This window comes from Artibeus jamaicensis, unplaced genomic scaffold (assembly GCF_021234435.1).
Source record: "Artibeus jamaicensis isolate MK-2021 breed Jamaican fruit bat unplaced genomic scaffold, CSHL_Jam_final contig_497, whole genome shotgun sequence".
Lineage (NCBI taxonomy): Eukaryota > Metazoa > Chordata > Mammalia > Chiroptera > Phyllostomidae > Artibeus > Artibeus jamaicensis.
This window is the reverse complement of record NW_026521863.1, coordinates 963,455-1,103,174: the sequence shown is the minus strand read 5'-3', so window position 1 is coordinate 1,103,174 and position 139,720 is coordinate 963,455. Positions and strand designations below refer to the sequence as shown.

General features: G+C 53.7%; 1 protein-coding gene and 1 long non-coding RNA gene across 20 annotated transcripts in view; one reads left to right on the top strand and one right to left on the bottom strand.

Moving 5' to 3' along the window:
* The window catches only part of LOC119034891 (uncharacterized), a 1,884-nt gene extending 1,330 nt beyond the window's left edge, over window positions 1-554 (bottom strand). Inside the window, exon 1 of the long non-coding RNA XR_005079663.2 lies at window positions 482-554. This is a non-coding gene — a long non-coding RNA (uncharacterized LOC119034891). The remainder of the gene's footprint in view (window positions 1-481) is intronic.
* Window positions 555-21,899: 21,345 nt separating this feature from the next.
* Window positions 21,900-128,944, top strand: AFDN (afadin, adherens junction formation factor). 19 transcript variants are annotated; one of them, XM_037126102.2, is made up of 35 exons: window positions 21,900-22,291; window positions 50,413-50,608; window positions 53,186-53,298; window positions 54,371-54,534; window positions 56,171-56,331; window positions 57,940-58,097; window positions 60,177-60,288; window positions 61,216-61,383; window positions 64,089-64,133; window positions 68,084-68,178; window positions 69,026-69,288; window positions 75,466-75,535; window positions 79,374-79,492; window positions 81,943-82,004; window positions 82,141-82,346; window positions 84,476-84,496; window positions 85,207-85,352; window positions 85,629-85,723; window positions 86,060-86,325; window positions 87,656-87,799; window positions 89,183-89,381; window positions 92,359-92,462; window positions 94,290-94,376; window positions 106,376-106,441; window positions 106,639-106,712; window positions 107,069-107,187; window positions 108,576-108,770; window positions 109,216-109,307; window positions 109,644-109,835; window positions 112,207-113,205; window positions 114,852-114,887; window positions 120,579-120,713; window positions 123,384-123,912; window positions 126,566-126,650; window positions 127,120-128,944. In XM_037126102.2, the coding sequence occupies exons 1-35, from the start codon at window positions 22,187-22,189 to the stop codon at window positions 127,271-127,273; spliced, it is 5,775 nt and encodes a 1,924-aa protein (XP_036981997.2). In that variant the 5' UTR covers window positions 21,900-22,186; the 3' UTR covers window positions 127,274-128,944. The 19 variants fall into 19 exon arrangements, with proteins under 19 accessions (XP_036981997.2, XP_036981998.2, XP_036981999.2 ...); XM_037126103.2 differs by having other exon boundaries at window positions 53,183-53,298; window positions 54,374-54,534; XM_037126104.2 differs by having other exon boundaries at window positions 53,183-53,298; window positions 123,384-123,906.
* The last annotated feature ends 10,776 nt before the right edge of the window (window positions 128,945-139,720 follow it).

The following is a 139,720-nucleotide window of genomic DNA, read 5'->3' as shown; positions in this document are numbered from 1 at the left end:
CTCCCCTTTCGAGCGGTATCCTGAGAATCAGAGGGGTTCGCGCTGCGACTTGGGGTTCCCCTCCTCATGGGCTGCCATGCACAGCACAGGGCTGGGCCAGGACCTTCCTCCAACCTGCGAGGTTTGAAATTATTCTAGTCCATGTTTTCAATGCTTCGTCTACAAACATTTAAAAATATTAATTTAAGTTTAATTCCCAAACAAATAATTCCAGTCAGCTAGCATCCCAGCTCCCCTACGGGTCATGGTGTTGCTGGCTTGTGGAAGGGACAGCCCTGCAGGGTCCCAGGAAAGCTCACCCATCAGTCTGTAACCTGGAGGGCACCCAAGGAGAGAGAGAAAACCCTCGTCTTCCTTGGGGGGGTGGGGACCGGCTCAGGTAACCACCCCACCACACCCCCGTCTCACTGTGCTCTCACGCTCCCGGACACTGGGAGGGGGCAGCTGACGCCTGTCTCGACAGCAGGGTCCCGAGCAGTACCTCGCCAGTGAGCATCTTCTGGGGAAGGTCAACGTGTAAGGGCAGAGCCTTGTCACTGCTGCCTGCCTTGAGGAGTCCCGGTCACACCAGACGCCGCTCTGTGGAACGGTCTGCATGGCTGTGGATCCGACACTCGGAATCTACCCCACCCCCGACTCTCCCAACCCCGCTGAGGCCTGGCACACAGCTCAACAAGAAGAGACCTTTGAAAGAAACATTGGGGTTGCAAAGTGTTTGTGTGCCCTTAACCTTCAGGAGGCCAGCGCTGGGGACATGACGCGAACCTGAGTCCTAGGCCAGGCTCCTCCCCAAACCGAACACCAAACTTCACTGTTTCACGACTCAAATCACAGCAGTTATTTAAAGAATGTCTCGGAGATAACATCATGTTATTAATAACTATGAAAAGATTACAGTTCACAAGCATATTACATAATAACTATGCATTATACATAATTAAATTATAACTGCATATGTAATTATCATACATAATAATATATTATATTTACATTTAACTATAAGGAGTCAGATATAAAACAAAAAATGTCTGTGGGTATTTAGGTGAACTTTTGATGGAGAAAGGCCACCCTTTTAACACAAAAATGCAAAGATAGACCCATGAACAAAACAGTAATAGGTTTTATACTTAAAAATATAAGACCTCTAGATGTCAAAACATCCGGCTCACAAAGATGACCATCATGAGAAAAACTGGAGAAAGCGCATTAGCTGAAAATCATTAAAAGATAGAAAAGAAACATCAATACTACTGGAATTCAAAAAATGTACCCCCAAAACCCAGAACGCAGGTGGTCATTGACAAGTCATGTGTGTTTTCTTTTGTCTCGATAAAGGTCTTTTTGGTTAAGGCTTGACCAAGCTGGGTGCTCCGAAATGCAGAGGGAGGGAATGTAAATCTATACACCTTCTCCAGAACAACTTTGGGCAACTTCTACCAACAGGCTGAAGGACCTCGAGTGCTGTCCCCAGCTTACTCCAGGTCTGTGACTCTTCGGAGAAATCAGAAATCCACGCGGGGGTGGCGGACCCAGGGACATAGTGGCAGCGCTATAATAGCCACAAATTGGTGGGTTCCAAATGCTCAAGAACAGAAGGGAGAAATTAACTGTGGGTTTCGCCCCATGTGATAGAAAAAATATACAGCCCTTCACACAAATGATTTCGAAAAATGCTTATTGACCTTAGAAGATACTTATGACAAAGTTAAAGGAAGGAAGGAAGGAAGCCCGAAGCCTGGTTGGTGACAGGATGACCCAGCAACCTGCGTCTACGTCGCTTGCCTCCGCATTCTGTAGAAGTTCCGCCCGCCGACTGGAGCGTCCTCACTCCACCGGGAACGCCCCTTCGCCGCACCGACCCAGCGCCAGTGCCCAGAGAAAGGGCGAAGTCCACCGAGGGTTGAACGTGGCTTTTCTCCCGAGTTGGCGGAGGGAACAGGCGGTGTTGTTTTGGGTTAACACACTGCTTCTCCAAATTCTCAATAATACGTATTCGTTAGTTACGTTTATAATTTGAAAAGAGGGGTCATATTTTAAATGTCAAACAGTCTTCAATGCGGAGTGAGATGGGGCTAATACTATTTCTCTTCATTTTAGATTCTGTTTCTTAAGTTTTCCTTAGGTGCTGCATCTAACGCCCGAGCACAGAGCCGTTTTGGTGGCTCATGGAGACCATAAAACTGCGTGTACTTTTACGGATGCTTTTCATTGTTTTTAAAAATTGATAAAAATATTCCAAGTGAGGTTGCAAGTTAAATTCAATTTCCAATGTCCTTCTTACTAATTTAACGTATCTTCCAGATCATACATGGACTGACCTTTTTAACTGAAGAAGTGCGTCCTCGCTGAAAACACAGAAACGGGAAAGGGCGGTCAGCCGATTGGTAAGTTCCTCTGGTCCCACCGCTGTTACAAGCATCCGAATTGAGTTAGTGCAGCGCGGCCGGCCCACTCCACACTTCGAGAACGTCCACAGCTTGCACTTCTCCCGGTGACAGCAATCCCGCGCCCGGTAAGGTTATGCCACGAGCGTATGCGCTCAGAGTCACTAACAGCTTATAATCGATCCAGTTACAATGGTCTTAAAATACACGATCTGCGTTCTTCCTATCAAACCTCACCCATTGTTGACCACGTGGAGACCTACGGCCTGCTCCGCGTTCTGCGCACGCTCCTCGCCGGCCACGCCTCCTGCGCCGCGGGTCCGCCTCTTCGCTCCGGGCACAGTTCGGTTCTGCTGGAGACCTCCGGTGCGAGGCCGTAAATCCACCCCCAAGCGCGAGCATTGCGGAGCTCAGAAACCATGTGGCTCGTCCCGCAGAAGCTCCCAAGACGCTGATTGCCCTTGGCTCCCGGTAGGTAGCGTAGGTTTGGCGCACTTGGAGGTTGCTCCAGCGGCAGAGGGGGCCGCCCGTGCGCACGGCTGTGCGCAGTAGCGGGTAGCTCGGACTTGGGAAAACAGCCGTCTGCTCAGGGATGACATTCTAACCGGCACTGAGCAGGGATCGCCCGTCCCTGCGAGCTCCCACCCCTGCGCCACTTGGTCTGCTTTTCCCGCCCGTTTGCTTCCTAGTATGTGGAAGGCCCAGCCTTGCAGACCCCTGGCCCTGAACTCACTGGTACTACCCCGTCTGTCCTCTGCGCGGTGTTAGCAGTGACACGGTCTTCCCGACGGTAAATAAACTGGTATCTTCTAAACAAAAGGGAAAACAGGACCGAATTTGTCATTCGATCCTATGGACTACTGTGGTAGTCGATTTGCATTTCATCTTGACCTCCTGTCCTTCTAGACTGTGACATCCTGCAGGCAGAGCCTGTCCCCACCCACCTGGCTCCCTGCAGAGTAGCTGGAGCCCCGTGGCCGTCAACACCGGTTAGGGAAGGGGTCGCTCAGGTGGTGTTTAACATGGTCTATTCTGAATTGTTTCTCTTCCCATGAAAATTTAATTTCATTGTTTCTTCTTTCGTGCTTTGAAGGAGGAAATCAATACGAACTCAGGAGAGGCTGCTGGGACCTCTGGCACATGCCTTGTCAATTAATCCTCCAGCCCCGCCACCCAGGAGACATGGGCTGACCCGAAGGTGTCAGGTCGAGGCCACCGCTGACAGGTCTCAGAGCTATGGTCACAGCTGGCACCCTCAGGACCCACACTCTCCCAGCTGCCACCTGCAATGTCAGAGGTATAGCCCCTTAAGTTCGCTTTACATAGCTTTTAATCTCTGATTATTCTTCACAAGCTATAAACGTGCGTGCTGGTTGGCAAGTGTCCCCCAATCTCTAGGAGGTCCCGATGGGATGAGTTTGGGGACAGTCAGGTTCAGTGAGGCCACCAAGGTGGGGCCCTGACACAGCAGGCCAGTGGGAGCGGTGACACCGTAAGAAGAGACCCCAGAACCTTCTCTCTCTCTCCCTCCCTCCCTCCTTCTTAGGGCCAGGGACAGTATGGTGACTGAGTCCGTGTGACCCGTTGTCCTTTAACGCTTTGACACAACGTCTCAGGAAGCACCGAAACAACCAGTCCCCGGCTGTGGTTGGCACTGGCCCCATACCTGCCCCTGGTGCGCAGGGCAGGCTGCGGCGTGGAGAAGCTCCGGGGAAAGGCCACCGCCCTGCCGCTCACCCGGGTTCCAGGCGCCTGCGGGTCCCAAAGGTGCCCGGTGACTGTGGGACCAGCAGAAAGGTGCTCGCAGAAGGCGCTGAGCCCTGGCTGCCTCTGTCCATCCTCGGGTGAGGCTGCTCCTCGCGGACCGACAGCTGGTGGACGGGCCGTCACACCCTCGGTGACGCATTTCCCTTTAACCCTTGGAAGCCCGTCCCACAGGCACTGTTCTCCCCAGAACGCATCTCCACAGCCAGGCCGGGGGAGCTTTGCAGCAGCCTGGGAGCCGGGCTGCCCGGCAGGTGTGGCTGCGTGGCGGCTGCTGTGCAGGGAAAGGGGAAGTTCTGTGTCATCAGATGTCACTCTGCCGTGGTGGTGACCCTGGGAGCATCTATGTGGCTTCGTATGAGGAGGCTGCTGACATATTTTCTGATCAGCTGGGCTATTTTAAAGCACGGTGTTCCACGCCGGCCTGTAACAATGACAACACAAATGTATAGCTTTGACGGTTTTTAAGAGCGTCTTCTTCCAAGTGTGGTCTACTCTTTACATTTCTGCCGTGGTTTGGGCTGGTCTCCCAAAACTGGCGAGTGGTCCGGCCGGTCACAGCTGGGCCTTTGTCCCTCTTCCTGGGAGCCTGTTGGGGCCCGAGCCCTGGTGTGCTGTCCATTCCGTCACTGCAGTCAGGGTGCCCGGGGCCTGTGGCCTGGTGTGGCTCCTCAGCGCCAGGACCACCCTGGGCAGTGACCTTGAGCTCAGCCCCAGGGGCCCCAGGACTGAGGCCTGGCCGGTGTCAGCAGGTGCATTCGTGTTTTATTGCCTCGCCAGGCCTGAAGTGCCATTGATAAGAACAGACCAAAGTCCTCCCACTTTCAACATCTCTGCTTCTCTGAGGAGCCGCATCTTCTTGCGGTTTTGGTTCAAATTCCAACGAGCCTACAGTGGGCTGGACGGTGGCCCAAGCAGATTCCCCAGCACACGTGGCTCTGAGCTCCCAACCTGCCTCCGATTCTCCTTGAGGGGACTTGGTCACCCAGGTCCTTGAAATCCATGTCTCTCCCTCCCACTGTCCGTCCCCTTCTTGGCCCACTGTCTCCTAGGTCCTCATCCCAGCCCCATGTCACCTGCCTGCGGCCCCCCTGGGCCTGCTCAGCTCTGGTCTGGCTCCACTCCCCACCAGCTTCAACTCCTAAGGCTCTGCTCAGAGGTGGGCTCAGAGTAGACCACACGCAAGTCCTCTGTGAAGAAAACCAGTGTCACTGCGGTCGTGCCGTGGAGGGACCGGAGCAGGAAGGAGGATGAAAATGCTCGTGGGAGGCTCCAGTCCTGGGAAAACCAGGGGCGGACTGTGTGGAGGGTCGAGTGTCTCCTGCTCACCAGCTTCCTCTCAGGTGCCATGTCCCTCGGTGTCCTGGGCACCAGAGTGGGCGTCCCCATGTTACCCACAGGTCTCAGGAGTTGCCTGGGGGCGGGGGCTAGTGACCACTGGAGGGTTCTGGACTTGGCCCAGGAGCGGCCCGGGCCCCAGAGTGCTCTGCTCAGATGGTCCCCGTCACCGCGGGCTTCTCGTGGGTGCGTTTCCAGCACAGTCCTCAGTTGCTGGTTCCTCGACCATCTCTCCACTGCCCGGCCCGCGGCCCCAGGTGCTGCTGCCGGAGAGGCCAGCACAGCCGAGCCCATGAGCCGGGGAGTCCCGACCAGTGATTTCCAGCCCTTTCTGCCTCGTGTCACACAAAAGCTAAACCCTAAAATTCCGCAGCACACCCAAACTTGTATTTTTTTACTGATCTGACCCCCCAAATAGCTATAACTTTGATTCATTTGCACCAGACCGTTTTGTTGTCTCGGACGGTCTAAGGGGCAGGTCAGTGCCCTGACTCTGTAGCCAGGTGCTGCGAGTGTTACAGGTTCTTGCAGCACCTGGTTGAGAATCTCTGCTGTAGGGGAGCTGGGGGGAGGAGGCCAGCGGACCTGGGGCCCCCCAGGCGGAGTCTGGGGGGGGCAGTGCTGCTCTGCTGAGCCCACGCTCACGTCCGTGAGTCAGGGCAACGTGAACTGTGAGACATCCTGTGTGAGGCTGCAGGAGAGACTGATTGTGTTTAAGGCAACAACTTCGAAAGGGAAGGCTTGTAACTGACCCATTCCAGAAAATTCCAGAAGTTCCCAACTAAAATTCTAACAGCACTCCCTTTCCAGTGGCTGCGTTTTGGTGACGATGAGGTCACACAGGACTGGGGTGTCCATTTCACATAAAGAAATGCTGGCCCCCGACAGAGACTGCTGTGGCACCAGGACGGCCGGGATACTTCTGTCCTCGGAGGAAGCTGGTGGGTGGTCGGGTCTTACAGGATTTGGGTGGAACAGTGTGGGCTCAGGGGCAGGCGTTTCAGAGAAAAGGGTGGAGAGTTCTTGGACTTCCAAGGGCCCTCGGCTCCCAAACACACTTGGACAGTGCCTGGCCCTGGGTCCCGGGCCAGGTTAGCATTGAGTCCCCACCCCTGGGCGAGGCGGTCAGTGTGCCAAGGAAGGGAAGCTGGTCAAAGGTCTCTCGGGAAGGGGTGTCAGGAGCCATCCTGGATCTTTCCGGCACAAACCGGTTTGTTCGCTGTGGTTCTTGGCTTTCTTTTTTGGTTCCTGGTGGCTCTTGAGTTCAACCTGCTTGCGTCAGAGAATTCCAGATGGTTAGTGGCAACCGAGGGTCCAATAATGTGGTGGCATAAGCCGCCGACAACGTGAGCGGCCTCTGCCTGACTCAGGACCTGGACATGGCTGGGAAGCAGAGAGGGAGCACCCTGTCACGGGGACCGCACTGTCCGAGGGGCGAGGCCAGAAACAAAGCGAGGGGAGCGGCGGGCGCCTTCACGTGGGGCCTCATCCCCAGGGCAGTGCATCCCCACCCAGGCTGCCCACCAAGCCCATCTCGTCCAGGGGGCCCGGCAGCTGTGCTCAGCTAACAAAGAAAGTGCTCTTTACATTCGAGTTACAATTAGCCGTTCCCCAACAAGGGGCCACAGGCGGCACAAATCTGTAGACAGGTACAGGGCGATGGTTTAGGTGGGTTTCTTTGTCACGGGGTAAAGGAATCTCAAAGCCGCTGCCAGTAACTGAGGATGACATCAGAGGACATGCCTCCTGTGAGTGGATGGGGGGGGGGACCTCCACAGACTCCTTCACGGAAACATTTTTCAGTGAAACGAAGCATCCTGGAGAGGCTGGCGGCTTGGAGGTGCTCCTTAAACAGAAGGACAGGGAAATGTTTGGACAAAGAAGCGCTCTTTGGTGTGGTTTAGTATTCCACGGTTTCCCTGTGTAATTTTGACAGGAAGGTCTGACTAAGACGTTCTAACACTGTGCGCTTCTGCAGGGAACTAACATTTCGGTAAATGATCAATGTGCAGTATTTGCGGGCGTCCGGTGGGCCAGGCAGGGCCCGTAAAAGTTGGGAGGACTCTGCCTTTTCTTCAAAGAGGAACCTGAAATGGGACCACCGCGGAGTCAGGGCGTCTCCCGTGGATTTCCCTCCCGAGGGGCCCCGAGCAGTGACGCGGCCCATTGTTCCGTAGCCTGGCAACCCTGAAAAGCCCGTCTGTCGGCGAGAAGGAGTTTTCATTTTCCTTTTCATTATCTGCTCCTAGTCTCTGTTTCCTATAAACGACAAAAGCAAACACAGAATTAATGAGCAGCGGACATGCTTTGGCGGCACCTTTTCCCTAACAAACCTGAGCTGTGCTGACAAACCACGTGTGTTTTCAGAGAGTGACCTGCAAACCCGCCGTCACCGGCCGGAAGTGAAAGTGCTAGCCCAGCACGTGGACGCGTCTGAGCTGAGTTGAGCTCAGAGAGAAACGCGAGAAAACGAATTGACTTTTCCTGGGGGGAGGGGGGGCGGGGCGGGGGTTGTTCCGCAGATACAGTCAGGCCCCTGATGCGAACAATTCCAAGTGCCAACTGGAACCTGGAAAAAAGTAGCAACCGGTTGGCAAGGGGACCCGGCAGCCCCTTTGAGCCTCAGAAGAGCGGGGCTTCACCTCCCTGCATGCCCTCCGGTGCGCTGGGCGCAACCCTGTGGGTGCTGGGGCAGAGGACTCGGGCCTCCTGGGGCTCCTTGGTCCCAGCACTGCCGCCAGCACAGTGTGACGTCTACCTCCGTCCCGAGCTTTCCAAGTCCCCTGGGGGGGATGTGGGGTGTCCCCAGGTTCTGCACAGCAGTGATGGCGGTGTCCCCACTGACCAACTGCAAACCTTGGAACCCGGGTCTTGGTCTAATGGGCTGCAAACAAACCTGCCCCAAGGAAGAGATTCTGTGATTGCCGGAATCTCTGCCTTCCCTTCAGAGGGGAACCTGAGACGGCACCACCTGGGACTGGTGGTGCACAGGGGAACCGCTGTGCCCTTTCGGAGGAGACAGGAGAACAGTCTGTCCCCTGGGGCTGTCTGCTCCCCACCAGTCACCCCCGGGAGAGCCAGTCCAGAGCAGCAGGGACCCACCGAGGCCCAGTCCCCTGGCAATGGGCAGTACCTCCCAGGTACCACATATTGTTGAGTCAAACCCTTGAAAAGGCAACCGACCTGCGCAGATTTAAGTGGAAGAAGCAGGTTCAAATCCAGGTCTGACGCCAGAGCTTGCGTCTCGGTCGTAGAGCGGACCACTTCTTCCACCGCAGGGTGTGATTCCTCAGCACCCGAGAGGCCTTCTCACCCAGACTCCCGGACTGGCCACACCCGCACCTGGGATGTGTAGGCTTCTCAGTGACCTCCCAGACCATCCCTCCTTTCAAGTGCAGACTTCCTGGTCCTGCGCTTTTTCAGGCACAGAACCAGAGACAGTAACAAAGTAGCAGGAGGATCAGAGCCGGAGAGGAACTGGCAACATCCTTACTGCTGGTCGAAACCCTGGAAAACAAGGCCACGCAGGGGCCCCTCCTGTCCCCTCTTCTGACGCTGCGGCCATCATCCCCCGCATTTGGGCACGCTGCGCAGTTGTTTTTTTCTTGTAAAGTCAATAATGTATATTATAGTCATAAACTTTGATAACTCAATAGTCTAACATTTGTTTCTGAACAGATTTTCTAAGTCACTGTTACGTGTTGTTTCTGCAGAGTTTTGACCAGAAAACACTTTCTTTAAAAGTTGTATTAAAGATTACAGCTTCTTTCTGGACTCGGAGATTTTACGCAGCTGAAATGTGTGACTTCACTCCCACTGTCCGCCCCTGATCTAGTGCCTAACATTTTTATGCTCTGTGTGCCCAAGAGTTAAAAAATTTAATTTAAAAAGACAGAGAGGCAAAACTACTAGAATTAAAAGCCTACAAAAGGATCAGAAAAAAAAAAAGGAGCCCAATTTCTGCCTCAGTGTAACCACCTCAGGAAGTGAAAACCACAACAGGAAACCGCCTGACCCAGCTCGGGGCCTCGCCTGGGTGCCGACGGGGGTCTGCCCCCAGCTTCCTGGAGGCGTGACCCACAGACAGTCAACTACGGTAACCAAAGGGTAGGTAGCGGAGTTCTAACACACGTGCGCACCCACGGAAACAGATTCTGCGTCTGGTCCACTGCAGCCACTTCCTCTGCCCCCTGCGCCCCCCAGGCACAGGCCCAACATTTCCTCCCAGACTTCGGTAGAATCTTGACACGTCATAAAAACTCAAACACAAACGTTTCCAGATTAAAGCTTCTTAGATGTCCGTTTTGTGTTTTTAATTCGTACAAAGTATCAAGGTTATGTTAGACTCCACTTTTACCTAAAGTTTTTCAACTCAGTCATTTTATCCTACAAGATAAGGTAGATGATTTGTTAAATCAGGTTTAGTCATTTAGAAACAATTTCCATGGATTAACAATGTATTTAGAAATATCAGTAGTACAACATTGTTTTACAGCATATTTTCCTTTCAGCAAAGGGAACAAACATCAGAATGTTTTAATCAACAAAATCCAGTATACATGTGAGCACCTTCCTGAGCATGTTGGGTAGGGATAACTAGTCTAATAAGGCCCCATAGTGCCCAACAGCAGTGGCCTTATTTTCATCACGTGATAGAATACGGTAACGTTTTTCGTTTTGAAACAGCGTTGTCCTGCCGCAGAGATGAGCCTGGAACAGCCTACATCTCTGAGAGAGGCAGTCACCCCAGAGCCCGGGGTGCGGTTCCTTTCACGCGGACAGGAAGGGCATTAGAAACAGGATCTCGGTTCACCAGGGCCGCGCCGGTCGGGCCGGTGGAACCGATGCTCGGGGCAGTGTGTTCTGGGACCCAGAAAACGTCTTAAATTGGTGGTGGCGGCTGCACACCTGAGAAGGCACTGAGAACCACTGAGTTGTACACCTGTACAGGTGAATTTGATGGTGGGTGAACTATAGCTCAATAAAACTCTTTTTAAAAAAAACCTGTGGACTTTTCTAAAACAGAAACCAGTGAAGCCCATCTTCCACTGCAGCACCTCGAGTCTCCGCTCTCCACCAGACGCTCACGTGTCCCAGCTCTTCACGGGCCGTCCCAGGAGGGCCGCTGGGACGAGGGAGCCAGGACGCGGTCCTTCCAAAAGGTCAATGAAACCAGCACTCAGCACCCAACTAGCCAGGACCAGGAACGAAATGGGACAACGTCACAGACCCCACACACATCAGGATAATTCCAGGAAGCTATTATAGAAAACTCCATGCAAGTAAATTTGAAAATTTCGATGAATTGAGTATAACTTTAGAAAAATTAAACTTAGAATGCTGTCATAATCAGAACTATAAGTTTTGGATAATTCTGTATCAAAGGAATTGTGTCTTTATTTAAAGCTGCCCCCACTGCCACCGCCCCTCCCCCCAAAACAAAACTCCAGGCCCAAGTACATGCTATCCAGTGTTTGACGGGATGGAGAAGGTCAGCGATAAAACGAAGGGAGAAACGTCCCCGTACTTTTTATGACTCCAGCACGACTGTGGCGTCAGAACCCTGCACGGAGGGTGTAAGGAACAAAACGACAGGCCCAACCCGCTCATACGTGGGGATGGAAAATGCACAAGTAACATAGTAGCCGATCAGACACAGCACTGTGTCAGATAGATAACATCACAACATCTGGGCTCATCCCTGGGACGAAAACTGTGGAATCCTGTGCTGGGTGAAGAGAAGCACGTTTGAAAGGGTCCAAGTCCAGCGGTGACATCCATGGAAAGACTCAGCAGGGTGGAGCGCGACACCTTATTACGATAAAGGGTGTTTTTTAAAGGCGGGAAAAGAGAGAACATCACGAGCGTGGCAGAGGCCATCTGACGTCTTGCGTGACGGCGAAATGCAGAAACCGCCCCATCTGAGGTCAGGGGGCGAGGGGGGCCGCCTCTGCCCAGCACCCAGCAGCCAGCCCTGGCCGGTGCAGCGCAGGTGACACAGCCAGAAGGGTCAGAGGAGAGGGGACAAAGCCACTGTCACCTGCAGATGACACAATGAGGTGCATCTGGAGAACAAAACCATCCACGTGACCACGTGGGTCTAGCCAAGTGTTTGGGGTTGGAACACAGGAGGCAGTGTCCTGCTGCGTCTGCATGTCCCACCCGGAGGCAGGGCACCCAAGGGCGGTGGCTTCTGTTTTCCTGGGGAGCTGCCTGCTCCGGACCCCCTGCCTGGGCTGGCTGGGACCCCCGGTCACTCTTCACGCTTTTCCCCGAGACACACAGGAGTGAGCTCTCGGCTGTTTCAATCTAAGGACACGCAGCTGTGCGCTGAGGAACAGTAATCCAGCTTTTGTCCCCACAGCTGTTTCCTAGGCAACCTAATCAGGGCTAATCTGTGGATCCCGACGTGAAAGCCCAGGCTGACTTCGGGGGACCCTCAGGTGCTGGATCTGCGGGCATCACGACCCCACGCTGCTCTGCCGTGACCCTGTGCATCTGCTCTGCAGCAGGAAACCCCCGGGACCTCACTTTGGGCTAAAACACTCTCTCCGGGGCCAATTATCACTGCCCCCCACAGAGAGGCTGTGAAAGGGGCGTCATCTGGTTTCAGTAAGACAAGCAGAGTTAAGCCAGGTCTTCACGGATGAGAATCGGACACCCCCTTCCTCTTCTCCTTCTGCAGCTTTTGCCTCTCCATCAGCTGGTACCGTGTAGCGAGGATTTAGAATTTGTAGTTTTTCCCAAGCCGCCTGTCATTTTATTTTTTTCAACCATTTAACACTGTGGAAAGGATTCGTACTTTGTGGCACATCCAAAGACAGAAGGCAGGTGGGACTGGGCCCACAGGGTGCGGTTTATTGTCCCCTGGCTTAAAGTGCCAGTGTTTGTTCACACTGACCCGTGGTCGAAGTGACCTGGGCGCAGGAGCTGCTTGTTTGGGGGGGGTGGTCTGTGGTGTTGGGGCGCACCTGTGAAAAGATGGCATCTCCCCTGCTTTGCCATGCCTTGCCCGGCCCTCTAGCAAATAAACCACATTATTGAACTAAAAAGTATTTTTTTGGTATTCATCTTTGAACACGTGCCTCTTCACGAACTGACTACATTTAAACAAATGGTTTTTAGCTAACACATAATCCTCTTACTCATATTTGGGTATATGTCCATTGAATGTTATATATACTCTTGGCTACAGCCTTTTCCAAAATTTTATTTTCTAATCTATCGCCAGAGTACTATATTAATAAATGGAAATTCAAACTGCAATCTTGTCTTTATTTAATAACTGTGTGGGGATTAATTAGTTAAAAATTGTCTTTTGAAAAAAATCTTATTATTGAGCCAAACGGGTCCATTTCTAGAATCCCAGTCGAATGGAGGTGCGGAGCCACGTAAAATTCTCACAAAACTAGCTGCTGAGTTGAATGTTTGAAAAGATGCTAATGAGGTCTTCAATTTTTTATGGAATCACAACCACGAAATACGGAAATGACGCAGCACCTGTTTCGTTAATAATGTATTTCTTGCCACATTGCAGCTTGTGCAGCCTAGTCAACAGTCACGGTCTCAGTGTCGTTAAAAATTTAGTATCTAAATAACAGATTCCTTTCATTTAGTCTATAGTGTGAGTTATTCACGAAGGTACATGAATTCACTCTGTCCTTGATACTTTCGTAAATCTGCATTAAACTAACAAAAAACCCCTTGAAATAAAAAATTGCCTATATTTCAAAACAGATACTGAAGTTAAAGGAAATTGGAGTATTTGAATAACTACAATTTTTCATTTTATGACTTTCAATTTTCCTGGTAATTGGTTGTTTTAAAATTTATTTTTCTTGTGAAAATTCAACCAAATTGAACATTGCCATGCAATAATTCAATCAAACTATTTATATAGTTATGTTTTACCTTGTTAACTACCTTAAAAAGAAACCCACATCCTTGCCCAAATTTAAGAGAGATTATACTTTGGTGATAATATTGGGCAGAGAAATGCGGTAGTGTTGTAATTGTCCTGCAAATCACAGGAAAATAAAACCAAGATCTCATCCTCTGAAATTGCTTTGAGGTCCTCCTCCCCAGGCCCCGAGGGGAGGAGACACCGCCGTCGGAGCTGTGACGTTGGGGTGGGCTGTGCACACACATCATCGAGGTGCTGCCGCTCGTCGTCTTCCGCACGTCTGGGCGTCGCGGCAGTTACGGAGGTAAGAAAACGGGGTTCCGAGAGGCACCTGGCCATAGCGGCCAGTGGCAGTTTGCCGTTCTGCCCTGGGTCTGAGTGCTCTGAGCCCCTGGCCGTCCACCTCGCCGGGGTGTGGCTGCAGGCGGCCGTGCGGTGGCCCGGGGTCCAGCTGGGGGAGTGCCCTCGGTCTAGGTCAGCCGGCCAGTGGCGGAGGGGCCTGGGGGCTGGAAGGCGGTGGCGCTGAAGACGGGCCCAGTTGCCCCGTGGCAGTGAGCAGCCCCGCGCCTCAGCACCTGGCACCCACCGTGGGCCCCGGGTCCCTGCAGGTCGGCAGCGTGGCTGGACTTCTCGGCACCTGCACTGTACGCGCCCTTTCCCACAGTCACCCAGCGGGGGAAACGGGGCTCCCCCGAGAAGGGGGCTGGGCTGAGTTCGCTCTGACCCCGGGGTTTCCTGAGGGTGCGCGCAGATGTGCCGTGACCAGAGCGGCGTGTCAGGCAGATGGGGCGGTTTGACCTGGGCAGAGGGGCCACAAAGAGCACAACAGGAGGGCATCGTGATAAAATCCCTAGGGTTTGGGGCCCAAGAAAACGTGGAAAGCGAAGGAGGAGTGAGGGTCAGCACCCACGACAAGCCCCTGAGCCAGGCATTGGGGGGGGGCTGGCAGCAAGGCACCCCTGAATCTTGGAGATGAAGACACCAGAGGGGTGTCTCAGTCATCTGGGAAAGGGCGGATGGGCAGGTGTTTTCTCCCACTCGTGGAAGACAGGGTTTAAACGTTTATAACACATAATGCTTCATTACGGATACCGGGTCGCGGTGGAAACAAGTGTAATAATAACGCACAGCCGGAACAGCGGCGCGGCACGGTGTGCGTCACAGCTCACAGCCCTCCCACGGCGGGAGAGGCTTGCCGCCGTGCTCCGAACAAAGCGTCTTTTAATAATTAAAAGTATGCACGAAGAGTTAAAATTTAATGGCTTTTCTTTGTTTCCACAGACGTAAGCATAGATACTTTTGTACTGTCACTCGTGTTCAAGTCTTAAACACCAAACACTTCTCTGGACTCCTGTTTTCTCAGGCGCACTTGTAACTCCTGGCCCGCGACGTCCAAACGCGGCAGCAGGGAGACACCAGACACCGCCTCAACCAGGGGCGCCTGGAGCTCGGCTTCCAGGGCCTGACCCGCATCTGACCCTTGCACTGCTCCGGAGGTGGGCAGCCAGCTAACTGCCATCAAGATGTCACTTGAGGAGGCGGAGTCTGAGGAGCGGCTCCTGCAGTGAGTAGGAGGTGGATCTCCAACTGGGAATTTGACTCCTTCCCCAGCCTTTTCTTTTTTAATTCCCAAATTCTTTGGTCGCAGCACAAATCTGACCTCTGGCCTGGTCTGGTGAGACAATGGGAACAGCCTCACCTAGAAGGAAGGAGAGGCGTGACATTGGAGAAGCCTAATCTCAAGGTCAAAAAGGATCCAAAATGTCGTCTGAGCTGGTGATTATCAGACCCTGAGAACCACCGTGAGGCTCACCCCGCGTCCTGACCCCGGGTCTGGGACGGGGGTCTGGGACCGGGAGGAGGGAGCGAGAAGGGGAAACATCCCCCGGCGTGTGTGCGATGCCTTGACTTCAAGGTCTGATTAGGAGGTTAGAAAACACGTGTTTTTAAGACTCCTTCACTTCTGCAGATACATCGAGAAACACTAATGAAGTCATATGATGTCTGACTCTCATTTTAAGATCATCCAGGGCTGAGGGAGGGGAGGACACGTGAGGCAGGCTTGTGACAGCTGGTGGCTGCAGACAGGGCTTTTCACACCACTTTGCCCGTGTATGTCACCGAAAGCAATGAGAAAATTACGGGAACAAAGCCCCCCAAGAGATTCTGCTGACCAGCAGCTTTGGGACCCTCGGTCCGAAGGCCGCCACGTGGCTGTCATTGGGGAGGTTCCGGCATGGTCACCTGCACGGAAGAGGTACCTACCGCTGGGGAGTCCTCACCCGCTTGCCTCCTCCGCTGGCTGCCAGGTCAGCACGTGGTTTTCCAGAAACGGGGCCTTCAGACTGTAGTGACATGAAGCTGTGCCGGTGGCTGGACCTGGACTTGTCTCGGCGAGGTCTTCTCAGGGATGGTTTGCCCCACAAACTAGGGACAGGGTTCTCGGGGCTGCCCTTGGAGTGGGCACTTCCCCCTCAGTGCAGGCTCAGGTAACGTCAGCCTCTGCCCGGCGGTGTCCGGCTGCTGCCCGGTGTGGAAAGCCTTCCGTCCACCCTGCTCGCTGCTGGAAAGCGCTTCTAACTGGAGGGCGCAGTGCCTCCTGCGGTCCAGGGAAGGCCCCGCCTCCGCCCCTTCTCTGCCCCTCCCACTCCCACTCCTCTGGAGTTCCGATTAGAGTGAGCTCCCAGCCTCACGCTCCTGTCCCGTAAGGAATCTTTTTAAAAACCTTTCTTTCCATTCTACTTTCCAGATGTGTTCAGAACTTTACTCTTATTGTTGTGCTTTTATGTCAGTCACTAAATTGATTGCTCCCAGCATTTTAAGAAATTATATTTTATTGATTGTGCTATGACAGTTGTCCTGCTTTCCCTTTTTGCCCCACCCTGCGCCCAGCACCCCCCACTCCCTCAGACAGTCCCCACACCATTGTTCCCGTCCGTGGGTTATGCTATCAGGATTTAGATTCTTGTAAAATAAAGTCTTATTTGATTTCTGCCAGTTTTTTAATTTATAATTTCTTATCCCTTTTCCTGGATGTTATCCCATCATCGATTCCTTTAAGGTTCCTAAGCATTTTCTTAAGGCTCTGTTCAGAGGGTGAGGTGCCTTCCTCTTCAGGTTGCTGCTTTCTGAGGCCTTGGCATTTGGTTTCTGCATGTGGATGGAAAGTGTGGTTTGCCGGCTCACCCTAGGTGGGGTTCTCCCCCTGCCTGTGAGCTCGCGCCTCCCTCTGGCAGAGGTCCCTGCAGTGGGTCACGTCACTGAGGCTGGGGCATCCCAGATTCAGCCACTGCACCTCGGAGCTCAGCTCCTGGTCCGAAGGCTGTGCCGGCGTCTCCTCTTCTCCTGGCACTCAGGTCCCCACCAGGCCACGGGAGCCACTCCTCGCAGGGCCCAGCTGTGCCGGGGCCCGAGTCCGGCAGGACGCTGCTCCCAGCACCCTCGAGTGCTACAGTTCCCCTCCTGTCCTTCGTCCCTCATTGGTGCAGATTCCGTCCATGTGGCACCGAGGCTTCGCAGCCACTCTGCTGTCACCATCTCAGCAGCAGCCTTAGGCCACCCTTGCCACTTCTCGGGATTATTGCAAATGTCAATGTCGGTGGCACTTTCCTTCCTTCTTTCCTCCCCATCTGAGGACGTGCTTGTTGATTTTAGAGGGGAAAGGGAGGGAGAGACGGAAACGTCCATCAGTTGCCTCCTGTATGTGTCCTGACCTGGGACCAAACCTGCATGTGCCCTGACCAGGAATTGAACTCTTGACCTTTTGGTTTATAGGTGACGCCCCAACCAACTGAGCCACACTGGCCAGGACTCAACAGTACTTTTTAAATCGCTTAAGTTGCACACTTTCTCTAAAGCAAACATCTGTAACCTGGCACTTCCGATTTCCGGAGACGCTAGCAGATGAAGACGAGATTCGGTGTGGGGGAGGTTCTGGGGCGTCTCACCCTGGGCTTCCCGTGGGCAACGCACTTGACGCTGACATTTCTTGGTTTCCCTTGTTTCACTGCCGGTGAAGAAGCATTGAATAGCACGCGTTCCCTTCATCGGGTGTTTTTATTTGTTTAAGTAACATTAACGAACATTTGAGTTAACAGTGATCAACTTTCCAGCAAAATTGTATATATCCTATATATCACCATGTTGTACGTTATATAATTATATAATGTATTTCTGTAAATAAGTTACATGCATTATGTAATATTTATAAATCATCTATATTATAAGGCATATTTATATACCTATATAATACACATTTCCTAACAGAAAAGGGATGTGAGACGTGAGGGCACAGTTGATACGCCTGCTCTTCATGCCCTTGGGTCTGTGCTGTCCCTAACCTTCTTCCCAAGACCGTGTTTCCCAGAGCCTGTGAATGGGGCAGAGTCAGGTCCGTTCCACACAGCGCGTCTCAGGACCTGGTTTTCCAATCGTTCCCTGCGTTGCTTTTGCTCGCGTCATGCCAGGGACAGCCAGCTGGCAGAGGCGCCCTGAAGCCCCTTAGCAGATGGAGGCCCTACAGCAGCAGGGAGGGGACGACCCCCTCTCCACCTCCCACCTGGGTCTGGGATGAGCCCGCGCATCCTCGAGGGAAAAGCCGGAAGGCGGCATGGAGCCAGAGGTCCACCACCGTGCAGAGGGCGGCACCTCTACCCTTTTAGGGATCTCTCCTCAGGGGGCCCCTGGGAGCCCAGTGACCTGACGCTGCCCATAGCTGCGACCTTCAACCCAGTCAGTGACTTGGCCACTCAGGGGCAAAGCGCCACGCTGTGCTCTGCACTGGGGGTGGGAGAGGAATCGGAAGCCAGGTGGGTCCTGGCCACCAAGGAGCCTTCGGTGAAAACATAGTCACATAGCGCAATTCCCCCGCCGCTGAAAGGTGCATGACTCTTGAGCGCACAGTGTGACTCTCCGCCCTGTGTGCACTCGCGGCCTTATTTTCTTTGCTTTCGGTGTAAACGTCTATGGGAGATTTGGCTTTTTTCTTTTGTAGCATTCGTGTAGGTTACAAAATGCCAGGGGACACATTTAGCCACAGGTTTCTTTCTGAGTTAGCAAGGTTAAATTTTTTTAAGTGTGTGAGTTTAAATTCCCATCGAGGGGCTTTTGAAACCTGCTTTCTCGGGGAAAGGCTGTCTCCTGAAAATCCTATCAGGTGACCTAAAATCTAACTGAATGTCACGGGCAGGGAACTACAAGGAAGAAGAGTTTAAAGATACCTTTCTCCATGCTTCAAGGAGAGTGGCACTTACCTTACCTACTTTTGGAGCTTTAATCCTCTGGAATTCCCTCTTGTCAACAAACCACTTGAACTACATTGATGTTTCCAGCCCCGGGTTGGGCCAAGGAGGAGGTTAGTTGGTTAACTTTCCAGCTGAATGAGGGTAACTTCCAAAGGCGCAGGCTGCTGGGGAAGGTGGTCCACGCCAGGGGTCCCGCCACCTGCGCACCTTTGTCACAACCTTTCATTTTGGTTTACAGACCCTCCTTTGAATGGCTATGTCCAGTAAAAGGGCTTGTAAGATGACGTGTATAATTATCGGCTTAAACTACTTCATATTTGATTCATTTACTAAAAGCTGTGAATTACTGGTGGTTAGAAAACAAAAGGGTCTACCGGTCATCAAATACAGTTGACAGAGCCGCATCGCTTGTCCCTCTGAGATGGAGCACCTCTCCGAGGCTGGCCCTGGGCACCCTGTTTCCGGAGTCCTGGGCACCTGGGGCCCGCAGAGGGTTATCAGGACTGGGGGGGTCTTAGAGCCTGGCTTTCAAAATATATCTAAACACCTTTTTAGTGTGCAAGGGTTAACCAAAATTTTCCACTGTTGCAGTCATATATATGTGTGTATATATATGATTTTCATGTATTCCCATTACATATAGTGATAGTTTAAGGTTTTAAATAGATTTAAGTTTTAGAGACATTTAGAAATATTTGTAGATCAGTGCTGACTGGAACTCTTACTTTTAAAAAATAGCGTAACTAGAAGTATTTTCAAAAATAAAACAAAAAGTTTAATGTAAAGTAGGAAATAAAATTTTAAAGACTCATATATTTAAAAAAATCATCTTTTTCGACCTCACCCAATGCAGTCCGCAGTGTCTCCACCTCACATTCAGCCTGTCTGACTGTGAGGCGGGGCTGATTCTGTCGCACAGCATTCTTGAGCACTGAACTCCGATTCCCTAAATGCATCAGGACCAAGCAGTACAGAGAGAACAGAAGATGGACATTCTATAGACATTCTGTCTACTTACTATTCTTAAAATGTGGAATCAAAATTAGCACATGGCTTGGCATATTGTCTTGGCCTTTCGAACAAAAGCGATTAGTGGAAGAATGCGTAAGCCTGAAAATTTTCGTGGCCTGGATGTGTGCTGGTTGTACGAGTCTTCGTGACTTAAAAATCTTGGGCATTTTGTGGGTTTCAGGCTGCTTTTGAACATTTATCAATAAACCAGTAAGTTGGGACTATGAATTATATAGTTTGGATTTTAACATACCACTTGCACATAATATGCGTGGGTTTTTAAAAAGTATGTCGCTTATTTATTTTTAGAGAGAAAGGGGAAGGGAGGGAGAAGGAGAGGGAGAGAAACATCAGTGTGAGAGAGAAACATTGACTGGCTGCTTCTTATATGCGCCCTGACCTGGGACTAAACCTGCAGCCTAGGCATGTGCCCGACATGGGGAGTCGAACCTGAAACCTTTCACTCAGCAGACTGATGCCCAACGAACTGAGCCATCCCAGTCCGGGCCAGGGTGGGGGAGGTGGGGTTAATGAGAGTAAGAAAAACAATACTAATTAGCACTGATTTACAGCCTTGACTGTGTGGTGCACCTCACGCATGCTGCATATCTTTCATTAGAAAGAGCCTGCTGTGATACCGCGCTTAACTTTCTGGCAATTCTGAATTTTCTCTTTAGCAATACCACATGGCCTCACCGTGGACACCAGCAATGTCATTGCCAGCTCCACCAAGTAATTCCTTCCTCGAAGAGCCAAGCCATTCCTGGTAACAGCCTCGCCCAGAATAAAGCCCTTACTGTTACATTCAGCTGAAACCGGGTCTGATGACCCGCATGGCGTGTGGGGAACCCAGCTTAGAGAGAGTGCCAGCCGTATGCACACCAGGGTGCTCACTACAAAGACAAGACAAGACAAAACAACAAAAACAATCGGAATCTACAAAGAAGCACAGGAACTTAGAGGCCTAAAGGAACAGGGCGCCAGCGCACGAAGATGCCGTTTACACACATACGCTTGCCTGCAAGTCGCCGCACTTTGGTTTTGGGAAAGAAGACTGGAGGTCTGTTGAAGAATTCATCCCGTATGGCACTGGTTCAACACCTCAGGCTTCGTGCTGAAAAGCCTCCTTATGTGGCCGCTCTGTGCTGCGCAGCAGAAAAGCAGGCTGGGGACAAAGCCCAGCAGGACCAGAGAATCCCAACTGCTGGAGAGAGAAATCATCTCCACGCTGGAACAGACAAAGTGATGGCAAAAATAAAGAGGCTCTGTCACACGGAGCTCTCTGTTTTCACCACTCAGCTTTGGAATTTCAAAGACGCAGGCTTTTTGCTAGGACACACATCGTGGATACTGTGAGGAAAGGGAAGCCCACGTTAGCTGAATGAGTGCTGCATGGGGGTCAGCCTGTGGGAATGTGCTCTGCAGTTAATTTTTTTTTTTTGCGGGGGGAGGAGGAAAAATTAAAAACACCCGAGGAAACAAATATCTCAAATTTACAGAACTTGCAATGGGGATTAATGTTGTATCTGTCCATGCCTTGGGGTAATTACAGGCTTTCCGCACTGTCCTGTGGCGTAAACAGAACCCCCCCCGCCCCCATTATTTGTTATTTTAGCTCTGCGGTCCGTGGTCTGCCCGTGTAGCTTCGTGGATACGGTTTGGGAAGCTGTGTGTTCTAAGCAGCCTCCGCCGGAGGAATCCGGGCAAAGCTGGGGACTCCGAGACCACCGGGAGGCCTGCAAAGACCCGGGAGGAATTCAAAACATATCCGCTGACACCCAGGACGCAGTGATTTACCCTCCTCCGGGGAAGGCCTCCTCGGAAAGCCGGCTGCGTCTCACCCTACAGCAAGGGAGACCCCCCCCTTCCCGGGCCGGGGGGAGGGAGGGCAGCGACGGCCTCCTGCGGCGGTCAGCTTGGCCAGCCGCGGGACTCCGCACGCGCGGACGCGGGTCTGTGCGCCGGGTCTGCCCCGTCGGCTTGCCAGTCGGAAACCAGCACCTTTGGAAACCAGCACCTTTGGGACCCAGCACCTCTGGGACCCAGCTCCGCCGGCCCGAGCGTTCTGCCGTGGGAAGCCAGACCCGCCGCACTCGGCCGGGATCCCCGCGGTCGTGCGGGCTGGCGGCGCAGCTGCGCGATGCGGCGCGCGCAGCAGCACCTAGTGGAGGCCGCCCGAGGTGCGGCCGCAGCGGCGGCGGCGCGCGTGCGCAGGCACGCGGCGCGGCAGCGCGCACGGCGGGCGGGGCGACACGGCGCGGCGCGTGCGGGCGCTCAGGGCGCACACCGGCCGGCGGGGCTGACGCGGGCGGGCCGGCTGAGGAGGCTGAGGAACCCGCGGAGCCGGGAGCGGGAAGCCGAGGGACCGCGGGCGCCCGAGGAGCCCGCGGAGACCGAGGAACGCGGGGCGGCGGCGCGAAGGCGGCCAAGCGCGGGGAGCCGGGCCGTGGACCTGTGGGTGCGCGTGCCGCCCGGCCCCACCCGCGTCCGCGCCCCCGGCCCCGACCCCCGCTGCGCCCGGGCCGAGGAGCGCGGCCGCGAGGATGACGACGGGCTGTCGCGACGAGGAGCGGCGGAAGCTGGCCGACATAATCCACCACTGGAACGCCAACCGGCTGGACCTGTTCGAGATCAGCCAGCCCACCGAGGTGCGCGCGGCCGGCGCCGGCCTCCCCCCTCCTGCACCTCCCCCTCCGCGGACGCCCCCCCCTCCGCCGGACCCCCGCCCCCCGGGACCCTCGCCTCGGGCCGTCCCTGCACCCGGCGTCCCCCTTCCCGCGCCCCCGGGTGGCCGCGCGGGCCGGCGCGGGTGGAGCGCGGTCACCTGTGCCCATGGCCGCCGGGCGGGAGCCGTGGGCCGGTGGAGGTCGGGGGCTGGGGCGGGCTCTGTGTCCGGAGGTGGGGGTCTTGGGCCGGGTGCGGGGTCGCAGGCCAGGGTCTGGGTCTCGGGTCCAGTAGGGGGCGCGGGCCGGGCCTGGGGTCGCAGGCCGGGTCGGGGTCGCGGGCCCAGGGAGGGTCGAGGGCGGGCGGGAGTTTTGGGCCGGGGGCGTGGTCTCGGGCTCCGCTGGGTTGGGGAAGCCTGGGTCCGGAGGTCGGGGTCGCGGGCCCTGGCAGGGGTCGCGGGTCGGGGCCGGGTCTGCGCCGAGTCCGCGCGGAGGCCGTCCCGGGGTCCTGCTGCGAGAGGAGGGCGTGGTCGGGCGTTATTTTATCTCCTCTCGCCGCGATCCCGGCCCGGGGCTCGCGGCGCCTTGACTGTGGGCCACACAGACCTTTGTCATTTGAGAGAGCATGTGACCGGCGGTGTTTTGCTTCAGTGGGTTTGGAAACTTAGGGGTTGCCAGCCGCGAGAGTAAAGCAAATATCAGGAAACTTGTTCTGATTGTGCGGGTTTGCTGATAACGCGGCCGGGAATTGAACTCCAGTGGAAAAAAAAAGGGGCTTCTGCCATTCGTTGCCTGCAGCTCAGGTTGAAGGAAGAGCGCCCCTCCCCCAGCGGGCTGGTCGGGCTTCCCAGGGCGGCGCGGCCCGGGGGCGGGGGCGGGGGTGGGCGTCCGGGGGCGGGGGCTCGGGCCTCCGCCTGCCGGAGGCTGTTCCGCGCTGCCCTGCGGCGGGGTGGCGCGTACTGGGCGTCCTCCTGAGGAAAGGAGGAAATCGCACTTGCTGCGGGTCCGGGACAATGGTCGTTGTTTGTAGCAAAACCACTGAGAGTCGACCAGTGTTTTAGAGAATGGGGTTGAGCGCCAATGGGTAGGGATGGGTGTGTGTGGGTGGCAGACCCTGTGAAATCGTTTCCCAACAAAAACGTTCAGGGTTGTGTTTCATTCCTAAGTTGTAGCTGTTGAATGAAGTTTACCAACAAGAAACACGTCTTTCGCAGGGTTTGTGCCCTCTCAGGCCAGTGTTTTAATAGCATGCATTTTTTATTTGCTTTCATAAGTAATTCAAAGTTAGTGTTACTTGGGAATCATCCGTTTTTGGCAAATTTGAACATTCTCATGAAACCTGATTCCTTTTCTTATCCTGAAACCCCAGTTTGTATTTCTGAGTGCAGTGGACGGCTACCTGTTTACACCGAGTGGTGTTCCCTGGGGTGGGAAGGGCTCCATTCCTCTGCCGTCCTCCTGCGCTCCCACTGAGGGGGTTCGGGCTTCGTGAGGGAGCTATGGCTGGGAGGGGGGTGTGGGGGTATATGGTCCTGGGATTTTGGTCTTTCCCGGCCCCTCTGTGATGCTGGGGGGGTGGGCAGGCAGGCCAGGGCAGGAGCCCACGACCCCTGCTCCCTGACCACCTCTCCCTCGCACTGTGTTGCCAGAGTCGTTGTTTGGTGTGTGTGTGTTTTGTTACTGTGTCCTGAGCAGGTTTAAAGTAGGCTGTGCTAAATAAGCTGCGGTGTTTGGCAGTTAGATACATTAAATGCATCTCTGATTTACAGTACTTTCACTTAGGGCTTATCAGGCCAGAACCCCATTGTGGGTTATTAGGTTCACCTTGCAGTCCGGGTATGTGGAGTGAGCCCTTGGGGAGTCAGATGCGGGTGATGCACCCTCACATGCTGGGAGGTGCCCATCCCGGCATGTCTTATGGACGGTCACATGTGATGGTGTGGCCCTCAGGGTCGGGTTGTCTTCCAGAATAATGAGGTCGTTTTCTTTATCTCTGGTTCAAAACGTGGGGATGTAAAATATTAATCATGGTATGTAGTTGTGTTATCTTTCTGTTTGAATGGGTCCATTTATAATGTTGTTTGAGAGATTTCCCAAAGCTGGTTGGGAAAAGGAATATTTTTTCAGTTTAGTAGCAGATAATTCAGTTCACTCTGTAGGATTTTAAATTGAGATTGAGTTGGTATTTAAAAAATCATAACAAATTATAGTTCATTGATTTCGTTAAGCTCTGTTTTAAGCAACCATTGTTCTCCCTTTTCTCTGTTTTGGGACAAGGGTGGCCGTTGAAGTGAGACCGACCTGTTTTGTGGGGAGCCGCTGTGTCCGGCTGCTCTGCAGTGACAAGGAGGTGCCGTGTGCGTGTGTGTTGAAACAAAGCAGAAGTTGAAGCACTTTTTTGGAAAACGAAGATTTCACTTAGTAGTTTTTCTCCCCACTTATACACAAACATTTCTGTTTTCAGAGATGGTCTCCAGGATTGTGTTAGAGGGCTTTTTGTGATGAAATAAATTACTTTTAAATGTTCATGTTGTTTTTCTTTTTTTAGCTATTCAGTATCTAGGTCACACTTTCTGTCACATGTTCTGGAGAACCTTTGCATACTTTTTTTCGTGTCTTGGAAGGAAGTTTGCATCAAGCCTGTTGTATCTTTCATTATGATGTAGGTAAGCTTGTCTCATGATTCCCTGAATCAGTATTTCAAGCCCAACAGTTTCACTTTGCTTTATCTAAACTTGTCTGAAAGTTTCTACCATCTTGATGAGTTTTTATTCTATTTGGCCATCACAAATTATATTTCTTACTTTTCTATGAGAATGCTATCCCTGTAATGGCCTTTATTATATTCAACAAATGTTGAACAAATCTGTGGAGCTTGATTCGTAGGAATAAGAAGTAAGCCTTATGTTTATATATTTTGGTAATCTCTGTGTGTGTGTGGGAGGGTGTACTTGTGGTTTATTTTCTTTTGTTTGCCTTCTTGCTGGGTTCAGTGGTCAGTATCTGTTAGCAAATTTCATCACTGTCGATCAGCTCTGATTGGTGGTTTCAGGCAGCCTTGCTAAGCACTGATAATTCTGTGGTGGATCTTCAGGGAGATGATAGGCTTGGCTTTTGGATTAGATTTACTTTTTACGAAAATCAGAATGTTTCAAAACCAGCCTCTTTATGTTTGCTTTTCTCCCTTCATCCTGACGTTTGTGTGTAAAAGGAGGGCTTCCAAAGGAGAAGCAGGTAGTATTTTATCATTGCACGGCTTTCAGCCCCTGCCTCACTTCGGTCCCAGAGTCTTTGGAATTTCAAATGAAAATTCACTGTCTAAAATCACCGTTGACATATATCACCGTTGACATATATCACCGGGAGATTGATTGAAAGCTGAATTATGGTCTTGATTATTGTGGGAAATTGGAACTCTTAATACAAACTTCTTACTAATACAGACTTCTTACTAATACAGACTTCTTAAAGCTGTGTAGTCCTGTCCTTTTCTTATTTTTAGTATTAAGGCTTTACTTCTTTTAGGGATTTCTAAGAACGTGTTATGGGTGAGTGTTCCTCGCCACCCTGCTTCTCATCACCTGCTTGGGAGAGGTTCCCTGTCGCTCTCCTGCTGGCGGAGCCTTGGGCTCCCCCGTGTCCCTCCGCCGTGGCGTGTGGAGGTGCGAGCGTGGAGTCCTGCTCTTAAAAACGGGCTGATGTCCGTCATCTGGTAGGTGTTCAGTGCATATCTTGTGGAGAAGATGTATCGAATATTGCTTTCTTTGTACTGACGAAACGTCAGGTATGTGCTCTTATGAAAAGTGAAATCGTGTGTTAGGCTACTACTATTAAAGACGTTGTTTTCGAGTTTCATTCTTTTGTAGAAAAGTTACTACTAAATGCAAGAACTATGCCAGGTAGGTAGTTGACCACTTTTCTCCAAGAGACATTATATTTTTTAAAGTCATTTATTTTGTTGCTGTTTCTTGAGTCCCTTGCCTTTTTTGCAGTGATGGGAAAAATAACCTAGAATTTGTGTGGGCACCCACGTAGACTTGATTCAAGGGGAGTGTGTCGTTTGAATGTGGGGTTGACCTTGAGGAGCACTGTGGTGGGTCCCTGTTACCCACAGGTGTGTGTGTGAAACCTTGCCTCCGGCCTGTCAGCAGAGGTGGGGTGGGCAGGCCTCTGGTCAAGTCCAGTGCGTGAGTGCCCAGCCCACAGCCGGGTCTGGGTTCCAGACAGAGCTTAGGTTGTAGTTCAGCTGGGCCCTCCAGCCGACCGGCGTTGGGGACCACTTTGAAACTGGTGCTTGTGTTTGACACACTGGTGCTTTAGAAGCTCTTGTTTCCTGGTGACTAGTGTGTATATAGTGAGATGGTTGCCAGTGGTGTGTTTTAGTATTTACAGGCCTATCTGTTCCTTTTTTCCTGTTTGCTTTTATAACTTGAGTCTCGGTGGTAGTTATAACCTTTGATTCCTGGAATAACTGATTAAGGTTTCTGTTTGTCCGGGTGTGTGTTGGTGAGTCTGAGGTGAAGACCTTGCCTAACCTTGTTAAATTTACCATCTTCCTGCCAACGAGAAAGAATTTTACTTGATGCAATTTGTAAAGAATGCAGCGTAAATGTAACTACAGGCTTTTCTAGAACCAGCAAATTTTGGATTTGGTTAATGGTAGAATAGCAGTACTAGTAGTTTTTTCATGTTCTTGAAAAAAAATATGAGTCAGAGGCTCAGGATATGGAACTAAACTGATGGGAAGCTTCAGAAAAAAGGGTTTAAGGTTTTGTCTTTGAGGATTTGACTTAGCAATTACAGTGTGTAAAGCATTATTACTCAGCGTTGGTTGCTAATTCTGGTGGCACAGGTTAATTTGTCTATAAATAGTGTTCCCAGACCTGAACTCTGGCACCATGTCACAGGATACTGATAAATAATACAGCTATTTTGACAGAAACCTGTTTTCCTTTATGATAAGTAAACTATATATGCAAGTAATATCTAGGGAACATGAAATTGAACTGACCTCTTAATCGTCAGTTATTTTCTATGAGGTGTAGTGTTGGTTTTCGTCCAGAACTTCGCTGACCCCGTTAGGATGCACACGCTCCCCTTGGCGCCCTCCCACGGGTGGAAGCCCATCTGGCCCAAACTCACACTTGTGCGTTCGAGAATGGGCAGCGCACCGGGTGCCGCAGACCCATCAACCAACCAGCGCTGGACTTGGTCTGCCCGTGGACAGCCGGGCAGGGCCTGTTCCCTGCCTGTTCCAGTCGGTGTCCCCACACTTGGGAGGTGAAAGCAGGCGTGGGCATGCTGTGGGAGCCGGACTGTCTTTGTGCATGAGCTACATGTGCTACGGATGTGGGCCGTGGGAGGTTTTGTCCCAGCAGCCGTAAGAATATGAAACCTCGCCCATCTGGGGCAGATCTGATTGACCCGAGCCTTTGTCATTGACTTAGTGGCTGCGTTTTGTATGGTGAGGGAGTGAGCAGGGAGTGAGCACAGGTGGGAGCAGGTCGTTCGGAGGCAGGGGTGTCTTCCCAGGACACGTTGGTTTCTGACGGTGAGGGTGGTCGGTGTTTCATACTCGCAGGCCATAACTGTGTGTTGTGAAAGAAAGTACTTAGAGGAGCTGGGGTTGAGTAGTTTGCTGTGACTGGAAAATAGCCAACGTTTCTGTAATTTTACTCAAAAGAAACTTATGATAAATTAGTGCTAAGGACAGTTAAGGCGTATTGCTCACAGAAAACGAGATGTGCGCTTTTGTCACACTCATCTGCATGGCTGTGTCTGTAGGTTCAATCTGCACAGCATGCTTTGCTGCCTAGCTGCGGTCGTGATAGTTTGGGGACCTGTGGGACATTCCTGTGGTGAATAATTCAGCCAGGACCGGAGGCACACACTGAGACCGTCCCCACTAACGGTAGGTGTGAACAAGATGAGCTTGCTTCAGACGGTTGTTCTGTTCTGAGTCTTAAGGTTTGCACCTCAAGTTTACTAGTGATGCCAGTGCCCTGGTGATGTAGGCGGACTGGACGAGGTCATTCTCACAGGGTATCAGGCGGTTTCCCATGTTTCTAGAACCATCCCCTGTTCGGCTGGGAGGAGCAGACTGAAGGAGGCTGTCTCACTCTGCCACCCCGTGTGCTGAGAACACTTGTTTCCAAGTGAGGTTTTGTCTTGCTTCCAAAAACTCCACCAAAAGGTCTCACTGTTTTTCGTAATAACCGCGTGGGACCCCAGAATCTGGGCCCGTGAACCAGTGCTCGTCTGTTCCTGTTGTCTGGTGCTGCACTTGCTCGTCGTGAGCGGTGCGGTCAGCTTCTTGTCCTCGGAAGCACAGCTTGCGGTGCCTGTCGCCGGGGCTCGTGCCTGTCCCGCTGAGAGGAGGGCCAGACTCCTGCTCCTTGCAAACGGAACCCGCTCGTTCCTGCCACTCGTTCCTGCCAAGAACGTGCTTTCTCTTCACCCTTGTTTGCTGGTCCTGGTACTCCCACGGTGACCTACTTATCATTCTCTTGGTATTTCCTGATTTTTTACAGGAGAACCAGTAAGGTTTCTAGGTTATAGTTTCTTTTTACGCCACTGTTGCCAGTTTTTGGTCCCAAGACTTGAGATGGCTGGTCCCCTCTTGCTCTGAATATGGTTCCTTCTTAGTGGGGAATGTGAGTGGGAGCAACATGGTGACCGGTGTCCGGCACTCCCTGCCATCTAACAGCAGCGTGCCCTCACGTGCGTGAGCGTGCCCTTCGGGCAGTTGTCCCGCAGACAGGTTCCTTTTGGGCGGGTAGTGACATTGGTATCGCAGTAAGTTTCTCAGTGCTCCAGACGTCTGGAAGGATGCTTGTAAAGTATACCATGATTTCACGTGGCCTCTTTAATGGCCCTGAGGTTACATGACATGACATTTTTCACATGAATGAGCTTTCGTATTGGCAAAAACTCGGGGAGGTTATTTTTAAGAGACTGGTAATAACAGTAAGAATCGGTTTTATGGTGGTTCCTAGTTTGAGCCCAGGTGCTTTCTTGTCATTTCTGGTGCAAATTCTCCTCAGGAAGATTCTTGACTACGTTCCACATTGTGTTGTTATATTGCAGTCTGTCTCTCTGTCTTGTACTCTGAATAGATTTTTTACCTGTTCATGGTGTTGTGCTGTTACATGTTGGCCATTTGACAAATATTGTTTCAGTGATTTATATTGATTTTCAAGTGTTGACATGTTTCTTTAAACAGTATCAGGATGTCACATTTGTTGATGTCCCCACCAATCTGAAAAATCTTAAGTATTTGGAAGTTCTTGGTAGATACAAGTTTTCAGGAATGTAATTTCCTATCAAAGCTCAGATGTTACTACTGACCACACTCGAAGGTGTGGGCTGTCTTCACTCGTTTCCAAAACAGGGCCCGCTGCTGCCCGGGCAGCGGTCGGCAGCGCTCCTCTCACGTACGTGTGGCGTCTGGGGAAAGGCTGGCTCACGCCCAGCTGCTCAGGGGCTTCTTCTGGAGACACCAGAGCTTTGGGGTGCAGCCCGAGTCCGCTTCCCCCTTGCCTGGTGGTCCGTGCAAATGCCCGCACAGCAGCGTGAGACGTGCCAGCCTCACGGTGACCTGATAGGGTCCAACGGGGTGTGGGCTCCAGCCTGTGAGCTGCTGCCCAGGGTATTTAGCGGGGGGTTTAAGAATTTTGGTTTCAGTGCATTAAACAGTTCTAATGTAGCTATTAAAGTCTGTATTTTACGGCATTTTCCAGCTAGGGGTGTAAAGTTAGCACATGTAACACCTAACATGAGGAAAGGTAGATGTGAATGTATATTGATTTGTTATTTTACTTGTAATATATTGGATTATTTTCTCCATTATTAGTGCCTATTTTAGTTTCTTAGCAGTGAGATGCAAGCGTTCATATTTTGTTGTTGAAGAGCACTGGTCACAGCCTGCTGGTCGTGGCGTCTGCTCTGAGCGACTCAGGGTACAGCCTGCGCCTCTCCTACTCCTGGGTCAGTTTCTAGTTCAGAGAACGGAGGTGTCCGATGTGTTCCAGGCGACGGGGTGGGGGTGCGCTTGCCGTGGGCTGTGTCCTCAGGCCCTGGTCTGTCCTGCGGTCCCCCCTCCCCACTAACCTCTGAGCCATGCCAGCTGTGGGCCGTGAGGGTGTCTGTTGTTTTTGGTTGTATTTTCCCTGAGCCGCGTCGGATTTCCTGGGCGAAAGACAGACATGCGGGCACAGACAGGTCATAGTTATGTTCTAAACCTGCTTTACACCAGAGGATTTTTAATACTTCAAAATAATAGCTGAATATATTACTTTTTAAAATGCATGTGTTGAAAACAAGTGTTAGAATATTGAGTTTTATGTGAAAGATTAGCAGATCTTAAGGTTAATTTATAATTTAGCTGCTTGGTGGCACCTTGTTTTGCGACAAATACTGTGTTAATTCATGGTTAGTGTAAGTTCATTTTGAAATTTTGGTGACCATTTTCTGTTTACAGTTAGCATTACAAATTACTTTGGTGATTTTAACCACTTAGTGAAATGTGTTTATTGATAAACATTGTTTTAATTTATCAGGATAATAAACTACAGATAAGAAATCTTGACTGCCAGGAAGCAGAGTTGACAGTGACTCCCTGGCCGGTCCCTTGAGCCTCTGCACAGTCATTCAGCAGGAGGAGCCAGTGCAGAGCACCATGGACAGTGTTCTTTCCACTTCCTACGGCTGGGACTCGAACCATTCACAATGTGTTTTTAATTCAAGTTTGGCACAGGTGACCTTGTTGAGTTCATGGTACAGTTAATATGTTTTATGCCAGACCTGATTTCAGTTTTAAGACGTAATTTTTATTATTACCCTTAAGAAGTTGTTACTTTGGGGGAGTGTCAAGGACAATAAAATTAAGACCAGTAAACCTGGGGCCCTGGCAGGGTGGCGCGGTTGGTTAGAATGTTGCCGCTCCAAGGTTGTGGGCTCAGCCCTTGGTCAGGGCACAGACAGGCATCAACAGCGATGCGTCAGCAGGTGGGAAAACAGACTGGTGTTTCACCCTCCCAAGTCAGTTAGTTTTTTTTTAAAAGCCAGTAAATCTGGAAAAGCATTAAAAATATTTATGATGTTATGTTTACCTCACTGTAGCAAGGTTATACACTTAAAATTTTATTTTTTCTGCTGTGAAAATAATATACTTATTTTAAAATATTTGGAAAATGCTTGGCGTTTGAATGTATGTTTAGTTGTGTCTGGTTATTAAGTATTTGTGCTTTTAGCCACTACTCAGTTGTGGTGTTTCTTAACCAATCATGTGTCTGTTAGGAGTTCAGTTTTTAAAAGCTAGGTAGGTTATTCTGGTAATTGTTATACTTAACACTGGCTTGGCCAAAAAGTCTGTTACATTTTTTTCCCTAAGATAAAAGACACGTTTTTCATTGTCACCAGTAACTTGATTGACATGGGTATTTTGAGTGTCGGCGCTCTCCTGCTATTGGCTGACAGTGGGCAGAGGCCAGGGCGCTGCTGAGCATCTTCCAGTGCACCAGGCAGCCCCACAGCAGGGGGTTGTTTGGCCAGAATGTCAGTTGTACCAAGACACTTCGCAAACCACTTGTGACTTGTTCGATCAGTCATGGCACCTACTCCATACATGGCACAAACCTTTTTTTGCATTTGTTGTATTTTTACCTTTCTTGAAATAATAAAGCATAATATGCCAAAAATGTCATGTATTCCCTTCCATCTTCAGTGTTAAAATGGCTGCAGAAAAATTCACCAATTTTTATGTTTTTCTTAATGCACGCTGATATGACAGCTGTCACAGTACAATCTAACAAAATTATTTCAAATGAAGTCAAAGACAATTAAGCACTACTAGAGCCACTGTAGGGAAAAGATGTGACGAACTTTTGCCACCCCAGTGTTTTATGGACACATACTACCTGCATGCTGGCATTGGTGCAGGTGCTTTGCATGCTTCATCTCGTAGTGTTTGTAGCAGTCCTGTGAGGTTTGCTGCTTGTGCTGTTCTCAGATGTGGGTGAAGAAGCCAGGGCACAGGGAGGTCAGTAACTGACTCAGGGTGTGCAAACTGGAGCAGTTGTTTGGACCCAGGTAGTCTGACAACTTCCTCCCAAGCCACTCTGTTTGTAGAATTTGAAAATGTGAGATCTCTGCAATGCACACAGTGTTTCGAAGTTTCATACGAAAATATAGAGTCATGTAGAGCTTAATTTTCAGGAAGAACCACAAGCCTGTAAGATTAATGAGAACCGTTTAGTTATATTTGCATCATATATTATGTGTATATATGTAGGTTTTGTGTATAGACCTGTATATGTGTGCGTTGATTTTCATGTAGATTTTGTAAAGCCCTATTGTAACTTTACCTTTTACACTTGAGAAGATGGTCCTGAGCTCTGTGTCAGTGTGGTGCAGGCCTTACTGTGCTTCCTGACTGTGCAGAGTGTGTTTGTGGCGAGCGCAGGGGGAGCAGGGGTGAAGGGTCCGAGGGACGTGCGGGAGCTCCCCTGACAGTAGCCGTCCCAGCACCCGGGCAGGAGTTGGGCGGGCCTCTCCCCAGGCCCCGCCCTGCCGTGTTCAGACCCCTTTCTGCGGACATAGCCGTGATTTTGAGTGTTGTAGTGCCCCACCTATGTCCACCCGCACTGTGTCTTCGTGTCCCTTTTCCTCTTGACATGTGTCCTCTCAGGGCCACCCTCCTTGTCTCTGCTGTGGCTGTTGCCTCCGCCCTTTAAAATCCAACAGATTTAAACCTGTTCGTTCTCATCACTTCTAGGGCTATTAATTTCACAAAGTTTTGTTTCCACATTAGCCTTGATCCCTCTACCCATGATGTTTGAATTTCATCAGGTAGTTCTCAGTTGTTGCTAACGATTTCTTAATATCTATTGAACAAGTATTTGCCATTCCCAAACTACAAGGCTTCATTTTCAGACCAAAATGCGGCTTTAGGGAAGAGCCTAGCAGACCTCCTTAGGTCCTGCAGACTCCCTCTTCTGGTCCCGAGTCTGTGTTTTCTGTTCTTGTGAGGAGCAGGGATGCATGGGGCAGGCAGGTAGGTGTCCAGGGGGCCAGATAGGAAATAGGGGCCCTGAGTTTGGGCCGTGGAGCCGCACGTCAGCAAGTGCGCGTTTGCAGCAGCGGGAAACTGCGTGTGCTCACCACACTGCACTCGATGATCAGAAGCACGCAGCTTCCGTTGTGCTCCCTGTTGTGTCCTTACTTACAGCAGCTCAACGGAGCACGTGCCTGCGCCCTCTTTATGGCTTGTGTTTTAACATTGTGTGTAATTTAACTTTAAAAAGTCGCTGTTTCACCAAGAGGCACCCACACCACCAAATGTTACGTGTTTGTGATTTGCAAAGCATCAGAGCAAGTTTCTGGAGCTTCTGGAATGTTCGCGTTTTATTAGCGTAGTGACACTCTATCTGTAGTATGCGATAGGTATAAGCAGCTTGATTCTTCTTGGGAGACATTGTTGCTCTTACATTAAATGCAAGTGAGAATCATTGCTCCCATGAACTTCTGTCCAGGAGCAAACATTTTGAGAATAGTTCTGCACCCGTGTCATGAGCTCAGCGGTGTGAGAAACTGCTTCTGTGGCAGATTTGGTTTCGTATGTTTTTCTTTTAGTGGCTCAGCCCTGTTAAAACTGTCGACATTTAAACTTTTCTCTTGGCTTTGTCTTAGGTGCATGCAGCATTCATTCATTCACTAGTGTTTATTGAGTGTGTGCTGTCCGTCAGGCTGTCAGGCTTTGTCAGACCGGGCCTACGAAAGTGAAAGGACTTGACTGCCTGGGGCCTCCGGGATGGAAGGGAGAACGGCTTTAGAGCTACAGCGACCCTTGATCCTCGACCCTCGACCCTCGCTCGAGGGCCTGAGGTGGAGTCCTGGCCCTGCCCCTCTCTCCATTTCCAGGGTCACTCGTGGGGCGGTCACCTGCTGTGCGTCAGTCCCTTTGAAACTGCTGAGCACGCACAACCTAGTGGACACATGGTGCCTCTCTCTGGTAGCTCCCATTGTAGCAGCAGGGAGGTGGCCAGGCACACTGGGACCCTGTGGCGGGGCTGTGAGTAGGGGGCAGGGACCTGACCCTTGCAATGGCTCTGCGGTCGGTCAGGAGCTTTCGTGTAGGTGTGAGGGAGGGGGGCCCCTGGCAGAGCGCGTTTTTTACTTGGCACACGTGTTTTCGCCTAGTCTCGTTGTGGAGGGATACCGGAAGCGCCTTGGGGACAGCTGTGCTGTGCTGAGTGCCAGAGGAGGCAGACTGGGGGTGCTCACTCTAGGAATCGTGTGTCCTGAACGCCAAAGAGTTCGTGGGAAACAGCAGAGAGAAGGCAGAGCACGTACTCGGACACATGTAGTGTGGTTGGACTTGGGCGTGTGTCTGTGAACTTGGAAGCAGCTCTGTGACCTGCCTGCAGCTCACGTTGCCTACTCTCAGCTCCTCCCTGTGTGTGGAGGCCAGGTCCCTGCTTTGTGGCATCAGGTTGGCCAGTGACATGTGCAACCCTGAGCAGCAGCTTTAAGCCCCGTTCCAGGGTTCTTCCCTCTTCCACAAGTTAGTGTGTACCAGGCTGGGGATGACGCTTTCACCTTTGGTACCAGAATTGAGAATAATGGAAGAGAGTCCCAGCTACCCACGGAGTGAGATATTATCATAACAAAGAAATAAAACTGTTGTAAGCCTCTGGGGTCTTGGGTTCATTTGCTTTGCAGCATGACCTAGGACTGAAGTAGTACATCTGTGTGTCTCGCACACAGGTGTTGCGTGCTCGTCCACGTGGGCTGAGAAGCCACAGGCTGGCAGGAAACTGGAGCTGTTGACCAAGGCCAGTTTCTTACTGGCCTTGTAAGCCCTGTTAAGAAGGTTCTAGATGAGAGTTCAGCAGGACCCCCTGGCATTGGTCTGGGGCATGGAGGGAGAACAAGGCTGAAGGCCGCTCGCTGTCTCTGGAGATGAAGCTGTGGGAGCAGCTTCCGTGGAACGAGAGAATGAGGGGAAGTTAGGGACTTGGAGGGTGATGAGGACCAATCCGGGTAAACCCAGGTTTGTACTTGGCCACTTAGGTAGATGGTATTCTTAACAGCCAGAATTGAAGGAAAAAGTATGTAAGCAGTAGATTAGATTTGGGTGGGAAGTGAGAAGCTGCCTTTGAGATACCCTTAATCTGAGGTGCTTGTGAACTTCCAGGTAGAAGCTTTCAACACAGACAGCCAAGAGGAACAGGGCGGAGGGTGCAGGGTGGCCGTGGAACGTAAGTATGGAGGAGGCCTGAGAGCTAGTGGTGCCGAGCGCTCGATCTTTCTGGGCTGGCAGCGGCCGGCAAGGGGGAGCGGGCGGGCAGCACAGCAGTCCGGAGCAGGGAGGGAGGCTTCCTGAAAGAAGTGTCCCCTGCAGAACTTTCCCCTCTGACACCTTCTGACCCCTCAGACCCTTCTGCCCTGCAAGGCTGCTCTTCTGAGACAACTGTGGTGTTCCCACTGGCCGTGTGGGCCCCGCTTGCCTCCCTCTTTGTGGTGCTGTCTGTCCCTCCTGTGTCCCGGTCTGCCTTGTTGACTCGTGTGCTCCTTTCTCCCGGCAGTTTAAGTGTTTTAATGGTGGAGCCAATCCTCCATTGTTTTACAGGGGCCTGTCATTAAGTATGATGGGACCATTGTCCGAGATCAGGGAGGCAGAGGGATACTGACTGCAGCCGACCTTGTACACGTACTTAATAGTCACTGCCTTGGAACTGTGCTCATTGATCGTAGATACTAAAAAACTACTGCTACTCCTGGGTCTCTGCTACCCTGCCACAGAGGCGATGGAGGGCCTGCTTTTCTTGCAGCTGCTGCTCACTGCCATCCTCTTCCCCCTTGTTGCCAGGACATCCGGCCCTGGCCTTCGGAGAGTGGTTCCATCTCACTGTGCTTTGTGTCATTGCTGTCATCCCAGAGCCTGCACCATCTACCCTTAGACCAGGCGATCCAGCAGACAGAGGCCTTGCCCTTCAGCTTAGTCTGGCAGTGACATGATACGCAGTCCTCGGACGGGGTGCCTCGTCTGGTCTTCAGTCCTCCGCCGTAGTCGTCTTCAGCCCCCTGCAGTGGTATTTTCACGGGGTCTGTACATAAAGGCCTAAAGAACAAAGCAAAAATGGTGTTGGATTTTGGTGGCCAGTGTTGGAGAAGAGGAATTTAGGAAACAGAACAGACAATGAGCAGGAGCATGGGAGAGGACAGGGAGAGGGAACTGGGCCCCAGCAGCAGTTAGGTGCCCTTGGGTGGCTGCCTCAGAGCCGAGGTTTGATTTTAGCTCCAGCGTCATCTTCCGGATAAGCCATGTGAAAATATTGGCCTCCTTGTTGCAAACTCAACTGATCTCCTTGTTTCTACTCCATTCTGTACCCATGGGTCCTGTTCATTTTCCCTAAGCTCGCCCACCTCCAGGGCTCCAGACTGCCAAGTGCTGTGTTTTGCCAGGCCTGCCCTCTCCTCCCTGCCCTTTGGGAAGGTTAGTGTTGCTGAGAGGAGATCCACAGACAGCCACGGGCTTGATGGTGTTTGATGGTGTTCCTCCGGGAACTGGCTGCTGGGTGGGGCAGGGCCACTTCTTGCCCAAGACTCCAGAAGTGAGTCAGGGCTGCCCAAGTGCATTGTCAGGGGTGTGGGCGTGTGCCTGGCACTGCAGGTCCTTGAGGACCAGGGCCAGGCCGAGCCACTCTCCTGCATTTTGAGTCCTCCAGAGGAGGGCGTGATGTGCACACCAGGTAACTGATGAGTGTGTACAGTAGGAAACTGAGGCACGGCGCTCAGTTGTGTATACACACAGCCGGGGACATTCGAGGCGTTTCGTTTAGGGCTTTAGAAGTCTGGCCCTACCTTGCTGGGCTTGTGTACATTTCTTTAGCAATTGAGTATCTTATTTTAAAGCAAACTTTTACTGAATGTGTATAGTTCATTGCAGATAGAAATTACTTGATAGCATATTGTGAAAAATGTAGATTCGTTCCCAAAACACACCGCTGCTTTTCACTGGGTACTGTGTCCCTCATTTTTATCAGTTGCTTGTGTCCATGACCTTGCCTCAGTCATTTGTGACTCATTCCTTTCTCGCAGGCTTCATATCTAATCTGTGTGCAGACTGGGGCAGCTCTGCCTTCAGACTCTTCTCCCCGTCTAACCACATCCCGACATCCCCACTTCCTGCTGCCGGCCTGGTGCGGCAGGCCCTCCCACTTCATCTTTTTCCTCCCCATTTGGTTGCCTGCCCCTCCCCCTCCCCACCCCCTTAGTCTGTTTCTCACATAGAGATGCCCTTCTAAACCTTAGGTTAAACAATATTATTTTCCTGTTTAGACTCAAGTGGCTTTGGCTTTTATTTTGCTCAAAGTGTGCCTTGGCCTACAAGGCCCAGTGTGATGCCCTTTTCCCTGGCAGTCCGATGCCATTTCCCCTTCCTTCCGTTTTAGCCACCGTGGGCCTGCTGTTTCTGGGCCCAGCCCATCAAGCTCTCTCTGCCTGGGGTCTTCACGCTTCTTCCCCTGCCCCTGGAAGGCTCTTCCCCTGTAGTAGGGCTTTGTCTAAGGGTCTCCCACTCGCAGCCCTCAGTAGCTTGTGGACCCCTGCTCTTTAGTCCTTCTCGTGTGTCTGTCTGTCCTCACTGGCTGTCTCCTCCCGCTAGAGCGCAGGTTCCATGAGCTCAGACCCTGTGGGTTGGTTGCTCTTCCCTTGTGGTGCAGAGTCAGGGAGGTGGAGGGACCGTGGGGGTGGTGGGGGTGGTGGCAGTGGTGGTGATTGAACCGGGAATAAAAATGTTCTGTCCCCTGGGCTTCATGACTGTGCTGAATTTGGCTAGTAAGTTGCAGTTTTCACTTATTTTTGAAAAATTTTATTACAGGTTATTCCCGTATTCCTGATCATTTAAGTTTTAATACACTTCCAAAGCATTAGTAAGAAGTCAGCTTTATTTTTGAGACGATTTGTGCCCCAGCTTTGGAAACCCGACCGGAACAGTTTCCTCCCTTTCTGTCTCTTGAGAATGACTGCTGAGAAAATTGGAAAAATGCAGAGAACCTTGGTTCTCAAGAACTCCCGTCGAGTTTCCAGTAGCTTCGTGGTTCTTCCCAGCCTGTGTCCTTGGAGGGTTCTTGGTTGTGGATGGGTCCTCTGGGGTCCGGCTCTCCCTGGGCAGCGGGCTTGCTGACCAGGGCCTTGCCTGCCCGCCCGGGTCTCCGGGGTCAGAATGCTGTAGCCAGTCTACGCATCCCTCAGTTCCCAGGTCCACGAGGGCTCAGGAGGGTCTGTGCTCCTGTCGGTGGGGTGAGGCCCAGCGAGTGGGAGGCATTAGGAGTTTCAGATGCAGCAAGCCAGGGGCTTTTTCTGCTCTACCACTTCCTTTCTCCCACTCAAGAAATACGTACTAACTTGACATTGGTAAATAATAGTCCATTTATTTTTACTGTTCTGTAGTGTTCCATTGTCCAAATGAATCGAACCTTATTGCTTTGACTCTTACCTACAAGTGACCAGGTCATTTTATGTTTTTCCAGTCACAACCGTGGACTTAATGGACACCTCTGTCCGTGTTTCCTTATGTGCTAGTGACATGTTTCAGGGTGGATCCCCGGGAAGTAGTGTCCAGGTCGCAGGCCACGCACAGACTGGGATCTCCCAGGCTCTGCGGGGTTGCGCTTGGGGTGGTCACACGATCCCATCCCTGGCAGTCTCATTGCCCTGGTCCCAGCGAGTGAACGTGTGTTTGTATGTGTGTGTTCACTGTGATTTTGTCTATCTTTCTTCCAGTGATTTTGTTTGGAAAAATCCTTGTCTTTTCTGGTTTGTTTGTAGGGGTTATTATAAATCCTGAATACTAATCTTTTGTACCTTATGTAGTTTCCAGGGTTTTTTTGTGGTTTTGCACTTTTTACAGTGTCTTTGTCACATAGATTTTAAAATATTTGAAATGGTGGGTTTACCAGTCTCCGCTCTTGTTTGATGAATGTGTTCCATGTTTGATTTGGAGAGCTACAGTTTGACTTTTTTACACTTGGCTCTGTCTTCATGCCAACTGCTGACTCTGTGGTGGCTCCCTTACTGTGTCCTCTGATGCTCAGGTGGGGACCGTGGCGTCTGTCCTGGACCTTCGTCTTCCCAGCTTCCTCTTGGATTTCTCTCTTACGTGAACTCGTAATAAGCGTGTTGAAGGGAGTGTCCATTTTGCACTGTCTGCCACGTGGTGGGACGGTTGCCGACGGTTTAGTCGGCTGCCACATTGCTGGGCCTGGCAGCAGCCTTCTGTTTACACACCAGGTGAAGAGGAGTCCCTCAGCGGTGAGCAGTGTGGCTGCCGAAACCCCACGTGGCTCTGTGTGTCAGAGTTGCCCGAGTGGGCCCTCTGGTCCTGCCCCAGGTCGTTGGGTCGCCAGTAGGTGGTGCATGAAAAGCACCCAGCACAGGGGCCCCTCTCGGGGCGGATGCCTGGGTGCCTGTGGGGTGCCGGTGCTGCTCGTGCGGCGCTAACGTCGGTGTTCGCCATTTCTTCCTTTGCCCTGTGTGTGCGGTAGCGGAACACCTTCCTCGTTATCTCAGGACGGAAGTGGACAGCTGTCTGCTTAACCTCGTATCAGCTGGTGCTGTTTGTGGGTCCAACAACATGTTTGGGATTAGGATTGTGTGCTTCAGGTTGGTTCTGCATTCCGCATCTTATATTGAAGAAAAACCATTTCTTGCTGTTTTTCATGTTGTGTGCAGTTACATTTAGAACTGGCAATATCCTCAAAAGTATACTTGAGATTTGATGAATAGTAATGACTTTTTATATGAAACAGTGACTTTGAGGTTTTCATTTCATGTAACCTAGTACTTAATCATATTTCTGTGCCTTTAAGTTTTTGCTTATGACATACTCCATTAGTTATCTATAGAATTTTTTCCAAAATGACCTATTTTTGAGTCCATGTATGTATGTGTTAGCGTGGGAGATTTACTTAACCATGTGGAAGAGTCTTGAATAGGGGTTGCAGGTGTTGTCTGGTGGATGGACGGTTCCGGTAATGTGAGATGACAGCGTGCCTCGGTGACTGCTTCCTGTCACAGTCATCTCTTCTGCAGTCACAGTCCGAGAACCTCTCCACCAGGCAGTGCTGTTCTCCTCAGTGTCACTGCGCCCTGCGTGCGTGTCCTGTCCCTCTTCTAAAGCTGTGCTGTTGGAAACCCTCCTGAACATGCCCTCGTCCAAAGCCCCGCTGCTGGCCTCTGCGCTTGCCTTTTCTTTCTCCCTTCGCTGGCACTGGGAGATGTTCCAGGCTGCTCTGGGCAGCGGGTGATGCCGACGGGGAAGCAGGAGGTGCCATCAGAAGGCACCAAAGGTGGGTACAGGTTCGGCTTGCCCTCAGTCACCTGCCCCCAGACCACGGGTGTGTAGTTTGCCAAACCCCGGTGGTGAGGCAGTGACATTCAGGTTGCCCCCGTCGCCCCTCTTTCCACCTGCGGGCCGGCCCTCTCGGTGTCGTGTGTGAGATGCGGAAAGCTCTGGCAGGAGTGTCCACCCTTGTGGGCTGTCTGGGCCTCCCCGGAAGAAGAAGTTGTTTTGGACCACACATTAAATACACAAATACTAATGAAAACTGATGAGCAAATACGAGGCTTTAAGTGAATTTATGGTCCTGTGTCGGCTGCATTCAGAGCCACCCTGGGCCGCAGGGTTGGACAGCCCTGCTCAGGATTCGGGAGAACTCAGAAACTGCCTGCTTCAGATCTACGTGTGTGTGTTTGCCGGCACACACTGCGATAGAGACTCGATGACTTTTCATTTCAGATGAGTTTCTTGAACTTTCTTAACTGAAATAAGTTTGAGTAGTGTGAATTAAATTTTTAGTGTGCTTGAAAAATATAACTGGAAGCATTTTAATTGTAAGAAGCTTTTTTGGATCTGTTGCTGTAGTCTGAGTATTTACTTTGATGTGACCATTATTGTAAAGACAGTAAAAGGTGGTCTGTTAATTTGTGTGTATAATTTGTATGATACATTACTCTTGTCAAAATTTAGAAACTTTTAATATTTCACATACTTAAAGAAGAATCTCAGTGCAGATTTAAGAAGCAGGTTATAAAAGCAAGTTTTACCATTTTATATTCTTGGATTTTCTTTGTAATATAATATATTGGGGCTAAGTTCGGGAACATCGTTTTTTTCTTTGAACGAGAAGGCATTTCAAAATTTTGTATATCTTGATTTGGTCACAGATCACTAGAAATGCTTTGAACTTCTGGCGTTGTGTTTCAGAAATAGAATTACAGATGCTGTGCAGTGGCATCTGTCTCTACAAAGCTCTATGTTTTGTGCCTCTCACGTGCGTGTGGACTGTAGTGTGCGTGCCAGTGTTTTCCTGCCACACTGGGTCTTGCTGGAGGCAGGAGCACCTGCCTGTCAGACCGTCCCCTGGAGGTGCGAGCGCACGGCCTCTGCAGGCAGGAGGCGGCATTCACCCTCCTGCCTCGCTGTGGCCGGCGCTTTTCCTAACAGAGAGGGCGCGGTAACCACAGAGCCCTGTGAAGTGGAGAGCAGCCTCTTCCTTTTACAGACAGGTCATGAGAGAAGGCCGGGGTCTTGCAGGGGCCACCTGAGCATTGAGCCGGCTCTGGCCTTTCCGAGGGCCTGCCTGCTTTTCTCACTTCTCACCACACACTTGCTTGTTCAGGGGAAGCACGAGGTTCTTAGCTTCTCATATTAATTCATTACGTACAATATTTACGGAATCAAATTTTAAAATTTTTTTCCTAGAGCATCAGAATTTTTATAAAAATAGGTTTACTTTATGTTTAATAATATTTACTTTGTCATTATAACTTAGTTTTACTTTAAACATTTTTGAATAAGAAATTTTTCAAACATAGATAAAACTCACTTATATTTATCCCCAGACATTATGATTTTCAGAGTTTTGTCTTTCTTAAATCACTGGTTTTTGTTGTTTTAGCTAAATGATTTTAAAGCAAAAGCTAAAAGCTAATGTTATTTCTTCTCTGCCTCACTGTGTATCTCAAAACACCTAACTAGAATGTGGTGGTCCTACCGACGAGTTAACTGTAATTCTCACTGCCGTCTAACATGTGGTCTTTATTCAGATCCCCCCTCTCAGAAATGTGTTCTACAGCCGCTGTGTTGCAGTCCGGACCCAAACACGGCCCACACGGTGGGGTTCCTGTTGTGATCTAGAGTGTCCCAGGCCTTCGCCCACCCCCTTTTCATCCCCGTCATAGTCGTGCTGGGAACCTGGCTCCCTGTTCCTGCACAGTGTCCCCACGCTGGGCATGCCTTTCTTCCCCAGCGGGGCTGGTGGCATTGGACTTGTTTCTGTGGCCCTAAGGCTGTGATTGACAGGGATGCCCCTGAGTGGCACGACGTGGTGCATGTCCTGTGGCCTGGCATCAGGAGCCCAGCCAGAGGCAGAGCTGTGACAGTCTGTACCACAGGTGGGGAGGTCACTGGTTTCAAAGGCAGTGTGTCACCTGTTTGTGCTGAGCATGCTGTTAAAGGTGAACTGCGGACTTGACATAGAAACGCTCTCTGCGATTGTGGTGACACTGACTGAGGTTGGAAGCCACCGAGGGAGTTGCATTCTTACCAGGGCTAGACCAAAGGACAGTTGATGAGGGACCAGTTAATGGTTTGTGCTCAAAGGCTGTTGTTTAACAGGTTACTGCCAAACCGACAAATGTTATTATTTGGTAGGCTAACATGCAAATGGCCCAAGAATTTTAATTTTACTGAACCTAATTTAAATCAGCAATATTAGGTAGCCACCAAAAAGCTGATGTAATTTTGAATTTCAATAACTACAGGTGTAGTGTTAGAATTAGCACTGGACGCACTGCTGATCGGACCCGTCTGGATGTTTGCTGTCTGTTCTGGAAACTGTCTCGGGCTAGGAGGGTAAGCACAGCAAGAGTGTTCCAAGAGAAGGGGGTGCAGGAGCAGGTGGATGTAGAGTCGTGTCACGGGAGGAGTGCGGCTGAAGGAAGAAACCGCAGTCAGAGGCTGTTCTGAAGAGGTTCTAGACTTGTTTTAAATCCATGGCTCTCCCCTGGGACACTTCTGTGCCCCGGGGGACAGATGCAGATGTCGAGAGGCATTTTCGGTCATCACACTGGTGTGGGTGCTCCTGGCATCTGGTGTGTCCCATCCAAAATGTCCCAGTGGGGAGGATGAGAAACCTACCTTTGTCCGAACTGTGCTCCCTGCGATCCAGAGGGAGGGAAGAATTGGGTTTTACCTGGTAGCCCAGGCTGTACACAGAAGTCGTGAACTAAGTTTCATGAACCAGTTCTTGTCCTGTTTCCTTACCCAGGATGCACTGTATCTGGCAGAAATCTGTTTCACTCTGTTCCATTTCCTTAGAAAATTGGGGAAAAGTGATCATAAACCACAGTTCGAAGAGATGTCTAAATGACACCAGAGGGTAAAATTAAGTCCGATTGGCAGAGCTGCATGGGATGGATTCTGCCTTTGTGTGAGGCGGCACTTCCCAGCTGTGCGGCTGAGCAGTCCGGGGGTGGGGGGGGGCATACTGGTCAGGGAGAAGGTGGGTGCAGCACCACCGGGCTGGGTTCATGGCTTCCCGGCTGGATGTCTGGTGACAGGGTCCTCGCGTCTCTGAACACGATGGGAGAATGATTACGCCTTCATCACTAGTAAGCAGACTTTTATTACCTTCTGAGTAGGGCTTGGCACTTCCCTCCCTTAGGAGTTTCCACTCCCATCTACTTTAGTACTGGGGCCGAGTAAACTGGTCCTGGTCTTACTCAGTGGTCAGCCCGTGAGAGCCTCACATCTCTGTGCCGCAGGTTTTGCTGTTTTAACAAGTGTGCTTTAATGGACTTGCTTCCTTTGTAATACTTTCTGTTTTATTTTATGAACTTACATTTTTGTTCTGAGAGCCGATTCCTAGGCTTCACCTGATTTCCAAAGAGTCCGTGGTAAAATGGGGTATCTGCCGCACAGGCGTCTCATTGGGTGGCGTGTGTCTGGACGTTGGTACAAACGTAGTGTGTACGGGTCAGCTCAAAGTGCAGACATGCGCATCATTCGTGAGTGTGCCCATTGCCTCTCTGTCCTGCAGGTTCAGTGTGCTCTGTAACAGGTCGACTTCCAAACCCCGGTACACGTCTGTGTGCTCGGTCCTCAGGTCCAGAGATCACGGCATTTTCAGAGCATTGGCAGGAAGCCAACTTCCTGACCCCCCCCACACTGCTGCCTGAGGGGCTGGGTGGGCTTCTGGTTCCCGGGGGCCTAGCAGCAGAGCTCAGAGTTACTTTGCTGTCAACAGACTGCGGGGCGGCTGTGAGCGCTCAGTCGTTCAATGGATAACGCTGGCAGTTACAACCGCGGCGTTTTAAAAAACGATGTGGGCTCATTGGATTTCGCAGCAGGCTCTGTTTCCTGGCAGAGAATGTGTTTGCCTTACGGTGTTTAGGTATTTGGGTACTGGACGGGTTTCTGTCAGGGTTCACAAAGGAGAGAGCTGCTTGGGGGAGGGGGTATTAGATTGGTTTTTTAGCCCAGGAAACTGCTGCTCTTCGCCTGAAAGGATGCTCTTCCCCATTTTCAGTGAACTTGGGCGTTCTCAGCTTTGGTGAACTAGCATCCAGACGTCAGAAGTACCATAGCTGGCTCACCATTGACCAGGTGTGCGTTGTGCTCTGCTAGAGATTCAGAGGCATATTTAATGCATCACTTGAACATAAAGACCAAGTACGGGTCCCCGGGTGTAGATGGACTCCCGTCCTGGCTGTGGTTGCAGGTGGGGAGTAGAGGCTCTCAGGAGAGGGAGCAGCAGCAGTGCCCGTGGAGGTCCGCGCTGGCCAGCCCAGTAGGTGGGGCAGGCCGGCAGAGTCCGCTTCGCAGCAGCCAGGGTCTGAACGCGGCCCACGCTAAGAGATGGAACCGTCTGTACCTGTGGTTGGCTCAAGAGGTGGTTCCCTGTGAAGCACATTCATTCATTTTTTCTTTTTTTACAGCAAACTCTTTGCACCAAAGTCTAGTTGGGGAATTCAGGTGTTTCTGAGGTAGCAGAATTAGTGCTGTTAGAGCACGTAGGGTTTCTGTAAATGTGGAATCGCTGCTGTGCGCCTGAAAGTAGTACAGTGTTGTGTGTCAGCTGTACTGTAAAGCAAATCGCTTTTAACACAAAAGAAACAGTGTTTAGAGGAGCTGCCGGTGCCTGGGAACGGGGCGTGGGGGACACAGGGCTGGGGCACGGCCCTGGGCATGAGTGCTGCAGGCAGAGAGCGCCTGCGCCCCCAGAAGGTCTGTGCAGCTCTCGTTTCTTTCAAACTTGCAGCGGTATTGTTCGTTGTGCGCAAGTTTTAGGTAGTGAAATGCATACAATTTTAAAGAATGTTCTTGAAGTACTAGCATTTAAAAAATAGTGTTTATACAAGATTTCAGAAAACCCATACCTCAGGTATTTTTCTGTCTTCTACCTAAACTATTAATACTCAGATGTTATTACTGTTTCTTTTCAAGATTTTATTTGTTCATTTTTAAAGAGAGTGATAGGGAAGAAGGAGAGAGAGAGAAACATCAGTGTGTGGTTGCCTTTCATGTGGCCCCCACTGGGGACCTGACTAGGAACCGAACCAGTGACCCTTTGGTTCGCAGCCAACGCTCAATCCACTGAGCTACACCAGCCAGGGCTGTCACTACTGTTTTTAAAAATGTGAGTCAGATGGCTACTGCGTTGTTGCATGTTTTCTGTGCTAGTAAGGTGCGTGGGCACAGGCAGCGGGGGCTCCCCCACGGGAGCTGGAGTGGCGGCAGGCCTGTGTGCAGTTGGTACGGGCTTGCCTGCGGCTTGGACGCGGTTTCAGACGAGTGCTGGACGTTGGGGCGGAAAGCAGCTCCCACACGGCCGGCCCCTTGAAGCTCAGACCAGGCGTCTGTGATCTGCGTGGTGGAAGGAGCCTGGGGTGGCCCTGGTGAGTTTTTACCACTGTGGGCAAGAAGACCAAGTGATTATCAACTGCGTTAATTAATGGGATAGTGATAGTGCAGTGGCAAGGAAATCTCCGTGTTGTTTGTTTGCTCCTTGCATTGGCTCTTCTTCACTCTTACGAGACAGCTTTCTGTCCTTCCGTGGGTTTTGCTTCGTTTTTCTGCCTGTTGTATTCATGATAAACATTAAAAGTTGTCGTTAAATCAACCCCCAGTAATGTTCCACTCTGTTTTAATAATCATGGGTGAAAATACTTCTCAGGGACAAGTTTATGCAATGGTAAATATGTAACTTTAGAGAAAAGAGAAACTTGTTTTCCCATCAGGAAAATAAACCTAAGGAAGGGAAACAGGTGAATGTTGTATTGCCTTTTCCTCCCCTTTGAATTAAATCACTGCAGTTAACATTCAGAACGCTGCGCTGATGAAAGGGATCACAGGCCGTCATGGTCCCCCCTGCGCCAAACACCGTTGCTCCTGAAAGTTTGCCCTGAGGACCTGCAGCTGTGTTTTTTATTTCTGATCTTGTTTTCTCCCGGGTGGTTTGTATAACCAGCACTAAGGAGGGAGTGCGTGTTTGGGGAAACGTTTGTCTTTGTAAAATGTATGACATTATCAGAATGTTAGCCTGTCGTGAGACTTCACGGTTTGCTCTTAGAAATGGAAAGCTTCCTGTTCAGAGCTCTTATCCGTTGGAAACAGGCGGCCACAGCTGGGGAACCCGGTGCTGTTGCTGGAATGCTTTTCTTCCGAAGGCGCAGCCCTGCGGTAGAGGCTGTGGTAGAGGCTGGCGGAGGAGCACTGGCCGAGTGCCAGGGTTGGCTGGATGCTTCCTGTAGTTTGTTAACTCCTCCAGACAAGCTTACCGAGCAGGGACATTTGAGCTCATACACACTGAACACCGTATTCAGAGATACAGCTGTTAAAGTTGAAATGCCAGCTTGTTTCTGTCCCAGGGTCTTCATTGTGGTGGGTGCTGGACCAGCCCTGAGATGGCTGGGCCCCTTGTGGAGTGCGGGCTGGGCTTCAGACTGTGGCATGGGCTTCAGGAATGCGGTCCCTGCAGCCGGTCTGGCTGGGGAGGTGGTCGTGGCAGGTCACCGCCCTCCCTGAACCTCAGCCTCCTTTTTCCTGTTCCTCCATCCCTTGGAGCGTCTCTTGAACCTGTCCTGGAGGAGAAAATGAGCGTCCCACTTCGTACAAACAACTAGTGAGGCTGCGGAGCCGAGAGGTTGAAAGGCAGGGCTCCGGGGTGGGTGCTATCCACATCACAGCCCTGCCCTGCCCCAAGGCTGGCCAGGGGGTTGCAGTGAGTGAGGGGACCACTGCAGACCCCTCTGCTGCACAGCAGGGTCATCATAGTGCCTTGGTCCTAGTTGGGGGAATTGAATGCTGGTCTCTTAGTAGCTGGCACTGGTAGGTAGCCTTTAATGTATGCTAGTTATAATCAGTATTGTTTGTTATTTCGGCCACTACCCAACCAGTGTGTAGGGTTAGGGACTCAATTTTATCAGTCTTCTTAGGTTTGCTAAAGTCACCGCAGCCAAATTTATAGTTGGCTGAATAATTGAACAGAGTACTAATTTATTTTATTAAGGGAATATTCTAGTGACAACTCTACTCAGCTATTCTTTGTAATGTTAAGGTAACCAGGCAAACTAAATTCATAGTTACATGTATTTCAGCTGTTTATGGGAGATCAGTAGCTGAAGTGTGTCCATCGTGGAGACAGGACATTTGTGGCTTCCTTTGGCCACAGGGCAGTCATGGGCCTGTCAGGGCTAAGCCGAGCCTTCCCTCTCAGACCCACGTGATGGGTCTCCTCAACAGTTTGTAGGCCGGAGTTGGTGGTGGACAAGTCTCTGAGGAACTGGTGCTTTTGTGTCTTTGGGGACCCGTACGTGTAGATAGAGCTGTTTTAGTCTCTTCACAAATGTCATAAAACGAGTCCTTTAGCAAAACCATTGAGTTCCTTTGGAGGTTAATTTGCCTTTTTGGTTTAAATTAGTCTGGAAGAGCGATCCTCTGGAGGGGCCAGGGTGGTTGTGCCGTTAGCATTCAGGGCTGAAACGCGTCATAGGAAGGTGATTTCAGGGGGGTGGTAGCGGTGCAGGTCTCAGAGTCTTAGGGTGAGACTCCTAGAATAAAAACTTAAATGTATATAACTAAATTTATGGGTGATTTTCTTTTCTAAAGTGCTGTTTTCCAGGGGCCTCTGGAGGTGGTAGTGAGGCAAGTAAAGCTAATTGCGGAGCACGGGGCAGTTGGGGGCAGGGTGGCGGGCAGGGAGTGCCGCTGGGGGCTCGGAGAGGGTTTCGCTAGCACAGGGCACGGCGTGAAGAGCAGGAGCTGGTCCTGATGGGCCTGGTGCTCACGCTGGGCTTTGTGGTTCCGGTGCCTCCTTCCCACTCTCCGTCACTTGCGCAGGTTCTGCTGCTTGGCCCAAGCTGGACAGAGTTTGTGGCGTGTGGAGGAAACAGAGCAGGACTCCTGCTCACGCAGCATCCGCGGTGCTAATGCATTCAGCCCCTCGGACCTCAGTCTGGGCCCCGCATCGGTCCAGAACTGTGCTTCACTGGTTTCTAGCACACGTGCGCGCTCACCCTGTGTTTTTTTCTGGGCAGGCATAGTAAAGCACGGGGGCCAGACATGTGCCATGTTGTCTCATTTTCTGTGTAATTTTCACGTAGTTGATATAGTTAACCGCATTCTAATATCCCATTTTCCACACTTCAAAGAAATACTTGTTAGGTCATAATTATCAGTGAAGAAGAAGCTCTGGTGGATTGGGGGGAAGTAGAGAAAAGCTTAACTGTGGTAACGATTTGACATCTGAGATTAGGAAGCTGTAGAAAGAGAAGAGTATAGGAACAGTACAGTCTGACTTAGTTTTCATGAGATCTGGGGTGGATTTGGGGTGTCTGCTGAAGGTGGAGTGACTTGATGTATTGGGGCAACTCTAGTGGAGCAGCAGCAGAAGCTCTGGGCCTTTACCCCTTGCACACCCCCGATGATGTGTGACCTGGCACAAGCACAGATGGCAGTCGTGGTCCCAGCCTGTGGGCTACGGACCACTGGTGGTCTTAGGTTACTTACTGTTTTTGCCGTGTGTGATGCGCTCCTGTGTATAATGCACACCCACTTTTTTGGCTCAAACTTTCAGGAAAAAAGAGCTTTTGTTTTAATTTTTTACTTCTATTTAGCAACAAAACAGATGATCATATTCCAGGGTATTATTTTATATACAGATATTGTTACCGCTTTCTAGAGTTACACTTTTAACACATAATCATAGATAAAATAATTAAAAACATTTTATACAAATGGAATTAGTACTACCCATGTATAATATTCATCTTTACTTTTCCCTCAAAAATTTGGACAAAAAATGGGTATTATACGCAGCAAAATACGGTAAATCACAAAGAGCCCGAAACTCGTAGAGCTTCAGCTACACAGACTGTGTTGTGACTGACGAATCATGGGAGGAGCGAGCGCTCCGTGGCCGTCCGGGCTTGGCCTGCCTGTGCACGGGGCTCTGCTGCAGTGCCCTCACGAAGTGAGGGCAGGGCCATCTGAACAGCAATTGCTGATTTGAGGGCAAGTAGTTCGAACTAAAAATTAGTCACCATGATCTTCACAGAAGTTTGGTTGCCCTTCATTCACATTTGTGGCAGGGTGCAGGCTGAGCCAGGCAGAGGGGGGAGGTCGGTGGTCCAGGGTTCTGAGCTGGGTTTGTCACCTGGCACTTAAACTTTGAGACTTTTAGTGACCAAGTGGTAGTGCCCGCTTAATGGGATGGTGGTAAAGAGGTAACGAAATAGTGCGCGTCCTGTGTACCTGGAACTTGGAGAGTCCGTGGACGGTGGTGGTTACTGACGTCCGCTCCTCCGCTGAGTCCCCTTCCATAGAGACAGGTAAGGCAGAGGGAGACCGCACCTAGCTCATCCGCGTCACGTGGTTCACTGTGGGGACCAAGGTCCCGCGTCTTAGTGTCTGCCTCAGATGTTCAGGGTAACAAAACACTTTAAAAAGTGGTGAATCACCTTTTTTATTTATTATTATGAAAAGTCAATCTTTTCAGAACGCTGTTTTTTCAAAAATGTATCATTTTGTTTTCTTGCAGGATTTGGAGTTCCATGGAGTGATGAGGTTTTATTTTCAAGATAAAGCTGCTGGGAACTTTGCCACCAAGTGCATTCGGGTCTCCAGCACTGCCACCACTCAGGATGTCATCGAGACGCTGGCCGAGAAGTTCCGGCCTGACATGCGCATGCTGTCGTCTCCCAAGTACTCACTCTACGAAGTGCACGTCAGCGGAGGTCAGTGTGTTGGGGGGGGGGGGCAGGCCGCAGGGCTCTGTGCGCCAGGGCGGGGCTCCCGGGAGTCCATGGCACCGGCCTGCCAGTGAGAATGTGCATACGTGTTTCTCCGAAGGCAGGCAGGGTGCCTGGTCCCCGCTCTGAGAGTCACGTCCATTGATGACACAGTAAGCTGCTTGTTTTTGGAGAAATACGTGTCTCTTTTGTATACGTGGTAACAGTGCAGTTCATTATAACCCAGTTCAGTAGGGGATGGGTGTCACTCTGACTGTAGCAGTCTTGGGATGGGAAACAGCGTGGATGTATTACTGTTGGGAAAACGGGGGTTCTCTTAAGTACTCACTTAGTAATTTCTTTGTTTCAACATTTGAAATGTCTGAAAATATCCTATATATCTTTATCGAATGATAATTTAAATTGAACAATTGCAAGTGTAGAGTTACACATTTTTGAGTGCTTTACAGATGTTGAGTCTCTTGTAAAACAGTCCAGTTACTGAAGAAGATAAACAATTACACATAACATAAAACCCAGTTTTAATACTTGTTAAGTTCTATCCACAAATCCTTTTGGAACATAATTTTATTTTTTTACTTCAAAAATACACCTTTCTTTGTAAATTTTGAAATTGGGCCAAACTTTTTGTAGTGTGTAGAGTTTAAGTATGACCAAACCCCTTTTCTCTGGGTAGAATATATGTAATGTAGGCTGTGGTTGTTCGTTACTTTTTGTAAGGCTCTGAGAAGGTCGCTGAGACTCGGTCTGACCACAGACGACGGCCTCCGCTCTGGGTGGCTGTCCAAGGCTGAGCGTGGCTGCCACCTCAGAACCGTGTGGCGGGGACGAGGGGCCGCTCCCTGTCAGCTCTGTCTGGTGGTTCGAGGACCACCACCAAGTGTGGTCTGTGCGGCGACGTGGTGCAAGGCTGGAATTGGGAAGCTAGGAGCAGAACGATGTCAACATTTTTAAAGAACTGTTTTTCTTTGGATTTTCTTAGATTTGTTTGAAAAACTAGTGTGCGTAAAATGAAGGAATTCTCATTCCGTCCCTAATCGCAGCTGCTCCCCACTGGGGGCGTCGTGTGCCCTGGACCCTGCCTGCTCCTGTTCCCCGCCCACGCGGGTCTGGGGCCGTGCTTGTCGTTCCACACAGCACTGTGGGGAACCCAGTCTGACACCCAGGGGACCCCTGCACAGAGGGTGGCGTCTGACAGGAGGGGCTGTTTCTGTGGAGGTTTGAAATGCCCCCCAGTGAGCACTGGGGCTCGGCCCTTGGGGAGCCCCTGCTGCCGTCCTTGTGGATGGCAGGGTCCCCCTGAGTCAGCTGGAGACACCTTGGGGCGACAGATGCATAGGACCTGGATGACCTTGACACCCTGTGGTGGGCACATGTGCGCTGGGGCACCTCACCCTGGTTTTTGTGAACTTTCGTGATTCAGATGTAATCGTTCTCAGTGTTCTCTAAATCACTCCAGTGTGAAAGGTTTCGATCCAGTACAAATTTCATATGAGCATCGTGGCGCATTTTGGTTTGTAGCAGGGATTTCAAACCTCTTAATCCGATTATTGACCTATTACTCTGATTTTCCTTCCTCATGTTTTCAGTTGATAAAATCATAATTTGGAACTTGTTATGTGCTCGTATGCTGATAATTAACATTACTGTTTACATGTGTTATTTACTAAATGCTTCTGGAGGCCTGTCTGTGTTTTAAAATTGTCCTGTTCACCTTTGCTTCCTGTACCACAGTTACTCTGCCTCCTCTCTTTGCTGCCCTCATCTGGCACATCGTAGACACAGTCACCTGGGTGACCTCTGCCAGCTGCAGGCTTCTAGTGGGGTCAGGCTGCCTGGAGCTCTCAGGAGTCCCCGAGGGCTGCCCTCTTCCTGGCCTGTGTGCCGAGGCTGTCGGGTTTCCGATGCAGGGAGTGGGCCGCACTGAACTGGGCACCCGGTCATAATGGAGAACAGGGGTGGTAGCTTCACGGGGGAAGGGGCCGTGAGGGTTGAGGATGGTGAGTTTTGGAGACGAGGGTCAGAGGTACAGAGTCAGAAGAAGAGTGATCACTTCCAAGACTGATGCTGCCACGTGGGTCCTTGCCATTTCTTGATAGCACATAACATGTAACATTAATATGAGACGGAAAGTCTCCCATGAATCATGGCACTTCTGTGATACAATGACATTATTCCCTTATTTTCCTGTTGCAGCTGGGATCCTGTCATTTACAGAAACAGGCTTATAGCTGGGTTCCACGTGCTTTGTTTTCTCCCCAGTCCGTGTGTGTGTGTGTGTGTGTGTGTGTGTGTGTGTGTGTCTCATTTTCCCAGGGGAGCCTGAGTGCCGTGGGAAGCGGTCCCTGGTCAGGGTCTGCGTGGGCGCATGGTAGTGGTACACACACAGCAGCAGCATAGTGCTGAGTTAAGTCAGTCGTTCAGACTCTCATGTGACATTTTGAATTACGTTTCAGTCAGGGTATTATGTTTATAAAAGCAAATGCATATCGGAATGTTGTGTTAGCTAAAGCCACTAAGTAACCATGGCTTCCCTTTCTCTCGTCTCGTGTTGTGAAGAAGAAAGAAGATTGGACGTAGACGAGAAGCCTCTGGTTGTGCAGTTGAATTGGAACAAAGACGACCGAGAGGGCCGATTTGTCCTGAAGAACGAGAACGATGCTGGCCTTCTGAAGGTGGGCCTGGGGGCCTCCTGCGTCTCTCGTCTCTTGGCTCTCTGCTCTCGGCTCTTGTCCGGGGCGGGCCGGTGGGACCCCAGCTGCCCGGCGGGCGTTCATGTCACCGGCTCCTCCTCCGTTTGTGTCTCTTCCTGACCTGCTCTTTTCCCTTTTTTCCGGGAAGTAATTTAAAAGTGGCCTAGCTTCTCCCTGCTTCATCCTCTGTTTCACAGAGTAACCCCAGATACTGCTCCTTACTTTTTTAAGGAAGAGTTGTGTAAGCTTCAGTTACTAAGAGGTTGGATGCTGGAGAAGTAATAGCTACAGTTCCCCCTCCCCTCAGTTATAAAGTCAGAGTACTTCAGTGAGAATCAGAAGAGAGAATAAAACTTGAATAACCTGTTCATGTGTGAGCTGTCCTGGGCCGGCCGGCATGGAGCGGCTGCGTGGATGTGCTGGTGCTGCCGTCGAGGGAAGGCGGCCCTTCGCCAGCAGATAACCACGCCTTGTGGGCGTGCACCAGTCGGCCTGTGCATGTGCATCAAGACGTGTCTCTGCCGTCTGCCATGCTGTAAATCAGGGCAGACAGACAGATACGCAAGATACCTAAAAACTTTGCTTTATGAAAAGCTGATTTATTATAGCTACTCTTAACATTTCTTTTGAAGTTAAGAAAAATCTATAAACTAGATAATGATTTAAATGCTTATTAATTCCGTATTTTCATAGGTTTCTTTTATTCATAATACTTGATGTAAAGGATTTGGGTTTTTACTTTTGAGATCAGATCCCTTGATTCTCACCTTGGTTTTCTTACTGGGTTTGGTTTTCTCTTTGGCTGCCTGGTCACTCATCAGTTCTGTGTTGTGGTAAAACTTAGTGGGATGCACAGGCAGTGAAGGTGGAAATCACTGAGATTTGACGAGCGCGCTCCCGGGCCCAACAGTCCAGTGACAGGGCGTCTCCACCACACCTGGCGCCAGTGCCGGGCTCCGGGCTGTGGCATGCGGGGTGCGCTGAGCTCAGCCTTCAGCCGGGTTGGTGGGACTCTGCGTAGTGGCCCGCATCGTGATCTTGTTCCTTTCATCAGAAGGTTCAAAGCAATGGACCTGAAAAGCAGGAGAAAGAAGGTGTGATCCAGAACTTCAAGAGAACTCTCTCGAAGAAGGAGAAGAAGGAGAAGAAGAAGAGGGAGAAAGAGGCGATGAGACAAGCATCCGAAAAAGATGACAGACCCTTCCAAGGGGATGATGTGTGAGTGACCTTTGGAAACACTGTTTGGTTTGTGCTCTGAGCCAGGGGTTTGGCCTGTAGCAGATGGTCAGTGAAGACGTCGATTTGGGCGAATTCCAGCTCTCGTGTGTCGAGATTTGTTGCTGATGGCACATGTCGTCCCACTGTGCTTGTACCTCACTGACCGTCCTCGCCAGGGCCTCCTCCCTCCCTCCTCGGGGTGAGTCTTAGATGCACCACTGGGCGCTCAGCTGGCCAGACCTGCTGGGCCTCGCCTCGGACGCCGCGACTGTTGGCCGTCACAAGAGAGGGTCCTCTCTCTGCAGTAGGGAGTATCTTCCGTGCAGTGAGTTTATTTTATCGTCCACAGGGTGGCCATCTTTCCACACCTTTATTAGCTCAGTTTTATTTATTCTTTTGTTGCTGTGACCTCTTCAGGTCTTTTCTTCTTCTTTTTTGATTGATTCAAACTGTTCTGTATATATTGAGGATATTAACCATTTGTCAATGAGTGACATTTACTCTAGAGTGGAATTTGAGCCCATTTTGCATGGTCTCCCCATGGATGTAGCTATTAACTTGTGAGGCAGTGAGGCTTGTGGAAGGAATGTGAATTCTAGGGAGCAGTGTCACAGAGTGAGTGTTGCAGAGTGAGACTCTGTTCAGTGTAGTCATGTAAGAGAAGGGATTTGGGTGAGTGTGCTGCTCGTGTGCGAAAAATAACCAAAGAAGAGGTTAAAACGCGAGTCAAGGTTTGTTTTATTTATCAGTAATTCTTTGAACATTTTACTTATTTAGTTTTAGAGAGAGAAAAACATCGGTATGTGAAAGAAACATCAGTTGGTTTCCTCTTGCCGCCCCCAACCCAGGCATGTGCCCTGACTGGGAATTGAACCAGAGACTTTGCAGTTTGCAGGATGAAGGCCAACCCACTGTGCACCACCAGTCAGGGCTGTTTTATTTATCAGCTTAGTTTATGAGGTGTTGTATTATTTATGTTAAAAAGGTTGACTACTTAAAATGAGGTAAGTTGGTCAACTTTATTTCCTTTTGAAAACAGCCTCAAGAAAGTGAACATTGGTAAGTCTTTTAATTAAAAAATCTAAAGTATAGTCAATCTTATTTTTATTTTGTCTGTTTTAGGGTAACATGGATGGAGATTATTGAAATTATAATTTATACATTTTTCTCTGTTTTAGAAAGATTTTTATTTATTTAATTTTAGACAGAAGCGAAAGGAAGGAGAAAGGGAGAGAAACATCACTGTGTGGTTGCCTCTCACATGCCCCCTCCTGGGTCCTGGCCCACAACCTAGGCGTGTGCCCTTGACCGGGAGCGACCCTCTGGTTCACAAGCCAGCACTCAGTCCACTGAGCCACACCAGCCAATGCTGGATACATTTTTCTTTTAGCTTTGTTAATACACAATAATTAAATTGTGTGAACTCACTAGAATTTTCATGATAAATTTTTGCTTAATGTGGCACATTAGCTTGATTTGAGAGAAACCGTATCCTTCATCCATAGTGACTGGTTACTGCACGATCATATAACCGTCCACAGGAGGCCTGTGCGCAGCACACGTGCAGCCAACGGATGATTATACTGTTCCTGATAGAAACCTTGAAAGTGTTTTCGGTGTCCCTTTTCCCTCCCAGTGAGAACTCCCGCCTGGCTGCGGAGGTTTACAAAGACATGCCCGAGACGAGCTTCACGCGCACCATCTCCAACCCCGAGGTGGTGATGAAACGGCGCAGGCAGCAGAAGCTGGAGAAGAGGATGCAGCAGTTCCGCAGCTCGGACGGGCGGCCCGATTCAGGTACCGGTTCCCGCTGGACTCTTGTGAAGGGTATTATTTAGTTACAGTTTTTATGCTGAGTCCGGGTTGTGTGGGAGGCAGCCCGCTAGCACATGGGTGCCGTGTCCGTGTGAAATCAGGGCTGGCCTGAGTGTGAGAGCGCTGTTCAGGGAGACGGGCGTGTCCTCACGGGTTTTCCTGCACGCCTTTTTTCCCTTAAATTCTGGTGAATTTCAAACGTGTACAGGACAGGAAAGACCCAGGGAGCCCCCCAGGGGAGCCTTACCGCACTTCTGTCATGAGCACCTGTGCCGTCTCTGCCCCTCAGGTGTCCCTCCCTTTCCTGACCTGTAGTGTTTTGAAGCAGATCCCACGTTTCTCGTTATTTCATCCATAAATATTTCTATATATTTTCCTGTGAGGTAAGGATTCCTCAAAACCAAAGCCACAGTACGGTTGTCATGTATGGAAGAACCAACGGTGATTCCTTAATAACATCAGGTACCTCATCGCTGTTCAGATTTTCCTGTCTGTCTCAGGGAATTCTTTGGTTTGAGCCAGGAATCAAGTAAAACCTACATACACCAGCTCAGCCTTTCATTCTAAAATCTCCTTTTATTTTACTTCCCAGTTTCCTTATTTGTTGGTTTGTTTAAAACAAAAATACCCCAGGTGATTTTTGTGGGTTTTGTCGAGTACATCCTGTGATGCCGCTTACGTCTTTACTGCTGTTTCTCCATCTCCTCCATGAGAGAGGTCCAGGTCTAGGGTTTTTGGGAGGAGGGGGCGAGACAGAAGTCCCTTCCTTGGCATCATCCACAGGTGAGCAGTGGTTTGGAAAGAGTTTTCGTGAGTTGTGAATTTAAAACTTCTGTGTTTGCTCATGTGTCACTGGCGTCGGGTTGTCCGAGTGCAGTTCTGTCGTAAGCAGAAAGCACATTCCGACACCAGAAGTGTCACTAGGGTCTGTGCAGCGCTGCATTACAGCTGCCCAGAAACAGGGAAACCCAAGGTACTTCCACTGCTCCGCTCTGGTGGGTCTCTTCCCTCCAGGTCGGCTCCCGGCTGGAGACGCCACTGCAGTGTGCAGCCCCCGGAGGGACGGGGGCCAGTGCTTTGGTGCCAGGCCCCTGCTGAAGCATCTGTGGACTCTAGCACCCAAAGCCTCCTGGTGTCTCGTCCAGTTTGTTAAATTGCTTCGTTCCGCGGGGTTGATATCTGAGCTGCTCTGGGTTTCTCGTTTAAGTCTCAGGTTGGGGAGGAGGGAGTAGAGACCAGAGGCGCCCGGCAGCACCTGGGTCCGGAGTCGGGGACGCAGGGCCGAAGAGCAGCACTGCCGGACCCCAGAGTCCTTCTTGTTTCCTCCTTCGAGTCCCTCTCCCAGCGGGAGTCAGTTTGTTGCCATACACACTGGCTGGGCTTGAAGAGAGGACAGGGGTGGGCCTTGTCACACAGGATTGTTTGCTTCTGATGGATGTCATCTTACGGGACATGAGAACAGAACTGTGTGTTCCATCCTTGCATCCATTGCCACTGGAACTCAGATGCCCTTTTCTTAAATGACTGTAGACGTCAGCTGTCGCTGTTAACGGAATACGGCTGTGCTTAGAGGTGTCTGGTGTTTTCCAGGCGGGACACTGAGGATCTATGCAGACAGTTTGAAGCCAAATATCCCCTACAAGACGATCCTGTTGTCTACTACTGACCCCGCCGACTTCGCTGTGGCCGAAGCCTTGGAGAAGTACGGTCTGGACAGGGAGAGCCCGAAGGATTACTGCATTGCTCGGGTGAGCCCCGCTGCGCGGCTCTGACTGGCGTTAGCACGGGCAGGAGCTTGTCCCTTAGGTGGGATGGTGACCTTTAAACAAAGTTCAGTCTGGCATGGTTTTCTTCCCAAGGTGCCGTTTAGAATCTGAAAAACTGGAACCAGGTGTTAAATGCATGGGAAAACATTCTCTTCTCTCTTCCATCACAAAAGTAGTATATGCTCCTGCTGTAAAGAAAGCGTAAAAAGGCGAATTAGAAATAAAAATTGCCCATAGTTCTAGTACCACAGGGTCACGACTATTAATATTTTGATTTAGATCCTTTCTATTGTTATTTTACATATATAGGTAACTTTATTTTAGGAAGGTCTGGTTTAATAATTTTTTTACATGAAGTCTATCATGAAGTTCAACTTTTAAATACATTTCATTTTGCTATTCATAATTAGCCAGCACTTTGTTGATATGGTCAGAGCTACCCATGATACCTTGGAGATAAAAGTTTTACTTTCGACTCCAGTGTATACAAATTTATTAAATAATAATCAGTTTTATAAGGTTGCATTTGAGATATGTGATCATGAATGTCATAACATTGTTTTGTCCTAATAATTTCTGCCTAATTTATACAGATAATATCAGAAAGTTAATCAGAGTCATGAAGTTATAAAAGCCTACTTTGGGTTGTTATTCACAGTTCCTGTCGAGGTCATTTGATGATTTCTTTTGAGGTTTTCATTATTTTGGTGTCTCTTTTACTATATTCTTGCACATTTTCTTTTGCAGGCTTATGCTATACAAATCAAGAGTTGTTATTTTAACTTTGAACTAGATATTCTTTGTTTCCTTGGCTTATCTTATACTTTCTGTAGTATATACCTCTTTCATAGTCATTCATGTTATATATTTTACCTATTTTATTATTAAATGAGTAAGTTTTTCTTCTTTGGTAGGTACTATTCTGCGGTAGAAAACAAGAGCTGCCTTCAAAAGAGGTTATAATAACGGGGGACAGAGAGGCCGAGACTGAGAAGTGCAAACAGGGAGCTTTTACATTGGAACGAGGCGGAGAAGGCGTCCTGGGGGGGGAGGGGGCTGGGGGTTCACCAGGGCACAGGGCACGGCCTGAGGTGAGCGAAGGCCGGGCCTTGAGGTGGTGTGTGTTTTGAGCCAAAGGTATTAAGTGTAATACAAAAAGCAGAGAAAGATCGAGTGCTGTGACACACTTGCCCTTGGAAGATAACTCGAAGCGGCGGAGAGAGAGGCGGCAGGGCCCCGTGCGCAGGCCTGGCCGTTTGGAGTGTGAGCGCGTCAGCATGTGCAGGGGCAGTGTTCTGTCGAGACAACACTGTCACGTCAGCTGCGGGCTGAGAGGGAAGCTCAGGGGGCTGTGACTCGGCTTCGTGTCCGACTTGTGTGACCGGGTTTCGGTTGCGTCAGCACTAAGTTAGAATGAGCAGTGGCGCAGTGGGCGCCATCACCCTGCCCTCTGTGTCGCTGGGGCTTTCTCGGACCGTGGAGAAGTTGTTTGGCTGCCAAAAAAACCTGATGTGGTGCTAGGGCTGCTTGCGAGCATAGTAATGTGGTGTCTTAAGAAGACGGTTAAAAACCGGTGCTGAGTGAGTAGACCTGTAACATAGCTGAATGGTCTGGTTGAAATGTGCTGCAGAAGACAGGTCAGAGTGCTTGCCCGGGGGAGGGGGCCGTTCCCTTGTGCTGCTCCGTGACAGTCGTCCCGGGAGCCCGGGTGAAGGGACGGCCTCACGAAAGCAGCCATGGGCCTCTTCTTCGGAGCTGCTCCCAAGTTAACCATTGCACATGTACTTCCATGTGAACGTTCGTTTGCTCGTTTTTGTGCTCGGGCCACCTGTCTGGGGGCCGGAGAGGGGCAGGTGCATAAAACTGGCCCAGTCAAGCTGGCAAAGCTTTTTCCTGGAAACCATTTTTTGCTTTTGTTGGTGGTTTAGTTGGAGAATTCTCCATGGTGTTTGATCAGTTTGATTTCATGGTGACTTTTATTCACCTAAAACAATGAGCTCTGTAGATACGTGCTGGCTCACATCCTGGGTACAGTCACATGTGGCTGCTGTTTTGCTTTAGGTCATGCTTCCTCCTGGAGCCCAGCATTCTGATGAGAAAGGTGCTAAAGAAATCATCCTGGACGATGACGAGTGTCCCTTACAGATCTTCAGGGAGTGGCCCAGTGACAGAGGTAGGGTTGCCTCGGTTGATGAGTTCCTCCTTGGACGGGTGCCTGGCTCACCAGCTGCCCGAGTGGGCTGGGCGGGCTGGGTGGGTGGGATGGTGGTTTCTGGTGCTGCTCGCTGGCGGGCCGCCCCCTTTCCTGGCCTGGCTCGCTGGCTCCGGGCCATCCTGTGGGCCCGAGGGCCTCCGCAGTGGTGGCTGTGTGTGTAGACCCGGAGCAGACTGCCATGCTTAGCAGGCGTGCCGAGTCTCAGCTGCTAGGAGGTCATTGTGTCAGCACTGGGACCCTTGCTGTGCGGCCAGAGGGACTGGTGGGTTGGGACAGGTTTGTTACAATAAAGAAAACAATCTGCCACCCTACGGATTGTCCAGTAATTTCGCTATTTCAAAAGTGAGCCCAGACTTTTCACGAAGCAAACAGTGTCCTCCCATTATCGCAGAGCAGCGACATAGTGGAGCTGCGTTTTGATGGGGTGGCTTTCCTGTCCTCAGACTCCCACCGCCAGCTGACTGCCACTCTGTGGGCGGCCTATGCGTCTGCGAGCCCGCGGGGATGCGCTGCCAGCCAGTGCTGTCAGCACTGCACGTGGATCGGGAGTTTCAGAAGGCCTAGCGCTGTTTCTGCGCGGCGTGAAGTCCAGCTTTGTTAGAGTTGGATTTCTTTGAATTCAGAGTTAGTCCAGTTGAATTAAATGAAAGTCTGCCAGACACGTGTCTGTGTGTGAACGTGTTGTATGTGTGTGAATGCATGCACCGTTCATCGGGCGGCTGTTCTCGTGAAACGGATGTCTTTGCGGACTGCGTGTTAGCGCTCTTCGCAGCACGTCCGGAGACCAGTGCCCTACCCGTGGGGGGGAAGCGTGACTGGGTCAGCCCCCCACGTCGGCCGCGCCGACTGGAGCCTGGCTCCTGACGGGCAGTGTCGCTGTCGCAGGGGTTCTAGTCTTTCAGTTGAAGAGGAGGCCGCCGGACCACATCCCGAAGAAGACGAGGAAGCACCTGGACGGGAAGCCCGCGAGGGGGAAGGAGCGCGCAGACGGGTCCGGCTACGGCTCCGCGCTGCCGCCCGAGAAGCTGCCCTACCTGGTGGAGCTGAGCCCAGGTGAGCAGTGAGCAGGCACAGTGTTCACAGCGGCCTCTCTGCTGGCCGGCCGCCCTGTGGGGGCCGTCGTGTAACACGGGGGCCTCGTAAGGTGGCATCTGTTCTTTAAAAAACAAAACCTTGTGTACTTTCACGAATAGAAGTAAAGTTCACATAGGCAGAAATGAACATTGCCACACAAAAGCAAAAAAGGTAAATACAGAGAAGGAAGGAAAGGTTGAATTGATGTACTTCCTTTGAAAATTTTTTCAAAATGTTAAAGTGAGGGGACTCCTGCTGGGCAGCTGCTTAGAGGCGGGTGTGTGTGTGTGACACTTTCTGAGCAGTGTCTGCGAAGACCGTCTTTGACTCCAGCGGTGCGTTTAGAACTCCCTGTGGAAGAGGAAGGGTGTTTGGTTTTGAAACGATTGTAGACTGAATTTATTTTCATGTGAGTCCTCTAACTATTTTGTTTATAGAACTCTTTTAACAAAGCTGTTGTTACAAGTGAGCCATCAGGTTGAGAAATACATCGACATTCTCGAAGGAATGTCTTGTGCACACACACCTCTAAGTAGTCTGTGTGTGTGTGTGTGATATATATTTGCATCCATATGGCATGTGTTTATCACTCCACCATTCCTTATCTGGTTACAATACTAGTACGTGACCTGTATTGTAAGGCGCTATGAAGACCAGGCTATTGCTCCTTCCCCGAGAACTGCCTTTAAGTAAAGCTCTCCCAGTCATCACCGAAAGAGCCGAGCACCAGCCCCGTTACGGGGTCCTCTGTGCCTCGGAGCCCTGGACAGGAGCGGTGCGGCTCTCCGCTGATTCCTGAGTGCTCCTGTCTGTCGACGAGACCGCGGCTGGCAGTTGGACCTGGTGCAGTCTTAGCTCACAGCCTGGTTACATTGGTGCCGAAGGAATGGCGTCGTTTGGTGCAGATAACTTCTCAGTGCCGTGTGCTGCCGGTACTGGTTTGGATACTAGTTACATTTGAGGGTTTTTAACTGACTAGCTGCTTGGGAGGAAAGTGTTAGTTGCTTTGTCCCTCAGTTCTCTGGCTGAAAAGTTAATTTAAGCTTTTGGTTTCTCGCTGTGCTTTGGAAACTTATGATATGTGTCTAGCCCAGGGTGTCAGACTCGTCTTCACCGGGGGCCATATCAGCCTCATGGTTGCCTTCAAAGGGCCGAATGTAAGTTTAGGTCTGTGTAAATATAACTACTTTGTAAGAGGGAAGTGTGAGCTCGGCCCTGCCGCTGGGCAGAAACCGGGTGCCGGGCTGGGTGCGGCCCTTGGGCCCTGTGTCTGCGCCCGTGCTCTGGCATGTGAACGCCTTACCCGAGGCGGTGATTAGCAACTAGGAGACAGTGGTTTGCTTTCAAGCTTAAAATTTTTTAGGATCCTTGGGCATTGGGTCTGTTTTTGAAAATTTTGTATTATGTGTTAGAAATCAACGATTTTGTTCTAAGTCAAAATTTGGGGGGATTTAGGAGTATTGTTAGTTCAGAGAGAGTTGATAAATGGCTGACGTGGAATAATTTTCAGGTGAATAATGGAAAGTTGATGTGGGTGGCCGCAGAGACAGTGAGGATTCACTCGTCACTTAAGTGGCAGGTAGTTACTGAACACTTGGGTGTGTCCGGCACCGTCTGGGCCTGGGAGCACACATTCTAGTGAGAGTCGCTGTTCTGACTGCTCGTTTCATACTTAGGGCTCCCAGGCAGTGCCGTGCGTAGAGCGTTTTTTGCAGGTGTGGAGAGAGAGTAGAGGCTGGGTGAGTGTCAGTTCGGGGCTGCTCTTCACCAGATGTTGGCAGTGGCCAGTGTTCCCTGCTTGTCTGTACACTTCCTTCCACCGGCTCTCGTGCTCCCTCTGCTCCGAGCTTCCCCAGCTTCTGCTGTGGGCCTGGTGGAGAAGGGCGCCTCTGCCTCGGGCGAGTGTCCTGCGGAGAGCTGCTCCTCACACAGTCCGAAGAGTCCCGGGCTCTGTCCCGTCCGACCTCGCCCCGGAGTCCTCTCCCTGCCTCCTGGAGAGCGTCATCCTTCCACAGGTGCCTGACGGGCAGGTCTGCTACCGCTCGTTGGTGGCAGCACTCAGTGCTGGGCGGAGGTCTTCCCCCAGAGCCGTGTTCATTTCGCTGGTTTGTGCTCTAAGTTTCCACTGTTGCCCTCAGCTCCCCGAGAGAACGATTTGTTTTCCATTTACAAGCAAATAGCATTTGTAAGTGCTGACTTGGTATGAACAGACAAATTCTGTATTCCCACTGGGCACATCCTCAGGCGAGCCGAGGCCCTGGAGAGGCAGGCGAGGTCTTCCGGCTGCGGGGCCCATGCTTGCTCTGTCGTTTGGAGAAACAGGGCTGACAAGTCACTTTATCCTTTGCTTTGGATTTGACTGTGTTCTCTCAACAGAAGGAGCCGAGTGGGTGCTAGTCTTCTGGAAGGCTCACTAACTTGCTCTTCTGCCCCTGCTGACTCCTCACCTGTCGTCCTGGTGTTTTCCTTACGAGTCTGTGCTGTCTCTAAAACACACTGTCCAGGGCGAGCACCGCTGTCCTGGCCTCGTGCTCCGAAAGCTGGGGGGCGAACGCACTCACGTGGGCCGCTCCGCCTCACTGCAGCTCACCTCTCTGTCTTTCTCCTCCCTCCCACGTGCTCTGCACGCCTCTGCCCTGCCGACGCTGCCTTCACCGGGCCCCCTGCATGCGTTCGGACCCCAGGGAAAAGGGGTCTCTCTGCCTACCACGGCTGTCCCACTCACGAAGGTAACGCTCTGCTTCCTACTCTCTTCTCTCTAGCTAGAGCACTCACCGAACTGCACGGGCCAGACGCGGCTAACTGAGCAGATAGTTTGGGGGCTAGTTTCTGCATGGGTAAAAATGACTTATTTTAAGAACTTTAATGTACTGGCACTTAATTCATACTTACTAAGTAAGTATTTCATATCCAGAATTCATTTGATTGAATATTAAGAAGTGTATTTTGCAAAAATGTAGCCTTTATTCAGGCTGTCTTAAGGGAGAATTTGGACTAAAGAAGGGGGAGAGCTGTTTCCCTTTTTCTCCCCTCACCCCACCCCCCAGAATAAGGGGGAAGGGGAGGAGGGAAGGAGGACAGTGAGGGTGGCAAGAGAAAGAAACCAAGGCTGAGAGGCGGGAGGGTGGCCCCGTGGTCACGGCTGACAGGAGCCACGCCCCAAATCTGAGGCTGCCTGTTGGGGCCCTGCATGGGGCCCTCACTCCTGGGGGTGATCTTTGTTGTGGGGAAGGAACTTGCATACCTGTGACCAGGTCCCGGGTGTTCCCAGGCCCCCCCCCCCGCACCCCGGGAGGAGGTTCATTTCTGCATGTTGGCAGAGCTGCACTTGCGCGCTCGGAACGTCCTCGTCCGGAACGGCACGGCTGGGGCTGGTCTTGTGGAAGTACTTTGTCAGTTTTGTATTTCAGAACTGCTTTACACATTGAACATGATAATTGAATACTTTCTCATGCTGTATGCAATTTATTTACCTTTTAACACCTTATTTGAGTTGAATTTTCTCTAAACTGATCAGACACATTTTCATTGGATATTAACCAAACTTGGAGTTTGGTGGTTTTTTGTAATAGGAACAAGTCATAGTTTTTGCTTATTTTTGATATTTGAATGTACATACGAAAGAGCAGAAGGCATGTTTTGTCCTCTTACGTCTGAAGGAGACTCTCTGAACGCCCGCGTGTTAGTGTCCCAGTCTGAAGTAGTGGGGCGGCCGGGAGAACAGCGCCTTTGCTCGTCCCCCGGGCGTGTGCACAGGGCCAGAGCGTGCGCTCTTCCCCGCTGTGCCGGCTCTGCTGGAGAGGGTTAGTTCTTCTCCAGTGGAGTTGGTAAAAACAGGTGCAAGGTTTGTTTCCGTAAGTTCTGGTATTTTTTGAGAACCCCTTCCCATGGCATTGGTTTCCCGGAAGGTGAGGTCTGCGGGAGTGGCTCTGCCACCCGCCCACGGCTCCTCCTTGGCACCCAGCACAGCACCTGGGATGCGGGGGCTCCCTAGTCAGCCTTCTGGAACTGGACCCCCGCGCAGCACGACCACAGAAAGGAGGTGTTAGCACCACGGACCACTTCGCAGAGCTCCCCTGAGTGTGTGGAGCTGCGGAGCAAAAACTGTGGCCTGTGGAGACGTTTGCTCTGGTCTGTTCAGGACGGGCTCTTCCCCTTCGTTTTTAGACCCCTCTGGAGAAGTCGCCTGCAGACAGGATGCGGGGCAGCGAGTCCTACCTCAGGGTGCTGGGGTGGCGAGTGAGAGTCAGGGCGCCCGGCCCAGTGCGCCGTTCAGCTAAACAGCATCTTGTTAGTGTCAGTCCCAAATACTACACGTGAGACTGGATGGCAAGTATGTCACTTGACAGCCCTAAGTTGTGTTCTGGTGTCTGCCGCGCCCCAGAAGGGAGGGGCAGGGGCGCCCAGTTGTCTGGTCACAGGTGGGCAGAGTGGGTGGTGAGAGGCTTGCTTCCTGGGAGGAGCAGACAGATGGGCGTCGGGGGAGGGCACCTGTTCCCGTGTACTTCTCATGCCTTTTACGTTGTGAGTCACGTGACACACGAAATGTTTTTGAGACTAAATCATAAAGCTGAAAAGTGTTTAAAATGTCTGGTAGGAACACCATTGTAGGCAAAGTTGCTTTGAGAGGTTTGTCGGGGGTACATGGTGGGGCGGCGGGGCTCGGGCACTTGTGCAGAAAGGGACTGTTTGTAGCGCACCTGTTGAGGAAGAGGAGAAGGCTGAAGATTTCTGTCTGAGGAAACAGCTTTCTGTGTTTATGACTGCCCGGGAGCGCTCGTTAGTGTGCGCCAACGAGGAGCCAGTCGTGGACTGTGGCGGAGGCGGCTGTGGGAGCAGGCAGAGGGGAGGCGTGAAGGAGGAGTTCGTTTCTGCCCCATTGTTGACGGTGAAGTGGCAGGAAAGGAGAGGCTGGGAGGACGTGCGTGTTCCTCCCTCCCTCCCTGCAGTTCTGAGCCTGCTGGTGCACCTGCGGGAGTGGGGAAGCGTGTCCGCCTGCCCGTTCACCTGTTCACTCGCTCACGGCGTGCCCTCCTCTCAGAAGCATTCCATATTCAGAGGAGGTTTATGTGCATTTTTCTTTCACCCCTAAACAGTCTTCGTGTTCTTGTATGTTACAACTGCACATTGAAATGATTCTCTTTGACCAGTTTTTTGCTGCTTTTGTTTTCTTTATGATTTGTGTAATTTGTGTGTGACCACATAGTGTTATTCTGTTTTCTTCGTCTCTCGGTAATGGTTTCTGTTCGCACGTGAAATCTGTCAGGTGTGCACTGTGGACCGGACAGGGTGCTGAGTGCCAGCCCCCCTCGGCCCCCCATGAGCTCAGAACCGGGGCGGTGAGTCCATGGACAGTGTGGAGAGACAGGGTTGCGGGGTGAGGAAGACAGTTGTCCCCCTCAGCCAGGGCGCCGTGGGACCTGCGGGTGTGTGCAGTGAGCACACCACACACCTGTCGGGGCCTGGGTGTAGCGGCTCCTTGAGGAGCGGCCCGTGTCCAGGGAGAGCCCATGGGGTTTGGAGGCCTCTTTTGGGGTCAGGACTTGGAGTCGGAGTTGAAAACGAGTTTGTGCGAAGACTTTGGCTGCCACCATATCCGATGAGGCTTTGAGCCTGCCGTGAGGCCTCCGGTGGGACGCTGTGAGTCACGCGCCCCTGCAGTCTCTTGCAGCAGTGTCTGGGGGCTGGGGGTCAGACCACAGCATGGCCTGGAACTGGCCACACTCCAGATGTGAGACTGCCACCGCCCTCGGGGCCTGCGGTCCTGAGCCGCAGCTGGGGAGGTGGATGAGCAGTTCCGAAGGTCACTCAGGCGCCAGTGCAGCGGGTCCTGTGAGGAGACGGGGCGTTTGCACGTGCGTGCACACTGGGCCGGCCCCTGTGGCCAGGACGTGTCACGGTGCTTGGATTCTCTGGGGCACGTTTCCTCGGAGGCTGACAGCTCTGAGACCAGGGCGTGTCTGTGACGGACGCCGTCCTCTGGTGCGTGGACCACAGTGGGTACCGTGTGAGCAGCCTGCCTGGGTGGGCGTGACGTGTGCCTGGCACTTCCTCCCGCGCTGTCTCCGCCGCGGCCGAGCTATGTACACAGAGCAGGTCTGGTTGCCCTTCCTGCCCGCTGCTCTGGCTCTGCTCCCAGGGGTGAGGCAGTTGCACAGTGGATCCTGCTGGGACTTGATGTCAGCAGTGGACATCAGAACCACTTGGGAGCAGTGTTCATAAGATGCAGGTGTGGGCCCCCCCCCCCAAGGATTTTGGTCCAGGAGGTCTGGGGTGAGCCCTGAGACTGTGCCTTTAAAAACCTCCCCCATCAGCGATCCAGCTATGCCCCCCAGGCACGTGGCACTGAGTGCCACCAAAGTGTCGCTGAGTGCCATTTAGGTGGCAGGTTTAGTGCAGGAAGGCTGTGGTCTGAAGGGAAGGTCCATGTGTCTTTGATGATCTTCACTTGCTAATAGAATCACTTCTCAGAATCACTGACAGAAATGTCTTTTTATGTGGCGAGGCAATGTTGGTATGAATGACAGTATTTAGCACCTTAAATTATGGTAAACAGAAGCTGATGTGTTTGAATGTCTTACTTTGAATTTTCTCAATCCAGTCAGTTGAATTGCATGCTGTAAATTTGGAGAGAGCTGTGGCGTCGCCTGTAAGGTAACCTTCCACTTGCTTCTTGCAGATGGCTCCGACTCCAGAGATAAGCCGAAGCTCTACCGCCTCCAGCTCAGTGTCACCGAGGTCGGGACGGAGAAGTTCGACGACAGCTCCATCCAGGTGCGCAGTGGCACCGCCCGCTCGGCTCCTGTGTCACTTGTGTCTTGGGAGGGGAGGGCACATGGTAGCACGGGGACAAATGCACAGAAACCAGAAGCTTCTGTTTAAACGTGAATAGCTCGTTCACTGTGGGTCACTCTCCTTTGCCTGAGTGTGGAAAGAGCGAAGTGTGAGTTTTCGTCCACACCCCTCCTCTGGAAACACGGAGCGGTCCTGACCCTCCTCTCAGACCGTACTTTCTCCAAGAGATGGTGGCCCCTTCACAGGTCTGTTCCATGACCTAGGGCGACAGCCTCTGCAGTCCTGTCCCTGGGCCTGGCACGCAGAGCGGGAGGTTGTCGATCAGTTGCAACGGAAGTGTCAGCCCCACGCAGTTCCCCAGCGCCCGGTGAAGCAGAGCCCGACGGGCTCTGTGCGTGAGGGAGCCTGGGCTCATCAGCGCCTCCGGGCGGGCTGGGCTGGCCTCCCTCCCGCGCCCTGGTTTCTCAGTTCCGACCTCCTTCCCGCCTTCGCACAGCAGCGCGACAGTGACCAGGGATTTGTGATCACGATGATCTTCGTGGAGTGCCTGTTAAATTGTCTGATGTTCACAAGACCGTGTGCTTTTTCATGCAGAGTTACAGTGTGCCTTATTAAATCACGGCACTGGGTGCTAAAAATAAAATGTTCACTTATTTTGACAGTTTAGTTATTTTTGGATTATTGGTAGAAAATCCACTCACAACACCAAAAACCCAGAGTTATTAGATCACATGGCCCACGGAAGGGGGACTCACGGTTTTAAAACTCTGCCTTCACACACTGCAGCCTTCACAGCGGCAGCTGCTCTGACTCCTTCTGTTTCTAGCTGTTTGGTTCAGGAATTCAGCCCCATCACTGCGACCTCACGAACATGGACGGAGTTGTCACTGTCACCCCGAGGAGCATGGATGCTGAGACCTATGTGGAGGGACAGCGCATCTCAGAGACCACCATGCTGCAGAGCGGGATGAGTGTGCAGTTTGGGGCGTCGCATGTGTTCAAGTTCGTGGACCCCAGCCAGGACCACGCGCTCTCCAGAAGGCCTGTGGACGGGGCCCTGCCCACCAAGGGCCCCAGGCACAAGCCTGGGTAAGTGCCCGGCACGCGAGGCCTCCGGGAAGTGGAGGGTGTTTCTCTGTGGGGCTGAAAGTGTTCTGATGCAGGCATTTCTTATCTTAGTTCTCGAACCTTCAGAATGGGTGTGCGGTCCTGGTTCTTGTTAATTTAGTTGGTTTCAGAGGGAAAAAGAGGAAGGAAGGGTCTTCCTCTCGATGTGGCTGGTCTTTAAGTTACGTTTGAGCACTTGGTTTTTCATGTCGTCCTTCCAGACAGTCCTCGCCTTGCTCCTGGGTGGGGAGCCGCGGGTTCTGTTCAGTGCTGCCGTGCTCGGCTCCTTGCTGCTGCTGCTGCTGCTGCTGCTGCGAGGCGGCTCCTTCCCAGCCGCGTCCAGGCCTTCCTCCTGGGCCGTGGGGTTTGGCTCCACCTAGTGCCTCTCGGGGGACTTGTGGTGAGGGCCAGAGCTGGGAAACCAGAGTCCTTCCTGAGGTCTCCTGACGGTCCAGTGGCGTGTTCGAGGGGGATAGTGAGGCGCCATTTGGTGACATGTTGCTGCATGAGCGGCCGTTTCACACGCTGGCAGGGCATGAACCTCGCGCTGTTGAAAGCAAGTGGACTGACTGTTCACTGATGTGGACGCTGAGGCCGAGGAGCACGGCCGTGGGCACTGCCTCTGGGCTTCTCGGCACCACCTCCGTGTTCTGCCCCACAGCCTACCTTTGCTTCACCACCCGCAGCCTTCAGGCGAGCTGTGAGGTTTTAGTTTTTTCTTGTCGGTGTTCGGACCGACTGTGGTTGCTCCTGGTGGGGGATCGGGGCGCTGCCTGCCCCCTTCCGCACTCCCTGTCCATTTTGAGTCCAGGTGGAGGAAAGAGTGGATGCCATGTCCCTCTCCAAGGCGAGCACTCTGCAGGCCAACCACGTCCTCAGGCAGTGCCTGGGCGCTGCAGATGGTGTGCGTTGACCTTGAGCTCCGGCGAATGACCGGGCCTCTTTGTCCCCTTGCGCCCTCGCTGTCTGCTTCTTGGGAAGTCTCCATTCCAACTTCCAACTGAGGGCGCCTCTGAGCCCTTCCCTCCATCTCGTGCCTTGGAGGGCCCGCGTTTCCTTCCCTTTCTTAAGCTCTTGTTATCCCCGTCTCCCCCTTCCTGTCCCTTGTCATGACCTCAGCATGGCTCCTCCGTTCAGCACGTAGTTCTGCTCACATGTCTTCCATCGGTATTTCCACCACCAGCTTTTCTCCAGCTTGCTTTTTGCTTTCCACACCAGCCACCCTGTCAGGAAGAGCACACCTGCTCGGTGTCCTTACTTCCCCTTATTACCAGGGTGTGTATTGTCCCAGGGGAAGGTTTCTTCAGTGTGCGGCCGATTGTCTTTGAACAGGGCCTCCCCCTGGTGCGTCTCCCTGCAGTTGTGCTCTTTCCAAGTTCACACCATGTGCTTCGGTGGCATCGGCTGCTGTTGTAACGTGCAGGTGCAATTTACGATCTGTCTGCCCCACCGTACAGCCAGTCCTTCGGATCTGCCCCAGACCCAAGCCGGCTTTCACTTCCTGGGGTGTCTTCTCAGAGTGCATGAACTTGAAGAGAGTTTCAGCTGGTTTCTGCCTTTCCGAGGATTTTAGAACGCCCCATCCTAACGTGCGTGTGCCTTACATTTATTTTAGTAGTACTGTCCGGGGGTGGAAGATCTCACCTTTGTAAGGAGCACACACAGACGTACACAGACAGACAAGCAGAGCACAGGTGGACCCACTGTTTGTTTTGGTGGCATTCACAATTTATGTCTGTCCTTGACCAGTCAAGTTCCAAGTGGCCTTCCCCTGTTTAAGTAGGGGTAGCTGTTTGTAATACCTCAAAGAATCAGGTGACATCTTTGTGGGGTCACAGCTTGATCCTTTTCCCCAAACCCTCTCTGAGCCTTCGAGAGGTCAGTTCAGTGTTGGCCACTTTTCCTGTCTAACTGCACAGCAGGCTTTCCTGGCAGAGGCACAGATCGGTGCAGAGGTGGCACAAGGCCCTGACCCCAGCCGTCTGCACACTAATGGGGGGCCCACTGTCGTGGGGTCTGCTGGCCGGTGGGGCATGGTTTCCCAGGGCAGCGTCGGGATCTGTAGGGTTTGAGCGGCCCTCTAGAGGAAACAGGCCTTCGCCTGCCATCTCCTCAGACCGCGCGCCATGGGTATCGCTCTGCAGCGGCTCCTCCCGAGGAAGGTGCTTTCCTCCGGCAGCCCCACTGAGACGCTTAGTCATCTGGGACCGCCTGCGCAAGGGCTGGCCCGAGCCGATGGAACACCTCCAAAACAGCAATGCTTTCCAAGGCACGGGTCCCCTCTCAGAGCAGACCCACTCCAGGGTGCCCTGCCTGCGCCCTGTGCCTCCCTGCAGCTTCTCCGGGTTGGCCGTGTTGCGGCACCCCCCGCCCCCTGCCTTCTGGAGTCAGGAGTCTGAGTGCCTGTCATCGTCCCTTCGGCTGCTTGGCTGGGGAGCCAGTGCCCTTTCTCTCTGTGGGAGCTCATCAGGAACTTGGTTCAGACTCCCTGCGAGTGAGCAGTCTGAGTCAGAAAGCTGGGGTTACAAGCAACAGAACTTGTTCTTTCTTTCCTTGAGTTATCTTGACCCTTACTCACCTCGAGGACTTTCTGAGAACAGCTTCACTGAAGTCCTGGCCTGCTGCTGGAAGGCATGGGTCACTCCCCCAGTCCCGAGACCCTCACCCCGTCCTCCCAGTGCGGAGCAGGGAGCCAGTGGGCTATTGGGGTCCCAGTTGGTACCTCTCACTGCGTCTGCAGAAAGGTCCTGGGGGGTCTCCTTTGGACCCCTGCTGATCACACCCAGTAAACGTTGCCACGAGGAACACTCACACCTGTGGGAGTTTTTGTCAGAGTTTGCTTGAGCCAAACTGCGGCCACGCTGGGGAGCAATGTCTCAGATGCCCCCTGGTTTCAACTCTGTTGAGGAACCAGTTTGCGTTCCCACCGACTGTGCACAGGGACTCCCTTTCCCTCGGTTCTCACCCGCCCTAGCTGTCTCTTGATGACCGCGACCCTGACAGGTGCAAGGTGAGCGCCCACAGTGGCTTTGGTGGGCATTTCCCACTGCCGAGTGCTGCCGAGCCCCTGCACCTTTTCCTGCCCGACTGAACCTCTGCTCAGGTCCTCTGCCCGGTTTTTACTGCGTCGTTTGGATTTTTGCTGTTGTGTTGTGTTCTCTATATACAGCGTGGAGCACAAGTGGTTTTATAATGGCTTGTTTTGAAAATAACACAGTAATTAATCATAATACGAGAATAGACTGTTTCCCGCACTCACAACTGCAGACCTAGCTTGGTCCACTCTGAGTGCTGCACACTCGCCCCCGTCAGGTGCGTGGCTGGCAGGTGTTTTCTCCCGTCCACAGGCTGCCTTTATGCTGTGTTGATGGTGCCCTTTTCGGCACTAAAGCTTTTCAGTTTTGGTGGAGTCCCACTTGTTTATTTTTGCTTTTGTGGCCTTGGCTTTTGGTGTCAGATCCAGAAAGTCAGTTGTCAAAACCCGTGTCAAGGAGCTCACCGCCTGTGTCTCCCAAGAGTGCTGTGGCTGCAGGTCGCACTTTCAGGCCTTCTGGCCACGTGGGGTTCGTTTTTGTGTCCAGGGTAAACGAGCGGTCCAGTTCCATTCTCTGCATTGGTTGTCGGTTTTCCCAGTACCGTTCATTGAAGAGACTGTTCTTTGCATTGTGTGTCCGTCCTTAGCTCCTTTGTCTTAAATTAACTGACTGCCTATGAGTGGGTTCATTTCTGGGCTCTCCATTCTATTCCATCCATCTGGACGTCTGTTTTTATGCCAGTGCCGTGCTGTTTTGATTACTGCAGTCTTGTAGTGTAGTTTAATATGAAGGAAGGTGATAGCTCCGACTTTGTGCTTCCCCAAGACTGGGTTCGTTGTTTGGGGTCTTTGATGGTTCCACACAAAGTGTAGAAGTGTGTGTTCTGTTTCTGTGAAGAGTGTCAATGGACTGCTAACGTGGATTGCATCTGGAAACCACTTTGGGTAGTATGGACTAAAATTTTAGCAGTGTTCTAGTTCACGAGCATGGAATATCTTTTGCATTTTGTGTGTCTTTTTCAGTTTCTTTTATAAATGTCTTAAATTTTCACTGTATAGACCTTTGACTTCCTTGGTTAAATTTATTTCTAGTGTTTTATTCTTTTGGATGCATTTAAATTTATTCCTAGGCTTTTTATTCATTTCTGATTTTGAGTCCTCGCTCTCTCTTTTTTTTCTGGTCAGTTTACCTAAGGGTTTATTAATTTTGTCGGTCTCTTCACAGACCTGGCTCTTCGTCTCATTGATCTTTTCTGCTCTGGTGTCTATTTCTGCTCTGGTCCATCGTGTTATTTCTTTCCTTGTACAGTGTCGGGCTTTGTTTTTTTTTTTTCTGCTTCCTAGAGGGACATGCGATCGTGGATCTTAGCTGTAGAGGTCAGGGCCTCGCCTTCGAGGCTGAACCAGGGGACGCAGATGGATGCAGTGCGTGAGCCACAGGGACTTCCTGCTGAGGGCACGGAGCAGGGGGGAGTTGGGGGGCTGGGGCAGGGAGTGGGCAGCACAGGAAGGGCGGGGACTTCCGAGGCTGTGGCGAGTCACTGATGATTTCATCTGGTCTGCGCTCACGGAGCCCATGTCCTGTGTTTTTGTGGTCTGAGTGCTGAGAGGGCCGTGGTACCGTGGCTCTTACATATAAAGCCAGGCATGGATAACGTCATATAAGTCATCAGTGAAATCACTTTCTAGTCATACATCTGGAGCGCAGTACAAATGGACCCTTGATGAACTCAAAAGCTTTAGTTGCTTTAGGGGAGATGGGGTTTGCATGGTGTGGAGCACATCTGTGATTCCAGGATGATACTACCAATGGGACTGAGAAGGCTTTGGTCGTGTTTCGGCACGCTCAGGGGAAGCGAGGGCTGGGTAGGGTGTGCGCCACTGTGCTGGGTGGTGAGAGAGGGCGGCCAGCCCTCCTGGGCCCTCTCTGCACTGTCTGACTCAGAGCAGAGCAATTTCTGCTCCAGGTGTGTATGTCTTGGTGACGGAGGGAAGTACTGAATTTCACAAAAGTTTGGAATGTATAAAGTCATTTTCTGAGGTTGATATTCAACCTTTAGTGAAAAGTTTTATGCTCTCAAAAGTTACCGTCTATTTTAAAGCCTGATACTATTTTGCATCACAAGATGATTTTATTTTTATAGTGATGAAGTAGAAGAAGAATTTGTACTTGGTTCTTTAATTTGAGAAAACTGTTTTGAGCTTCTGTCACTTCCTAGCTTTATTCTATGGCTCCGTTTTGTTCAAGCCCCATCTATAGATTGTGCTTAAATAAAAGGTTCAAGTGAACCTAGTGCTTTAAAATCAGACCATACGCTTTCAACATGGTAAAATGGGGAGACTGCAGTGTTTCCGATGGCCTGCGAAGCCCAGGAAGTCCCGCACTGCCCCAGCTGTGGGCCCCCAGGGCCCCGGTGCTGCTCCCCGGGGCGGGGCTGCCGCCGGAGGCTGGGACCAGCGGCTGAGGCACCTGCACTTGTGCCGGAGCAGTTCGCTGGCTCGCTCCAGGGTACCGGCTGTTAGGAGGTTTGGTTATAATCTGAATTAACTTTTTATAAAGGGTAGTTTTACATTTTTGGTATTTTGCACTAGTCTAAAAATTGTTAAAACAAGGATAACTCTTGATCTGATTACTAACACTATCAAAAATTGTTTATTTCTTTATTTGTGGCCTAAGTAGTGAAGTCCACAGAAACCATCAGCCTGACTTTCTGGCAGGCTTGCCGCTCGGTCCTGGGCCTTGTCCTGTCCAGGAGTCCCACGGTCTGCCGTGGCCACAGAGGGCTCCGGGCCCTGGGGCAGCCACGCTTTACTTCTGTGGCGTATGCCACCTGGAGCGGCCGTGGGGAAGAGACAGCTTACTTTTTTCTTTATGGTTCCTTTCAGTTTATTGTTTTTAAATACAGTTTTAAAAAATGTGATCCTGAGAGTATTTAGTATATATTAGTAAGAAAAGTTTTTGAAGTTACAATCACTTTTTAAAATTCTACAACTTTTTATGATGAAAAGGATTTCCTGAAGATCTTTGAACATCGGTGTTTAGTTAAGTGTTTCATATTGCTAGGAAGAGACCACCTCATGGTTCGAGAGTTACTCATTCTTTGTATTGTTTTTTATCCTGACAGAATTGTTCAGGAGACGACTTTTGATTTAGGAGGAGATATTCATAGTGGAACAGCATTACCAACAAGCAAGGTAGGTGACGGCATGTCGCCTGGTGTGTGTGTTTAATGTCTTAGGATGCGTGGATGAGTGATCGGTGGTGTCCTTGTAAAACTTGTTTGAACACACTCCGCCATGGTCTGCACCGAGGGCTGTGTGACTGGGTGGCAGCAGGCCGGCTGTCCTTTTCCCTAAGGACTGGGGCGGTGCTTTCTCTTCCCTGCTCTGTGTGACCAGCCTCGCTTGGTCAGGTGACCCCTAAAGACAGTGGCTCCTGCTCCCCTGAGCCCCTCCACTCAGCTGTCACTGCCTCCTGGCTGCACCTCCTCCTCGGACACCGGGCCTCCCCGGCCGCCCTCATCTCTGGTGTGATCGGGTCCGTGTCTCCTCACCGTGGTTGTCTGTTGCTGGGAAGCCGGCACTGCAGAAGTCAGTGGGCTGAACAGCAGGCCCCCCCGTGCTCACTGCCGTGTGGGCGGCTGGGCCTCCCCTGGGCAGCGTGTTGGCTCGTCTTGCTGATGCTCGCTCTGTGGCGGGCTCAACTAGTGCAGCGATTCCCACCTCGTGGTGTGTAAAGTCATTACTAAAATTCCGTGGCACACCAAAAAGTACTTTTTTCTGCTGACCTGACCAAAAATAGGTATAATTTTGATTGATTTACCAAAAAAAAAAAAAAAAAAAAAGAATAGTAGTAATTACCTACACTTTTTTGCCCTAAAATGACTTTTAAAAAATCACATGCCTATCCTTGTGTATAGGATTTCTGGTACCAAAAATTAACCAATCAGACACAACCTTATATATGAGACATGATCAATAAGACGCACTCTGTTACTTGACCTATGTGTTCATGGTTGAAGACAGGGCTGGTGTTGGATGGTGTTGTGCTGGCTGTTGTCCTTGTTTTATTGGACAGTCTAAGAGCAGAGAGCGGTCAGGTGCTGCGTGTGTCTGAGTTCTTGTGCACGCTGGGTGAAAACTGCGCTGGTGGGTCAGCTGGGGACCAGGCTGTGCGGGGACATGGGGCTGCTGGGCCACCCATCTTCTGGTCACCTCAGGTTCTCTGTCGGACCTCTCGCCCCACCGTCTCTCCATGTGGAAGCCCGATGTGCTGGGGCTGCTCAGGAAGTGTGGAGTTTGTAGGTTTCCTTTACATCCTGGGCTGGGAACTGGCACAACCTCGGTTCCCCCACATTCCAGTGGGTAAAGCAAAGCCTGGGCTCTGCCTGGGTTCGGGCTTCCCAGATGCTGGGGCACCGACTCCCCAGCCCTGACCTCTACTTGCTCCAGAAGTTTGCTCTCGTGCCATGGGCGTGGCTGGCACAGAATTGCAGGTTGGACGAGCTAATACAGAGGGCGTGCTCTCTGTCCTGGGGGCCCCCTCCACGGTGGCTGGTCCAGGGACCTGTCCCGGTTCTCTGCCTTGGCCCGCGAGGCAGTCAACGGGGTCCGCCGATATACCTGTAACGGATGAAGGGGGATGGGACAGGAGGCGCGAAGAATGGCAGCAAGACAGAGGATTCTGATCAAGCTGCAAATTTTATTTCAAAATGGAGGGAGTTATATAGAGGAGGGTAGTGGAAGAAATGCAGTGGATAGGTAGCTTCAAAGCGTGCTCTAGCCTGCGATTGGCCGGGGGGTGCATGGCGGGCGCGTGATCAAGGCACTGATTGGTGTGCCACCCGCATGTCCAGGAGGGGGAGTTCTATGGCTCCTAACCGCAGCATCCTGTTATTCAGGCGCAACCTTCAGGTCGGATTGTATCAGCCTGTTTCAGGCTTATCCCAGCCCCCAACAGTTCTCCTCAGGGTCTTTCCTCTCTGAGCCTCCACTTTCAGCTGCTGGCAAGTTCGGTCGCTCTACCTGTGGAAGAGCGACCGAACTGGGTGGTCACTGGGTGGTCCCAGGCAGGAGTGTCACAGGCAGGAGTGTGGCACGGCTGTGGAGGCAGCACCTCTCTCCCATTAGTCTTCTTCCTCCTCCTCCAGCAGACCGACTGATGCTTCTGCAGTGTAAATTTGATTCTGTGACCGCCCCACCATCAAAGCCCCCAGTGGTTTCTTATCCCAAATATCACACAGTCCTCCTCCTGGCCACACAGCTCTTCAGACCTGCCCGCCTCCCCTCCCAGCTGAGTGAGTGCTGGCCTCGCCTCAGCCCCGACCCCCCACATCCTTCCCACCAAAGACCTGGGGCACCACCCTTGCTACCACGCCCCACCTGCTGTTTACACATACTTGCCCTGCTCGCCTCGAAGCTGCGTCCCTAAGACGGCCTCCTGCAGCCTCCGGCAGCCGTGTGTTTGAGTCCTTGTGAGGCCTTGTCTGCTGACTGACTGGGGAGCTCGGTGAAGGAGGGGTCCGGCCGGGCCTGCTCCCCACTGCCCTTCTGGGCCCAGAGCAGCATGCAGTGCAGCGCAGAGGCTCAGGGGGGCGCTGTTGAGTATGGAGCGAACACCTGCCCTGGGAACTGCATATCACTGCCTTCATGAAAGTTTTAGTATTTTATAAAATGGGCAGTCCACATGAAAAGCCTGGGAGGTCGAAAACAGTGCAAACATGGAAATCGTCCACTCGTCACGTGCAGTTGGCTTTGGTGGTGTCTCAGTGTGTCCTTTTCTGAACTCTTCGTGCACGTGCGCGCGCGCCTCTGTGCGTCCGGACGCGGTTGGGCCTCCGCAGGCAAGCACGCCTCTCTGCGCTGCTGCTCTGGCTGCTGCTCTGGGGGCATTTCCTCGGAAAGCCGTTGGAAAGCCGCTGAAATTGGATTGTAATGCGGTGGCCGGTGAACGTGCCTTGTTATGCACTTAAAATGACTTTTTGTGGTGCGAGTATTGCCACGCACTGACCCAGCAGTTGTATTTCCACAAACGCACCTCTCGGCCGTGACCACTGTGCGCGAACCTGTGTGCGCACGTGTGCAGGTGTCCGGCGCCCCATGCCACTGAGCGTCTTCACCGCATAAAGCTTTGCTTCGGTGGGTTCTGATGGGTGGGTGACAGGGTGCACACACGCACGCGGTTTTGTAGCTTGAAACTGAGGTCGTAAGACGTTTGAAACGTGGAGAATATTTTTTACAAAGTAGGTTGTGTAGTCTCATCTGTGGAAGATGAAAAATTACGAAGATGCACACAGCACAGTATTAATTTCTAGTTGGTAAGACAAGGATGATTTTTATTGTACTTAGTATGTTCAGTCTCCTCAGTAAACAGATGCAATGAGAACGCGGGTATGTAAAGTGTTGCTACAGTGGGTTTCTTTCTGTAAGTTTCTTGCTTCTGTTCTGCTTGTTTCCTTGACGCAGGTCACTCCTGTTTGTGTAGGGTGGTTAGGGGTGTGGCCTGTGTGGAAGGGGCTGCTGTGCGTGTGTGTGCTGCTGTGTCAACCAGGACGAGAAGTAGAGCACTTCCTGTGCTCGGGCTCCATTAGGTGTGGAGCCCTGACGAGCAGGTTTTTAACCCTTCCTTAAAGCCAGCAGTCAGCCAGGAGAACCTGACGCCCCACGTGGCACGTGTTCTGTGTGCTCTGTCAGGTTTGGCGGGGCTTGTTGGGGTAAAGCCACTATTACCGTGCTTGTGAAGAGCCCCTGTGTGCATGCGCCTGGTGTGCCTGCCTGTGTTGTAAAGTGAGCTGCTGGCACTGGGAAGGGAAGTGACTAGTGTCTCATCATTCTTTAATGACGGCGGGCTCCCGGGCGCCCACTGTGAGTATGCCGTGCTCCGTCTGCGGCACGTCTCTCACCCGTGCTCTTCCCTGTGTCCCTGCCTTGCTCCCCCACTTGGCAGCCTCAAGCCACGTCCTCGCCTGCGGCACAGAGTGGACAGCTGGGTGTCCGTGCGGTGCTCACACTCCCTGTGTTTCCCCTTGGTCAGAGCTCGACCAGACTGGACGGAGACAGGGTGCCGTCTGCCTGCAGCACCGCCGAGCGGGGGATGGTGAGGCCCATGGTCCGCGTGGAGCAGCAGCCCGAGAGCCGCCGACAGGAGAGCAGGTAGGACGTCCTCCCTGTCCCTCCGAAGGCAGGGGAAGCTTCCCCACCGAGGGTGCGGGGCAGAGACCAGCGGCCCTGTCGGGGTTCATGTGACGTTTCTAGAGCACTAGCAGCATTTGTTCGCAGTTGGTTTGGGAAAAGCAGCCTCGCCAGCGGTTGAAGCGCTTACGTGCACAGTGCCGTGCAGCCGAGGGGGACGTGTCGAGTTGGAGTGTTTCTGTGTCGACGTGCTCCCCTGTCACAGTGTGGGGGGAGCTGTCGGGGGTTTTACTGTTGGACCGTTTGCATACGTACATAAAACTCATCACATCACCATGTTTAGAAGAAATCCTCACGTGTTTAAAGATACACAAGGGCGAAAATGAGTTGGAAGCAGGGCTGTTAAGAATTGTGGCCCCTGTTGAGCTTTGATGGGAGTGGGTCGTCTTCTCTTCTTTGTTCTTGCCTAGTTTTTTTGAACAGAGAACTTGGCTTTTGTTATTTTCTTTTCTTACTGTTTTTAAATTACGTTACCCTAGTAAATTGGAATATCACTTCCTTGTGACCTCGACACTATTTGAGTCTTGAGGATTAATGTCAGTGCCTCCAGTGCGGTGGTTCTGGAGCAGACAGAGCCCCGGAGCGGGTCAGCTCAGGCTGCAGCAGGACTGGCGCTGGGCACTCCTGCTGCGGGTGCTGGGTGCACCCAGATAGCCAGGGGACACCGGGGTGCCTCACTGCGCCTTCTGGTCAGCATTGAGATCGGCCCCTTTCAAAGACCCAGGAGCGGAGGCTTTAGCTGAAGATACGGCTTGCACAGGGCACTGGGCCCTGTGGGGCTCAGGCCTTCCCCTTTTGCGCATCCAGCAGAGGGCGCTGTGTGTCCTGAGTTCCAACATCACTCCCAGTTCTCCTGCTGGTAGGTTCACCTGGGGCTCTCAGGGCCGACCTTGATTTTATTGTGGGCTTTTAGTTGTTGCCATGGTGTTTGTTGGCTTTGTGAGTGTTTTGAGATGTAATGGTGAGCTGTCCACTTCCCATGTCTGTACTTGATTTTGGTGCTGTGTTCTAGAATGAGGTGTCCAGATCAGCGAGTCGGTGCTGTGAGGAGGGCCTCTGTCTGTGCAGAAGCCCACAGAGGCGTGGTGCGCGTCCGCACCCACAGGCACCGGGCGAGTGCGAGAATCAAGGTGGGGAGAGAGGAGAGAGCGAGCAGGACAGCGCTTTTGCGCTGTGGAAGGCCGGGGTGTGGGCCCGGCCACGGGGCAGTCAGCCGTGAGGCGGAAATTCCTGTACGCTGTGAACGTGCAGGAATTTTTTCAATGAGAATTTAAATTTCTTATTTATACTAGATTTGTTAAATTGATGAAACAAATACTTGGTGAACTTTAGCATCAATTTACAGATATTAAGTTGAAGAAACTGCTTACCTGTAATTTTAGATGTCTGTAAATATGGCAGTGTAAGGCGCATTAAAATAACTGAGCGTTTAAATTATGTTGTGTTTATAAGTGTATTTTTACACCTAAATTGTTGAGAAAAGAGGGGAAGACCACATTCTACACATTTTTTAAAAAGTCCTTACTAATGGCTTTTAAATATTTTTGATCACAGTGCACAACAGAACATGTGTATATTTATGTGTCTGACTGAATCTCATGTGACATTGCCCTACCGTATGTCCCGTCATTGGGGGCACAGTCACCATGGTTTGAAGAACTTCTCACTACAGATTCCCTACCCTTTGAATTAATGTGATCTGGGGTGCCTGGGACTCTATAAACATCAGTACAGTGCTAGTTCTTGGAATGTTCTAAGGTACAGTTACTCTTTCTTTATGTTTTTGTCATTTGCTTATTTTTGTAGTGTCAGGCTAAGTGATGAAGAGTGCCTCGAATTGATGTGACTCGGAGGAAGTGTGTGTGAGTGGGCTGTCTTCCGTAAGGCCCTTGTCTCTGAGCATCGAAGACACCAACCAGGCGACTGGAGGGGGGTCCTCAGGGGCCTCTTGTCTCAGCCTTGCCCGGAGAGGGTGACAGTGTCTGGCTCTGTGGAAGTTTCTCTCTTTCGTGTACTAGGCTTGGTTTCGTGCTCGGCTTGGTTTCGGTTTTCTTCCTGACTGCAGCAGTGCCTCCGCGTTGCCACCTGAGCCGTGGCTGCAGCAGGTGCACAACGGCCTGGTCTCTGCTCTCGTGGAGCCTTCATGCATAATAGAGAGAGGTGGTCAGATGTGCTCTCCCCAGGGGGGCAGCCACTCCGGGGCACTGACCTGTGGCGGCCGCGGCAGGAGACTGCCAGTGTGCTCGCCTCAGTGTTGGCGCCTGGGACACGTGGAGGGGGGCGGGGGCTGTTTCTTAGGTCTCCAGTATAGCACGGAGGAATTTTTTAAAGCTTCAGAAATCTGCACAGGTTGTCAGGATGTTATTAGCTTTGTGACCTGATGCTAAGAGATGGCAACTTTCTTCTTTCAGAATGCAGGACGGGCCCGGCCCCGAGCTGACACTGCCCGCCAGCATCGAGTTCAGGGAGAGCTGTGAGTACCTGCAGGTCCCAGCGCGGGGGAGTGGTTTCCGGTCCCACTGTCTCCACCTGACTTTCATGTTTGTTTGTTTGTTTTTTGTCGTTTTTTTCTTCTTTCTTTTTTCTTCTTTTCTGAAATCTTTTCACAGCTGAAGATTCATTTTTATCTGCCATTATAAATTACACTAATAGCTCTACAGTCCATTTTAAGTTGTCACCTACCTATGTATTATATATGGCATGTCGGTATGTATTGTCAAGCCAGTACAGACCTGACCTCAGCCCCGCCGAGCGCACGCACAAGGTGGTTGCCATCGTCAACAAGATGGTGAGCATGATGGAAGGCGTGATCCAGGTAAGCCCCTGCCCGCCCTGCCAGCGCCAGCCTCCTGGTGATGGCCCTGGGTCAGCTTGGTCCAGTTCCTCCGTGTTTCAGATTTGGTTATGTGCTTGACTTTATTCTGAGAGCTTTTTATCCTAAAATAAAAGTTATATAAATTGTATTGAAAATTGTATAGCTTTAAAAGTTGAAAAGAAATGTAAAGGTTTTTTTTTTACTTCCCACAAGCTTGAGAAAAGGGAAGATAAATGGTGCGTGGTAACACAAGTATCATGAGAAAGACCCTCACAGTAGTTGTCATGGCTGGATGTGGGTTTTCTTAGAATTTTCCACAAAATAAGGTGTTGGGATGAAACTCACATGACATAGAATTAACCACTTAACAGCAAGTGCCCCGGTAGTGGTCCGCGTAGGCACAGTGTTGCGCAGCCCAGCTCCCTGCAGACCCCCAGGCCACCACGCTGGGTCTCGTGCCCCTCCTCCCATCCCCGGCAGCCACCCCCAGAACCCCGCAACGGGCATGCAGGGCTCCGGCTCTCCCGAGACAAGCCTCCTGTGGTGCCGGCAGGGACTGTCTGTGTGGGACAGCACACCCCAGGGTGCGGGCATTGTGGCATTTCGCACGGTGACACTCGGGCCCCCGTTCTTTCATAAATCCATCTTGAAAATTTGGGGCAGTAAGGGTGTTCTCTTGGTAGCGCGTATGTTTCTTTTGGGTGCTCTCAGTAGTTGATGAAATGGGCGTACCAGTTTCCAGACTTACTGAGCATCTGAAATTTATCATAAAGTAAAATGTATAGATTTTTTAAAAGAGTTTTCCTAAATCATGCGTCAGTGCAGTTACTTGCTAGAAGACTCCAATTATGAAGTGTTAAGTAACATAATTATGTTGTTTTGCTCCTGTCAGGGTAGTTGGAGGAAAAGTAATCTTTTAATTCCTTCAGAATCGTTTTCAAAGGCCCCAAGTTTTTAAAGACATGTTTCTTTTACGTTGAATGATTAGCATGTGCATTTGATGGGGCCGTTCTTTTACCCAAGTGAGAATAGAGCTCAAAAAGGAAAGTCATTTTATTTGGATACCATTTTGTTACTCTTTATTATTTTATGATGTGTGATTTCCTCTCCATTTGTCATTCAAAGCCATTGTCTGTCTTACATGGTGTTTGGATTTGTAAAGCCTGTTTCAAATTATGAGACTCCTGCCATCAACTACTTTTGACAGACTTTTCCATGTTGAATTTGAACTTCACTGAAATCACCATTATCAGAACAAGTCTTTTAATTCCAGATTTGGGTTTAGTATATGATTGGAAGAATCTTCACATTTTAGAAACAAACTATGGTAGTGAGTAATTTAAATTTTGGGTTTCTTTAAATAGTTCCTTTAAATTTTTATTTATTTTCAGAAAGAGGGGAAGGGAGGGAGAAAGAGAGAGATAGAAATATTAGTGTGCAAGAGAAACATTGATTGGCCACCTTTCACATGCTTGCACCTGGGGACCTGGCCTGCAACACAGGCTTGTGCCCTGACCAGGAATTGAACCCATGGCCGGCCCTTTGCTCCACGGGAGAATGCCCAACCCGCTGAGTCATACCAGTCAGGGCTAATTTAAAGTTTTCAGTTGGTAAAAACCCACTTTCAAAAACAGTTTACTTCTTTTTAGCATAGGTTTTTAAAATATATTTTTAGATTCTCAACCTTCTTGACTTTTATTTTTATTGTTTCTGTTGATCTTTCCTGTCTCTGTCATTCTTATTGATTAATCCGGGGAAGAGGCTCATCTTATAGACATTGAAGTACTCAGAGTATTTATTATTAAGACACTCAGAAGTCCTTCCCTTGTAAGCCTTTTAAAGAGGCCAGTGCGTGTGTTCAGGTGTGTGTTGGAACCTCTTCTGTGTGGTTGAGCCCCCGGGAACCCCCCCGGTTACGTGTCGGTGTGGGGGCCCCGGGGCTGCTCCCCATGGGCGCACCCCAGAGCGGCCTCAGGACAGCCGCAGCCGGGCGGTGGGAGGGACGACGCCGGATGTCCTGCTGTCGTGTTGCACCTTCATGTTAGTGTGTCGATTGTTTTGAACTGTCGTGATTGTTTACAAGTTTCTTTCTCTCGTTCTGCTTGGTTTCCCCTCGTGTTTTCCTCCAGGAAGTAGACCAGGTTGATCAGGTAGGACCTGCTGCTGGGCGCTGATCCTGGCTGTCGGCTTAGCTGAGTTTCTCATGTCGCTTCCATGTCAGACACAGCGCTCCGCACACGGGGCTGCGCCGCCATAACACTCATTCAGCAGCTGAGACACGCACTACTAAACCCTCCGACTGTGCGCCTTCACCAGCATTTCATACTTTCTGCTTAACGCACTTCCGTGTGGACATGAGGCGACAGCTTCTCCTCCTGGTCGTTTGCCCTTGGTCCCTGCTCTCTGGGTCTCCTCTGAGGTGGCCTGGCCTGCACGAGTGGTCGGGAGAGGATGCGCTAGGTCACCACTCGGTGCCGAGTGGCTCATGTCCAAGCCGGTGACTGCGAGTGTCAGGGTGGCCGTGGGTGACCGTGGACGCACATGCGCTCGCAGATTACCAGATAGTGCACGACCTCCGATTTGGTGCTGCGGTTCGAGGCCCCCCTCTCTCCGTGGACTCCATGAGTGGTGGCCACTCGGAGCCACGTGTCTCCCTGAATCCCGGGAAGTCGCGGTGGTAATTTATTTTCCACTGCTTGTTACATACCAAATTCCTTTGCAAATATCTGGTATCTGTGGTTAATACCTTGGCGGAAACGGGAAGGTACTGGCCCACCTTCAGCAGCTTTTCAGGAGTGTCCCATACTGCTGTCTCGCTTGTGCCCCGGGAGCTGCTCATGGAGATGTGTTCTGCCTGCAGAAGCAGAAGAACATCGCAGGGGCGCTCGCCTTCTGGATGGCGAACGCGTCGGAGCTGCTCAACTTCATCAAGCAGGACCGAGACCTCAGCCGGCTCACGCTGGACGCTCAGGACGTGCTGGCCCACCTGGTTCAGATGGCTTTTAAGTAAGGGGCGCTCTGGGCCGGGGCTCCACTTTGTAGGATGCAGGTCTTCGTGCGTCTTCTTGTGGAGTTTTCAAAACTGGTTTTAAAGGTTTTTATTTACCCTGACTTTGTTGAGAAACATAAATGACTGTGAAAATGTGTTGACTTAATAATTGAATTCAGTGAGTTGCGTTTCATGAACCCCAGGAGGAAAGCTACTATGGTTTTTCAGTGAAGATGTTCCTGAGCAGTACAGATGGGTGCGCTGAGTTCATTGCAGTCCCTGGTGTATTGCAGGTACCTGGTTCACTGTCTGCAGTCGGAACTGAATAACTACATGCCAGCCTTTCTGGATGACCCTGAAGAGAACAGTCTGCAGAGACCAAAAATAGGTTAGAAGGTCCTTTCTCTCCTCCCTCCCGGTTCACTTCATGTTAATGTGTAATGTTGAATGTAGGTAAGAGGAGGCACTTTAGGAACAAGCGAGAGGCCCTTTTGGGTTCGACATCCTCACTGAGGCAGTGAACGTGACTGCTGTCTTCTGTAAGAACAGCGCGGTTCTGCGTGTCGTGCTTTTTCAAAAAGCCTCTCAGGGTGGGCTCATGTCACCGTCTCCTACTTGAGTGAGACTGGTGTTGCCAGGACTGCTGGTAATCTAAAGCGATGCCCCGCCCAGGCCTGTGCCCGAGTGACCTCGGGCGCCCTGCCCTGGCCCTCTCTCCAAACAGATGACGTCCTGCACACGCTCACGGGGGCCATGGCACTGCTGCGGCGCTGCAGAGTCAACGCGGCCCTGACCATCCAGCTCTTCTCCCAGCTCTTCCACTTCCTCAACATGTGGCTATTCAACAGGCTGGTGACCGACCCCGAGTCGGGGCTGTGCTCTCACTACTGGGGGGCCATCATCCGCCAGCAGCTGGGGCACGTGGAGGCATGGGCAGAGAAGCAGGGGCTAGAGCTGGCTGCCGACTGTCACCTCAGTAGGATTGTGCAGGTGGGTGGTCTGAGGCCCGCCAGGCCCCCTGTGTATACTTCCTGTAACAGTCTGATTCCCTCGTGGGTGGGAACTCAGACTCAGCAGAACCCAACACCCCCGTTGGGGGTTTTTCTGTGCACAAACCATGGGACCACGGTGTGCTCACTTGCCTGGGTCCCTGTAACAAATGCAGCCGGCTGCGGGCAGGTGCCACAGAAATGCATCCTGTTTCAGTTTGGAGGCTGGAAGTGCAGGGCCAAGGTCAGGTGGGGCTGGGCTTTCTGGGCTGTGAGGAGCTTGGCCCCAGGCCTCTTTCTGAGTCCTGGGGGTTTGCTGGCATTTGGGGCCTTTCTAGGCTTACAGAGGTGTCCTCCGATGTGTTCTCGTCTGCACAGGCCCTGTGCACGTCTGTGTCCAGTGTCAGCCTCTCAAGGGCCCTTGTTTGAACTCGATTGCTCTCTGAAGACCTTGTCTCCAAACCCAGTTGCTTTCTGAGGGGTGAAGGGCTACCCTAGGGAGCACAGTGTGGCCCCCGGCAGGTGGTGACCAGTAGAGCAGACAGCCATAAAGGGTGCTTGTTTTTGAGCTTAAAAAGGCATGTCTCCTAAAGATACATTCTAATGTGAAAGTGGGTAATAGTTAACTTCTAAGAATACAAAGCCAGGGAACCATAAAGCAAAAGCCTATGCAGTGGTAGGTACACAGAAGGTAAAGCTAGAGGAGTTGAAGCCCAGCGCTCCACGAGGTCCTCACAGAGCCAGGACAGGACAAGAGAAGGAGCAAAGGAACGCAGAGCAGGCCCTGGTGCTGACGTTCTGGACAACTCCATGGTGGCCAGGGACTGGAGGCCCCTGGGTGCAGTGAAGGAAGCGAGTGTCCGCAGCCTCAGAACTGAGGGTGGTGTGTTCCGTTGCTGCAGTTTTGTATTTTTTTCCTCGGTTTCTGAATCTGCTCTGAAGAGATTGGCATCAAAAGAGGCTGCTACTCCCCCGCTTTGAGTTAGATGGTTGTAAAAAGGTCATTACAACGAAACTGTGTTTAGACCCTAGTGATGGGTTGTCCAAGTGGTTACATAAACGTTTAAAATTTCTACAAGAACTTTTTACGTGCTTTATGAACATAAGCAACTGAATTTTATTATGTGTTTTAGTAAAATGAAGTGACATCTAAAACCTTTCTGAGACAGTCCTTTGATTTCAGTTTGCCCATGTGAACGGAACTATTTCCTTTAAAATACCATGAGTTTCAGAATCAAATCAACAGGTTGTCGCAGGGCGCCTGTTATGTGAAGGGGACAGTTATGAATGGCCATCACGTCACGCTGCACGCCGTCCATTCTCCCAACTAGGCCACCACTCTGCTCACCATGGACAAGTACGCGCCTGACGACACTCCCAACATAAACAGCACCTGCTTCAAGCTGAACTCGCTGCAGCTCCAGGCCTTGCTGCAGAACTATCACTGCGCACCGGACGAGCCGTTCATCCCTGCGGTGAGTGGGCCCACACGGGCTGGGGGGGCACGTCTGCACAGGGAAGTGAGGACAGTGTTGGCTCATTTCCTTAAAAATAAGCCGTGTACTTGACCATCTTACAGGACCATTTTCATTGCTGATATACGAGTTCGGGTTTAGTGCGTGAAGTAGAAACTGCACGAGCATTTTAAGTGGAAAGGCATTTAACTCTGGGGGTCAAGTCTGAGGAGACCATTGGAAGGCGATGGCGGGGCTGATAGGCAGTTGCCCTGGAGTACTTAGTTCATGGGTGCACCCCTTCCCTTGAGACCCAGAGGCCCTCGAACTGCTGCCATGGCCACAGGTGTCCTCCACCTGTACAGCTGCCCCCCGGACCTGTGCTGCGGTGCCTGACTGGTAAATGCAGGCTCTCACGCAGTGCAGCCTGGAGCTGGGGCGTTCCTCCTGCGGAGGGTGAAAGCCCAGTTCACGGTGTCTGCTGCAGCTGGCCAGTGGCAAAGCAGGAGATGCTTCGGAGACCACGAGTCACTGTTGGGTCAGGGACTCCTTGCACAGGCATCCGCGATGGGGGAGGCCAGGTGCTGGGACGGACGTGTCGGCCGACTGGCCCCCAGCACTGAGCAGTGCTGCAGTAGACATCCTCAGAAGTAGCCCGGACTGGCAGTCCCCCGTGCCCCCCAGCATTGCCGCATGTACATAAGCTGTGTTGTGGTCATTAAAGGGATGCAGCATGAGCGACCCTGAGCGAATTCCAGCCCACGACAGCTTGAAGGGGTGTCATGGCGTAAATCGCACAATAGAAGTCAGACAACAAGCTATAAACAGTGTGCTTCTGTCTGTCTGGATTTCCAGAGCAGGCACGTGGTGTTGGCTGCTGGGGTAGCGGGGACTCGGGGAAGGGGCGGGCACGAAGCCACTCACCGCCAGCGGGCTGGCCTGCTCCTTCCTTGTGCTCCGGGGTAAGGAGTGCGGATGCTCTGGCGCGCGTGCTGTGCACTCGTGACAGCTTTGGAACAAAGTCGCTTACAAACCTCTAATTCAGAAATAGTCTCCGTATAAGCTGGAAATAGGTATTTTATCTTGGTTTTACACATCGTGTGAGCTTTTTTCCAAGTCATTAAACAGTCTACAAAAACAGTGACTATAGCACTAGATGTTGGGAAATTGTGTGAGGAAAAGTGACTACTTCTGAAGAGAGAAAACCTATTTTCTTGTGATTGAACGATTTCTTTTTTTTTAAAGCTACACACCCTTTGAAGTTAACCTCAGCTCTCTCGGTTTGTGTGCTGGAGAATGCCATGTGGGGCTCTGCCCGCGTGGCCTGCGGGAGCGGAGGTGGCCCCTGGTGCACAGCACCCTTCTGGGGGCATCTGTTTGTCATCTGGTGTCTTTCCCAACCAGGACCTGATAGAAAACGTGGTGGCTGTGGCCGAGAACACGGCCGACGAGCTGGCCCGCAGCGATGGGAGGGAGGTGCAACTGGAGGAGGACCCCGACCTGCAGCTGCCCTTCCTGCTGCCGGAGGACGGCTACTCCTGTGACGTCGTCAGGAACCTCCCAAATGGCTTGCAAGAGTTTCTGGACCCTTTGTGCCAGAGGGGTGAGTGGGGTTCCCAGTGCCTCTGCAGTCTGAGCTGCAGCCCCGTTCAGGGCACGTTTTACCAGTTCTGTGTTCCCATGAGAGAGTCCTTGTGTGCTTCTAAGAAGTCAGTGTTCCAGGACTGGGAAGGAAGCGTTTCCTGGTGACACGGGGGTTGCAGGTGTCCATAGTTCTTGGGGGTGGGCTGCACAAGAGCCCTGTGAGCCCTGCTCACTGGGTGGCATGTGGGCCTGGGCTGGAGGGAGGCCCTCATGGCTCCTCATTCCTCCCCCACCCCGACCCCTGTCTTGGGGTTTTTGGGCCTGGTCGCAGGCACGGCCTCTGGAACTGAAATGTCGCTGTTGGTGCCAGAGCAGCACAGGCTCTGGACCAGACAGCTGAGCCCTGAGCCCAGCTTCTCCCTGCAGTTCCTCGTTGCACAAGGGCTGTGATGACAGCCCGCCTGGTGGGACAGTACTCAGGGTGGATGGGCCACCAGTGGGTCTCCGAGTGCCGGCGCTGCTGCTGTCCCAGTGCTCGTGTGAGAAACCCGGCACCCATGTGGGTTGTGGAGCGGGACTCAGGTGCCTTGTCATGCCCTGTGCCTGCCCCACGTTCTCCATGAGGTTGGCAGGTGGACGTGTCCCGGTCAGGCCTGCAGTGGGAGCCGTCAGACCAGAGCAGACTTGAGTCCTGGTCTGCTGCTTTCCGGTAGTGCTCTGATGAGCAGCAGAATAGGGCCCACTGTTAGGCACTGGAACAAAAGTAACAGACGAGTTTGGGCTGTGTGTCCGTAGGTGTGTAAATTGAGCGAGTGTGATGCTTGGCCTCAGGGAGTACTTTACTCACCATAGGTTTTTATGTCTTCGGACAGTTTGACAGTGTGAGACATTGACCGAGGCTGCCACTGGGGATGAGCCTTGGCTGCAGGCCTCCAGGAGCACACGTGGAGCGGTGGGGGGGAGGGCAAGTCTCAGGGACTGCAGGGAGGACCAGGCTGCATGTGCTTCTGAGGAAGGCGCTGGGTGGGCGTCTCTGGGCTGGGTGCCTTTAGGCCCTGAGCCAGGCCCGGGTCGAGGCCCTGGTCTCCCCTTCTCCTTCCACGCTGCACGGCGCCGTCGGGCCTGGCAGCCAGGTGTTGTTCCTGGCTCCCCTGCTTGGGCCTGTCCCCGTCCCGAGTGGGACTGGAGACCGAATTGTGAGTGTGTCTGTGTGCCCTCTGGGACGGGCACGCTGTGTGTGGTCAGTGTCGTTCTGTGTGCTGTGGACCCTGTGGGGCCGGGGCCTTCGTCCCTGTTCTCCTTGCCTTCCCTGCATCTGTAGGACCTCAGGCTCTCCCCACAGCTTAAGCCGTCTTCCCTGTGAGGGACGCTCTGTGGCAGCAGCTGCAGGCTCACCTGCAGGCAGACGTCCGGAGGACGGCCGGCTGTGCGCACTGCCCCGGCTCTGCAGCAGGGACCCAGGGCTGCATGCGAGAGTCCAGCTCCCTAGTGGGTACGGTGTGTGGTGTGCATGCAGCTGCCGCGTAGGAACTCGAGTCGGGACAAGCATGTGCCCAGTTGGGACTTGTGAGACCCGGACTTGGTGACGAGGTTTCTCCGTGATGTCCCCTCAGGCGCTCTTGAATGCCTGATTTCAGGACACGGTGATGTTTCGTTGTGGTCTGGCACAGCCACGTTACTTCACATGCGTTACATGACAGTGTAGCCGAGTACACGGGTGCCGTGAAAGGGACCGCGATGCGCTCCCCACGTCCATTCTTTTGGGGGGTTTTGGTGTAATACTGTGGAAGAAGGCTGCGGAATCGGCGCAGACTCACACCTGCCCTGAGCCAGCCCCTCAGCAGAGAAAGGGGCAAGGACTCACAGTGCGGTCCACGCCTGCCGTGGACGCTTTGTGGGAAAAGTCAGTTACAGTCGTTGAGGTTTGAAAACCAAGGTGATTATGAGTCTCTAAAACGGGGACATGCAAGTCACAGGCTGTGTTTCAAAGAAACTTGATTGAAACTTATTTTTTCCACAAAGGACTGAAACTAAGTAAAATTAATAAGAATACTTTTTCTTATTTTAACTGAGAATGTTTGTCATCTCCTTTCCCCTCTACCACAAACAACTTTGTAACTGTCCAGAATTAATAGCCAAAGTTCCTACTGGGGGGCACCAGAGTGGGTGGGCACAGTAGTGCTGCCTGCCGGCCCCCAGCCAGCACTCGGCAGCAGGGCCGGTTGGGGCGACGCTGTGGACACGGGGCCCGGCGCTCGGGGTCTGGCGCACGGGCTCCTCCCAGCGACTGTGAGCTGAGGACGGAGTGCAGTCGTGTGGGGAACCTACCAGGAGTGGCGGCGTGAGGCGCGTGTGGTGCGACCTTGTCAGGGAACTGCTGAGACACAGTCACATCTGACCGGACGAACAGAGTGTGTCGTCGTTTGTCCCTGGTGAAAATGTCATATTCTTAAAACGTTATAAAGTGATTCTAAAGTTCATTAGAAATTCAAATGAGTATGACTGACAAGGAATTTGGACAAAGAATAACGAGAATGGGCCTGTTCTCCCAGAATTGCTCTACCGGGCAGCTTGTATCTTACCCGCCAGGCCACGTGACCAGGACCTGGCAGTGCAGGTGACATCACACCTGTTTGTGTGGGCCTTTGCCCTCTGGGAGGGAGGGGCAGGCATTGCTGAGGCGTCCGTGGCCGAGCGGGGCAGGCAGCCCTGCAGGGGAGGGCGCGTGGCCCCCACCAGAGTGAGGATGCAAGGTCCTGGGATGGACGGGACCGGGAACTGTCCCGCCACGCTGCTTGGCATGGGCATTCTGTCGGACCGGAACCGAAGAGCGGGGCTGAGTGTTGGGTTGTGGAGGAGGGGCAGGTGTCCAGGAGAACAGCGAACGTGGTGTTGGGTATGATGCCATTGAGGCTTCGTGCCAGTTCCCTTGTGGACGATCAGAATGGGGTCTGCATGGTGCACTGTGCAGTCCTGCAGTTTGCTTCTCTCCTCAGGGTTCTGCAGGTTGGTCCCTCACCCACGCTCACCAGGTACCTGGACGATCTACTTCGAAGGTGCAGACTACGAGAGCCACCTGACTCGCGAGAACACGGAGTTGGCGAGTACTGTGGAGGCTGGGCGGGCAGGAGCGCGTGGCCCACGGGTCTGGAACTTAGTTGCAGGTTTTCTCCTTGCTTACAGTGGGCATTGCTGCGACAGGAAGATTTTAAACCACTCATAAACACTAATTTTTAGAAAAAATCTCGAACCCCCAGTTTGGACATGAAGTTTCTACTCCAGGCCATGTATATACAATTTAGTTTATAAACTGTGCTTTTTATCTATAAACTGTGCTTTTTAAAATAAAGAATGCTTAGTCCCACAACTATACTAGCTTTAATGTTAATACATGCTTTAGAAACGTGTTAATAGGGTAGTGTTAGCAGGTTTTACTAGGAAATGGTTTTTTGTGCTACAGATATGTTTTCATAGCCAGTTCTACCTTGTCTTAAACATGTACCAAGTCACGTACTTGTGGGTTCCAGTACTGACCAGCTCCGTGCACGCTAGGGACCCCCCCTGCTTTGCTCGGTGCAGAGAGCTGTGGCCAGCAGGCCACTGCCCCACGCCTGAGAAGGGGACGCTGGCTCCCAGCTGTCTTGTGCTCACACACTGGGGTCTCTGTTGGAAATGCCGGTTCTAAAAAGTTCCTTTCTGAGCTTGTTTAGTCCCGTTTACCTTAGACGCTGTTCTGTAATTTTGAGATCCGGGTCTGAGTCCGCAGCATGGTCCTCCGTGGCTTCAGAGACACGGTTGTGCCGCCCTAAATCCGCTTGTGCTGCACGCTGCAGACAGTGTCCCCGCCCCGCCTGCTTTCTCAGGAAACGCAGAGCCCGCCAGGCGGCGGTACTGAGCGCAGCACGAGAACGAAGTGTGTGTCTGTACATTCCTTTTGAAGGAGTTAGTTTGTTTTGGCTTAGTGGCCTACTGCAGGTTTGAGCATGTGTTACACCCACTTCCAAGGCTGAAGTGGCTCGTGATTTCTGCTCTGCTGAAGGGACACCCATGTGTAACCACTGGCACAGGGGACATGCCTCCTGTGCTGATTATTGGCCTTGTCAACTGCCCTTTTTCAAATTGCAAGGGATAACAATTTCTAATTCCTAGATTTTACAGAAAAACAGGGATCTTTTAGATGGAATTATTGAGTATCCACAGATCCCTCAGAAGATTTCAGGCCTTAGCTTAAAAAATAACTCTAATGTCACCTAATCTTATTTCCCTTGAAGTACTGTCTCTTGGCCTTTGGGGCTGTTGAGGCAGACAGCCGTCCCCTCCTGGCGGGGGGGGGCCTCTGCACGGTGCGTGTGCTGTCAGCGCCCCACGGGTGGCTCTGGTGGGTCTCAGTGCTGTGCACTCTTACGTGTGATCTTCGAGGTGCGTGTAGCACATCCCATCCGCGGGTTGCTTCACTTCCTCATTTGTGGACCCACTCTGTCACTGGCCTGTCCTCCGGGATGTGGCTGTACGTCGCAGCCAAGGACTGAACGCTGCACCTGGACCCGGGGCAGCTGGGGCTCTGCTGCTTCAGGAGACAAAGGTGTTTGGTCACCTTTGTGAGCTTTGTGTTCTCCTCCCCACGGATGGTTAGTTTCAACTTGTTTGAAAAACACCCACCGAGATGGAGCCTGAAAGGCAGTAAAGGAACAGTGTGATTTTGTGTAGGTCAAGCCCCTGGGACCTGATGGTAGTGCAAGTTCAGTTCTGTTTCACACGTGACAGTCCTCCCGGAGCACGTCGACAGCACCCATGACTGGGCCTCCTTTGGCACTCGGGTCGAGGGTGCCCCGTCTGTGTCCTCCCCGCTTGGTCGGGCAGCGCCCCTCCCCACTCTGTCATGGAACTCCACTGCAGCTGCGACATAACCTCTATCTTCATCCTTCAGGCTCAGCCTCTGCGGAAAGAGCCCGAAGTGATCACTGTGACCCTGAAGAAGCAGAATGGCATGGGCCTCAGCATCGTGGCGGCGAAGGTAGGACTGGCCGGGGATGGGGGCCTGGGGCTGCAGAGGCACCCTGCTGCGTTCCAGGGGATAGGCCTGTGGTTCTGAGAGTGGGGGCCTGTGCTCGGACCCAGCTAGCTGTGGGGTGGCCTCCATATGGGAAGTGGAGTGAGGGGCACCTAGAGGTCGCCCAGCTGGTGCTTAGAAGGAAACTGTTGAGGCGGTGGCAGAAGTGAGTTGCCACAGCGGGCAGAGGCCCGGCACGGGGGAGGCTGTCCCTTTGTGGCCTAGCAGGCAGGTCAGTCACCACATCACAGCGGCGGCGTCGGCAGGAGTGCAGGTCTGGGTACAGGCGAGGGCGGGTGGTCGGGTGCGCAGGCCCAGTCGGGGCCGCTGCGTCCTGAGACCGCAGGTGCTGGCCGTGCTCTGGTCTGTGTGTGGTGGCGGTGGGGGGTGCTCCCCGGGAGACCTGCCAGGGTCCTCCACCCCCACCAGATCCCGGCTGAAGGAATGGCTGCCACCGAGCCTTTGCCTGCCTGGCTGGCTCCTGGCCACACACTCCCTAGTTCGTGTGTGCACTTGCCACACTCGCCTCTCCACTCCTGTTCCTGCCCGGAGCTCCCCAGGCTGCTGTGCGTCCTCTTTCAGACGAGGAAGTGCCGGTGTGGTTGAGAGGTGTTGTCTTGTCCTGAACACAGTAGGTGACTCAGGGGTCAGTAGGGCCCCGTCGCTGCTCTGCACCAGCCCCCAGGGCCCAGAGCTGCAGGGGCCCAGGCCGTGCTGTGCTCCCGGGGCGAGGCCGTCTATTCCTGTGACTGACGTCCGAGTGGACCAATGGGAGAGCCGCAGCTGGTCTCTGGAGTGAGGTGTGCTCCGTCCGTTCCTGAGGGGAGTGCCGAGTGTCTGCCGTGCAGGAGGACAGGGCCACCTCCACCGGTCACACGATGTCTGCAGAGTTGTTCTCTTGTGTCCTTCACTGACACATTTAAAAAGAGATTTGTGCAGCCCTGGCTGGTGTGGCTCAGTGGATTGAGCACAGGCCTGGGAACCAGAGGGTCGCCTGTTCAATTCCCAGTCAGGGCACTTGCCCGGGTTGCGGGCCACGTCCCCGGTGTGGGGTGTGCTGGAGGCAACCACATACTGAGTTTCATTTCACTCTTTCTCTTTCTCCCTCCCTTCCCCATTTCTCTTAAAATGTATGAATAAAGTCTTTAAAAGGAAAGAGGCTTGTACAGAATTATAGTGTTAGCAGTGTTTGTAGCTAGGATATAGAGTTGTAGAGCTGAAGCTTACTGGGGAGTGGTAACAACACAGGAAGTTAGAAGAGTATAAGCAGAAGAGGACCTTTTCCAACCACATGTGTGTCTCCACGGGACGCACAGTGTCCGGACTGAACATGTTCCCCACCCCCGTGCCACTCCCAGGTCTCCACGAGCCAGGTGCTCCCTGTCTCCTCCACTGGGCAGCAGCCTGGGGGCGGTTGAGGGGCAGCTGCAAGGCATGTCCCCTCCAGTCCTGGGGGACATTCTCTGATGTGACGCGCCTGGGACCTTTGCTGGTTTTGTTTCTGGTCTCTCAGACGTTCTCCACAGTAAACTGTGTGTGTGTGTGTGTGCACTCAGAACTGGAAGAGAAGCAGTAGAAGAGTCGTTTGCAAAGAGTGCAGGCTGAGCTCTGCCTAGGAGGGCTAACTTGTCAGCTTGTAAACACATTTAATGAGACTGAGCGTGCCTTTGGCTCTCATCTCATGAAGTTTGCTTCTCCTGCCAGGAATGTCTGTGATCCAGGCAGCCCCTTTATTAGTACATGCTCTGATCCCTGGGGGGACGAGGCAAAAAATGTGAGGGAGCACATGACATCAGAGGCCAAGGCTGATTTGAGGGCGTTGGTTGAGTGTCTCCCCTACAGTGTAGCCTGGAGGCTGGGGGACAGCGAAGGAGAGCAGGTGTGAGCCAGGTAAAGGCGTGGGCTGTCCCAGCGTGGGACCAGGCACGGTACCTGGCACGGGAATGGTGGGAATGCGGGTGGAGGCTGCAGCCAGGCCTGAACCCTGGGAAGCTAGTTGGGGCGCCCCCTGAGCTCTGCTGAGAGGGGCGACTGGACACCGAGAGCAGGATCACAAGGCTTTTTTGTCAGGGGCTGGCCTTGCGTGTCCTGGCAGGCAGTTGGCCCAGCAGCAGTCCCCCAACCTCACCGAAGAAGGGGCTCAAGTAAGGCCCTGTGCGGGGGTGGGGGGGGCGGTTGGGAAGGTTGATTCTTGCAGTGTTGTGGACCGTGGGTTGGAGGGGCTCAGAGGTGCGGTCAGAGGGCCTGGTGGGTAAGCTCTTCCTGGTTTTCCAGGGGAGGTGACAGGCTTTGCCGTGGCCGTGGGTGGGGAGGTCAGATGGCACTGGAGAGAGCTGACGACCCCCTCTAAGGCCAGGCCGGTGAGCACACCGCTGCCGGGCTGGCAGGGAGGGTCACCTTGTGTCCCCATGGTGTCTCTCGCACCGGGGTGCGCTGCTGAAGAGCGGCGCGTTTCGGCCAGAGAGAAGCCAAGTGCAGCGTTGAACGTGTTCATTTGAGATTTGGGGCTGGGAGGCCTGCTGCGGGTGTGGTGTCTAGTAGAGAGGCTAGCAGGTGAGTGTGGAATTCAGAAGGCGAGAGCCAGCGGTGAAGCTGGGGGGCCGCTGGACGTTCCAGAGGAGATCACTCAGAGAAGGGGTCCGGGAACGCAGCTCTGCACCGCAGCACCACTGGCAGGCGCCCTTCCTCCTGCTGAGGCCCAGCTCCGCTCCCAGCTGTCGGCCCTGTAGTCTGGGCACTGAGCGGCCCCTCCAGGCCTCAGCCCAGTGAGGGACCCTGGGGGTGAGGGTCAGACCGCTCATCCTCCATCACTTATGTCCCTGTCACTCACATCGTGTGTGCCTTTCCCCGTCTCGGCCGCAGCGCCGCCCTGTCTGTGGTTTCGACTGTCCCTCCCTTCCGTGCTGGTCTGCGCTGCTCTGCGCCTCTCTGGCCCAGGCTCCCTTCGCATTTCCCTGATGAGTATGTGGCTCCGCGGCTGGGAGCCTGGACATTGTTTTGACGGTCGGTTCCCTGACGCCCTGCACACTGTGGTTCCCTTTTATGAGATCCAGATGACTCGGGCCGGCGCCTGTGCAGGTCTCTTTCCGAAGCACTGCTTCAGGAAGTCGAAAATGCTGCTTCCTGCTCATCTGTGGGATAGCACGGTGCTTCCTGTTTGGGTTTTCAGAATACAAACAGTTCCATCCCTTTTACTTTTCTGGCTCTTTTTAAAGTTTAATGAAGTACGAAGTGAATAGAAATCAGAGCTGACCGGTTACGTAAGAGTCTGGATGTTGGTGTTGCTAAATGCCGTGCACTGTCGCTGTGTCCAGCGCGGGGCTGTGGTAACCCAGTCTCACCCTCCCCACTGGGTGCGCAGCCGTGGAGGCCACACGAAGCGGGCAGTGGTCTCCAGCTGGAGAAGGGGCTACCGTCTGGTGTCAGAATGTGGTTCTCCGTCGTCGGGAGAGCGGGCCCGCTGGTGAGTGTCCTTGGGGCCGCGGGGGTGGGTGTTCCCGTGCCTGCGCCAGCTGCGGTCTTCAAAGAATGTGTTTTCTTCCACTGTGACTTGTCTAAACCTGTCACTGATGAACGCTCGTGAGGCAGCCATTTAACGTAGCTGGTAATTGTCACACACCAGGGGTTTGTTGTTTTGGGTTTAATGCTGCATGTTCTTAAGGTTCATGAAGGTACAAGGCTCCTGTATGCTTTTTATACAAGAAAAAAACAAATTTAGCCCTGCTGGTTAGAATACGGTGAAAATTGCTTGATATAATTGAAACTACAGCTGTGTGATTTGCTGAGGAACACGCAGGAACGCCGTGCCCTGCCGACTTTGTTTTGGCTCCAGAGGGTGGTTTTCACTGCAGGCTTTCGCTGAAGCCGTGTTTTCTAAGAGTAGCATAAGATGACAATTTAAAAAGTACTTAGAATATTTTACTGTTTTAGTTGAAAATAAGTGGCTGACTCAGCAGTGTCTTGAAGGTAGTTTTAGTGTGGACTTTTAGACTGTAGAACAGTTGTAATCTTTTAAGTCTGAATTATCAGCAGTTAGCTCAAAACACAGAATCCTGTGTCCTGGCCCTCAAAGCAGAGCACGGGTTAGCACAGCACCCCTGCCCCCCAGGAGCAGGGCTGGGGTGCCGTCCGCAGACCTGAGACCCACCTCCCCCACCTCCCGCCCCAGCTTCTTGCCCAGCTTCTTGCCCATCCTGTGGCCACGCGGGCAAGACCTCATCTGAAAAGCGGAGTCAGGAAGTTCTTGGTTCCTTTGTAAAATCCACTCGCAAGCATGCCGTGTGATCGAAGTTTCTTTGTGGAAATGCCAGAGATAACCCTCCACCGAGCCGTGTGAAACGACCTTGTGTCCTGCACGGTCCTGCTTGTGAGTTTGAAAACGGTGTTTTATGTTTCAGTTCTAAAAGCACAATAATAAACTGTATAAAGGAAAACTTCCCTTTTTAAAATACTGGCTTAAGTGCTCAGGTCTAGGACTGACCGAATGTGGGTTCAGGCACAGTGTTAAAGTAGGGGTGCTGGGTGTTCCTCCTCCGAAGCAAGTCGTCACCCCACACAGCTCCTCCGGGAAGGCAGCGCATCTGTAAGGTCCCTGAGGGAAGGGCACCTTCAGGCCACCCTGGCCTCACCCATCCAGACTCAGCCAAACTCGGGGTCAAGGCACACCCCTGCCCAGCTGCAGGCGGGAGCCAGGGGAGGGCTGCGGAGGGCTGCGGGGTCCTGCGCCTCAGCTGCTCCCCTTTGGCTCCCAGGCCACTTTGGGAATCTCAGGAGAGCGCTGCGCCTTCACCCTGCCGATGTCCCCGCACCCATTTTGTGTAGCTGTCGGCCCACGGGCCTCCTGAAGCCCATCTGCGGAACCCCACTTAAAAACTCCTCTCCTTCATTTTATGGAGAAGGGAAAGACTGATGTTGCAAAATCTCGTTTCCTAATTGATGCAGAGAGTAAACAAACTAACAGAGCTGGGCCTGGAGCCCCGCTCAGGGAAGTCAAGCCTCAGCTTGCTCCCCGCATGATGCATCTGTCGGGAGCACCTCCGGGAGCACCTCCCACGTACCTTCATGGTGCTGAGCATAGTGTGTATCAAGAGTGACTTTTAAAAGTGATGATTTCAGAGTTAAGGTCATTCCTATAAAAAAGAGAGTGCTTATGATGTTTTTAAACTCCATTCCGAACTGTAATAGTCAGTGAATCCGAGCTAGGTGACTGACAGTGCCGTCCCAGAGCCTGAGAAAGGGGTGCCTGGGGAGCTTCGGGCATTTGGGGTCACCCAGCCCCCTTGCTGCTCTGGAGCCTGTGGTCGCAGTTGGGATTGGGTCTCTGTGCCCAGCAACTATGGGGTGAGCTCATGCTGTTCTGGCCGCGAGTCTTCTTCCTACTGCTCTTGGTTTTTCTGGATTGTGTTTTGATGATGTTTTTGTGCGGTTCATCATCTCGCACTCCTGCACTCACGTGGAGTTTGCCCAGGGAATGCTGGGAGCCTGCGGTCTTCTCTGAGCCTCGCTGTGCCAGAGCTGACAGGGCCCGCACCTTGACGTCTTCCCAAAACGCACCTTGGGAGGAGGAGAAACCCCGGACCCTCGGGCAGACTGAGAGGTGCATTCATTCCTTCCTATTGCTGGGGAGCAGTCTGGCGCATAGCCTCTCTTGCCCTTGGGTTTGGGGACTCCTTTTTATTAACTTACGCATGCTCTTTCCTGCCTTTTTTGCTTCACCCTCCCTCCCCCTACCCATTCTCCCTTGCCACCTCCCATTCCCCCCCCCCCCCCCCGCACTGCCAGGGTGGGAGGTGTCCTTTCTCACACCCCTTCTCTTTTAAAGGAAAGAAAAGCAATTGCAACAGGCACTGTGTGGTTAATACTAAGATCACACATGTAGCGACCTTCATTACTTCATTTCAGGTGCTTTTTTTAAGGACAGGGACCTAGGTTGTTGTGTTCTTTGCACCACCTGGCTAATGTGGCTGGTCCTTGTTCCCCGGTGGTCTGTGGTCTGAGGTCTGAAATGGTGAAGGCCAGCAGCACCCAGCAGCGTGGTGCCAGACTGCCTGGGGACTCACACCAGTTGAGTTTAAGAGCAGAGTTGTAGCTCAGGACGTAGAACTCCTGGTGCCTTTGGAATGTGCAGTTGCTTTCCACATGAGCTTTCTCAAAAGGGTTTTGATTTGTAAAGTGAGGAATGGGTAATTTTGAATGGTTATGCTTTTTTTTTTTAAATTTACAAATAGTAAATACACTTAAACATACTGTAAGTTTTTCCAACCCTAGTGTAGATACCTTTAGGCAAGCAGTTCTTTAAACTGTTTAGCTTTAGCACTGTGTTACGGTGAGGTCCTGTTTTTACCCGGAAATCTGCAGTCGCGAGTTCATTGCCAGTGCCTGTGGTGGCCGTGACACGTGGTGTGCCGAGCCTGTCATTCCGGAGCAGTGCCCTCGGGGAGGGGGGGAGTGGGATGTGCGGCCCACACGGTGTCGCACACTTTCTAGCAGCCGCCTTGTTGAGTTTCGTAAGGTCTTGTTTTTGCATCGTGTCCGAGATGGTGCGGCTTCAGCGCACAGTCGATGTGCACTCGTGAGGTGGTTCAGACTCTTTTCCACACTCCGTCTGCGAAACCCCGGGCTTGTTTTGTGCGGACACACACTTCAGTGGGGACGTGGGCCCCTCGGCTGCCCCGCCTGGCGGCACGGTCCGCAACCTCTCGCCAGCGTCCTCGAAGCGATGTCCACATCTCCTGTCAGCTTCGGTCGGCACTCACTCGCTCACTCACGTGTGTGTCCTTCGAGTGGCAGGTGAGACATGTGGACGCGCAGCAGCGAGGGGTCGCCACTGGTGGACCCACGTTCCTCTCTGAATTAGGAAAGGAAGAAGTTACCATAAGATGAGTTTGAACTGTGCGCACATGTAAATAAGTAGAAACTAGTACAATTATTTTAACAGATCACTTAAATTTAGTTTAGATTAATTTGTATGCATATTGTTAGAAATAAGACATAAGGGGTTTACTATTTCTGAAGTGAATTCACTTTGTTTCATACATCATTTTTACCATCTCTAAGTGTTCTGATTTGTATCCAGATGGAGCAGGGCAGGGGGCAGGTAGCAGGAGAGTTGCGTGGTGCTAAGAAATTACAGTGGCTTGCAGGGGATGGTCTGTGGTGCGCCTGGCGAGAGCCCACCTGTGCCCAGGCCAGGCAGCAGTCAGCAGAGGTGAGGCAGAGCTCGTGGGCTGTCTGTCCCCCCGTCAGGGTGGACATTCCAGGCCAAGACTGCTGTGGCCAAATTGACAGCCTGGATCGCCCCTGCCCTGGTTGGGTTTGTGGCGTCCAGTTGGAAATAGTGACCCACGGTGGTCTGTGACACACACAGCAGCTGTCCGGCTCACCTTAGTGCGCTTCCACCTCCAAGGACCCGGCCTGTGGTGCTGTTTTCCTAAAACGATCACTAGGGGAGCTGCGGTTTCCCTCCTACAGCAGGCATATTTACAGGTGCCAGTGGCCAGTTCATAACTCTGAGCTGCGCCTGAAGTACAGCTAGGGTTTGAGTGATTGGGGGGAGGGGCGGGGCATTCATTCCCACAGAGGCCCCTGGGCTGCAGAAAGGGCGGGCGTTTGTGGGCAGGAAGGCAGCCCTGCCTGTGCCCCAGGGGGAGGCGGGGCCGGCTGGGGAGGTGGTGCTGCTGGAGACCGCATTAGCGCGCTTCACTGCCAGCTACAGTTCGGATGCCTCTTCGGACCTGCTAGGTTCCGATTCTTCACTCTGCACCCGTCTTCCGCCGCCAGGAGTATTTTTTACTAATAGATTTCTCGATGCTTTGTCGGTGACCTGTGGGGTGCTCCTGTGTCTTCTGCGTGCGCGCACGTCTCTGTTTCCCTGGACCTCCTTTTGTGACGAGTAAATACACTGCTTACAGATGGAACCGACTTGGAATTCAAAGAACTGCCTGTAACTGGGGATGTGGATAAGTTCCCCTCAGGTAGAAAATAACACCTGTGACTTCTTCAGTTCCGGGCCTTTCCCGTCACGCGTCACCAGACCGTCACAGGTGTGTGTGTCACTCTGGAGAGAGTGCCTCTGGTGCCAGAATCCCAAGTGCTCAAGGCTTCTCACTTTGTAAACCGGTAGCGTGACAGCGTTTCACTGTTATCTACCAACTCACATAATGGATATCACGGCTGCTTCCTACCTCACTGTGTTCCCTGCAACTCAGACTTCCTGATAAGTGATTGTTTTCAACATGAGGAATTGACTGCGTTCTGGTAGCCTTATAAGGAAGCTGCTCTGGAAGGGAGTTGAGGAGGCGCCTTCTCCCAAGCAGCTGGACACAGGATAAAGCAACCGTCCGGAGGGAGCAGAGGAAATCTGGTCTGACATTGGGAAGGTAGTGGCAGGTGAGCCTGGGGCTTGGAGGATGAAGGGTTTGGGCAGATGCATCAGAAAGAGGTTGTGTGTGAAGGGAGCAGGGGAACAGGGCCGCCTCGGGGCCACGAGACCTGGTCCGGCTCACGTCCGTGTGTTGTGCGTCCTGGACGTGGGTCCTGGGCGTGCAGCCCCTCCTGCGGGGGCTGCCCCACAGTCATAGGCCGAGGGTGGTAGGAAGGAGCATCTCCCAAGGCAGGTGGGACCTCGGGTGACCAGTGGGTCAGTCACGAGGACAGGATCCACATTGTGCCAGAAGTTTTCTGAAATTTATACTGTCAACTTCTGTCTGTCTGAAGGCGTGGCAGTGACGATGCTGTCAGTGTCTCTGTTACATGGTCAGTTTCACTGGACTGTTTCACTTAGTCTTATTAATTTCCATGTTGCCTGTAGTGTAATCGATTACCTGTTTCCAAATGTTTTAGGACTAAATGCTATTTAAATAGGGAGTTTGCTGAATTTGAGCTTATGTATTAAGTTGTCTAAAGTGTGGAGTGGTCAGGAAATAACAGGGCTAGTAGTTCCCCTCGGTGTGAGGTCGCTGATTTAGAAGAAGAGATCAAAACATACAGTAGTGCCCCAGGGAAGCCTCGGCGGGCTGTGCGTGGGGAGCACCGGCATCTCCCGGGGCGGGAGCTGCAGCGGAAGGGCACAGTGACGGGCGACAGAGGTGTGTGCGCAGGGCTTCGGGTGCGAGGAGAAGGAAGGACTCTTCCTCTCATTTTCTTACAGCATTCTGTTTTGTGACTTCTTAGAAGAGTTATATTGTTACAGTTTGTGCAGGTAGATGAGGCGTTTTTTTTTTCATCAATAATGATCTTATACAGAGCTGGGGAGTGGAGGAGGGCTTGCCTTGTTGTTTTTATTATCTGAATCACAAGAGTAATTCTGCGTGCAGATGCAGGTGAGCGCCCGTTCATGCTGAAAACCAGAACCATCATCCTCGTGTACCCACCGGGCACGCATTCCCAGCCCCCCCAGTGGATGCCTGAAACCGAGGGTGTAGTACCATACTCTATGTATTGTGTTGTTGCTAGACATACACGCCCGTGATAAGGTTGAATTTATAAGGTAGGCACGGGAGAGATGAACAGTGATAATAAAACAGAACAACATACTGTGTAAAAGTTATGTGGATGTGATCTCAGACGGGTGGGATAACAGCGAGGCTGTGAAATGTCCGATGGACCAGCTGTATACACCTTGGAGAGGCGGGACAAAGGGGTGAGTCATGGCCCAGGTGGGGCGGATTGGGACAGCTGGAGGGCTCATGAACATGCTGCTCAGAATGGCACCTGTTCAAACTTCTGTGTCGCTTATTTCTGGAATTTTCCATGTAATACTCAGATCTGGTTAACGCGGGAACTGAAACTGCGGAAAGTGAAGCCGAGTTGGGGTAGCTGTGTGTTCTGAAGTTCAGTGAACATTGCTTTTATGTTGGTCACAGAGGGAACAGAAGGAGGAAGGGTGGTTTAAGAACCTGTTTTAACGCTCTGGCCTGTAGGGTATTAGCTGTAAATAAGTATCATGTCATATTTGCAGAAAAAGAGGGCTTTCAAGTGCTTGACGGCTGCGGAGAATAGCACTCTCGAACACACAAGCCTGTGCGGGCAGGGGCACTCGGGCTTCGCTCATGGGCGCGTGGGTAGCTTCAGACAGCACGGGTGCTCAGTGAGTGGTCGAGGGAGGGAGGGACTGCCCGTCTGACAGCTGAGTTGTCACACAGAACGGTCACCATACGTTGCATAAAGTGCAGGGTGTGGTTTTTCAGCATGTAGGGGAGTCCGTGTGCAGGAGTTCCTGCTTCAGCAAGTGGGCACAGGGACGGGAGTCTAGAAGAGATTCCCTGCGGTGTGTCCCAGTCCCCACGTTCCGGGAAACACAGTGTGGGTGGATGCCAGGTCAGGTGGGCGGTGTGTTTGTTGCTCTTTGCTAAGGGATGATAAATTCAGAAAGTTGCCATTTATTAAGTGCCTCCTGTGTGTTTTACATTGTGAAATTGCAAATTACCAAAAAGTGCAAGGTTTGCTAACTCTCCGAATAAAATTTTTGTTTTGCTTTTAATTTAATGGCAAAGGAACCCAGGCGAGGACCCACGTTTGCACGTGGCTGTCTCGTGTTGGGAGTGCTGCATGGTTTCTGAGGGCGTCGCGTGGGCGTCTGGGCCCAGGCAGGTCTGCGTCACAGACCTGGAGAGAGAAGGTGTTGGGGGGGATCAGGTGGGAAACGTGGGAGGCTCACGTGTGTGACATATGTCTTAGGCTCATGGAACAGCGGCATGCTGGGTGCTGGGTGTTCCCAGAGGGGAGGGCCAGGGGCACCCTCCACCGTGCTCGCTCGCTCGCTCACTGGTCAGACTCCTCTTCAAACCCGCACTACAGCCTAATAGGAAGGAGGAGTTTTCGGGTGGAAATTGAGTAGTTTGAGCAGTGTAGTTGGTTGTTTCATTAGGTCATCTGTGGAGGTCACCGCCTTCATAACTTTCCGTGGTGCCTTCTTCTCCTGTTGCTTTCATGACACATGGCCTCTCGGCCGCTGCAGAGGGCATGACTGGGAAACACGCCGCCACAGGGAGCTGGCCATGCAGCTCCATGCGAGCTTACACGTGACCTTGGTTCCTCTGGGCCCCAGTAAATAGTCCAGAGTTTGTTTCGTGGTTCCCGGCTGTGCTGTGCAAGCAGAACATCAGCCGTTCTCAGAAACGGTGGTGTCTGTTTCTGACATTGGTCTCCCTGAAGTTCCTCATGCTCCGTGGCGGGATGTGGGGGCCCCTTCCCGTGTGTTCGCTGTGGCCTGGGGCCTCTGGGTTTATTCACAGCCCCGGCGCCTGCCCCTAAGATCATGCAGCCATGCACAGTGTTTGCTGCATGATCTCTCACCGGAGTCTCTCTTGTTTGCCACAGTGCATTTTGTCTTGGTTTAAATTCTTAAGTGTGTAAGGGGGTCTAGGTAGATGCCAGAGTGTGAAAGCGCTGTGGTTAACTGCTTTCGTATTAAGGTGATGAGCAGTCTCTGTCCTGAGAATGGTTTGGTTCACTCACCACTGAGGCCGTGCGCGGCCAGTCTTAGGTCACCTGTAGTTTCTGGTCTGTTCAAGGCTTGTTGATAATTGACTGATTTTTCAGCAGTGATTTTTCTTTTTTTTTTTTTAAGATTTTATTTATTTATCCCTAGAGGGGAAGGGGGGAAGGAGAGAGGGAGAGAAACATCAATGTGTGGTTGCCTTTCATGCGTCCTCTGCTCGGAACTGGCCTGCAGGGAACCAGCCTGCAACCCAAGCATGTGCCCTGACTGGGAAACAGTGATTTTTCTTAATTTGGAAACAAAACAGACACGTTTCTTGTTAATCCCTTTGCTCTCACTGAAGAGAATGTTGATCCTGCTGATGGCGTTGTTGCAATTCTGACCCCCCCCCCCCCCCCCCCGTGAGCACAGGAGCTGGCACTCGTGTTGCAGCCGTCTGCGTGGGAGTGTGCTCCCCACTGTGCGCTCCCCAGAGGGCTCCTCCCTGAGTCCTCACTGCGGCCTTTCCCCTTGTTTCTCGCAGGGTGCCGGTCAGGACAAACTCGGGATCTACGTCAAGTCCGTGGTGAAAGGAGGTGCTGCAGACGTGGTTAGTACACTCTTGAAAGATGCGAATTCTCAGTGTGTCGTGTCTAACGTAGTAGGAGATACTCCACCGTGTTTCTGGTTACCCAACACTGTGCACTGTCCATTGAAGACAGGCAGGAAGTGTCCTTACCTGATTCTTCTTCCTCCCTCTCCCCCCGCCGCCCACCTCGGACGCGCTCTGCCTCGGTGTGTGCGCAGGACGGACGGCTGGCGGCCGGGGACCAGCTGCTCAGCGTGGACGGGCGGAGTCTGGTGGGACTCTCTCAGGAAAGGTATTGTTCGTCTGCTTGCTTTAAGCTTAATGTTAACACTTGTAGGGACATTTCACAGTAAAGTTTGGGATTGGGAGATGACAAGAGCTGTGTCCCAAGTCCTCCCCGTGTGAGTGTAGAACTCAGTGCACGTGCCCTGTCGCTTGTCAGGTGGGAGAGGCCCCTTCACAGTGTCAGTGAGCGCTGCCGCCACCCTGCACTCCTCCTGTGGCCTCGGCGGGTGTGGGGCTCCTCGGAGGGGAGGGCAGTGGGTGGTGGGTCTGAGCAGCGCTGGGCTACTCAGGGCCCAGGCTCCCGTGGGGACAGAGCAGGTGGCATGTTTCCTTTTTCTTACCTTTGTGACCCTCTCTTCCTAGGGCAGCAGAGCTCATGACAAGGACCAGTTCTGTGGTGACATTGGAAGTAGCAAAGCAAGGAGCCATCTACCACGGTCTTGCCACCCTGCTCAATCAGCCATCCCCGATGATGCAGAGACGTAAGTGAGGCCTGCGAGGGGAGAATGGGGGTCAGTCGTCCACTGACCACTGCCAGCCTCAGGTTCACCAACCACCTCTCCCGGCCTGGCATCGCGTGGCCAGGCCCTGCTTCACTGTCGGAGAGCACCCTGTGGAGGTGGGGCTGCCCTGTTCAGTGCCCCCGTTTTGAAGATCAGGAGATCGAGGGTGTGCGTGGCTTGCTGGAGCCAGGGTTTGGTGTGGCCCTGCGAGCCACGATGGTGACTCATGAGATTGCCTGACCCCTCAGAGCCACTGAGCCCCGCTTCCGCAGGCCCGGCACAGGGGACACTCCGTCGGGAGTGAGGCATGAATGGAGTTTTTGTTTTCCTAGCAAACGCAGGCTGCAGTCTTTAAAAAGCAGGTAGACTTCTCCACCGAAGGACTATCCGTGCATATGCATCGTTACTTCAGTCCTGAGGGCGCTGAACTGAGACCTGATTGTCTTACTGGGAGAGCTCACCATTTCAATAGAATGCTCAGTTATTTGAATAAAGTAGTTTGTTGGTGGGAACCATGGTTTTGTAGCTACATCAAAAATCTCAGAATAAAAATCCATATAAACTTAGAACTTTTTGAAGAAATTACTTCAGAAACCACAGGAAGAAAGATGACGCCTCACATCATATTTTAAATCGTTACGTACTTTCCATCTCAGTCTTCATAATCCACCTGCTTACGGGGCCCGCCCACCAAGTCTGGCCTGGGTGGGACTCTCCCCCTGGAGGTCGTGTTTGGGGGCTTCAGGCCTGGATCTGAAGCCCAGGTGGCGCAGGGTCTGAGAACCCGGCCTTCCGCTCCCTGAGCCGAAGCAAGGCGGAGTCCAGGGCACCGTGGCCTGTTCTTCCTCGTTTCATAACGTGGCACTTGACACGCTGCTTACGTGGGTTCTGCCTTTCCTGCCATTTCAGAGGCGAACTAGATAGGGTTCGAGAAAAGAGAGGAAACTTGAAAATCAGTAGTAAGTCAGGGTTACTGAGCGGGAAGCTGAGAGAACTGAGATCGAATGGCCCCGTCAGATGTGGCCTGTGACCATGACCACCCTAAATGATTGAAAAGTTCACGTGCTTAAAGTGAGAGAGTGGTTTCTTTTCTGAAAAGTAATATTAGAACAGATTTTGCAACTTTTGTTACTTTCATTACTTAAAACAGGTCAGTTTATGAGAAAATAAGCTTTGAAAGAATTCCTTTTTCCATTAATGCCTGTTCAGTGTTGCTTTACTTGAAAACCTTTTCATTCTTACGTAAAAATCCTCTTATTTTCCACTAAAAACAAGTTTAGCTGTGGAGTTTTAGATATTTGTAGGTTTATCTTTCTCAGAAAAAACCTTGAACATACAGTGACCTCTCACACATGTTGCGATTTCAGTGTCGGATCGCCGGGGCTCCGGCAAACCCCGACCGAAGAGCGAAGGCTTCGAGCTCTACCATAACTCCGCTCCCAACGGGTCCCCCGAGAGCCCGCAGCTGCCCTGGGCAGAGTACAGCGAACCCAAGAAGTTAGCCGGCGACGACAGGCTGCTGAAGAACAGAGCCGACCACCGGTCCAGCCCCAACGTAGCAAGTAAGAGAGCCCCCGTGACCCCTCCTCTCCTGCCCCCAGCCCACAGAGGAGCAGGGGTGCTCCGGTGCGCTCATGGGGAACACGAAACCGCTGCGAGCACGTGCGGGCTTGCGGCCTGTTTTCCCGAGGCCGTCAGGGCGGGTGTTCCTGTGACAGGATGTAGGAACGGAGTAGGAAACTGTCTGATTCGGTCCCTGCTCTGGGCAGGTAGTGCCGCTGGCGGCAGCCCCTGTCTGTAGGTGGACCTCGTGCTCTGGCCGTGGCTGTTCTGGAGCTGGGGGGCACATGGGAGCCCAGTTCCTCCCAGGCCTCGTGTTCCTGTCCAAGCCAGCCACCCCACAGGTTGAGTGAAGATGGGTGGCGCACGGCGACTGCCCTCTGGACCCCTCGTTAGGTAGCGTCTTGCCACGGCATGTGACATTTCTGTCCCTGACTCTCCCACCAGATCAGCCTCCGAGTCCTGGAGGGAGGAGTGCGTACGCCCCTGGAGCAGCTGTGAAGATAACGTCCGTCTCCACGGGAAACCTCTGCGCGGAGGTCTGCGCCCTGCGCCCTCTCTCCTGTCTGAGTCCTTAGCTTCTCAGAGCACCTGGCCAAGCCCGAGTGTCGCCACAGGCTAGCCCTGTTGATAGCTAGGGGCTTTGATTTTTCTCTTTTTAATAGAATATGTAAAAGAGCTGTAGATGAACAAGGCTGGGCAAAATAGAGTGTTTTTCATTATTTACATTGTATAGGATCAAAACACTTGTAGTTTCTAATACGGTTGTCAAATGGACATAGACCACATTGTGAAAGAGGCCACTGGAAGTCACATCAGCCCTCTGCACAGACTGCCACGCTTGCTCACTGGCCTGTCTTTCTCACGGTTCCCAGGAGGAGACGCCGCCCCCGCGGCCTGAGGCCTACCCCATCCCCACGCAGACCTACACACGCGAGTACTTCACCTTCCCTGCCTCCAAGTCCCAGGACCGGGCAGCCCCGCCCCCTCCTCACAGCCACTGGCCCGCCTACGAGGAGGAGCCTCAGGTGCACGTGGACAGTAGCCACCCCAGCGCCACCATGCAGGTTAGAAGGGGGGGGGTTCCACGCACGCTGCACTCCCAGCAGGGCAAAGTCTCTGGGACACGCCGTTTTCCCTCCACCAGCCCTGCTGACGGCATTGCCTTCTTTGCCGGTTTTGTGGTTAACTGGGAAGAAGGCGACAGATAGGGCAGGATGCTGGATGTGGGAGAACACCCTGTCATCTCGTTGTGTGAAGGAGGAGAGGTTAGCGATGGGAAACCTTGCTTACAGTCGCTGGGGCCATCAGGCCACTGCCTCTGGGAGCAAGAAAGGAGAGCCAAGGAGTGTGCGGGGCTCCATTCCCACCCAGAGCTGCCCGAGCCCCGGGGGGACCTCGAGGCCCTGCCTGTGACGCTGCTGGTATGGCCAGGGTGTGAGATGTGCGTGTAACACAGTGCAGAGAGCCAGGCCCTGGGGCGGCAGAGCTGTCTCACCTTTCAGGTGTGACTGGACCCTGTGCTCCAGACCACGTTCCAACTGCCCAAACCGAAAAGCGCTTCAGGGCACGGGAGAAGGCCCAGGGACAGCCAGCGTGGAGGGTGGTAGCCCCAGGGTGGGGGTGGGGCGCGGCATTCCAGGCTGCAGGGGCAGCTGGAATGCCGTGGAGGGGCACCAAGTGACAAGCCGAGGATTTGAGTTCTGTCCAAGTTAGTGGAGAAGGGGGGGGTCAGTCCTGGTAGTTAGATGAAGGCACGTTGTTAGACGTGTTTTCCTTTTCAGAAAGGTGACTAGGTGTTGTGCCGGGAGGGATCTACGTGTGTCCGGTCTGCTCTGCACAACAAAGCACCCACCCCGCGGAGGGGCTCCAAGTCCGCCAGTCTTGGGTCAGGGTGGACAGCGGTGCTGGGGGCTGAGGTGGGGTTGTGGTCGAGCCTAAAAGGACGACACAGCCCAGGGCCTGGGGGGAAGGTTTCTTCACAGGGGGCTGTAGGAGGAAGGAGGGGAGAGAGCCCTGTTTTTTGAGGGTGGAAGGGACTCAGGGCGTAGACCTTGCTTGTCCAAAAGACTGGACCTCGTCTCCTGCTTAGGTCCATCCTGCCCCTGTCCTTGCTGGCCTGACAGCCCCCCCACCCCCACAGCCCTGGTAGCCGCATGAGTTGGCTGTGAGCAGAGGCCTTTTCCTGTCTCCCCTTCACAGCGAAGTGGTTGTGTGCCCCGTTTCCTCCAGCACACTCCCTGGGCCCCTAGGGGGTCTGCTGGCCCCTGGAAGCGGCCCGCCCAGTCTCACCTGCTGTCCGGGCAGTGCAGGGTTGAGCCCCGCACATGCAGGTGACATTTGCCATCCACTTCTGCCTCGAAACATGGGCAGATGATCCCGAGGGGACGGGGACGGGGTGGGGGCGGGTGTTGAGAGGACCAAGAGTTATGGTGGACTCAGCAGAGAGGGCCAGGAGTATGCTCCAGGGGCTAGAGTGGGTCATAACGGGAGCAGAGCCGTGACCGGGAGTCACCAGGGGCAGCTGTGGGGAGAGCTGTGGGCAGTGTGGGAGGTAGGCCCCGCACCAAGTCTGTGCAGGTGTGGTGAAGTGGCAGCCGCATGCTGGCTGTCCATGCTTCATGGTTCCTGAGGCTTGTTTTTCCAGGGATTCTTTATCTTTCTGCTTTTTTAGGAAATAGTTCGTATTTCATTGGTTGTTTTTTAAGGAAAGGAAAACCATTTATTTTCAGGTTTGCATCTTTAGTTTTCGCTCCTTAACAGGGCAGGGGAAAGTGTTTGCCTCAGACATCACAAAGAATCACTTTTACCTTAGATGTGCTCTTTCAGACATCAGACTAGCCCTTTGAGAAAAGTGTATTCATTTCCATCTCTGAAGCACACACAAAATGTGTGTCCAGCCGGTGTGCACCATCGTAGACCCTCCTGAAAGGAGGCCCCGGTGGCCTAGTGTATGTGGCTCCCTGCACCGTGCACGCAGCTGTTGGGGTGGGCGGGCAGCCAGGCGTCAGCTGCGGTGACATCCCGAAAGCCATGGATGATGGCGTGGTTGGGGTTGGATGGTTACTCTTTGGAAGAATTAGGATATTATTACAGAGAGGTAATTTTTGCTGCCGTTCGAGTGATGAGGCTAAACATTCACCCTTTCAGAGTCGGTCCCGTGATGGTCCCGAGGTGGGAGGTGTGTAGGGTCCACCCTGCAGGCGCACACCATGCCGAAGTGGTTCAGTTTTCCCCGTGGTGCCTTGAGAGTGCACGCCCTTCGCTCCTTTCACCAGCCCAAGGAGCCGCCAGGACGCACACGGGGCAGGCTCAGCCTCTGCCCTGCGCACTCGCTCTTCTAAGAACTTTTCTCCTGGGGATGCAATGTTTGTGGGTTTCCGTAATTTCTTCTGACGAGTGGCTGAAATATGACAGCCTTCCTTTGTCTCTTCCCAGCGTGTTACCCGTTCCCAAGAGGAGCTTCGGGAAGACACAGTTTACCACCTGGAGCGCCACCGGGTGGAGGCCGCACTGGACCGCAAGTCGGACAGCGACATGTGGACCCATCAGAGCTCCTCCATGGGCTCCAGCGCGTCCAGCCAAGAGCACCTGGACCGTGTGTCCAAGGCAGGCACGCCTGCGTCCACTCTGACCAAAAGTGGCCCTGGGCGCTGGAAGACACCGGCCACCGGGCAGCCTGTGCCAGCAGCGGTCCCCCCGCCCAGCCGCACGGACCTGCCCCCACCCCCTCCTCCACCTCCTGTGCACTATGCCAGTGATTTTGACGGAATCCCGATGGAGTTGCCTCTCCCACCGCCCCCTGCCAGCCAGGCGGGCCCCCAGTCGGCACAGGTGGCTGCCGCGGAGCGGAAGAAAAGGGAAGAGCACCAGCGCTGGTACGAGAAGGAGAAGGCCCGGCTGGAGGAGGAGCGGGAGAGGAAGCGCCGGGAGCAGGAGAGGAAGCTGGGCCAGATGCGCACGCAGTCGCTGAACCCGGCTCCCTTTTCTCCTGTGACTGTGCAGCCCACGAAGCCGGAGAAGCCGGCCACGCTGCAGAGGGCCCCGGACACGGTCATCCGCGAGCTGCAGCCCCAGCAGCAGCCCCGCACGATCGAGCGCAGGGACCTGCAGTACATCACCATCAGCAAGGAGGAGCTCTCCTCCGGCGACAGTCTGTCCCCGGACCCGTGGAAGCGGGACGCCAAGGAGAAGCTGGAGAAGCAGCAGCAGCTGCACATCGTGGACATGCTGAGCAGGGAGATCCGGGAGCTGCAGAGCAAGCCCGCGCGCACCGCCGAGGACAGCGACCGCCTGCGCAAGCTCATGCTCGAGTGGCAGTTCCAGAAGCGGCTGCAGGAGTCCAAGCAGAAGGACGAGGACGACGAGGAGGAGGAGGACGACGACGTGGACGCCATGCTGCTCATGCAGCGGCTGGAGGCAGAGCGCAGAGCCAGGGTAAAGGGGGGCGGGGGTGTCTGGTGAGGACTGTGAGCTGAGGCCTAGGAATGAACCCGGGTCGAGGCTGGGCTTTTCCCAGACCTGCCCAGTCCAAATGGGACTGGTCCGTCTCAGCCAGCAAGCTCATGTTTCTCCTTCTGCAACTCTTCCGTTCAGGAGGTAACAGTCTTGATCAGGGGCTGGCACACTGATTTTTGTTAAACAGGCAGCTAGTCAAATCTTGGGCCTTGTGGGCCGTGCAGACTCGGTCCTCCTGCCCAGAGTGCCAGCCGGACTGCGCATGGTCCCCGCCCAGCCTGCTCTCAGCGGGTGGGGCCAGGCAGTGGGGGGCACGCCCACTGTTTCCGTGGTAGTCACGACACTGAGAACAGAGGACTTTCTTCACTTACCCAATTGTACAAATAACTTCTGGTTCTTTTGTGTCAAATAGAAGAATAAAGTTTGTATTAGGTTAGTGCATAGATGGTTACACTGCCAAATTTAAGGTTTTTGTTTTAGCCTCTGGAGAACTGTCGACAGAGAGGCGGTTATCAGTATGAATTGGAAGAGAGTGCTATTGACCACGTAGTGGGTTGTGTTTTTTTTTTTTTTTTTTTAAGCAGAATGCAGGATTCTGAAAAGACAGCGGAGCATGTCTTTCTGTCTTTCGGGTTTTGTTTCTATTCCAGCTCTTGTCTGATGCTCTCTGCCCTGAACACTGAGCCGCGGGGCGGTGCAGAAGGGCACGGAGCAGACCGGCGGCATCTCGCTGACGCACGCACACGCATGCACACATGCTCCCTGTTGTGTGCGTGTGCTCCTCAAGTGTACGGCTGTGCCCCGAGTCCAGGTGGGGTCCCACCTGTGTTGGCACTGCAGTTTCTAAAGTCAGGGCCGAAACGTTAGCCCCCTGTTTCCTTGGCGTTTTTCTCCTCGCCAGCGTGAACTCCCTTCAGAACGACCACTCCTGCCAGTGCTGCTGCTTGATTGGAGCCTTGACACCTGGCATCAGCTCTGGCCTCCGTGGTCGTGAACTCTTAGCTGTGCACTTGCCCTTGGCTGCCACCGTCCCTAGCAGGCGCGCTGCAGGCAGCCTGTTAAAAATGCTGAGTGTGTCTGTGGCCTGTGCCTCTCACCCACAACACAAGGATAGCATGGCTTTGCTGTTCCTGCAGTGCCAGCACTGAATGGAGCCCTGTGTTAACAGTGAACATGTAGCTGGTCACCGTCACAGCCGTATCCCATTAGCAGTGACGGGATCACGGCACTGCGATGGTCCTGCAGGCACTCAGTCGGTGAGGACCAGGTGTTTACTGAAGGTCCGTCCATTTTAAGCCTCTCAGTGTGAACTATGATATTTGGAAAGTTTTTCATGATAGTTTAGGTAAAAGTATCTGTGTATTTACCATTGAATACATATTGAAATTTATCTCTGTCTCCAAGTCAGAGAGCTGAGGGAAACTCTGCCTGCTTTAGTTTGGTGTGTCTTAGTCACAAAGCCAGTGTCGATGTTCCGAGTGGCAGACGAGGGCCTGCACCGCCCCCGCCCCCACTGGGCCCTTCAGAGGCAGCGGCAGGAGAGCAGCAGACGGGCTGGCGGCGGCGCACAGGTCGAAGCTAACTGCTCACACTTCCTCTTTCTTTTTTCCCTCTGTCACCTGCAGCAGACTGCTGTGCCAGCAATCTCTGTTCTAGATTTGGTATGTTCTTGTTTCTTTCCCTTTGGTACGTTTTCCTGTCTCGATTTCCCCTCTTCAGTGGTGGTTTGTGTCTCAGTAGCCGCAGCTCTCGCGGCCCCTCGCAGATGGGCGTCTGCGGTCCGTGACTTAGAGCATGCCTCTGTTTCCGCGCCTAGTGTCCCTCCGCTCTCCTGTAACGTGTACGTGTTCCCGCTCGCGGTTTGCACTCTTCTCAGTGTTAGTCGTAAACTGATTGTGTATATCCTCGGTAGTCATAAATACATGAGCAAATGCGGTTTTGCGGAGAGTAATAATCCATTTCATTCTTGTTCCATTAGCAGTAGATTCTAGATACTCGGCCACTGGAAACTCAGTGGAACTGCTGTTGACATTGTTTGCCACTCAGCTGGAACTATCTAGGAGGTGACTGTGGACGGCTAGAGTGCGAGAGTCCCGGGAGCATGTCCTCTGTCCCCCGACGACGCCACCTGCATTTCAGTCTGTCAGCCACACCAGTGTCACGCCTGCTCGGAGCACTTGTGGTCGCCCTCGGTTGTGAGTGCACTGTGCTCGGGGCCAGTGCCGCAGACCTCCGGTCGGTCACTGGGTGTCCGTCTGCGCCGTCTGCCCGACGGCACAGTCCAGCCTCAGTTCTTGCCAGCGTGCATTCGTGGAAACACGTCTCAGTTGTCGAACAAAGCTTCAGTTTTCAACCCAGCGACCCTCTTGTGCTGACACCAGTGTGGTCAGTCGCGCGTCTCTTCAGGTGACAGACGCAAGGCTCAGCTGTTGGGACACGTCATTCCTCAGCCTTTCTGGACAAGTCAGGCTCAAGCGCTGAGGTTCCCCTCACATTCTGACTGAAACATACATTTGTTAGTTGGTTTTTGAATGAGAGGCCAACATCAGACGATACTTAAAAAAAGAAAAATGCCTGAACTCAGGTTTGGCATGAGTAGCCAGCCTTTCATCAAGTGACAGGCTGCCTTTCATCAAAGTCGAAATAGCAGCGGGGCGACGACCCTCCAGAGAGGAGCCTGTCCTGTACCCTCCCCTCCTGGGCAGCAGGAAGGCCTGTCCCCTGAGCCTCCCCTCCGTCACAGACACGCGAGAGACGGGTGTGCTCCTTGCCCTCCCCCCTGCGTGTGAAGGTGTCTGTGCAGGGGGTGCTGCGCCGGCGCCCAGGGCTGCCGCGTCAGCTCACAGGCACCCGCAGGCCCGCTCTGGGCCCAGGGAGGCCCCGACCAGTGCCACCTGGGGTACAGTAGTTATCGGTGACGACATTTAAGGGTAAGGGCTACACGAAGATTTTTATTTCAAAGAAGTGGTTGAGTTTCTCTTTCTTTGAAGGGTAAATAAGCGTTAATATTGACTTCGACCACCCCGTTCTTGAGCATTTTTAGCCTAGTTCCCCAGTACACATGAACGTTACTGTCCCGGCAGCGGTTCTCTTAGGCGTTGGTCCCGGGTTTTAGTGGTGAGTGGGATCGGAGACAGCTGCTTCCTCTTGGGGTGAGTGTCAGAGGGGTCGGAGGGCGCTCTGCCGGCTCCAGCTCCTCCTCCTCCTCCAGGCTCAGTCCTCAGCCTGTGCCCTCTGCTGCCTCCAGTCCGGGGCTTGTGCCGACACCAGCGCCCCCCCCACCCCACGCCCCCCACGCACATGCCCAGGGCAAGCCTCTCTCGCCCCTGGCCACACAGGCCTCTCCCACTGCCTCTTGCTCAGAAGGAAGTCCCGTGCCCTCCGTTCGCCCCGTCGGCTCCGCCGTCAGCCTCCCCTTGCAGCGGTTCTCTGGGTGCTCCCTCCGAACACTCACCGACCACAGCCGTGAGTGTCTCTCTGCCGAGGACCTCTGCTGTTGAGCTTTCTCGAGTCTGACCACCTCTCCAGCCCAGCCTGAGCCACAGCATCTCCCACTGAGTGACCGCCAGAGCCCTTCCGGAACCCCTCGCCTCAGCCTCTGTCCCCTTACAGGCTGTTCTCAGTGGGGCGGCCACAGGGAGACTGACAAACACATCAGGTGGCAGGGCCCTCGGGGCCTGTGGTGGCTTCTCAGTCCCTTGGAGAAACGTTCGGAGTCTTCCCAGGCCCTCCAAGGTGTTGTGTTCCATCCACACCCCCCAGGCCCCACCTGGGGCAGGGGGCTGTCACTGGCTCACGCCTGATGGGGACCTGGCCCTTCTCCCTCATGATGGAGCTTGTGGCTTTAGGTCACCAACGAATTGCACAGGCTGCTCTCTTCGTTCTTTGTAACAGTGACGGGGGTGGAACAAAGGGGCTACTGGGGCTTCCGAGCCCAGCCCAGCCCGGCCTGAAGGTGTCAAGACCCACTGGAGCTTCTGAGTCTGTGCCCGGTGCTCCTCCTGCACAGAGGCTCCTGCTTGTGGGGACTCCACTGCGAGGAGCCGCCCCCCCTGGAACCTGCAGGACCTGACCCTCTGCCTCTGGCTGGTCCCAGCAGCTCCTCTAGCCCCAGGGAGCTGTCAGGGCTCTTCCCATTTCCTCCATGAAGACCCCAGGGCCGTCCCCTCCGAGGCTGTCTTCCTGTCTGCCCCTGGAGCGGGACTGGGGAAGCTGGGCCTCCTGGCCCAGGGGGCTCGGGCTCAGAGAAGCCTCACAGAGGGGCTGCCAGGCACGTGCCCGAGAGTCGTCCCTGAGAGTGGAAGCAGCAGGCTGTTCTCGCGCCTGTTCTCTGGAAGGACTCGGAAGTGGGCACTGGCCCTGCCCAGGACGTCAGAGCCCCAGGGCGCGCATGCTCCCTTTCAGGAAGGGCCGGCAGCACCCAAGGAATTAGGAGGAGAAAGGTGTTCCCACGAAAGCCAACGTGTGCAGGAGTGGGGACCCACAGTTACTCTGTGGAACATCAACCAGCGCCCCTGAACGCACTGCAGAGGGACACAGTGGGCACGGGCCCTCGGCCCCCCACCCTGCACGGGGCCCCTTGGATTCGTCGCTGCTGCTGGAGGATCTCCGACAGCTCCTGACAGAAGAGTCACTTCTTTACAGCTTGGACGAGGGGCGTGCTGTCTGCCCAGGGAGGTCCCCCCGCTGTCTCCAGGCCCACGCTCCCGTGCGCGCTGTTTCCCATCGAGCAGACCCGTCCTGCTCGCGGTGCGGCTGCTCCAGGTCTCAGGCAGGGCGGCAGTGGCTGCCACATCAGGTTTCCTCAGGCGGGGCCTTGACCTTAAGGGGGCGAGCGCTGTCCGTGGTGGGCCCAGCAGGAAGGCCTGCAGGGAAAGGGTCCTTCAGACGGTGTGCCCAGTGGCTCAGTGGTCTTCTCGGCACAGGCAGCGGCGAGAGAGGGGCCCGCTAAAGGCACAAGTTAGAGTGCTTTTTGTTCCCAAGTTATAAACACACAGATCCGAAGTCTCCACACCCTCTTGTTTAACTTGAAAATACTTTTTTCAGAAACGCGGATTGCTAGTGTACCAGAACCTTGGGTCAGACTTACATACTGGCTTTTGAAATATCAGCTTAGCTCTTGGTTTAGAGTAATTTTGGTCTTGCTTGTTCTCTTGATTCATTTTGTAAGAATTGTATCTGTTTCCCCCAGTAGAACTTCAGCAAGACTGCTTAGAGGGCATGTGACTTTTCCTCTCTGAGCTGTTACTTAAAGGAAATTCAAGGATTAGACTGCTGTTTTCCTCTCGGGTTTGGTTTTGGGGGTTTTTTTGTTTGTTTGTTTTTGTGTTTTGGTAAAGAAGCGTATTGTTGAGGAAAAACCAGTCTGAGTTTTGGAATAAACACACAGATTCAAATAAGATATTTAAACAGTCTGGTTAAATATCTTACCAGACTGTGGGAAGACATGGCCTTCATCCTACGGGTGGTCCTTGGCCTTAAAGTTGTGACGACGAACCAAGCCCAGGGGGGTCCCTTCTCACCACCAGCCAGGCTGAGACAGAGGAAGGCTCTTAAGGAAAACGCCTGTTTGCAGACTCAGAGCATGGCGCTCTCCACCTGTTGTCATGAGCATTGAAGCTGTTTGGGTGCCTTGGCATCATAGAGCCAGCTGGCAGTCTCCGTGTGTGCTGTCTGTCCCGCTCGCCCCCTGTTTCCAGTTGGGTCCAGAGAGTGTCACGTCCTAGAGTCAGGTCCTGCTCTGACTGGGAGCAGGAGAGCCTCTGCCGCGTCAGTGGGTCCTGGGCTCCTGGTCGGCCCGTCCTGCGGGACGTGCGCATCCCCACTGCCGTTTGTGAAGGCCGTCTGGGTGCCGGGTCTCCTCGTGTGCGCTGAGGACTCCAGACGCCCCTGTTGGCTCTGCGCCCCCCTGCAGCTCTCACCCCCTCTTCCTCGTGGCCCCTTCAGTCGTCCGGGCCCGCTGCAGACACCCGGATGCCCTCCCGGGCTCACACCTAGACCACACTGGTGGGCAGGGCTGCGTTGTCTTCCAGAGAGCCGATTTTCATTCTCTAAAGCGCTTCACTGTTGCGTGCTGACTGGAGGAAGCCCCATGGCCTGGCTCATTTATTAGCAGACACAGCGTTCCACACCATGGAAATGAGTGGGAGCCACGGTATTAGGGTTTTGTTTTCATTAAAATGACCCACGGTTCTAAGGAGCAGTCACCGGCACGCACCCTGTGGGGCTCGACGTGAGGACCCAGACGAGGTTGGAGACCAAGCAGGGGCCTGGTGCTGCGGGCCCACATGCGGTGGGTCGAGTCCCTCCTCGTGCAGGGTGTCCTGAGCGGTGGGCGCTGCTCTGGCCTGGGCCTCGGGCAGATGGGGGTGGAGGATGAGGCCAGGTGTTCAGAGTGGCCTTCACAAGCAGGCGCAGCTGTCTTACATCGAGGTGCAAAAGAAGAGTGTTGCTTCGGCCTCCCCTGGCCAGATGTGCTTTTAATTCAGGGTTCTCTTAAAAAAGGCAGTTTCTGCCTGGAGTGAGTGCATGGGAACATGGACCAGGAGGACAAGGACAAAGGAGCTGAAACGCATAGAGAATATTTGGCTTAGATTCTGAAGAGACCCTGGAGTGTTGGAATGGTGGGGGGGGGAAGGTAATGACAAGCAGCTGATGCATTTCAGAATGACAGCCTGGTGGCAGCCGGTGGCCTGAGACTAGGATGTGCTGTCCTGGGAGGTGGGCTCCCTCGAGAGCATGTCCCAGCAGCACCGGGGTTACTGGCAGACAGGCAGCAGAAGAGACTTCGAAGAAGGTTCTCCCACAGTTCCGGTTCTGCGATTCAGCGTTTGGGGGTCTCCCTGAACAGATGGGTCCAGATCAAACTGCTGGTGGCAGAGGCCCAGGATAGGAGCAGACAAAAGGAACTCAGCCCCCAGGACCGCATGTCCCTGTAGACCAGGTCACAGCCTGCCATGCTGCCCGCCCAGAGGTGCAGCCGTGTCCACACACACAGCGGCCACCAGAATGCACGGGGAGAGGTGGTTGGGGTTGCCTGTTCACATAGCTAGTTCACGTGAACTGGTTAACTCAAACGTGTTGTCCCAAAGTAATCGTGCTCGTTTGATGCGAGAGTGTGCGAGTGAAATGCATTCTCTTTTGCACGGTCCATGGACGGGTGATTCTGGGGCTGGGGGCAGCGCTTTGGGGCGACGTCCTCGGCCACTGCAGAGCTCTGGGTCACACCGTCTGGGCCATGCTGGAGCCTGTGTTCCGTGTGAGCTCTGTGTGCGTGTGTCTGCTCGTGTCCGTGTGCTGCTGCTCTGAGCTGGCGGGCCGCTGGGCGGAGGCTAAGGGCACCCTGTTGTCAGTTGCAGGACGAGGAGCGCCGGCGGCAGCAGCAGCTGGAGGAGATGCGGCAGCGAGAGGCCGAGGAGCGTGCCCGGCAGGAGGAGCAGCGGCTGCGGCAGGAGGAGGAGCGAGGCAGGCGAGACGCCGAGGCAAAGGTTCGGGTCCTGTAGGGCGCAGCGGGGCTGGCACTGGCATGCGCCCCAAGGCGTGTGGGGCAGAGCGGGCCTGCGCCCAGCTTCTCTTCCTGGACCAGACACTGGAGCCTGCTGGCCCACCTACCTCTGTCCTCAGCCGTCTCCAGACCCCTGTCTTCTGCGTGTCTCTCTCTGACTTCTGAACTCTTGGGCCCGGCCGGCATGAGCCTCCGCCTTGGGGCTGCTGACCCAGCTCTGTCCTTCCTGGCCGTGACGTGGGCTGGCAGCTGCTGGGGAGCGGCCAGCGGTTCTGTTTCTGCTCACCTTGGGCTGGAGCTGTAGGAAGCACCAGGGGCGTAGGAAGACAGTGTGTTAATGCTGAGTGTCTTAAATAGGTTGTTTCCTGAAATGACTCTATTCCAGTTGATGCCGAAGAGAGCATGTGGCTCATAAAAAACAAGAAATGGGAAACTAACTTAGTGTGTAACCTGGTGGAGTTCTGAGTCTTACTTTGTACCCACGTGCGGGTTTTTTGTTCAAGTAACCCCTTCAGTGGGATGTTAACGGGACAGCCCTTTTGGCCTGTGCTGGGGCAGGAGCCGTGTGATGCTGCCCTTCCCCGCCCTGTGCTCAGCCAGGCCCCGCCGGGTGGCCCCGGGCACCCTGGGCCCTGCATGTGCTATTGCTTCCCTTCTGGGATGGTGGGAGCCCAAGTGCCACACCCGGTTTGTTAAAAACGCCTCCCGTAAGGGCCCGGGGACAGTATGCACAGAACGCCCTCCCCGCCTGCAGAGAGGACGCAGCCCCCGAGGGCCCCACCGGTGTCTGCACTGCACAGCCCCTCCTCCAGCCACCCTTTGTGTCCGACAGCCTGGAGCTGTCCTCGGGGAGTCTGAGCTTTCGGGCGGCTCAGCCTGGCATCGCCCTGTGTGGGGAAGCCACCCGATAGTCTCTCTGGAATCTAGGCCCCTGATGTTCCAGTTGGTGTGGTGTTTGGGGTCCCACTGTCATCAGCCCACTCCCCTGGCTCCTCGCCTGCTCAGCTGTCCCAGAGCACACGCCCACCCTCCCCCCACCTCTGGAGCCCTGCAGGTGCGCCAGGGCCAGTGCTCCTCGGACGCACTGCGCATGCACAGGCCCAGCAGAGGCGCTTGGTTTGTAGTGCCTGCTTCTGTGGTCGAGTGGCTGATGCAAGAAGAAGCCGGGTGACCTGCTGTCCCACACAGACTGTTCCAAACCGGTGGGTTGGCTTTGTGGTGGAGAACTGCTGGGCGGAGTGAGGCCTCTCGGGCCCATCGCTGGGTCTGTTCTTGGCACAGGGAGGCGTGCCGGCTCCCTGGAAGGGCCGCCCCTGCTCTCGGCTAAGACCCAGGGCCAGGGCCGTGGCCAGGGCAGCTGCAGGGCACGCTGTGCATTTTGAGTCCACCCCCCCCCCAGAGGACACCTATATTTTGTGTAGAAAATAAGAAAAAAAAAAGCTTTCCCTTCAGGATGTCTCAACATAGAGGAAGAAGATAGAGTGAAAAGTTGGGTCCAGGCCAGAACTGGGGCAGGCATCTGCTCTTAGGGATATCTCCTCAGAAGGGGAAGTGATGACCAGTGTGTATTCACTCACTCTGAGTGTGTGAGTGTGTGTGTGCACGTGTGTGTGTAGAGGCAGCAGGGAGAAAGCACAGGCGCACAGTTTGACATGGGACCAACAACTTGAACCCTGATGCCAGCGAGGTCCCTGAAGTCAGTGTGCCTCGGTTGAGCGGAGTTAAAACGCACCGTTCTCGTCACGGCCGAGGACTTCCTGTTGGGTCTCTCTTCCCCGCACTCACTTTCTTTCTGTGTTCTGAAAGTTCTGTCAACCTTGAACAAAATTGTGCTGTTATCCTTTTCTAATGTTAAAGTAACTTTAACACTGTCAACTGGCGTTTTTGCGGATGTATGTCAGAAAAAAATGTATGACACGTGTCACAATACATCTCGTGGACTGTCTCGTTGCTGTCGCTCCAGCTTTCTGTCCGACAGGGCGTTGAAGACCTGCCGTGTGAGTCGAGGGCCGTGGGGAGCGCACTAGTGTGTTGCTCTGGGGAAGCGAGTGATGCTCTCACAGTTGACGGCGTCCTGTCGCTCTCTCTCAGAGTGGCTGGGGACAGGCCAGGCGACTCAATCATACCCTCCTTGTGGGGAGGGCGCCCCCCTTGGGCAGCCGGGGGGCGGGGGCGGCGGGGAAGCGGGTCTGCCCTGGACATGCCGGCTGCAGGAAGCCAGTTGGAGTCTCTGTGGGGCTCTTTTTGTCTTTAAACTCAGCAGTCCCAGGTAAGTTCACGTTGTAACGGAAGCAGGAGACAGACAGAGACTGGGAGGGCATGGGAGGGCGGGGGGGGGGGCCTGAGAGCCTGGTGGGAACATGGGGCGCGACCGCGCCGTGCAGACTGCGTGCAGGAGCCTGAGGGGACCTGGAAGTGCAGGGTTCCCTGCCCGTGAGCGGCTCTGTGCTGCACGGTTGCAGATGCGCGGGCGGGCTCGTGGGTCTGGAGCAGGCCGCTCCCAGGTTGCTGTGGCTGTCAGACTCCACGTTCCTTGTCAGTGTGGTGACGGGGCTGCGGGCGGGGCTCCCCTCTGCTGTCCTGTGAGCCCCGTGAGTGGGCTGGCGCCCCTTGCTGACCTCCTCTGACCTTCGCCCTTTGTCTCCGCCCGCAGAGGCGACAGGAGGAAGGGTATTACAGCCGCCTGGAGGCCGAGCGGCGCAGACTGCACGAGGAGGCTGAGCGCCGGCTGCTGGGGCCCGAGGAGCCAGAGCTGGAGCCGGGTCTGGGCCGCCCGCCACTGCCCCGGGGCTACGAGCCTGCGGCCCTGTCGCCCACGGCCCACGTGCCGCCCCCACCACCGCAGCGCACTGCCTCCTCCCTGCAGGCCCAGGCCCTCTCCCCCGACTCCCTGTACACCGCCAAGTACGTTGCGTACAACGAGGAGGAGGAGGAGGACTGCGGCCCAACAGGTCAGGATGACTGTGCCGGCCCCAGGACGTCTCACGGGCTCCGTCCTCCTGCCGCCCTTAAGCTGCAGCGACCCCCCTGCCAGCCGCGCCCGGCCTCCGATGGCATCTTTCTGTCCAACTCATTCCAGCCACCCTCGGCCAGTGCCAACAGTACTGCCCACAAAGCAGGCCAGCCCCTGCCCCCTCCAAAAACCGCCAGCCTGTGCCATCTCGGCCCCTCCAGAGGTAGAGGTAACCAGCAGCACCGCCCACCGGCCCTCTGTCTTTCTGACCGGATCCTGGCCTCTGCCTGCACTGCCCGCGGGGCGCAGTCCCCTTGGCCGCGCTCACTGCGGAGTCTGGGTCGGGCTCGGTCCCTGGGCGCTATGGGGCGGCCTCCCTCTCCCTGGATTGCAGTGTCTTGCTGACGCTCTCCTCGTGATTGATACTCTGAGACGCCCTCTCCCACCAGCTGAGCTGGCTGCAGTTGGTCCTTCTCCCTTCCTCCTCCCCTCAGTACTGTTGGTCTCGGCCTTCACCCTCTGCCTCTGCACATAACTCCTGCGTCCCGCTGGCCACGTGCCCTTCCCCACATTCTGGCGTCTGGACCTCGGTTCCGCTCACTAACTGTCGCGGCACATGTTAGGCTCTGCACATAACTGAAGTGGGACTTTCTGTCCAGGCTCACGTGCCACATGGTGGTGGTGTGGCCGGGACCCCTCGCGGCTACAGTGCTTGCCATGCTGGGTAGGGGGAATAGCTGGGTGCCAAGCTGCCCCTGCCACAAACCCGGCACTGGGTGTCTGTGCACTTGCCGGCCCTACGTCCTTCCTGCCCTCGCCTTCCCTCCTCTGAGCAGTGCAGGGCAGTGCTGGCCTCGGGCTCCGACCCAGCCCGGCGGTCCTGCCTGTGCTGCTGCAGGCCCCGAGTTCGTGATGTTTCTGAGACAGTCCTGGAAGGCACACTGAAAATAGCACTAAGTTATGAGGGTTGGGATTTCAGACGAGCCAAGTGCTTTCCACCAGACCGGAGTGCGGGCAGTGCAGGCTCCCGTTGAGTGGTGTCACTCAGTGAGCACAGGACTCTTCCGAATCCCCCACCAGGCAGGAGTTTAGTCCTCACAGCCACGTGGCCAGGCCTCGTGCCACAGGCGGCTTTGCCGCCTGAGACAGACCTGCGGTTCCGTATCTTTAGACTGTGGTGGAATAGCAGGGATTGTTGCAGCAAAGTGCAGGCTGAGTGTGAGATGCTTTATAAACGTCGCAGCAGACAAACACGAGGCGTGGTGGCGGAGTCCTGGAGCAGGCACTCGACTCACCCTGGCCTTCGGTCCCACCACGAACCCCGTCCTGTCTCACACCCGAAGCCCGTGCACCCTGCCTCCCTGCTCCCTGAAGCCTGTCTCCTGAAATGCACAGCTGGTGTCCCTCTGTCACCTCCCTCACACTGTTGCACCCACGCTCAGCTCTGTCCTGTCCTGTGTGCGCTGGGAAGACGCGGCTCTGCAGCCCAGACGGTTCCTTCCACTGGACACTGCGCAGGCGGGCAGGGTGTCACTGCCCCCCCGCCGACCCCAGGCCAAAAGCGCCCTTGACCGAGGCTCCGTGATGGCCTCTGCCACAGGCAGGTCATTACTGTGTGGCTGTTAGAGAGCACGTGACACTCTGACGACCTGCAAATGTTCAAAACATGACTTTGACCAGTGGAAGAAACAAGTATTCTGAAAGCAAAGCTCAAAAGAGAACGTTTTTCAGAATGAAACAACTTGGAATTGGAACTGAAAAGCTTTTATGCAAGTAACATATCTCAAGGCCTGATCTGGATCACCCTCAGTTAGAGGCGGTTTCTGTTTAATCTTTTGAGCCTTTGCTGTGGGGGACACTATGTACGTGGTGCCGGGGGACCTGCACTGAGTCATGAGGAAGGGTGCAGCGCACAGGGGAATTGCTCCCACGGGGCCCGGGCCGTCTCCAACGCGTGTGGGCGCACAGGGTGGGGTTGGAGCAGCTTGGCCAGTGGGATGCTTCCCAGGTTGACATGGAGCCAGAGTTCCGAGCCCTGTTGAGTCCAGCCCACTGCCCCTCAATGTGCTGAGCAGGTTGAGCGCCCATCGCTCCAGCCTGGGTTACTATAAGCAAAAGGTTTTCTCAGTGTGGAAGTTCCTTTGTCCTGTTCAGTTAAAGTTAATAGGGATACATTAGCATGGTTTTAATGCTGTACGATTTTAATACTCACCATCACAGGCAAGAGTCGGTCATCTGGATGCATTAAAGCCTTTTGTCTGAGTCTGCATCCTGTCTTTGGACCCCCCACAGTCTGGGGCAGACGGTGGGTGGCTCCAGTCGGAGGGCCCCTCGCCCCCCAGGCTGCTTCAGCTGTGTGTCTGCCGTCCCTGGTCCTGTAGCTGTAGCACTAGTGCCATCGCAGGGTGCTGGGCAGCACGTTCGTGTGCAAGGTTTTGTTTAACGATTGCAGCCATTTATTTTGGAAAAATTCAGAAGCTGCCCTCAAAAAGAATCTCAGCCACATGATAACTTCTTAACCCGGGGACCGCACTCAACTGGCGATTTTGCAGGAAGCCTCAGTGTCAGGAGTGTCTGACACGCTGCCGCCTCCCCACTGAGGTCAGTCTTCGTGGGGCTTTCCTGTGGGTTTACAGTGTCCGTGAGTTTTGTTCCATCAGAAATGGTCGGCGGTCCCCTCCCCCACAGGAAGGGGCGGAGGCTGCTGGCTCAGCACCTGGCAGGGCAGTGCTTGGAGGACTCGGGCTCCTGAGAGAAGAGCCTTGTCTTCCTCAGTTAGTGGTCAGAAGTGTCGCTTTCCACGGGCGCTGCACCCTTCTCGTGAGTGAGGCTTTGCACATAATGCAGGTGCTTTAACTTTGACTTTCTTTCTTGTGCAAAAGGACCAGACTGTTTTGCGGGGTCTTCTGGGACGGCGACCAGTGCCCCTGAGGCTTATCTGGACCTGAGAGAGAAAGCAGCTAAAAGGTAGTGTGTCTGCCCTGGACCACACCTCTGCCGGTGTGGTCCCGCTCCTCACCCCGTGTGCCTGGGGCCACGGTTTGGGGGTGCACAAGCTCGCTGCTCGTGCCTCACTGCTCATGCAGTGGACCCTGGCAGGGGTGGATGCAGGCTCACAAGACAGCACGGCAGGAGCCCTCCCCCGGGAGGTGGTGGGTTTGAGGGCAGTGCCTTGGTGGCACCGGCTTCCTGCCCTTCCCGGCGTCCTCCCCTGGGCCCTCATCGGACCTCTCTGGCCTGCACAGCCTGCAAAGCCCTGGGCCGAGCCAGGAGGTGCTGGTGTCCACCTCTGACTTCTCACTCAGGGGAGGGCGACTCAGAGAACGAGGTGTGCGCTCCCTGAAACATCACCAAACTGCCCCCTGACGTAAACCACCTGCTTGGGGACTGCCGTGGCCGTTCTGACCAGTGCTGTCTGCCTTTCCCTCTCCTGCAGCCAAGAGGCCGACGTTCCTGCCAGTTCGGGAGCCCCTGAGAACTTGACATTCAAGGAGCGCCAGCGTCTCTTTTCCCAAGGTCAAGACGTGTCTAATAAAGTGAAAGCCTCTCGTAAACTAACAGAACTGGAGAACGAACTGAACACGAAATGAGAAAGGGCACCTTCTGTCCGCCCCAAGTCCTCTTAGCACGGCCCGGTGAGCCTGAGCACGGAGCAGGGCCTTCTCTCCAGCCACTTAGGGTCTGTCTCCAGGACGGTGGGGGTCAGGGGCGTTCCAGTTCTGAGGCCACTTGGCTTTACGGGAGGTTGTCACGTGTGCAGCCTAAACACTGTCCAATTTCTCAACTGTCTGACTCACAGGAAGACTTTCTCCGTCAGTGTCTTTTTCAGGGGGGCCGCGACAAAGGGGACGTCTCTTCTCTCCTGTCTTCCCCACGGAGCACACAGTGGTCTCTTCTCACACACTCGAGTTGAGCTCTCAGAGGACAGCTCGAACTGCCCAGACTGTCGTTTGCGCTGCTGAGTGGCAACTGGGGATTGTGGGACAAGGGTGTCGGGGACCTTCCAGGAGAGGGGACGGGGAAGGCGTGGCCCAGCCTCAGCACCTCCCTGTCCCTCCCCCTGTCCTTGGCAGCAGGGACCTGGTCCCTCTTGTGCCTTCTCAGGGCACGCCCTCCTGAATTAGGTCTGCCTGTTTGATTGGAGAGGTTTTTTGAACACAAAATGTTGAGGCTTTAAGCTTAGGAAATTTTGTTTCTGTAAACACTAGATTATTACAGTAAATTATGGGTGGTTTTGAAGGTGGCAGTTAACGTCAGCAAGCTGGCTGTTTCCGACGTGCACAGGGAGCTGTGGAAGGGGCCGTGCTGGCTGCAGTGTGGACAGGAGTTGGGCACAGCCCCAGGCGGAGCGCGGGTTGGGGCCTCTCACCCCGGTGCGGTCGGAGGCGGGGCGGGCGGGGCTGCACGAGCAGCCTCTGCAGCTCCCGTCTGTGGGGTGACTCCTGCGGCAGTTCAAGCTGGTTTTTACACTCTGATAGACTTATTTAATTTCTGTTGGTTGAATTATAGTTACCACTGTCATTTTCTCAGCTATGAATATATGGCTGATGTTGGGGAGATGGACCTCACTCTGTTTTCTCGTGTGACGTTAAATCAGTGAATCACTCTGATCGTGGGCAGGTGTCCTGTCTGACCCAGCCCTGATGCGGGGCCTGGAAGCCCGCTCGGCGCCGCCCCACTCACTGAGAGGCGCGGGTGTCAGGGAGACGCGCACACTTCCAAACTGCAGCGGGGTGGGGGTGGGGTCTCTCTCGCCTTAGAAATCACTGTAATAAGAGTTGTACGATAAGTCATTAAAATGCGAGTGTACATATTTTGGTGTGTATCAGGGCTCTTACTTGGAAGTGTGCTTTCACCCTGCCCCTCAGCCCAGCACGAGAGTGGGCGCGCCTCTGCTCGCGAAGGGCTTGCACGCTGCCTCCCGGTGCGGGCCAGACGGCAGCCTTGCAGGGCGAGAGCCGCCCTTTCTTTCAACACGACGCAGCGAACTACTGTTCTGTTAATATGTAGGAAGGACGCACACACGCACGCACGTACATGCGCGTACATGGAAGCACCTGTGCACAGGGCTGTGTGTGTGTGTGGTCCTTGACTCCTGAGCAGGCGGGGCTGGCCATCCTGGACGGCGGGCGGGACAGGAGTGGGTGTGGAGTCGCTTTTCGTGGCTGCCCTGCTCTGCAGAGTCATCCAAACTGCTGTAGTCTCCATTTCTACTGTATTTCACTCTCAGCCTATTTTTAATAAACTTTATATGTATTTAAGTGGACTTGCTGTTGTTTTCGTAGTGCTGACAGAGATTCCATCCGAGCGCCAGACTCCCCCCCCCGTCTGTTCAGTCATCCAGCACGTCCCGCCCCGCCCCGTCCCGTCAGGCCCCACTCTCCTGTGCCCCAGGTGGCGCACACTGGCAAGATGAGGCTGCGGGTCCCCGGGGTGGGTCTCCGACCCTCGGCCCCGGGCCTTCCAAGGCGTCAGGGAGACCGTTTCTCGGGGACGCTCCCCTTTGGTGCCTCCTCGGATCCAGAAGCCCCCAGTCGTCAGGGCGTCAGTCCACGGGGCGCCCTGGAGGCGCGTCAGAGCGCAGGGACCAGTGGTGCTTGTTTAGCTCTGCGTTTGGGCGCAGACATGCAGGAGGGCCGCACTTGGGGGGTGGCACTCAGGGCCACCAGCACCCAGGAGCTGCCCCCGAAGGGGCTTGGCCCTGCAGCCACCTGGGTGTCCCTGTGTCTCATTCCTTCCTGGCCTCGGAGCAGCAGTGCTGGGCTGGGGCTGCGTGTCCTGGGGCTGCGGAAACCCCCAGGGGTCCCTCCGGTGGGACCGGATGCTTGCACACCAGAGCCAGGGTGTCCATGTGCAGTGGTTTCGATGCTCTGAGAGGGACTGGGAGTTGGGGAGACGAGGCTCAGGTGGTTAATCCCCGTTTGGCTTCTTCTCCAGCCCCCAGCTCTGGGGCTTTGGGTGGTGGCGTCACGTCTGCCTGCAGCGGTTCGTCCGCGGCCCGGGTGGCCCCCAGCACCTCGCTGGGGTGCCGCAGGCCAGCACCTCCGCGCAGGCTCCATGCGTGGGTGCAGACTTCAGAGGCTTAGCTGTACATGGAGGGTGACATCAGGCCACAGCAAGCAAGTGGCTTGACGTCCAGAAGAGAAACAGGTGCAGGAGGGAGGGGTTTCATTCAAGAATCGTCCAGTGTGCTCACGTGGCTCAGCAAACGCAGTTGACAGCACCGCTCTGCTGGGCTCTAGTGACGACCGGGGGCCACATCTTCCGCGGCAGGTGTGGGAGACAGACGCACAGCGCATTGGTCGTGAGCATGGTGCCTTCCTGTGTGTGGAGGGGAGGCACAGCCACTGGGGGGTTGGCAGGACCATCCAGCTGAAGTCGCGGAGCTGGCACGTTTCAGAGAAAATGAGTGCCTGCCCGAGAGGAGCTCGAGGCAGAGGCTGCACTGGGGCCCAGCGCCCCCAGGCCCAGCGCAGGGCAGGTGGGGTGGGGGGCGGGGGTGCAAGAGGCTGAGGTGGTGTTTCAGGCCGCCCTTGCCCCACGTATCGGGTGTGAGGGTGTGGGAGGCACACCAGTGCCTTCCCTCCAGGTGACAGTGTTCACCTGTCTCGGGCGGAGCAAGCCCTGTTTTTTCCTGCTCTTCTGAAGCTTTCACGGAGGATGCAGGTACAAATGAGCCACATCTAAGTCGGTGGCAGTGATTCCAACTTCAACTTGGAGTTCTAAAAAGAAAAAGTATAGTGATGTAACAGCAGCAAAGGAGAGGCCTGGATGCTTTAGAAAGGACCTCAGAATCCGAGGGCGGCCTGACGCGAGCAGTGCTGCATGCATGGTGCTCTGAGCAGGACCCAGGAGGGGGATGGGCACCGCGGCCAGGGACTTCGGGGCTTCTGTGAAGTGCGACCTGAACACCTGAGAATCACCGACACGGAGGCAGACGTGGGGACCCCAGAATCCCCGGAACCTCTGCGGGTTCAGTCGGACATAATGAACCATCTCTCCTGGGAATGCACCAGCTTCCCACTCCTCTCACCTGTTCAATGGGTCTCTGAGAAAACTAAAGGTGGCTGAGGGAGACCAGAATCGGCCCTTTATTTGCGGCTCACAAGGGCTGCAGCTGCAGCGGTGGTGCAGGTGAAGGGCCGCGCTGGGGGTGGGCAGGGACTGGGGACCTGTGGGCCACTGCCCGCTGGCTGTCCTCAGCACCGCCCCAGCACAGGGCTGGCGGTGGGTTTGGGGGTCCTGCCCAGATAAAGATCACGCAGGCCTGCAGGGGGGACCCCACATTGTCCAGGCCAGGTGCGGGGCGCAGGCCCAGCCCCCACCCCCATACAGCACCCCATGTGCCCCGGCCCCTGCAGAGGCCTCCCGCCCTCCTCCACCCCAGCTCCCCCTATCTGGGAGTCGGCAGAGGGCCCGCGTGCAGTGCTGGAGGTGGATGGGGCTGCCCAGCCACTGGGCAAGGGCTCCCTGGCCCTTACTCTGGGAGGACCCACTGAACACAGCGGACAGAGTCAAGGCTGTTGCCTTTTGAGTGTGCGTAGTGCTACCCTGGCTGAGCCGCAGGGGTGAGGCCTGGGCTCAGCAGTGCGGGGTGAGGGGGTGCTGAGGAGGGGCTATGTGGACCCCAGGTCTGGGGACCAGCAGCCCAGGCCGGCAAACCTCAGGAGGCGGCCGGGCCTGGAAGAGGTCATCGGGCGCTGGCCAAGCAGGGCTGTGAAGGACATCTCTCACCTCGGGGTAGGGAGGGGCACTGAGATGTCGAGGGGGCACCGTTGGGGCCACATTTTGAAAACACCACCTGTAGCAAGTGCTGGTGCGGTGGGAAGGCCGTGCAGGAGAGCACTTCCCGGGGTTGGGGTGGGGACCACTGGGCTCCTGCTCCTGAGTAACACCAGCAGCTCCGGCTAAGCAGCACTGGAGGCCTCTGGACACTGCCCTGTGGACACTTCTTCACGGGAAGAGTCTGCTAACCCCGTGAGAACAGCGACCTCCCTGGCCCCTAGGCCCCCACCGTCCGAGCTCTGCTTGGTGGCAGGTCCAGGCATGTGGGGACCACGTGGACGGTTCCCTCTCCCTCAGCTCCCAGCCGAGGCCCCCTGGATGCCACCAGGGTGGACAGCCACCAGCTCCAGTGGAAGATGCCCAACTCCCAGTGAGTGCTGTGGTGGCTTGAGGGTTCTCTTGGAGGCTGTGAAGACGGGCCCCAGTGGCTGCTCCCTGGCTCGGTCAGTCAATGTGGCTGTTTCATATCATGGGAGGAAGCCGGAGGACCAGAGGCCGCCGCCGCCACGGCCCCAGAAGGGCGGCAGGGAGGTTCGCCCAGGGGAGGAGCAGCCTGTGGGACAGGGAGACCCTCCATAAAGGAAGGGACTTGACTTGCTCACAGCAGCAGCGGGGACGCTCAGAGCAATAGCTGTTCTCAGTTATGAGAGTTTGGGGTCTGCTTGGGCCGCCGCTGCTGGGGGCCGGAAGGATAGGCATTTACTCCTCACATTCTGGGACCCAGACGTCCAAGGTCAAGGTGTCGGCAGGGCTGGTTCCTCCTGAGGGCTGTCTCCTTGGCTTTCAGACACCGCCTCTTGTCCTGGGCTCAGAGGGCCTGTCCTGTGTAGGCAGCTGCCCCAGTGTCTCCGTGTCCTAGCCGCCTCCTCCTGCATGGACCTGGGCGGTTTGGATCAGCGCTCCCTGGCAGCCATAGTTTAATGTAATCGCCTCTTTATAAGCCCATCTCCAAACAGTCACTTTCTGAGGTTTGGAGGGTGCAGTGCCACCTAGAACCAGCAACAAGCCAACCCTCGGGCTGCTGTGGGCAGTGCTTTTGGGGCGGGACGAACCTCCAACTGTGCTGTGGAAGGACCCTGCCCTGGGTGACCGGACCAGACTCAGGGGAGCCAGAAGCCCCAGGCCACGGTGGAACGGGAGAGCGACCCATCGGTAATCGGCGGGCTCAACAGGTTGATCCACGGCTGGCGGAGGGAGCAGGGGAGACAGTCGACACAAGCCCTTGTCAAACCACTGTCCCCGGCTGCTTGTGTTGCCCCCGCACGGGGCCCTTCTGGGAGCCGCAGTCTCCAAGGAAACAGACCCAGTGTGGGCTCCGCAAGGCAGGAAGGCGGATCAGGAACCGAGGTTTCCACAATGCATTGCCCAAAATGTCCAGTTTTCAACAAGAAATACAAAACACGAAAGAGACACAGGAGAGTGAGTCTCTTACTCAAGGGAAGCCGGACAGTGGCCGCCTGCGGGAGGGTGCGTTGCAGCGGCTCGGGGCTGGGCGTGCGGCCTCCCACTCCTGTCCCGTGCCCCGGTCTGAAGGCTTGGCCGTGCTGTCTCTTCTCCATGACAACGGCACCGAAGGATGACAGGGATGAGGGCCACCTGCAGAGGACAGGCTTGCAGTTGCTCCAGCTCCAGCTCACGGCTCAGGTAGGGGTGAGGGGGGCAGGCTTCTGCTGCAGTGGCATCTGTGGTCAGCAGCTGGGTGCTTGCTTTCCAGTGGGTCGTGGAAGCCTGCCCACCCAGGTCAGTCCCGTCGTGGGGGTGGGGGCTGTGCTGTGGGGGCGGAGTTCCACGCCGACCCCGGACGCAGACTGGGCAGCACAGCTTCCCGGCCGCTCTCTCAGACTTCTCGAAGAAGGTCAAGTCCTTGCTGTCGTCGCAGTCAGCTGTAGGTGGTCTGGACCCTGGGAGTCCTGCTTTCTCACACGTACTGACTGGAGGACCACACCGTTCTGCCTCTCTTAGCGTCATGTGGCGGAAGCCTGGTCGGAGCCTGTCCAGTTCAGCAAGCTACCGTGTGCCCTCCGAGAGGGGCAGCTCCTTTACACGCGGGGGGGGGGGGGGGGGGCAGAAAGACAGGTCAGGAAGTCGTTGGGCCACCTAAGGTTTGGCCGATCCTCTGGCGACGGTGTGGGTGTTTGCACACATGAGGAATTGTGTGCCTCACTGCTTCCTCGTCTCGTTGTTAGTGGTGTGGCCAGCGAACACACTGGAAGGACGAGAGGCTGTCGTCACAGCAACAGAATCGCCGTCTGTCTGCAGGCCATCTCCCCAGGAACCACTTGAGTGGACTGGGATGGGTTTGTAGAGAACGGAATTGGTTCTTCATTCTCTTCCCACCGAGTGATATTATTCAGCCTTGAATAAAACTGCGTAATTGCCTGCGTGTAATAAAAACACTTACGCTCAACTTCGTCTCCATGCCCATGAAAGCGTTTCCGGAACCCGCGGTGGTGATCTCCATCCTGTGGGAGAGTGAGACCTGGCGAGCATCTGCCGGAGCCCGGGCTCCGGGCCCTGATTGAATGTCCGCACCAGACGTGACGCCGTGGTGCCTCCGCGGACCGGGCCGCGTGTCCTGGGGGAAAGAGAGTCGTCCCCAGGGTTCTGAACCCCCAGTGGGCGCGCCTGGGGTTTCAGGGCCACTTCCCGTGGCGAGCAGGTCCCCGGGCGGGCCGGCATTGTCCCCCGCGGGCCCCTGCAGCCCCGCTTCCGTAAGGGGCCTGGAGAACAGATCAGAGCCGGGTTCCCACGTCAGTGGGGCGGCCCTGCCGGCCCCTCAGGAAGCCAGCGGTGAGGGCTGCTTGCCAGGGAACTGGGTGACGTGCTTGACCCTGTAAACACGGCACCCGCACGGGGCTGTGCGGCCACTCGCGCTGCCTCTTGAAGGGCACAGCCCAGACCCTGGGGACGGGGCCGCGGATTCACGTCAACACACCAGGCGGCGGTGACCTGGGCCCCGGGTGGGACTCGGCCCTCAGATGTGAAGCAGATTTGGTTCCCCAGTAGATGGAGTTACCGTTGTGGTGGCTGTGTGCGGTGGCCTGGCGCTGTGCTCAGGCGGTTCCCGTGTGCCAGTGTCTGCTGACTGATGTCACTGTGTTGACCGAGCGTGTTCTTACTGTGCAGAGGCTGGGGCAGGCGGTCAGGGAGCTGCGCTCCTTCAGGAACTGCGGGGGCAGCACTGGCCCCTCGTCTCTGACACCGTCACGGCCGTGCAGACGGTGCGGCTCCCTTGTAGGGCGGCCCCGCCTGCCTCTGGCAGTTGCGAGGCCCGGCGGGGTGTGGGCGCCGCAGGCTGCCCTGTAGTGCCACTGCCACCAGGTGGAACCTGCTGTTCTGGTGTCCAGTTGCCATCAGCCCTACACGGTCATTTCAGTTGACATGTTATTGTCCCTACATGTCAGCTAAGGACGCAACACCCCAGAGGTCAACGGATTCCTCCCACTCCGGGTCTCTGTGGAATCCTCTGGGTGTAGGGCAGCCGTCGTGGGGGCTGCCGGGTGTCACCGCAGAGCAGCCCTGCGGCACCCGACCACCCAGAGGGCGGGAGGCAGTGGCAGAACAGGACTGCGGTTGGAAGGCATTGTCCTGCCCAGGGGACGAGGGGATGGGCCTGGGCTGGTGGCAGACTGGGGCCTCCTGATGGAACACACTGGGCGTGGCCCTGGGCTCGAGGGGGGCGCAGAGGTGCCAACCTGCAAGCCCACTGGGTGCAGGGATGGGGGACGTGCCCCACCTCCACACAACAGGATGATGCCTGTGCAAGCGTCCCGTCCACTCCTTCAGGCCGAGTGCGATGGCAGGGGAAGTGAAGGAGATGGTCCGGGGGAGCCGGGGAGGGGACAGGAGGGGAGGGGCGTCCGCAGGGCTCCGCCCCCTGGGGCCCTGACTCTCAGAGGGATTTGACAGCAGCTGAAGGGTGCGTGCAGGGCACTGGACGACGCACACCTGGAGGGGGGGAGCAAGTGCCCCTCCACGGGCCCTGGCCGCAGGCCAGACACAGGAGCCACAGGCTCCGCTGGGGGAGGAGTGACTGAGTGCAGGGCGCGGAAAGGCCCAGGGAGCAGGTGGCCGTCAGCCACTCCCGTGGCCACGCGCAGCCCTGACGGCGTTGGCGCGTGTGCCCGAGTCATCAAGTCTCCGCTCTGTCGGCCCCCGTGGGCGCCGCTGCACCGAGTGGCGGGTGAGCTGCTGCTTTGCTCCGGTCTCTGCAGCACCCATCTCGCCGCTGTTTGCAGGGACCTCCGGAGGGTCCCGACAGTGGGCAAGGGTCCCCGACTTCGGAAACTCCTGGAATGCCTGAGGTGGTCCAGGAGAGCATTCAGAGGTGTTTTTTTCTTTTTTAAAATATTTTATTTATTTATTTTAGAGAGATGGGGAAGAGAGGGAGAGAAACATCACTGTGTGGTTGTCTCCTACCATGGACCTGGCCCACAACCCAGGCACGTGCCCTAACTGGGGATCAAACCGGTGACCCTTTGGTTCGCAGGCCTGCCCTCAATCCACTGAGCCACACCAGCCAAGGCCACAGAGGTATTTTCTTGATACACGTTACCAAGTGATAATCATTTGCCATTTAAAAAACAAATTTTAAGTATGAATTTTTTTAAAGTGAAAAATAACACCAACTGCTCAGTTATCCATAGGGACTTTTTCACAAGTTGAGACGTGGGTAGGAGTCCCCGGCACGCGGGCCTCGCCTGTGCCCGCAGGGACGGTCCTCCGTCCCTGCAGGAGCCGCGGGGGAGCTCTGGAGCCCACTGCCCGGCCCGCCCCACGCTGCCCGCGGACAGAGTCCGACACCCTCCTTCCTCACGATGGGTAACTCGGGTCAGCATGTGCGTGTGTGTGGGTTCACCCACGTGAGCACATGCATGTCATTGTGTGGACGCCTGTGTGGGAAGAACGGGTGCGGCAGTGAAACCTCCCGCCTCGTACCCTCCTGGTCATGGCCCCAAAGCAGCGTGTTTCCACGCTCGGGCAGCGGCCTTGCTGAGGACCAGCCCCCAGTGGGCCCTTGGGACATGGCTTCCTGGTGGCAACCCCCACCCCCTGAGCAGGGCTGACAAGTGTTATGGGGGCCCTGCCACCGCCCACCCTGGGTCCCGCTTCTCCCAGCGATGGCTGCAGAGCCCATGCTATTCCCTTCCCCTGCACACCCCTTTCAGCAGGCAGGGGCTGCCTCTTTGTTACCCCAGACACCTCTCTGGGGCCCGGCTGCCATTTCTGACTTACAGTGTGGATGGTGTTAACACACACATTTGTCTGAATTGCACTGGCTTGGAAACCACACTCGATATGGCTTCCCCAAAGGGACAACTGCCCCGGGAGCCTGCCCGCACGGTCCGCCAACCCCAGGGCTTCCTGCTCACGTTAGGTCGGTCTTGTCAGTGGGGGGGGGGGGGGTTGCAAGGAACGCTTCTCCTTCCTTCCAGCCCCTGTGACTTTGTCCCTTCGCTTTCTTATTCCGGGTCCTTCCTCGTCCTGCAGAAGCTGCACTCTTCTCTCAGCGCTGAGCTCTAGTCCCACCCGCATTCATAGAATGCAGCTCCGTACTTGACCTTGAGGGTCGTTGCCCAGCCCTCGATCAGCCCGGTAGCATGAACCAACTATAATTTGCCGCTTTGTGATGGTGACTGGAGATTTTCTTTGAGACTTGTATTCTGCCTGAGAAGTGCTCACCGCCCAAGGTGGGTGGCCAGGCCCCGACCTAGCGCTCCAAGCACGGCAGCACGTGCCGTGGTCAGCAGCCCCCGTGGGATGTGTCCACGAACGTGCTCGCCCAGGGCACCTCCACGCTGCTCTCGGCACGTTACTGATCTGTTTCGCTGCCATGGAGGCCACGTGACTTTAAATGAGGGAACATTACATGAGATTAGAAACGCGGTTTCCTGGTAGCACTCACCACCCGCCCAGCGTGCAGATGGGAGGCTCACAGAGGCGTCTCCACCCTCAGGCTCCGAAGGGGCCTCACGGACTCTTGTTGGGCTCTTATGCCGTCATTTATATTCACTGGGTTTTTGTTTTGAAACATGTTGCTTTTTAAAAATTTTGATTCATGATAGCTTTTCTTACATGGGTCACCCCTCCCCCTCCAAGGCTGTGGTGCGGGGGCACTTAGACACACCCGTATGCAGCATCCCAGGCACCCAGGGTGGTGGGAATAGGAAGCAGAGCCAAGGTGCACGAAGAAAAGTTCCAGGGAGAAGAAGGTGGGGCGGGGAGCGATGGAAAGAGAAAACAGAGACGTGGTCACAAGGAGAGGCCAGAGGACAGAAGACGGGCGAGAGAAGTGACCCTGAGGCTGGGAGACGGGGGACAGTGGGGAGGACAGAGACAAGCAGGAGCGAGGTGTCAGGCTTGGGAGCGAACCGGTTGAGACAGTGGTTTAAAGGCTGCTTGCCCCCCTCAGCGCCGTGTCTGGAGAAGTGGTCCATGCAGTGGACGAGCTGAGGGGCATTCCTGGCTAATGGTTTCGGGAGGAGTTTTCTGTGGGCTGGAACACGTCCCCCAAACACCCGCCCCCGGGGCCGGGGGAGCCCCAGAGGCGGGGCGCATGCACACGGGTTCCGCTTTCTCAGTTCCGAAGGGCCGCCTCCTTTCTCCACTGTGTCGCCCTTTCCTCCTGTGGGACCACAGGGCTTCCAGACTGTTGCCCTGTGCGGAGCCAGTCGCTCCAACCTGTTGGGTTCTGGCCCCAAACCAGGGCGTGTGGGAGCAGTGTCCGGGGAGAGACGGAGCGCAGCGTGGCGTCTGAAACAGGCGTGTCCGCCACCAGCAGGTAAAGTGAGGCCTGTCGCCCGCTGTAGGAGCTGGTCTGGGCCAGGCCGGGCAGCGAGATGGGAGGTTACAGGGCCCCACGAGAGACACGAAGAAGGGACAGAGGCAGGGAATGGTGCTCTCTGATTGGCTGCAGAGGGAAGCTTTCCAAAGAACAGTTCTCAGTGGCTGCAGCGGAAGACACACAGAACAGAGCTCTTTGATTGGCTGCAGTGAAGAAAAAAAACCCGAAGCTCACTGATTGGCTGTGGTGTGAGGCCTCTGGGCACTGTGCGCTGGACTAGCCTCCGTGCTCCCCAGTGCGGACCGTGAGGCTTTGCCTGCCTGCGCCCCCAGGGCAGTGAGGCCGCCTCAGTCCCATGGCCTCCTTGTTTAATTAATTTAACACCAGGATGATCTCTAGTTTTGTTTTCTCTTTAAAACTTGTACATTTCTTAGTTTTGTCTACCGCAAAGGCCCGGAAGTGGCAGTGAGGGGCCCAGTGCCCGGACTGTGGCTCTGAGCCCCAGGCAGTGGTCGCGCACGTCTCCGCAGGTAAATGTTTACAACGCGCTGGCTTAAGTTCCGCTCGGGCTTCTTCTGACCCCCAAGGAACGAACTCGGGAAGCCTCTGAAAGGCGCAACTTGCCGCTAATACCGACCGTTTTGAACTTAGCCCGGAAGCCCGGGCCACTGTTGCTGCCCTCGATCCCTCTGGGCCGCTCTCCAGCCCTGCTCCAAATTCCACTGACGCTGCGAATTCAGAAATTTGTGTAAAAAAGTTTACTCATCAAGATAAGATACTTTTTTTTATTGGGACATTTTGAATTATGTTTTCAAAAATCGGCAGAATTCAAGTTGTTTCGTAATGGAACAGACCAGCTATGGAAGGGCTCGGGGCAGTTAGCCGGCGGGACACACCGGGGCTGCAGTAGGGGCCTCTCTGGGCTCCCAGAGCCCGTTCTCAGTTCCAGCTGCTGTGAGTGGAAGTTCCCATGTGGTGTGGCGCACCAGCCGACACCTGAGTCACAGCCTCGCTGTCTTCGGATTCAACCTGCTGGCAAAACCAGCCTCAGAGAGCTGGCTGCCGCTGCGTGCAGGTGCCTCCGTGGGTATTTACTCGCGTTCTTCTCTGACTTACCTCTGCGCATGTGGTGGCAGCTCGTGGCCCTGGGTTCTCCCCGACTTTTCGTTCTTACGAAGCCGCCCAGCCTGACCGTGTCTGACCTGAGCTTCTGAACTTGGCTCACAAAACCTATGGTGGACAATTCTTTCACAAGTCAAGTCCAGATCAAAGCTATTTTCAGGGACGTGTTTGGCGACGATGGAAAGGTCTGGCACACCTGAGGACATTTTCAGTGATCCATTTTTGTAGGATCCTTAACACATGGCTTGTTTTTTAAACTCAGGTTCACGGCCAAGCTGAGTCAGGGCTGCTGGCACCCATGGGAGCACGTGGCTGGCCCGGAGGCAGGCTGCAGCCTGCCTGAGAG

Bases quoted from the DNA above. Each gene is read 5' to 3' on its own strand.
- AFDN (XM_037126101.2), top strand. From the start codon at position 22,187: ATGACGACGGGCTGTCGCGACGAGGAGCGGCGGAAGCTGGCCGACATA. The intron at 79,493-81,942 runs GTAGGACGTCCT...TTCTTCTTTCAG, and splicing joins AGCCGCCGACAGGAGAGCAG to AATGCAGGACGGGCCCGGCC. The intron at 109,836-112,206 runs GTTAGAAGGGGG...GTCTCTTCCCAG, and splicing joins ACCCCAGCGCCACCATGCAG to CGTGTTACCCGTTCCCAAGA.